We start from the raw sequence: 138262 nt of genomic DNA on the forward strand, positions 1-138262 counted from the left end.
GCCAGGTGCTTCTCCTGGTCTCCCCTGCGGGTGCAGGGCCCAAGTACTTGGGCCATCCTCCACTGCCTTCCCAGGCCACAGCAGAGAGCTGGACTGGAAGAGGAGCAACCGGGACAGAATCCGGTGCCCCGACTGGGACTAGAACCCAGGGAGCTGCAGGCGGAGGATTAGCCTATTGAGCTGCAGTGCCAGCCGTAAATAAATCTTAAAAAAAAAAAAAGCTGGTAGATTCCAAAAACAAAGATAAGGAAGTGGAATCCCAAGCTGCCTAGTCTGATTGGTTTATGCAAGTTGCATGTGTTTAAATATTGCACTGTACCTCATAGAAATAAACAACTATTTCATGTTAATCAAAAATTTTAAAATAATAAAATACATTCAGGGAAAAAATCATTATGCAATATCTCATACCAAGTAGGATAAATACTGCCCAAAAGACAAGAGAGTAAGGTTGGTATGATGCAGCAGTTTATGCTGCAGCTTGGGACAATTCACTTACTGTTCAACTATTGACTTCTCTGCTTCCAATCCAGCTCCCTGAAAATATATCTGGAAAGCAGTGGATGATGGCTCAAGGATGTGAGTTCCTGCACCAGCATGGGAGACCCAGATGGAGTGCCCAGAGTTTGGCTTGGCCTATCCCCTGCTCTTGCAGCCATTTGGGAAGTCAACCAGTGAAAGGAAGTTCTCTCTTTTGCTCTGTCTTTCCCTGTCACACTGCCTTTCATATAAATAAATAAATTTCTTTTTTAAAAAAATACTGCAACAATTAGACATCTGTATTTCTAAAAAGAGTGGGGGAGGAAATAAATTTACATCATATTCTAAAATTACTTCAAAATGGAACATCAACCTAAATGCAAAACCTTATAATGCTTCTAAAAATAACACAGATGAAAAACCAAAATGCTTATAAAATTTGTTTTAGCAAAAATTTCAGCTACAACACCAAAAGTATAATTCATAAAAGAAAAAATGGATAAATTCAACTTCATGAAAATTAAAATCTTTTTCAATAGTGTCTTAAAAAGGCACTGTTGATAGGACGAAAATGCTGCTATAAAATATTTGCATGTCACATATTCATTAAAAGACTTATATCCAGAATGTAAAAAGAACTCTCAAAACAGTGGCGGGGGGAAAATCCAAATATATTATGGAAATGATGGATAAAATATATGTATAGACATCTTACCAAAAAAGATATGACAGCAAATAAGCATAGAAAAAGATGTTTAATAGCCTTGGTCTTTGGGGAAATACATGACAACGATATCTGTTAGAGTGGCCAAAATTTTAATAATTGGCCATACTAAGTTTTGGAAAAGAAGTAGAGAAAATAGAACTCTCCTATTTGTTATTGATCATGGTGATGGTTTCACAAGAGTCTGTATGTGCCGAATTGCACATTAAATATGTGCAGCTCACAAAGTGTATGGCAATTAGACCTCAAAAAGGCTGTATTTTTTTTTTTAAAGAATAGTCTAAAATAAAGCCCTGTTCTTTTCTCACTGTCTTCCCACATCTGGCATGCAGGTATTCAATTAAACAAGTATTTATTGACTCTCCTATATCCCAGATCCTGCATTTGGCATTAAGAATATGAGAGGGAGAAGAGAAAGAGGGAAAGGGAGGGGGAGATGGAGAGGGAGGGGGAGGGGAGAGGAAGGGAGAGAAGGAGAAGGGGAGAGAGAGAGAGAGAGAAAGCTGCTAGGATGCATATTTCCAAAATAAATTCATATGTAGAGCATATGGCAAGCATTGTTAAACCCCTTGTCTGGTTTTACATCCTTGCCGTTGCTTTCTTTCCTAGCCTGATTACATTTTCTATATTCTTGAATCCTCTCTAAAACAAGGTGAGATATAAATGAATGCAAGTAATCGCAAATGAGTAAGGTATGAATTTTATCCTCAAGAAACTTGCAGAAAGTATAGTCGGTTCTTTTCTTCAGGTACTTTGCATCCAAGTGGGGAGGGCAGACATGTACACTAATAATTATGCTACAAGATTTGATTTTTAACACTATTGAGATATTAATACAGTTAAACTTAAAATACACATAAGCTTTTTTTTTTGGAGGGAGCACTGGAGAGGGAATGTCTTTTTTTTTTTTTTTTTTTTTTTTTGACAGGCAAAGTTAGAGAAAGAGACAGGGAGAAAGGTCTTCCTTTGCCATTGGTTCACCCCACAAATGGCGCTGCGCCAATCTGAAGCCAGGAGCCAGGTGCTTCCTCCTGGACTCCCATGCAGGTGCAGGGCCCAACCACTTGGGCCATCCTCCACTGCCTTCCTGGGCCACAGCAGAGAGCTGGACTGGAAGAGGAGCAACTGGGACAGAATCCAGCGCCCCAACTGGGACTAGAACCCGACATACCAGCACTGCAGGCAGAGGATTAGATTAGTGAGCTGCGGCGCCAACCAGGAATGTCTAATTCTGACAAGGCCAATACAAGTTTACAGAGAAGAGATAACTTTCAGTTGAGTTTTGCAGGCTGTGCTGGCTTTTAACAGGCAGAGGTGGAGGAAGAGCAGTAAAGGGAGTGAGAACACCACAAACAAGGGAGTGAGAATGGGAAAGGGCAACAAACACTCTGGGGCTAAAGAGTAGTCAAATGAAGTGAGACAGACACTCAACAACAGGACTGGCCACATAGTATTTGGGAATTCACTTAACTCTCCATGTTCCAGTGCCCTTAACTATAGAGAATAATAATAACTATAAAGGGAGAATAACTATTCCTCCTATCTAAAGAGGTTCTAAAAAGACCTAAAAGAGAAATAGTGAATGTACAGCATTTGGGGTTGTGCCTAGAACACACCAAATGCTTATAAAGCCAGTAACAGTTGTAACAGTTGCTATTAGCATGAGGCTAGAGTCCAGGGGAGCAAAGGAAAAAGAAGAGTTCACATAATTCATCTTTTTTTTTTTTTTTTTGACAGGCAGAGTGGATAGTGTGAGAGAGAGAAACAGAGAGAAAGGTCTTCCTTTTGCCATATAATTCATCTTTTTATATTCACGAGCTGGCTGTTGCCCTTAATAGTTTCATGAACACATACATTTAGTTCTATAATGACATCATTCTTTCTAAAACAAATTTCTGATTTCACCTGCTCTGCTAAAAAAAATTATTAAAAATGTGTGGGGCGGGGAAAGGAAGCACAGATGGCAATTTCATGCTTGAGAATTCAGTGTTTCTCGTTTGAGTTAAAAGATAAAATAGACCTTACAAATCTCTTCTTGAGTTCATGTGTCTTTGGTTATTAGGAATATATATATCTACAATATGATAGATAGCATGAAATAGTTTCATGTGACAAGTTTTAATGGTACTAAAGAATTCATTTTAAGCTTCACAGAATCATGTTTCTGGAAAGGATCATCTTGTTCAAACCTCACTTTTTTAAGCCAACAATACAATAAACAAAAATGCTTTGAACCAACCTAACAACAAACACAAAGCCCATTTGCAACATGCCACATACAATGTTGTGATTTTATTTACATGACTGTCAGAAAAAGAATATCACTGTAACTCCCCAACCATTGTATCATTGAAAATTAAACATATATTGAGAATGTCCACAACAGAAAAGCTGAAAGACATTCATCTGTCCAGTGTGATGAGGTACAGTGCAGCCTGAAGGCATGGAGACTGAACTGATCAGAAAAAGTAGCAGAATTTATTTTCTGAGAATTCTAACTATATTCCTAGTAAGGCACTGGTATACTGTCAACATATATAGGTGTTTGAAAAACTGGAACCACATTAATGTACCTTACTCTCTATTTTTCTCTCCCAGATCCAGCCTTACATTTCTTCTGACCCACAAGATCTCTGAAAACGCTACTGGTCAAACGTTTTAAAAGTGTCCATGCGGAGACCAAAAGTTCTTGCACAAGCATTTTCTTTTCTTAAGAGAATTGTAAGTGACATAGATCCATTTAATATGAAAAGGGAGCCATTCTTTGGTAAATACAATAGATTTTTATAGATGGTCCTAAAAATTCAGAATTATTGAGAAGGTAGCAAACATGTAAAAAGAAAATGTGTTCATAATCCAGGAAACTGATTATCATGATTGACCCAAAACACATAGAATATGCCAGAATAAAATAAGGAAAGGGTTCTAAATGTAAGTAGTCTTTGTTGGGGCTAGCATTGTGGCACAGCAGATTTGAGTCCCAGCTGTTCTACTTCCCATCTAGCTTTCTGCTAATGTGGCTGGGAATACTGCGGAAATGGCCCAAATGCTTGGGCCCTTGCCACCTACATGGGAGATCCAAATGGGGTTCCAGGACCCTGGCTTTGCCCTGGCCCAGCCCCAGCTGTTGTAGCCATTTGGGAAGTAAACCAGCAGATGGAAGATCAATATCTCTCTCTCCCTCGCTCTCTTTCTGTATGTCAAATTAAAAAAATCTTTTTAAAAATACTGCACTTAAATGAATTATGACATCTCCAAAAGAAAGATTCTACTATTATTTCCAAATGACAGATTAAAAACCTGAGATAGCAAACATTTGAAAAAAAAAAAAAAAACCTGCCAAAGCACACATGGCTTTTCAGTGACAGAACTGAGCTTTGAATCTAGACCATTTGGCTACAAAATCAATACCTGTAATCACTTCACTATGTTATATATTTTTCCTTGCTAGACCTTCTGCTTGGAGATGATGTTAATCTTGGAACATTTCTTCCTTTTCTACAGAGTCTTGAGAGAAATTTTACTTTTATGATAGAGATCATTCCGCAGACAAAATGAACATTTTTAGGGGAGAACTTCCCTGGAATCCCAGCTTACAATGCTTTTTCAAATTACTGAGCATTTTAGAATGACTGCTTGAGGAATTAAGATCACACATTTCCCTTGAGGAGAGACAAGAATAGTCATGTTGTGGCCCCCATTGTGGTATATCAAGTTGCGCTTCCATCTGCAATGCCAGCATCCCATGAGGGCACTGGTTTGAGACCCAGCTGCTCCACCTCGGATCTAGCTCCCTGCTGGTTCACCTGGGAAGGCAGTGGAGGAGAACCCAGGTGCTTGGGCCCCTGCCAAGCACTTGGAAGACCCAGAAGAATCTCCAGACTCCTGGCTTCAGCCTGGTATAGCCTCGGCTCTTGTGGTCATTTGGGGATTGAACCAGCTGGTAGAGAGGTAGAGGACCTCTCTCTGTTTCTGTTTCTCTCTCTCTCTCTCTCTCTCTCTCTTTCTCTTTCTCTTTCTCTTTCTCCCTCCCTCTCTCTCCACTCTGTAGCTGTCTTTCAAATAAATAAAAAATAGAACTTCAAAGAAAAAAAAGAACAGTCATGTTCCACATACTGGCATTTTGGTAAATGATTGACCATATATATTTCAGTGGTCCCACAGATTTACTACAATGGAGCTGAAAAATTCCTGTCACCTGTTTAGTGACAGTCATGGTGTCACAAAGTCACAACTCAATGCATTAGTCACATATTTGTGGGGGTGCTGAAATAAGCAAACCTACTATGTTACCAGTTTGCTAAAATATAATACATACAATTATGTACAGTGTACATTCTTGATAATAAACTGTTATTGTTTTATGTATCTATTATATTTTTATCTTTATTTTAGGATGTTCTCCCTTATTTAAAAAAAAAGAATATCATGTTATGCCAACAGCCTCATACTTCTTAAGTTTACTGCATCTATTGATTGCATCAAAAAGCCCCAATAAAGAAAGTTTTGGGGGCCAGCACTGTGGCATAGCAGGTTAAGCCATCACTTGTAGCACCAGAATTCCATCTGGATGCCAGAGACATGGAGATGTTCAGCAACTTCTCCGTGGCACAAGGATCCCATCACATAGGGATTCTTGACAAGACAATATGAACACAATGTAGCTATATGTGGCAACTGGTGATCTCACCATCCATGCTATTGTAGAGGAAGGATGCATCTATGATTCTGTTCGAAGGAGACTCCTACAGAAGAGGAATCATCAGTGACAAAATTCATGAGCAGCAAGAAAGAAGGAAAATGAGCTTTCTCAAAGTAGGGAGATCTAATTAGCACAATGAATGACCTGTGGATTAGACAGTGTTGAATGCAATCGGCTCCTCCTTCTTCTTAAAGATCTAAGTAATCCTCAAAATGATTATACATTGAAGTTTCTCATAAAGATTGTAAAACAAAACATGCAGGAAAACCTGGTTCCTAATTTCTCAGTATTTTTTGTGTTTTTTGGACAATCTTTAGGCTTCTGAAACTAAAATACTCTAACATTTCCCAGTGTGTTTTATTTCCTATCTTTTAGCCCAATAAAATAATATAACCTTAAGAAATTGTGCTGTGTGTGCAGGTCTGTAGAGTTATATAGTCATCCCTGCTTTTCAGACATCAAAAGTAAATCGACCACTAAAAACAAAAGCCAAGCAAAATCAGACACAAGAGGTTCTATTCAAGTATCACTGCTTCTCCGAGGTGAAGGTGAAGGTTAGCAGTCCCTCTGGACTTTTCACTAATATTCCTAACTGAATGAAAATCCAGAGGATGGTGCTTACTCAGGATTCCACATCAGAATCCAGCACTGAGGTATCTCCATAGAGCATGAGTAGCTGTTGTTGCCCTAGGCTTACTATTCCTAATTGTATTGTTTTCTTGCTCTGCTTGGTTCAGTAAGCTGATGCATTAATTGTGTAACAGCATAGAGAATACAATATAAAACATGTTTGTTTAAGCAGTGGCTTTTTGACTTTCTTTTTTTAATATCTCCAGAGCTAACAGTGATTTGAAATGAGTGGCAAATATAACGTATTTCCGGGGAGGTGAGAAGGACAATTGGCCAGTTTCATTTATCCTGCTCTCTTTATTACAAACCAAATGTTGGAATGGTTTCACCCTTTTCAGGTTTTAGAATCAATTGGGATATCATTTTCACTTTGACTGTGGAAAACTTACATGGACACAACATTCAAAGTTTGGAAATAGTTAAATTATTTGTCCAAAGAAAAATTTTGGAATAAACAAAATCCTGTTACTTTCTGAGTAAAACAGAGGGAGCCTAAAAAATCACACATGGCTTTTGATAAAGGCACATTTCTTGAAAGTCCTGACACAACATTAACCATACCTTCTTCTACATCCACTATACCCAATCCCAAATAAAAATGTCATTATTATTTCAATTGGAATAAATTACGTGCTTCCCTGGATTCCCTATGCTTGCTGTAAGCACCATATATTTGCACATGCTACTTGTATTAGTAAAGGTTGCTGTCTGATGTAACAAGTAACTTGAACATTTTAATCACAACACATTAAGGGTTATTTATCACTCAAGTCACAGACCAATTTAATCCAACAGTGATTCCTGCTCCACTCAGTAGCAACTAAGAAACCCAAGTCCCTTCCATCCAGTAGGTCTGGTAGCTTCAAGGGTAGCCCTTCTTCATGAGGGTTCCATGAGACAATCTATAATATCCATAGGCATCTAATGTATGTGAGGAATTAACCATCTCCAAGAAATGCATAATGATGCTAGCTAAATATGATCCTTGTAAGAACTGAAAAACCAGTCACTAAAATATTTTTATAAGTCTTAATTCTCTAAGAATGCTCTGAAGAAGAGTGCTCTAGAGCATAACCTTAAACACTGGCTACATGCCAGAATTACATTGAGTCTAAGGAGAGGAGCCACTCATCTGAGGCTTTAAAATTGTATTTGGATCATCTGCATCCAGCCCACCCCCTAGCTTTGTTCTTCTGGCCTTGCTGTCTTCTCCCTGCACATATAGTCATGTTCCCTGACACTGCCCCCCGCCCCAAGTCCTGCTCTCATGGCCATATTTACCTGGGCTTACCCACTGAGCCTTTTTCACCTGGTAGTTCACCACCTAGCCAGACCTCTTAGCATGCACTCTTTGTTCATACCCATCTTCCCATTTCCCCTGCTTAATCCACTGGCCTTATACATTGGTTATTAACCTGCTAGTGTATTCACCAGGTCATAACTTCCTGACCCTATGTTGTAGGCCTTCAATTCCTTGTCTTTGCCAACTTTCCTTTACCACCAGACAAGGAAGAGAAAGAGGGTAAGAGAGAATGCATAGGAAATCACACAGGAGATTTACTTATCAGTAAAGCCTGAAAGTAGTGTAAATCACTGTTCACAGCCCATGAGCAAGAATATAATCACATGGCCCCATGAAACCACAATCAGGCAAGAAATGTAATATACCAATGTATATACCAAGAAATATACCAAGAAATGTAATATACCAAGAAGAAAAGAGAAATGGGGCTTCCGTTAGCAATGATCTGCAATACTCTTTCCCTTCCCCTAGCTCTCCCCAACTGTTCCACTTGATTAGGTTCTTTTGCCCTCTGAAACAGTAGCTACCTGCTCAATAAAACCTTCCCTTTCCATCCTCTAGTTTATTGGTATCCCTTTATCAGAACACCTAGCATACAAGCTTATCTGAATTAACTTCTGTCTCCTCCAGCCAGCCACTACTGTGTATTCCTAGTAGCGTTAGAGCTCAAGATACACAATTATAGTCTGAAAGTCCCAAGATGTTCCTCACATACATGTGTATCAAAATTAATCCTAAAGACTTCACCTGATCCTTACATCTTAAATTTTAAGAAACTTAAAAGCCTTAGACATAAAATATTTTTCCGAAGTGATAAAATGACAGAGAAAAACAGGATGGTTATATATTTATCCTTTCTTTTCAAATTTCAGATAAAAATAGAATGATAGATTTAAAAGGAAAACACTCTACTTTTTATGCCTCAAAAGCTCTTCTTGTGCATAAAAACCTTTTGCCCTTTCCCAACTCCAGTGAAGCCCTGGACAAGGTATGGAGAAGACATTTGAGGGTGAATGTCTGGTGCAGCAGTTAAGACACTGCTTGGGATGTTCACATCACAAATCAGAGAGCCTAATTCACGTCAGGGTTCCACCACTTATCCAGCTTCCTGCTAATGTATGCCCTATAAGATAACAGGTGAGGATTCAAGTTGTTGGGTTCCTGCCATCCATGCAAGAGACCCGGACTGAGTTCCTGACTCCCAGATTCAACTTGGTCCAGCCCTGGCTCTTGGAAGCATTTGGAGAGTGAACCAGAGAAGGAAGAACTCTGTTTGACTGTGTCCTTGCCCTTCAAATAGAACAAATTTTTTTTTAAATATGATAATTGGTGTATTTTCTCAAAAAAAAAAGCTTCACTTGCAAAATTCGTAAAGAACTGTAGCATAGCAGTCCATATATCAAAACCGTCTGCCATTCCTAAAACAACGTAAGTTTATTGTTTATTTCAGACATAACCAAGAATAACCAAGTTTTACCATAGACAATATGGAATTTTGAATAGTAAACCCTTCATGATTTCCCTCTCTTCTTCCCATTCTTCCTTCCTTTGAAGTATTATTATCTACAGCTCTGTAACAGTGGAAACATAATGTTACACAACAAATCAAATCACATGAATAAGATGGCTAAAATTGTTATTTTTTCAATTTCTTCACAAAGAAATCCTATGTGGTTTTAGTTTGATAGTTAGGCTACCAATATAAACAAACAAGTATCAAATAAATATTAGGCCAAGACCCAGAAGTAAATCTAAAGGGCAGGAAAGGACAATAAGATATTTTTCAAATTCATTATCCTTGTGTTTTCTGAGTATTGACTTCCCCATAACCATCACTTGTTTCATAACTTATAAGTATAGGTAACTGAAAGGAAAAAAAAAAAGTCTTTCAAGTTAGACATGAGAACTGTCAATATTCCCAAAATTATACAGAACTCTTTGTATACTCAAACTTTCAAGTTTGAAGTTAAATTTTGCACATGGAGAGAGAAATTAATTTACTCAGAACTTCCTGGTTCTAAGGGAACAGAACATTCCAGAGGCTTACATATTTTTAAATGGCCATTTCCAAGTATTCTTATTATTCAAATATTAATGAGTCAAAAAAGTCAGAGTATCTTTTGAAATATGCATTGACTAATAATCACCAGAGAAGAAAAAATAGAATACAAACTAAATATTTGCTATCTTAAAATAGGATTCAAAATTTTCATGTTGCATCTATCTAAGAAACCTATTCAAATAAAGAAGCATATGAGATTCAAGTGTTTCTTTGATGTCTGGTGGTGAGTAAAGGTCTCAGGCTGTGCTACAGCAAAATACAAACTATGGCAGGGTTAGAATCAGTATTAGAATACCAATGGTAGGGGCCGGCGCTGTGGCACAACAGGTTAATGCCCTGGCCTGAGGCACGGGCATGCTATATGGTTGCCGGTTCAAGACCCAGCTGCTCCACTTTCCTATTCAGCTCTCTGCTATGGCCTACGAAAGAAGCAGAAGATGACCCAAATGCTTGGGCCCCTGCACCTGCATGGGAGACCCGGAAGAAGCTCCTGGCTCCTTGCTTTCAATCAGCGCAGCTCTGGCCGTTGTGGCCAATTGGGGAGTGTACCATCGGATGGAAGACTTCTCTCTCTCTCTCTCTCTCTCTCTCTCTCTCTGCCTCTCTTCTCTCTGTGTAACTCTGACTTTCAAATAAATAAACAATTTTTTTGACAGGCAGAGTTAGACAGTGAGAGAGAGAGAGAGAAAGGTCTTCCTTCCATTGGTTCACCCCTCAAGTGGCTGCTACGGCCACAGTGCGCCAGAGTGCTGCACCCATCCAAAGCCAGGAGCCAGGTGCTTCCTCCCGGTCTCCCATGTGGGTGTAGGGCCCAAGGACTTGGGCCATCCTCCACTGCACTCCCGGGTCACAGCAGAGAGCTAGACTGGAAGAGGAGCAACCGAGACAGAATCCAGCGCCCCAACTGGGACTAGAACCCGGTGTGCCAGCACCGCAGGCAGAGGATTAGCTTAGTGAGCACCGGCCATAAACAAATCTTTAAAAAAAGAAGAGGAATACTAATGGTAAACTTCTAATTGTACCTTTGAAATGCATGAAGTCTGTTCCCTTTATATTAATAAAAATTAAAAAAAAAAAATACCAGTTGGAAAAGTCAGCAAAAGTAGAAAAGCAAAATAAGGCCAAAATTGAAACTACAGTCAAGATTAAAAAAGAAAAAAAGTACATGAATTAAAAGGATTCTAGAACTCAATATCAAGAAAAGGGAGTTAGAAGAACCAAACTCAAACCTGTCCCTAACTGAATGAGTCAGCAAAATATGATAGCATCAGGAGGAAATATATAGCTTTCTACAATAGCTATGTGTTTCCATACCACAGTAGAGACATTAGAAAAGAGACTTCACCGAGGAGCTTCTTCCAAGTCTCCCACATGAGTGCAAGGGCCCAAGCACTTGGGCTACCTTAAAAAAAAAAGAGAGAGAGAAAGAGAGAGAGAGAGACTTTATACACCCCCTTGCTAGAATGGGGGAGCATCTTAAAGACACAGCCCTGGCATCTGATATTAGATTTCTGATAGATGATAGTAGGGCAATTCTTTCATGACCTATTCCTAGGATACTGAAGTTAGTTAAAAATTAATAGTTATTAAAATTAATTGACTGCTTCAATGATAACCTACTACTTCATTTAACTCTAGAGCTAAATATATTCACACTCAGCATTTTTTCCCATTTCACTGTTCCTCACTTGATTCCAAATACTGGAATGTTAAAAAGTGTATTCTCAGGGGTGGGCATTTAGTGCTGTGGTCAAGATGGCCCTCTGAATGCCTGCATCCCTTATCAGTGTCAGGGCTTGTCGTCTTGATTCTGTCCTCCTGCTGATATACAACTGGGAGGCAGCAGGTGATGGCTCAGGTAGTTGAGACAAGGATGAGTTTCAGTCTCCTGGCTTTGACCTGGCCCAGCCTTGATTGTTGCAGGCATTTGGGGAATGAAGCAGCAGTTGGAAAATCTCTTTCTACTTTTCAAATAAACAAAACTAAATAAATATTTGAAAGTATATTCTCATAATTTCTTAGCAACTAACAAAGCAAGTTGGATTTATAAATGAAGTGCTACCAAACAGAAGAACTCCCCTGAAATTTGGAAAGTAGAAAAAGATAGATATCATATACATGGGGCTTCCAGTGCATTTTCTAAATAGAGATGTTGATAAAGTATGACAGAACCATCTGGGCTTGGTTTCCCAATTTTTATGCAGTTATAGATACAGTAGAGGGAGTGGTGAAGAAGATGGCCCTTATAGGCTCCTGAATGCTAGATTTCAATGAACTATTGACACTTGGCTCTAGTGGCAACCTATTGAAGCCCTACCTTCCAAAGTGTGACCTCCCTTCCTGGAAGTGAATTGAATTGAATAATCTTGTTCCCAGAGGCTTTCCTGCAGGTCCAGCCTAGTGCTGGAACTGGTACTCCCTAGCCCTTTCAATAACTTCATAAACACATAATTAACCTGTATTAAAAATCTTACTATTTAAAAAATATGCAAAGTAGTTTTTCTCTAAAGAATTGAATCCCAATTTATATACTCTTCAAAATAATCTTGTAGGATTCTATCAGTGTACTTCTACAGACAAGAATACTAAGGCATTGAAAGTTAAGTAAAAAGTAAATGGCACTCAACCTGTGGATTTGGCAATGAGATGTCTCACAGGAAGTTCTCCGCTCCCAGACATGGGTCCCTGGGCTTCTTGCCTCAGAAGCACAGCAGCAGGCATCGGCGGAAGGTGAAGAGCTTCCCTAAGGATAACTCCTTCAAGCCTGTGCACCTCACTGCTTTCCTGGGCTACAAGGCTGGTATAACTCACAGCATGCAGGAAGTTGATAGGCCGGGCTTCAAGGTGAATAATAAGAAAGTTGTGGATTTTGTGAGCATTGTGGAGACACTGCCCATGGTGGCTGTAGGTATTGTGGGCTACATGGAAACCCCTTGAGGCCTCCACACCTTCAAGACCATTTTTGCTGAGCATATCAGTGATGAGTACAAAAGACACTTTTATAAGAAATGGCCTAAGTCAATGTAGAAGGCTTTCACCAAGTACCCTCAGAAGAGGCAGGACAACTTCAACAAGCAGCAGCTGGAGAAGGCCTTCAGCAGCTTGAAGAAGTAATGCTAGGTCATCCACATCATCGCCCAAACACAGATGCACTTGCTTCATCTACGGAAGAAGGTCCACCTGATGGAGATCAAGGTCAACAGCAGCACTGTGGCTGAGAAACTAGACAAGGCCCAGGAATGCTTGGAGCAGTAGATCCCAGTGAACCAAGCCTTTGGTCAGGATGAGATGATCAATTTCATTGGAGTGACCCAGGGCAAAGGCTACAAAGGGGACACTGCAACACAATAAGTTGTCATACTGAAAAGCTGCATAGTGGGGACCAAGCAAGTGCATACCCTCCACAACTCCCTGCTGGTGCAGACTAAGCAATGGGCCCTGGAGAATAACCTTATGATATCAACACCACCTTCAAGTTTGACCATTGGCACTTCCAGACTGTGGAGGACAAGAAGGTGTTCATGGGGCCACTTAAGACAAGATCACAAAGGAAGAAGGAATATAATGTCAAGAATAGATTGTGGGGCCGGCGCTGTGGCATAGTGGGTTAAGTGTCCACCTGTAGTGCTGGCATCCCAAATGGGCACTGTTTTGAGTCCTGGCTGCTCCACTTACAATCCAGCTCTCTGCTATGACCTGGGAAAGCAGTAGAAGATGGCCCAAGAACTTGGGCCCTTGCACCCACGTGCAAGACCTAGAAGAAGCTCCTGGCTTTGGGTCATCTCAGCTCTGGCTATTGCAGTAATTTGGGAAGTGAACCAACAGACATAAGACTTTCTCTCTCTCTCTCTCTCTCCCCCCCCTTCTCTATCTTTCAAATAAAAAAAATAAATCTTAAAAAAAAAGAATAGGTTGTGCAGCTGGTGGCATTGCAATAAAGTGATTTCCCAGTGGGGGAGAAACTAAGTAAATGGCATGGGAAGAGAAGTGACAGCTTGGGAGTACATATTTGTAAAATGTGTATCTGACAAAGGCATTACATTAAAATATTTTCAAAATCTCTTAAAATTATTAATAAGAAACTCATTAATAAGAAAACAAACATCTCAATTTAAAAATTAGCAAAACTCTGGAGCAGACATCTCACCAAAGAAGATAGATGGCCAATGAGTATATAAAAGAGAGGTTCAATGTTATGTATTATTAGGGAATTACAAATTAAAACAATAAAAGATTCTGCTGTGTAACTTTTAAAATGGCTAAAACCCAAAAACACTGAAAATGTCAATGCCACTAAGGGGTAGAACAATAGGAATGTAAATTGATGGCTAGTAGGAAATCAAAATAGCACACTTTGTACTATAATTTATCAGTTTCTTACAAAATGAAGTATGCTGCTACTGTACAATCCAGCAATCATATCTCAACATTTTTATTCAAATTAGTTGAAAACTTATGTCAATGGAAAAACTGTATATCAATGTATAAAACAGCACTATTTATAACTGCCAAACTTTCGAAGCAATCAGAAAAGTCCTTCAAAAGGGGAATGAATAAAACAAACTATGGTATATCCATACAATGGCATATTATTCAGTTAACAAGGAAATGAGAAATCGAGCAAAGTAATGAAGGAAAGTTAAATCCACATTGCTAAATGAAATAAGCTAGTCTGAAAAGGCTATATACGATGTGACTTCAACTATGTGACATTCTGGAAAGGGGAAAAAAACAAACAAAAATTTTAAATATCAATAGTTGCTAGGGGTTCAGCAAGGGTAAGGGATGAATTGTTGGAATACAAGGAGTACAGTGAATTATTTGCTTGTTGCTGTTATGGCAAATGTAAGACATGCGCTTGTGAAACCTATAACATAACACAAAGAATAAATCAATGTAAACTGTGGACTTTAATAATCATATCTTTATGGTTCATCAAAGGAACAACAGAAATTAACAAATATACAACACTAATTCAACACGATAATAAAGAAAACTGTGAGGAGGTGGGGAATGTTTAGGAAACCTCAGTACCTTCTGCTCAACTTTTCTGAAAACCCAAAACTGCTGAAAAACATCAGGTCTATTAATTTAAAATAAAAGATGTAAAAGGCCATTTATGAGAAATCCATAATAATACCTCATGGTGAACAAGTGAATGCTTTTCCCCCAACATTGGGAGGAAGACAAGAATGTGTGTTCTCACCCCTTCTATTCAACTGTGTACTAGAGATTCTACTCAGGGAAACCAGTTAAGGAAAAGAAATAAAGAGTATTCACATGGAACGGAAGAAGTAAAACTGTCTAGCTATGAATTATCTCTCAAATTGATCTGAAATTCAACACAATTCACAACAAAATCTTTTCACGTTTTTTGCATTGACAATCTCATAATATTCCTATGGAAAGGCAAGGGGCCCAAAATTGCCAAATAATCTTGAAAAAAAAAATAAAAGAACAAAGTTGAAAAGTTTAAACTTCCCAATTTCAAAACTTAATAAACAGCTACAAATTATATCAGTAGCATACTAGCACAGATTAAAAATATAGATAAAAAAGAACTCAAAACTCATAAACATATTCTTAGATCTATAGTCTATGGATTATTAATAATGTTGCTCAGAGAATTCAATGGGGGAAATAGAGCCCTTTCCATGACTGACGTTGTAACACAGGCTATCCATATGCAAAAGAATAAAGCTGCATTTTTATAGAAAGCTTTGATTTAATAAATATAAATTTCATAGGTATATTTTTTGGATTATAGTGGTTCTTCACCCCATATCTACCCTCCCACCCCAAAGCATCGCACCTCCTACTCCCTCTCCCATCCCATTCTTCATTAAGATTCATTTTTAATTATCTTTATATACAGAAGACCAACTCTATACTAAAGTAAAGATTTCAACAGTTCGCACCAACACAGACACATAACATAAAGTACTGTTTGAAGACTAGTTTTACCATTAATTCTCCATAGAACTCATTTAAAGACAGAGGTCCAACACGGAGAGCAAGTACACAGTGACTCCTGATATTGATGTAACAACTGACACTCCTATTTATGACGGCAGTGATCACTCGAGGCTCTTGTCATGAGCTGCCAAGGCTATGAAAGCCTCTTGAGTCCACAAACTCTGACATTATATAGAAAGGGCCATAATCAAAGTGGAAGTTCTCTCCTCCCTTCAGAAAAAGGTACCTCCTTCTTTGATGGCCTGTTCTTTCTGCTGGAATCTCACTCACAGAGATCTTCCATTAGGTCATTTTTTGCCACAGTATCTTGGCTTTCCATGCTTGAAATGCTCTCAAGGCTTTTTAGCCAGATCCGAATGCTTTAAGGGCTGATTCTAAGGCCAAAGTGCTGTTTAGGGCATTTGTCATTCTATGAGTCTGCTGTGTATCCTGCTTCCCATGTTGGATCATTCTCTCCTTTTTAATTCTATCTATTATTATTAACAGACACTTGGTCTTATTTTGTGATCCCATTGACACTTGTTCCTATCTTTATGATCAGTTATGAACTTAAACTGATCACTTTAACTAGTAAAATGACACTGGTATGTCGCTCCCCCTCTTCGTGGAGGAACGACACTGAACCCTGCACTGTTCTTTTGTCTGCTCGGCCCTCCCCGGGTTTGCTGCTGGTTCTTCCTGGGTTGGCTACTATCCCTTCCACCTCCGTGGAAGGGCGGTTCCCCCTGGCCACTTTCCCCACTTCCGCAGGGGAGCGGCACACCGCCGGCCGGCTCTCTCGGGGGCTGCACAGGTGTTCCCCTTAGATGTTCCCCTTAGATGTTCCTGGTGCATGCCGTCTCTCTCCTCCTTTATAGTCCTCCTCTGCCAATCCCAACTCGGCTGCCCACACGCCGAGTACGCTGCTCTCCTCCAATCAGGAGCAGGATCAGCTCCTGGAGGTCAGCACTCAAGTTGGCAAGAGGCAGCTGCGTAGAAGCTGTTTTCTTCTCTCCCAGCGCCATATTGTGGGAGAGCAGATGCATAGAATAAGTCTTAATTCCAGTAACTTAGTCCAGTCCGGGTTGCTCCCCACAGATCCCCCTTTCTTTTTATTTTTTGGCGTTGATACGCGCCTGTCTTCGGTGTCCCGCGGCACACACTCTGCTCTGCTTGCTAGAGTTGCCCGCAGGTTCTTACAAGTCCTATCAATCAGGCAAACCGAATCCGGGTCCTCTCTTCGCCATGTTGTGAGGAGGTTTTCAGGCGCTGATGCGTGCCTGTGTTCGGTGCCCTGCAGTGCATGCTCTGCTCTGCCCGCAGGTGCTTACAAGCCCTATCAGGCAAACCAAATCCAAGCCTTCTCATTGCCGTCTTGTGGGGAGACTTATTGGTGTTGGTTCGTGCCTATCTTCGGTGACCTGCAGCTCATACTCTGGTCGAGCTGCCTACTGGTGCTTACTGCCTTACTAATCAGGCAGACCGAATCCAAGCTCTCTCATTGCTGTGTTGTGGGGAGGCCTTTCTCTATTTCTCTATCTCCGGGCATTCCTATTTCTCCTATTTTACTTCTATCTACCAGCATTCCTATTTCTCTCATTTTACTTCTAAAACTTCTGTTTCTCTTATCCCTGCGGCTTCCCGGCGCCCGCCCCGAGGCTGCTTCTCGGCACCCGCCCCGCGGCGGCTTCCCGGCTCTGAGCCGCTTCAGCCCGCGCCTCTCTCATCTGCGCAGCCTCCCGGCTCTGCGCGGCTCGGCTTCGCGCGCACACTCCGCGGTCTCTCACTAGCCCAGCGTTCCCTATCTACTTGTGCCCCTCACGCTCTCTCTGCGCACGGCAGCCTCCACGAGTCACACAGCCCCAGCTCACGTTTCCGCCACTAGCATTCAATCCAAGTTCCCCGGGCTAGCCTGGCGAATTCAACCCAGCTCACGTTTCCGCCCCACGATTTGGCTTCCTGTCCTTTGCTCCCCGGGCTAATCAGACGGATCCCAACCTGGCTTACGTTTCCGCTTCTGGTTTTAACTTTTCGCCCCTTATTCCCGGGCTAACTCGACGAATCCCAAAGTGGCTTTCATCTCCGCCTCGGCCTGCCCCCCGCAGCTTCAATTTCCCTAACATTTTTCTCTACCCGGTATGTTTCCCTAAGTTTTCTTCCAACAATATTCCTCCCTCATTTCTCCTGGCTTCTCCCCACAGTCCGTATCCGAGTCTGTTTGTTCTAGCTTTCACTTTCGCTTTCGACCTTAGAGATTTCTCCCAGCTTCCCCCCGTAGTCCGTATCTGAGTCTATGCCTAGGCTTTCAATAGCTTCTTCCGGCACCTTTTTCGTCCGGCTTTTCCCTAGGCTGTTTGCTAGTCTCTCTCTCCGATATTTTCCCACTTCTTCCCGTTTCTTCCCTCCTAAGTTTCCTATCCGAGTCACGGCACCATTATGTCGCTCCCCCTCTTCATGGAGGAACGACACTGAACCCTGCCTAGGCTTCATATCCGAGTCACGACACCATTATGTCGCTCCCCCTCTTCGTGGAGGAACGACACTGGACCCTGCACTGTTCTTTTGTCTGCTCGGCCCTCCCCGGGTTTGCTGCTTGTTCTTCCTGGGTTGGCTACTATCCCTTCCACCTCCGTGGAAGGGCGGTTCCCCCTGGCCACTTTCCCCACTTCCGCAGGGGAGCGGCACACCGCCGGCCGGCTCTCTCGGGGGCTGCACAGGTGTTCCCCTTAGATGTTCCCCTTAGATGTTCCTGGTGCATGCCGTCTCTCTCCTCCTTTATAGTCCTCCTCTGCCAATCCCAACTCGGCTGCCCACACGCCGAGTACGCTGCTCTCCTCCAATCAGGAGCAGGATCAGCTCCTGGAGGTCAGCACTCAAGTTGGCAAGAGGCAGCTGCGTAGAAGCTGTTTTCTTCTCTCCCAGCGCCATATTGTGGGAGAGCAGATGCATAGAATAAGTCTTAATTCCAGTAACTTAGTCCAGTCCGGGTTGCTCCCCACACTGGTATATGCCAACTTAATGGGATTTGGAGTCCCATGGCAAGTTTTTAGGAACCTGCACTCCTTTCTCACATAATATATGAAAATTAATTTAAAATAGATGACAGTCATAAATGTAAGAACTGAAATTATTAAATTTATATTAGTTTCATATGGCTACTGTAACAAGTCACCATAAATTTGATGAATTTATATCAACAGATTTATTCTCTTAGATTTCTGGCATCCAAAAGACCAAATCTCAAAAGCTACAGGGTCTATTCAAGTCTTTGCCTGAGTACTGATCCATGTATGTATGAGAAGCCAGGAGTATGTACAGAAAATATCATGCTACAAAATTGCATGGACGGTATAGAATTTATATTTCTACCAGAGAGGAGACTTCCTAAATCACAGGTCACTGATTAGCATCCTCAGAGGGGTTTCATCTTAGTAGTAAAGTGAAAGTAGTTTTATAAAGAAAGCTCATCTGAACCTACCATATCAAAACTTAAAATCAACCTCACCACCAGTGCCATGGCTCACTAAGCTAATCCTCCGCCTGCGGTGCTGGTACACTGGGTTCTAGTCCTGGTTGGGGTGTTGGATTCAGTCCCAGTTGCTCCTCATCCAGTCCAGCTCTCTGCTGTGGCGCTGGAAGGCAGTGGAGGATGGCCCAAGTGCTTGGGCCCTGCACCTGCATGGGAGACCAGGAGGAGGAAGCATCTGGCTCCTGGCTTCAGATCAGTGCAGTGCACACCAGCCACAATGCACTGACCATAGAGGCCATTTGTGGAGTGAACCAATGGAAAAGGAAGACCTTTCTCTCTGTCTCTCTCTCTCTCTCACTGTCTCACTCTGCTGGAAGGAAGGAAGGAAGGAAGGAAGGAAGGAAGGAAGGAAGGAAGGAAGGAAGGAAGGAAATCAACCTCAAACAAAATAAACCATTTCTATAGAACTTAATTATGTGCCAGAGAAAAAAGTCAACATTTATTTAAAGAAATACTACAAATTATTAGCAGCCAAAATTATAAAACAATGATAAACATACAATCAAAACTCACCAGGCAAGGGCCACTGTTGTGACGTTGCAAATTAAACTGCCATTTATGATGCCTGCAACCCATATTAGAGTGCCAATTTGAGTGAGTCCTGGCTCCTTTGCTTATGAACCAGCTCTGTGCTAACACACCAGGGAATGCAGCAGAAGTCCCTGGGCCCCTGCCGCCATGTTGGAGGCCAAAATAGGGTTCCTGGTTCAAGATTTCCACTTGGCTTAGCCTTGCCTGTTGTGGCCATATCGCAGATAGAAGAACCTTCCCTCTACTCTCTCCCTCTCTTCTTCTTTTCCTCTCTCCCTCTCTTTTTCTCCCCCTCTCCCTCTCTGTTGCTATACCTTTCAAATAAGTTTTAAAGCAAAAATTACCAGGAAAGTGATAGTTCTTTGGGGACAGCAGTTAGGATGTTGCTTGAGACACCCATACATCATACCAGAGTGCCTGGTTTTCAGTCCCTGATTTGATTCTGATTCCAGCTTTCTGCTAGTGCACATCCTGCGAGGCAACAGGTGATGGCTTACACTCTCGTGCCCCTGCCACCTGGGAACCCAGATAGAGCTCCAGTCTCCTGTCTTTGGCTTGGCCTAGCCCTGGCTGCTGCAGGCATTTGAAAATGAACCAGTGAATGGAAGATGGAAGATATTTATTCATTCTCATTCTCTCTCTCTCTCTCTCTCTCTCTTTCTCTCTCAAATAACATAAAAATAAATACTAAGAGTTTAAAAAACAGGCAAAAAAGAAGCAAGAAATCATGTACTATAAATCAGAGAAAAATCCAAAAAGAAAAAGATAGAATTGCAACAGTGTTGCAGCAAAGCAAGTTAAGCCTTGATTGGGACACTTGCATCCCATGTCAGAATGGCAGTTTGAATCCCAGCTACTCTGTTTCCATTCCAGCTTCCTACTAATATGCCTGGGAAGACAGTGGATGATGGTCCAAGTACTTGAGTCCCTGCCATCCATATGGCAGACCCTGATGCAGTTCCAAGTTCCTGTCTTCAGCCTGGCATAAGCTCCAGCTGTTGCAGACATTTGGAGAGTGAAACAATAGATGAAAGCGCTCGCTCGTGCTCTCTCTCTCTCTCTCTCCTTTTTTTTAGGATTTCAATTTTTTTTTAATTTTTTATTTAGTAAATATAAATTTTCAAAGTACAGTTAATGGATTACAATGGCTTCCCCCCCCTATAATTTCCTTCCCACTCACACCCCTCCCATCTCCTGTTCCCTCTCCCATTCCATTCACATCAAGATTCATTTTCAGTTATCTTTATATACAGAAGATCAATTCAGTATATATTAAGTAAAAATTTCATCAGTTTGCACCCACACGAAACACAAAGTGTAAAGTACTGTTTGAGTACTAGTTATAGCATTAATTTACATTGTACAACACATTAAGGACAGATCCCACATGAGAAGTAAGTACACAGTGACTGCTGTTGTTGACTTAACAATTTGACACTCTTGTTTATGGCGTCAGTAATCTCCCTAGGATCTAGTCATGAGTTGCCAAGGTTATGGAAGCCTTTTGAGTTTGCCGACTTCAATCTTATTCAGACAGGGTCATAGTCTCCTCCCTTCAGAGAAAGGTACCTCCTTCTTTGATGACCTGTTCTTTCCACTGGGATCTCACTCCCAGAGATCTTACATTTAGCTCTTCCTTTTTTTTTTTTTTCCCAGAGTGTCTTGGCGTTCCATGCCTGAAATACTCTCATGGGCTCTTCAGCCAGATCTGAATGCCTTTAGGGCTGATTCTGAGGCCAGAGTGCTGTTTAGGACATCTGCCATTCTATGAGTTTACTATGTATCCTGCTTCCCAAGATGGATTGTTCTCTCCCTTTTTGATTCTATCAGCTAGTATTAGCAGACACTAGACTTGTTTGTGTGATCCCTTTGACTCTTACACTTATCAGTGTGATCAATTGTGAACTGAAATTGATCACTTGGACTAGTGAGATGGCATTGGTACATGCCACCTTGATGGGATTGTATTGGGATCCCCTGGCATGATTCTAACTCTACCATTTGGGGCAAGTCCGATTGAGCATGTCCCAAATTGTACATCTCCTCCCTCCCTTATTCCCACTCTTATATTTAACAGGGATCATTTTTCAGTTAAAATTTAAACACCTAAGAATAATTGTGTGTTAATTACAGAGTTCAACCAATAGTACTAGAACAAAACAAAGAGAAAATATTAAAATGGATAAAGTATTACATTGTACATCAACAGTCAGGACAAGAGCTGATCAAGTCACCGTTTCTCATAGTGTCCATTTCACTTCAACAGGTTTCCCCTTTGCTGCTCAGTTAGTTGTCGCTGATCAGGGAGAACATATGATATTTGTCCCTTTGGGACTGGCTTAATTCACTCGGCCTAATGTTTTCCAGATTCCTCCATCTTGTTGCAAATGACCGGATTTCGTTGTTTTTGACTGCTGTATAGTATTCTATAGAGTACATGTTCCATAATTTCTTTATCCAGTCTACTGTTGATGGGCATTTGGGTTGGTTCCAGGTCTTAGCTATTGTGAATTGAGCTGCAATAAACATTAATGTGCAGACAGCTTGCTTGTTTGCCAATTTCATTTCCTTTGGGTAAATTCCAAGGAGTGGGATGGCTGGGTTGTATGGTAGGGTTATCTTCAGGTTTCTGAGGAATCTCCAGACTGACTTCCAAAGTGGCTTCACCAGTTTGCATTCCCACCAACTGTGGGTTAGTGTCCCTTTTTCCCCACATCCTCGCCAGCATCTGTTGTTGGTAGATTTCTGAATGTGAGCATTCTAACCGGGGTGAGGTGAAACTTCATTGTGGATTTGATTTGCATTTCCCTGATTGCTAGTGATCTTGAACATTTTTTCATGTGTCTGTTGGCCATTTGGATTTCCTCTTTTGAAAAATGTCTATTGAGGTCCTTGGCCCATCTCTTAAGTGGGTTGTTTGTTTTGATGTTGTGAAGTTTCTTGATTTCTTTGTAGATTCTGTTTATCAACCCTTTATTTGTTGCATAGTTTGCAAATATTTTTTCCCATTCTGTCGGTTGCCTCTTCACTTTCCTGATTGTATCTTTTGAAGTACAGAAACTTCTCTCTCTCCTTCTAACTCTGTTACTCTGCCTGTCAAATAAATAAATCTTTTAAAATAAGAAAAAAATTCAGAGACTAGAGTTAATAGAATGATCAGAAGAAATGCTACAATAACCAATATATAATAATATGTATATGCACATATATAACATATATTCATATAATATACATATTAGCTCTTGTACTCTTCATAATTTTTGAAAGGCAATGGATGGGGCTGGCACTGTGGCACAGTGGGTATAACCGTCATCTGCAGAGCCGGCACTCAATATGGTTGCCAGTTCTAATCCTGGCTACTCCACTTTCCAACCCTGCTGTCTGCTATGGTCTGGGAAAGCAGAAGATGGCCCAAGTCCCTGGACCCCTGCACCCGCGTGGGAGACCTGGAAGAAGCTCCTGGCTCCTGGCTTCAGATTGGCACAGTTCCAGCCATTGTGGCCATATGGGGATTGAACCAGCGGATGGCAGAGCTCTCTCTCTCTGTAACTCTTTCTTTCAAATAAATAAAATAAATCTTAAAAAAAAGGAAAGGCAATGGAAACTATTTTTTTTTTTTTGACAGGCAGAGTGGACAGTGAGAGAGAGAGACAGAGAGAAAGGTCTTCCTTTGCCGTTGGTTCACCCTCCAATGGCCGCCGCTGCAGCCGGCGCACCGCGCTGATCCGATGGCAGGAGCCAGGATCCGGGTGCTTTTTTCCTGGTCTCCCATGGGGTGCAGGGCCCAAGCACCTGGGCCATCCTCCACTGCACTCCCTGGCCATAGCAGAGAGCTGGCCTGGAAGAGGGGCAACCAGGACAGAATCCAGTGCCCCAACCGGGACTAGAACCCGGTGTGCCGGCGCCGCAAGGTGGAGGATTAGCCTATTGAGCCACGGCGCCGGCTCAGCAATGGAAACTATTAACACTGATGAAGAGAATAATGAAAAATAAATTTCCATCCAAATGGTATTTCTGGAAGTGAAAAACATAGTCACTGAAAGGAAAAACCCACTGAAAAAATTAGAAACTGACTAAACATTGCAAAAGCATAAATCAGTGAGCTTGAATACACAGAACTACAGCCTGTCAAAAAATAAAGAGAAACAAAGAAAGTTATTGTTTCTCTATTTATGTATAAGTATATTATATGTAAATATACAGACTAATACATAGACTATATGAAGATTGGGAGAAACTGGAAAACATAAATAGAGCATCTGTATAAATGGCACTGTAGCAAATGGTATAAAATGCATGTACCTAGGATATTAGAAGAAGAAGAGAGAGAAATGAAATAAAAAATTGAATAAAACTTGTCAAATTGGTCACAGCTATAAACCCACAGATCTAGGAATTTCACAAGTAAACACACTGGAAACTACACAAAGATTCCTCATAATCAATTTGCTATCAATGATAAATACAAAAATTAACAGTGACAAAAGAAAAATTGACATATATATATAAGAAGAAATTATCTTGAAGGAATAAATGAGAACAGAAACTACAAAATGTTTTAAAGTAAACTAAAATGTATGCATCATCTAAAGTTTTATAGTATGCTGCTAAAGAAGAGCGTGGAGGAAAACTGATGGCTTTAAAATGATAACATTGGAAAAGAAAGTCTTCAAATTAATGACCTTAAATTTAAATAAGAAAAGAAAATCCAAAATAATTTAAGGAAGAAAATAATAAAGAAGAGTATAAAAACAAGAGAAAAGTAATTGAAAAATTCAATGTACACAAAATCTATTTCTTTGAAAAAAGTAATATACTTAATAGCTAGCCAGATTTATATTTTCAAGAAAAAAAATTACCAACATTAGAAATAACAGTAGGGGTTGGGGCTGTGCCATAGTGGGTAAAGCCACTGCTTGCAGTACAGGCATCCCACATGGGTGTTGGTTCAAGTCCTGGCTGCCCCACTTCAGGTCCACCTCTCTGCTATGGCCTGGAAAAGCAACAGAAGATGGCCCAAATCCTTGGGTCCTTGCACTCATGTGGGAGACCTGGAAGAAGCTTCAGGCTCCTGGCTTTGGATCAGCTCAGCTCCAGACACTGCAGCCATTTGAGGAGTGAACCAATGAATGGAAGATCTCTCTCTCTCTCTCATTCTCTCTCTCACTCATTGCCTCTGTAACTCTGCCTTTCAAATAGCTAAATAAATCTTTAAAAAAAAGAAAAGAAATAACAACAGAGACACTACTACATATTCTACAGACATTCAAAAAAAATAAATGATTATTGTGAATAACTTTATCACCAAACAATGAACAATTCACATGAAATAAAAAATCCATTAATGAAACAAAGTACCAAAACTCTCTCAAGAAGAAATAGAGGGGCAGGCATTTAGAACAACTGTTAAAATGCCACTTGAGACCAATATCAGAGTGCTTGAGTCTGAGACCTGCCTTTTTTTTTTTTTAATCCCAGCTTCCTGCTAACACACAACCTGGGAGGCAGCAAATGATGACTGGAGTACTTGGGTCCCTGGCACAATGTGGGAGACCTGAACTGTGTTCTTGACTCCTGACTTCACCCTGGCCAAGCCCTGGCTGTTGTCAACATTTGGGGAATAAAGCAGAAGGAAGATTTTGGTTTTTCTTTGTCCCTGTGTGCGTGTGTGTGATTTCCTTTCAAATAAAATGAAAATACATAATTTTTAAAAATCATATAAAAATTAAAAGATGAGCTTTATAAAAATAATTAGAATAGCACTATTTTTTGACAAAGAGTTAAGATTGTGTGTAAACAGGAGTCACTGTGCACTAACTTTGGATGCAGGACCTCTGTTTTCAAGAGTGGCATTATGAGAGGTAATAGTAATACTTGCTCTCAAAGATTTACTTCGTTTTAGTGTATTTAGCAGAGGACATTCTTATGTCCCATAAGTTTTAGATAAGCCTAAGTGCCCAACTTCATTGCCTGTCATCTTAGATGCTTCTTCTGTTAGTGATAAAACTTATTCTTGAAGAAAAAAAGTATATTATCATAAATATTAAAAAAAATAAGAAAGGAAGCAGGAGAAAGGGTGGCAGTGAGGGAGGGAAGGAGGGAGAATGTGGTGGAAAGTGTTATTATGTACTTAAAACTGTACGTATGGGGCCGGCACTCTGACTTAGCAGGTAAAGCCTCCACCTGCACTGCCAACATCCCATATGGGCAGCGGTTCAAGTTCCGGCTGCTCTACTTCCAATCCAACTCTCTGCTATGGCCTGTGAAAGCATTAGAAGGTGGCTCAAGTCCTTGGGCCCCTGTACCCACATGGGAGACCCAGAGGAAGCTCCTGGCTCCTGGCTTCAGATCGGCGCAGTTCCAGCCATTGCAGCCATCTGGGGAGTGAAGCAGCAGATGAAAGACCTCTCTCTCTCTATCTCTGTACCTCTGCCTTTCTGTAACTCTGCCTTTCAAATAAATAAATAAATCTTTTAAAAAAACTGTATGTAAGAAATACATGAAATTTGTTCCATTTATATAAATAAATAAAAATATTAAATTTTTTAAAAAGTATCTATAATCCAAAAAAAGATTGAGTGTAGTAAGCAAAACCTCAGCATCTGTTCTCACATGTTTAATCTTAGTGCCCCAAATTAATTAACCAGCACTAACTATGAATATCGACTACAAAAGTTGATATGAGGGGTCAGCATTGCAGCATAGCAGGTAACGCCCCTGCCTGTGATGACAACATCCCATGTGGGTGTTGGTTTGTGTTCTAGCTGCTCCACTTCTGATCCAGCTCCCTGCTAATGGCCTGGAAAAAGCAGCAGAAGATGGCCTCAGTTTGAACATCTGCCACCCACATGGGAGACCCAGATGAAGCTCCTGTTTTCTGCCTGGTCTAGCCCTGGCCACTGCAGCAATTTGGGGATTGCTTTCTGTCTCTCCCATCCAGTCTGCTCCCTGGATTCCCATACCCTTTGCAACTCCTCTATTCCCTATTCTGTTTGGCAAAATTCACATCAGACCATAATCCAAATCTCATCCAGGTAGTACTATGTTAATAGCTTTTCAGGAAGTCCGCCTACGAATCGTGATCCTTTATATATGGAAAAACATTCTATGAGAAAACTATTAGAAAGGATGTTCAAAATGAAAGTTCCCCTAGAGATAGGACACACATTTTCAAATTTCCAGTAAAACTTAAATGATTAATTTGAAATATCACTTTCCAAAGACTCTTTCTGGTAAGGGTAAGATCTACATTCGTGAGCAAACAAACAGATGGCAAATAAAGGAGAAATTTGTTTGGCATAAGAAGCACATGTTCAAACAAATTTCATGACTTCAGTTTGACAAAGGTGTATTATCATTGTATAGGTGCCTGGCTATCAGCTATAACACCAGTCCCTCCCTAGGGTACAGGAACTGCCTTAAAGACTATTAGGTAAATCTTTTGCATAACATTCCACTATACCTCTTCCTGTTATTCAACCCAATATTGCAGAATCCTGTTTTCAATGCTGACTGTGTTATTTACTTAAATTAAGTCCATTGCTTTATTTCAAAATCTGGTTCATTCTCATTCTTTTTTAAAATTTAAGTGAAAAGGGATACATCCAATCCAAAATGATCCTTTTGGCTTTTCTGTCAGGATGAAGCATATGATAATGATTTGAAAAAATTAAAGTGAAACAAAATAATAAAGATTTTATATATTCTTTTTCCTAGGAAAAATTACACTATATTCACTACTACAATATATTCACCTATGAAAACACAGGTATTTAATTAATAGTGATAGTTCCCTGAATTAATTTTGACAGTTTATATAGAGTCAAAGACATATTTGGCATTTTTAAATTTTACAACAATGTATACAGAATGCTACTAAAATCGTTAAAACTCTTTAATTGGATGTGATGTAAATCTTCCTTAAGTAATTCACCACGTAGGTCATTTATGGAGACATACTTTGCTTATTCCATTTTATAGGATACTAATAGGAGGCCATTATCCTTTTGCAGTGGAGAGATTTACGAACATACCTTCCATTAGCATTAATAGGTGTCCATGTAAATCACCAGCCACCAATAGCTAAAAAGACCTCCCCCGTACATTGGGTAATTGGTCATATCAACTAAAAAATAATTTTGGGACAAAGAAAGAAAAGTAACATTCTTAATGTAATTACCTTAGGTTAAGACTACATTAAAATGACAAGGTAAGGAATTATGGGTGATCTGACACTTCATTTGGCTTTTATTTTCCCCACTTCCTAAGTTAATCACAAGCATAACAATAAGCAAGCATAAAGGTGGATTAAAGTGACTGCTTTTGAAAAGACAGGAAAGTGTATTACATTATATGTAAGCACACTGACATAGATCATTAAATTAACAGAATGGAGTCACAATAAAAGCATATTGTTTCCTTCATATGGCAAATGTTTGCTACACTTGTACCTTAGACTAACATAGGATTTGCTTAACATTTTAATTGTATTATTTTAAGAAGTACAATGTCTTCCAAATGTTCTATTACTCTGCATTTTTTTTAAAGTTCTGTATTGCCGTTCATGCATATGCGCTTTTCAGGGTCCCTGGCACAATTTTATGTACCTCAAAATATCATGCGCAGATGGTTACATTTTAGTATTTCATTCTGCACACAGAAGAACTTTCATGTGCTTAATGTAAAGCCAGGCTTAGCATGTCAAGTTGCCGTGTGTGACAAATAGTTGTATATAAATAAATTCACCGGATACACTTTAAAACATAACAGAAGTGTTTAACTTCTCAGAAATAGGATATCAGAAATCCAGGAGTCTTTCCATATTTGGCAGATGATTTTGTAAGACTCGGTTCACTACTAGCAAACTAAGTTATATCTTCACGGTTTAAGCAGACAAATACCACAAAATCTCTGCTCAGATTTAAAATGCATGCCTGTATAATATACATTTGCAAATCTGTCCTAGAAATGTTCTGCTATATATCAGATGCCTTGTTATTGAGAAATCAGTTCTTTAAAAAGACGTTGAAAATGTGGCAGAAGCTAATTTTTGCAGCACAAAACTAATCGTGTGTTTTATTTTCATTTAACAGGTTAAATATAGCTCTACCCTTTGCTTTGATTCCTCTTCTGTGTCCTACAAATGTGACAGTGGCAGAGTACATGCAGGGATTCCACTTAATTAAAATAAAGCAAAGTCACACACACACACACACACAAAAAGGAACAGCAATAAAAACAAAACAATTTATAGGGTTCTAGTTACTGGCATTTAATAAAAGACATTTCTGAGGAATTTTTAGGGAGCTATTTTCTGGTTCTCACAGTGGATGCTACATATTCTTTTTATTTAGCTTTATTCTGTGTTTATTGTAAAATCAAACATATAGAAGACAGCGCATAAAGGAAAGAATCAGGAAAGAGGAAAAATGGATGACTGCCTCTTTGTGACATATTTTCTCCCTCAGCCTTGCATATTTGCATTAAAGTGATTGTGAATAATGTACATTTGACCAGTGCTGTCTGCAGAACTAATGCCTATTAAAGGGATGGGAAGTAGCATATGTTGTGCCTAGGGCAGAGAAAGTCCAATCACCCCCACTGTGAGAGTCTCCAACTAAAACGCAGGACAGCCTGGGATTTATCCTAAATGAACCCAGCAGGGAGAAACAGGACACAGTCCCTCGGTCCACATTTAAGCTTCTGAACTAAGATTTTTTAGAGTTAGTTTCCAAAAACAACCTCTACCATTTCATTCACACAGAGAACTGAATTTTTTCTCTCCTTTGTCCTATCTACCTATTCTACAAAGTTTCAAGGGAAACCATTCTGCAAGAAATCAGATGCAAGCAATCTGTTGTTACAGAATCAAGATATGTGCTTTCTATTGCCATTTTAGTGACTCTCTCCTCCACTTGAGCTATTCTTTAGCATTATCTGACAAGGAACAGTTTTGCCAGTAATTGCAAAATGTTTGGGGCTTGTGGTTTCACTTTTATGTTCTTGCACTGTACGAGAAATGCTCTGCTATTTAAACATGTTGCAAAGCTTCTCCATTACATAATCTTCTATGACCTCTAGCATCAGGTTCACACTCAAATTAGCTTCCCTTTCACCTGTGTTAACTTGATAGCTGAAAAATAGCAATGATAAAAATGTATGAGAAAAACAAAATCCTTTGAACCAGGGAAATAAAAGTTGTCAAGTTGCTGTGTTGAGATCCATAGGATTGCCTTTTGCCTCATTAGCTGCAGTGTTAAAGAGGGGGAAAAGAGAGGGAGAGCTACAAAAAAATATGTCCCTATCATCCATTTAGTATTTACGTAACCCAAAGGAGGAAGTGGGTAGTAAAAATAAAATACAGTTGGAAAACTTGTAAGCTGCATCACAGCATGATACAAAAGCGTCTGTGTAATGCTCAAAGTAACACAAAGTTGATATGTCACAGCTTATCTTTTCTGCTAGTATCTTGGTGTTTAATTCCTATTCCAATTACTGTGAAGACACTGCTAGACTTCAGAATGGAATCAAGCTCCAAACCATTGATTTTGTTTATTGGCCTATTCCTTAGGGTAGGAGAGTGGTAAGAATCGCCCTATTTTGATAGCTCACAAGGACTTCACTCTGAAAAGCTGGCTATCCTGGAGGGTTAGACACTGTCATGGAAATCAAGTGTCAGGCTTTAATTGTACTCTTTGGCATCATATTCTGAGTTCTTTAGGCCGAAGTCCTCTCCCTCCCACCAACACACCCTCCTGATTTATCAAAGGTCTGTGATGATTGCTTTTGTCAATCTGAGCATCCTTCATTTTCACCGCAGGATTCCAGTCTTCTCTGTCATCACCCGTGATAAGCCCACATATTGAGCAATCGCTGAAGTTCCTGAAACCAATCAAACTCACTTTGGATCAATTTTGGTTGAGGCCATGACTCAGCATCTTCAACTACAGGAAACATCCATATAGAACAATTTCTACCTGCTCTGTAGTACTATAAGAATCTGTACAGGGGCCGGCACTGTGGCACAATGGGTTAAAGCCCTGGCCTGAAGCGCCAGTTCTAGTCCCAGCTGCTCCTCTTCCGATCCAGCTCTCTGTTATAGCCTGGGATAGCAGAGGATGATGGCCCAAGTCCTTGGGCCCCTGCAGCCTCGTGGGAGACCTGGAAGAAGCTCCTAGTTCCTGGCTTTGGATCTGCACAGCTCCAGCGGTTGCAGCCATCTGGGGAGTGAACCAGCAGATTGAAGACCTCTCTCTGTCTCTACCTCTCTCTGTAACTCTGTCTTTCAAATAAATCTTTAAAAAAATATATAGTGTTGAAGACAGACAACTAAACAAGCAATTCATAACAGATTGTGATCAGACATTAGCCATCAAGGAAATGCAAATAAAAACCACAATTTGGAGCCAGTGCTGTGGCTTAGCAGTTAAACCACCGCCTGCAGTGCCAGTATTCTCTATGGGTGCTGGTTCAAGTCCTGCCTGCTCCAGTTCTGATCCAGCTCCCTGCTAATGATCCTGGGAAAGCAAAAGATGGCCTAAGTACTAGGCCACCCACGTGGGAAATTCTCCCAGATGGCAGATTCAGATGAAGCTCCTAGCTCCAGCTTCAGCCTGGCCCAGTGCTGGCTATTGCAGCCATTTGGGGAGCCTACCAGTGGATGGAAGATTTCTCTCCATCTGCCTCTACCTCTGCCTCTGCCTGTCTTTCTCTGTAACTCCACTTTTCAAAGAAATAAATAAATATTTTTTTAAAATGAGGTGTCATTTCACTCAATCAAAAAATAACAAATGCTGGCTAGGATGTGGGTAAAAATGTACCCTAATACACTGTTAGTGGGAACGTAAACTAGAACAATCATTATGGAAGACAGTATGGAGATTCCTCAGAAATCTGAAAATTCATCTACCATATGACCCTCCTGGGAATTTACCAAAAGGAAATCAGCATTGAAAGAGTTATCTGTTCACCCATGATTATAGCATCAGGACACAAGCTAAGAAATGGAATCAACCCAGATATCCATCAGCCAATCGCTGTATAAAGAAAATGTGGTGGCCGGCGCCACGGCTCACTTGGCTAATCTTCCACCTTGCGACGCCGGCACACCGGGTTCTAGTCCCGGTCAGGGCACTGGATTCTGTCCCGGTTGCCCCTCTTCCAGGCCAGCTCTCTGCTGTGGCCCGGGAGTGCAGTGGAGGATGGCCCACGTGCTTGGGCCCTGCACCCCATGGGAGACCAGGATAAGTACCTGGCTCCTGCCATCGGATCAGCGCAGTGCGCCGGCCGCAGCGCACCGGCCGCAGTGGCCATTGGAGGGTGACCAACGGCAAAAGGAAGACCTTTCTCTCTGTCTCTCTCTCTCACTGTCCACTCTGCCTGTCAAAAAAATTTAAAAAAAAAAAAAAAGAAAATGTGGTATTTACACACTATTGAATACTACTCAGTCATAAAAAAGAATTAAATACCATTTTTGCAACAAAATGGATACAACTGGAGACCATATGCTTAGTGAAATTAGCCAGACTCAAAAAGATAAATATCATATGTTTTCTTTTCTTTCTAGTTGTTAATATATAGAGTACTAAAAACAGTAATGTATATGAGTGAAATTGACATCTTGAGATTTGTTTATGGCCCTTGTCTATACTCCTGCAGAACACTGTTCTTTCTACTTTCTGTTCCTTGGATTTAATCATTTTGTGGAGGATTAAACCTGTGATTATAAAGTAAATTGAAAGTAGGTTGGAGCCAATGCTGTGGCACAGCAGGTTAGGACTCCGCTTGCAGCACCAGCATCTCATGTGGGCGCCAGTCTGAGTCCGGGCTGCTAGTTCCCAGTCCAGCTCCCTGCTGATGGCCTGGGAGGCAGTGGAGCATGGCCTGAGCACTTGGGTCCCTGTGCCCTTGTGAGAGACCCAGAGGAGGCTCCTGGCTCCTGGCTTCAGATTGGCCTGGCCTCGGCCACTGTGGTCATTTGGGGAGTGAAGCAGCAGATGGAAAACCTCTATCTCTGTCTCTGAAATAGATATATCTTAAAAAAGAAATAAAGAAAGCATGTTATCATAAAAATTAAAAGAAAAAATAAGAAAGGAAGGAAGGAGGGAGGGGGGATGAAAAGTATCATTATGTATTTAAATATATAAATGAAATACATGTAATCTGTTCTCTTGATATAAAAATTAAAAATAAAAAACTTTTTAAAATGTTATCACGGTATAAAAATAGTAATATTAAGTTCTACAGAAGTGCAAAGTAGGGAATGCCAAAAAAGGCATAAAATTTAATTATTTTCTTAAAAGAGTTCTGAAACTCATTACCAAACATGCAAATTGCTTCACTCTCATACTCACACAAAAGGTTGCTCTTATTATTGTTGCTTTGCCAATAATGACATATTACAGTTTATTCCTCTCTTTTAGCCAGTCAGGGTTAATACTGCAAGGAAACTGGGAGCTGGTGAGAGGCAGATCATGCTTCTCTGGAGGGAGCTTTATAAGAGACCCTCTCCCTCCTACGTTTAATTGCAGAGACTTTGGTCGGCTCACATTTTGCTGCTGGAGTGACTAGAAGCTTGTATTGTGATGTATTACATTTGTCACTACATGTCCCCAAATCCCCCTCCTCTTGTCACATTGCTTTACTGTAGCACAAGTCTAAAATCCACGAATCTTGATGTCTTCCAATAGCCCCCTTCCATAACACAGTGACCTGTGCTGAATTAGAGCTAATAATTCAAACTAAAAAGAATAAAAATCATAAAGCCACCTGCTTGCTTCCAAACTCCACCACATTTTCAAAGCAGAAATCACATATTTTAAGCCCTTTTTGAGGTAGAATTAAGGTTCTGTGTGGCTCAGTCAGGAGCCCTGGGTTCTAGTTGCTATTTTTTTTTTAAGATTTATTTATTTATTTGAAAGGCAGAGTTACAGAGAGACAGAGACAGAGATCTTCCATTTGCTGGTTCACTCCCCAGATGCCTTCAGTGGCCAGTGCTAGGTCAGGAAGAAGCCAGGAGCCACGAGCTTCTTCCAGATCTCCCACATGGACACAGAGGCCCAAACACTTGGGCCATCTTCCACTGCTTTCCAAAGTCACAGAAGAGAGCTGGATCAGAAGGAATAACTGGGACTTGAACCAGTGCTCATATGGGATACCAGCACTGCAGGCAGTGGCCTTATGTGCTATGCCACAGTGTCAGCACCTGGATTCTAGTTTTTACTTTGCTATAGATCCAAGACAAATAATAAGTCCCTTCTAGGACACAACTCATCTTTAAATAGGAGAAACATGGAGTATAAGATGTCTAATATGAAATCCAATATTCTATAAATGAACTATAAAATAAAATAGATGATTTTTTGTTCTTTTAATGTTAAACCTCTTCTAAAGTTCCTAGAGAACATTTTTATTTCTAAAATTATTTTATCTATTTATTTTCCTTTTATTTGAAATGCAAAGAGAGACCTTCTATCCACTGACTCACTCCCCAGATATCCACAACAACCAGTTCTGGGCCAGAAAAAAACAGGAGACATGAAATCCATACAGTCTCCCACACAGAATCCAAGTACTTACCTGCTTCCCCCCAAGGTACACATTAGTAGGAAGCAGTATCAGAGCACTGTAGCCAGGATTTGAAATAAGCATTCCAATATGGAATATCAGCATACTAAGCCATGATTTAAACACTGTGCCTAATGCTTACCTCTTAAAGAACATTTTTAGATTAGGCTTCCTACTGTAATTCTAACATATGCAAACAACCAAGAAATGGCACACTTTATACGTTTCTGGAATAAAAGTTCTGAATCCCAAAGAATTTTGGTGATTTTTCCAAGAATATGTAATGATTCAACAGATGAATATGGACCCAAATCCTTGCCTTCTCAAAAACAAGTTCTTGGCTCCTGCCTTTGGATAGGCTCAGCTCCAGCAGTGGCATCCATTTGAGGAGTGAACCAGCAAATGGAAGACTTTCTCTCTCTCTCTCTGCTTCTGGTCTCTCTGTAACTCTTTCAAATAAATAGATTCTTTAAAAAATTAAATTATAAACCAAAATATTCCATAATAACAAGACTTGATTTTTCTCATAGTTTCCTCTAATTCAATTAGTTATCAGATCCTCAGTATGATGAAAGACTCTATATTTGGTTGTCTGACAATAAAGTAGTTTTATTGGCCAAAATCCATAACTCAAAAGATTAGGTATTCATCAGAGCACCAAATGGACCACACAGACTGATGCCCTAATGTCTCTGTATTTGATAGGGATAGGTACCACCAGAAGGCAGGAAAGCCAGGCTGGAGCTACATCAATATTAGCTCCTATCTCTTCCCCTGTTAATGGTAATTAACATTAAAACATCATAATTTGGTTTGCATGTTTGGAAGTTTTCCTCAACCAGTTGGCAAAGGAACTTCATGCTTTCCTGAAGATAAATATGTTGACTCTGAAGTTGGAGTGTTTCTAGCACTCAAAAGTACAGAAAAATGTCAGATTATTTTAAGTGATACAATTCAATGAGGACAGAATCCAGGACCATATCAAGCCACTATGGAAGTCAGTCTGGAGATTCCTCAGAAACCTGAAGATAACCCTACCGTTCGACCCAGCCATCCCACTCCTTGGAATTTACCCAAAGGAATTTAAATTGGCAAACAAAAAAGCGGTCTGCACCCTAATGTTTATTGCAGCTCAATTCACAATAGCCAAGACCTGGAACCAACCTAAATGCCCATCAATGGTAGACTGGATAAAGAAATTATGGGATATGTACTCTTTAGAATACTATACCGCAGTAAGAAACAACGAAATCCAGTCATTTGCAACAAAATGGAGGAATCTGGAACACATCATGCTGAGTGAAATAAGCCAGTCCCAAAGGGACAAATACCATATGTTCTCCCTGATCGGTGACAACTGACTGAACACCAAAAAGGAAACCTGTTGAAGTGAAATGGACACTATGAGAAACGGTGACTTGATCAGCATAGCCTTGACTGTTAATGAACAACTTAATACATTATCCCTCTTAGTAGTTTTTTTTTTTGTCTGTTCTATCTAATATGACTGGTTTAATTCTATAATTAATACACAGTTATTCTTAAGTGTTGAAATTTAACTGAAATGTGATCGCTGTTAAACATAAGAGTGGGAATAAGAGAGGGAAGAGATGTACAATTTGGGACATGCTCAAGCTGACTTGCCCCAAACGGTACAGTTAGAAACATACCAGGGGACTCCAATTCAATCCCATCAAGGTGGGATGTACCAATGCCATCTCACTAGTCCAAGTGATCAATTTCGGTTCACAGTTGGTCATGGTGGAGGGACTGGGAGTCAAAGGGAGCACATAGACAAGTCTAGTACCTGCTAACGCTAACCGATGGAGTAAATAAAGGGGAGAGTGATCCAACATGGGAAGCGAGATACTCAGCAGACTCATAGAATGGCAGATGTCCTAAACAGCAATCTGGCCTCAGAATCAGCCCTAAAGGCATTCGGATCTGGCTGAAAAGCCCATGAGAGTATTTCAGGCATGGAACGCCAAGACACTCTGGAAAAAAAAAAAAAAACCTAAATGAAAGATCTCTGTGAGTGAGATCCCAGTGGAAAGAATAGGTCTTCAAAGAAGGAGGTACCTTTCTCTGAAGGGAGGAGAGAACCTCCACTTTGACTATGACCTTGTCTAAACAAGATAAGAGTTGGAGAACTCAAAAGGCTTCCATAGCCTTGGAAACTCATGACTGGAGCATAGGGAGATTACTGATGCCATAAACAGGAGTGTCAATTTGTAAAGTCAACAACAGGAGTCACTGTGCACTTATTCCTCATGTAGGATCTCTGTCCTTAATGTGCTGTACATTGTGATTTAATGCTATAACGAGTACTCAAACAGTATATTTCACTTTGTGTTTCTATGGGGGTACAAACTTTGAAATCTTTACTTAATGTATACTAAACTGATCTTCTGTAAAAAAAAAAAAAAAAAAGAAGAAGAAGAAGAAGAAGAAGAAGAAGAAGAAGAAGAAGAAATTATCAATTGCCAACTTGACTCTCACTGTCTCACTGGGATTAAACATGACAATAGGTCTGATCTGATTTCATCATCATTTAAAAAATCATCTATTATTTTCCACTTTTGTTTCTGTGTGGGAGCAAACTGTTGAAATCTTTACTTAATGTATGCTAAACTGATCTTCTGTATATAAAGAGAATTGAAAATGAATCTTGATGTGAATGGAAGGGGAGAGGGAGTGGGAAAGCGGAGGGTTGCGGGTGGGAGGGATGTTATGGGGGGGAAGCCATTGTAATCCATAAGCCGTACTTTGGAAATTTATATTCATTAAATAAAAGTTAAAAAAAAAAAAGAATCCAGGATCATAGATTCCAAAGAAAGAACACAAGTATTCCTTGCCGCTATCCTGTCTGTCTTATATATGTTTCCTAAAGTGAGTGCAACCAATTAAAACCTGTACCAGGAAGAAAATCTGGATAAATGCTGTAGTAGCTGGGGTATAGGATATAAGGATTGTTAAGATATTTCTCGAGGTCCTACCCAGGTATCAACTCACTCCCTTCAGTAATTTTTCTCCAAACTTAAAATTCTGAAAAATGTTACTCTTTGGGGGCAGGCATGAGGTGGCAGAAAGTTTAGCAACTGCTTGCAATGATTCCAGCATCCAATAGAAAAGTGCTACTTCGAGCCAGTTCCATTTCCAATACAGCTTCCTCCTAATGCATCTGGGAATGCAGCAGATGATGGATCAAGTATTTGGGTCCCTGCCACTCATATGGGGGCTCAGATGAAGGTTCTGGCTCCTGGCTTTGGCCTGGCCCAGCCCTGGCTGTTGGGACCAATTGGGGAATAAGCCAGTAGATGAAAGATAGAGTGCTCTCGCTCGCTCTCTCTCTCTCTCTCTCTCTCTATCTCTCCCTTCTCTAACACTTTGCCTCTCAAATAAAGAAAGAAACAAACCTTTTGAAAACATGACTGCTCAGAGCTGGCATTGTGGCATAGCAGTTAGTCTCAACCTGCAATGCCAGGATCCTATATGGGCACTGGTTCTACTCCAGGCTGCTCTGTCTCCAATCCAGCTCCCTGCTAATGGCCTGGGTAAAGCAGCAGAATATTTCTCAAGTGTATGGGCCCCTGCCAGCCACGTGGGAGATCCAGATGAAGCTCCTGGCTCCTGGTTTTGGCTTTGCCCAGCTCTGGCTGTTGTACCCATTTGGGAAGTGAACCAGTGGATTTGTAAGCTCTCTCTCTGTAACTGACTTTCAAAATAAATCTTCAAAAAAATCTGTTCATCATACTGAAATTGTTTTTTTAAAGACACAGTTTCAGTACCAATTATCATATCACATGTCAACAGTAACCATTTTGTTACTACTTCAAGCCTCAGAGACTGTTTCACCTTTTATAAGTCAATGATGATAACTGCTTTTCATATTGCCACATCCCTATCTCTTAATCTGTATTAAGACTAAAGCTTGAAGATGGAGGAATAGGCAGGGAGCGCACTGATAGCCCAGCAAAAGATATTTTAATAAAAGTGAATATACTGTAGTTTCAGGGAAGAGTTAGGGAAAAAACTGCAGAGGAAACTCTTCCGGAACTAGTGGGACACAGTGGACCTACATGGAGGCATGAGCGCCCACGACTTAGTACCCCAGCTGCCAAGTCTACACACCAGCGCTGGAAAGGGATGTGAGGTGAAACCTCAGTAGCCCAAGACACTGGCAGGAAAGCGGCAGGAAGACCCTAGAGGGAACGAGGCTTGAAACCCCGTGGTAGAAAGTTTACCAGGCTAACTAGAGGAGAGAAAAAATAAAATAAAAGGGACCGATACAGACACGATTCTCTCTCTCCAGTCACCTTACAAAGGTGAGCAAGACAAAGAGCAGGCACCATTTTGGACATACGTAAAAGCTGCTCCACCTCAGGCCTGTGCCCGCCCTCACCCAAGCATAAAAACCTGACTCTGGTGGGGAGAAATAACAGGAGGTTAAGACCTAGTGAATGTGTGGAGCTTATGAACTGAAACTGTGAAAAAAAACTGAGGGTGTGTGAGAGAACTCATGGAGTGCCAGAGATATGATTACTTGGTGGGAGACGTCACAAACTCAGTAACCTTGGCAACCCGGTGGAAGATTGCAGGGGAATCTGAGCTTACACTGAGGACTGCACAGATCCTTTGTGTGGTCCTGGGACAGAGCAGATGAATATTATACCCACAGAGGCCAGCACTCAGACACTGACTGCCTTCAAGGAGAATAGCTCAGCTGTGCAGAATTACTTCCCTTCTGAATAAAAAAAGAAAAAAGACACAGAGAGAGAAGATTTACCACACCAAACCTGGATGTGTCACCTTTGGCACACCCTTAACCCTGAAGAACTGAACAGAGCTCTCTGGCCACACCCATTACAAGCCTCTAATGATCCACCAAAAGCTGACAGTCCACTTGATCTAGAGTCATAGTAAAACAAGAAAAGCCACCACAACAAGGGGAAAAGAAGAAGAAACCAAAGAATAGCTCCACAATGCCAAGCAACAAACGCAGAAACCAAGGAAACAAGAAAAAGGAAGACATTATAATGCCCCCAAATGAACATGACACTCCAATTCAAGATTATGAAGATGACAAGATAGAAGAAATGCAAGATATGGATTTCAAAAAATTTATGATGAGAATATTAAGAAGTTCTCAAAAACAAATAAAAACAAATTCTTGAACTACAGAAATCCTTACTGGACAGGACACAAAATCTCTCTCATGAAAATGAAAGCTTAAGGAGGAATCAAAATAAAATGAAGAATCTAGTAGAACATGAAATTGTGATAGTGAAGAAAAATCAAAATGAAATGAAGAATTCAATAGATCAAATGACAAACTCATTTGAGAGCCTTAAAAACAGAATCAGTGAAACAGAAGAGAGAATATCGGACTGTGAAGATAGAGCACAGGAAAGTATACGGTCAAACCAAAGGAAAGAAGAGGAATTTAGAAATCTCAAAAATGTTCCTGGGACTCTGTAATTAATACACAATTACTCTTAGGTGTTTAATCAATGCTATAACTAGTACTCAAATAGTATTTTACACTTTGTGTTTCTGTGTGGGAGCAAAATGTGGAAATCTTTACTTAACATACGCTAAATTGATCTTCTGTATATAAAGATAATTGAAAATTAATCGTGATGTGAAGGGGAAGGGGAGAGGGAGTGGGAGAGGGGAGCGTTGTGGATGGGAGGGAAGACACGGGAGGGGAGGAGGCTATTGTGGTCCATAAGCTGTACTTTGGAAATTTATGCTCATTAAATAAATAAAAAAAAATGTTCCTGGGAATCTACAGGATACTATTAAAAAAACCAACATTCGGGTTCTAGGAGTTCGTGAAGGCATTGAGAGAGAGAAAGGATTGCAAGGTCTTTTTAGTAAGATACTAGCAGAAAATGTCCCGGGTTTGGAGAAGGACAGAGACATCCAAGTGCAGGAAGCTCATAGAACCCCCAATAAACATGACCCAAAGAGATTCTCACCATGACACGTTGTAATCAAACTCACAACAGTGAAACCTAAAGAAAAGATTCTAAAATGTGCAAGAGAGAAATGTCAGATTACTCTCAGAGGATCTCCAATTAGACTCAAAGCAGACTTCTCATCAGAAACCCTACAGGCTAGGAGGGAATGGCAAGATATAGCCCAAGTACTAAGAGAGAAAAACTTCCAGCCCAGAATATTATATCCTGCAAAGCTCTCATTTGTGAATGAAGGTGAAATAAAGACCTATCATAGCAAACAGAAATTGAAAGACTTTGTCACCACTCGTCCAGCTCTGCAAAAGATGCTTAAAGATGTGTTACACACAGAAACACAGAAACACGGCCATCAACATGAAACAAGGTAAAGGAATAAAATCGCTCAGTAAAATATCACAGGAAGTTCAAAGAATATATTAGAAATACCTTGGGAAAAATGGCAGGGCAAAGTTACTACTTATCAATAGTCACATTGAACGTTAATGGCCTCAACTCTCCAGTTAAAAGACATAGACTAGGCCGGTGCCACGGCTCACTAGGCTAATCCTCCGCCTTGCAGCGCTGGCATACGGGGTTCTAGTCCCGGTCGGGGCGCCGGATTCTGTCCTGGTTGCCCCTCTTCCAGGTCAGCTCTCTGCTGTGGCCAGGGAGTGCAGTGGAGGATGGCCCAAGTGCTTGGGCCCTGCACCCCATGGGAGACCAGGATAAGTACCTGTCTTTTGCCATCGCGTCAGCACGGTGCGCCGGCTGCAGCGCACTGGCCGTGGCGGCCATTGGAGGGTGAACCAACGGCAAAAGGAAGACCTTTCTCTCTGTCTCTCTCTCTCACTGTCCACTCTGCCTGTCAAAAAAAAAAAAAAAAAAGACACAGACTGGCTGAATGGATTAAGGAACAGAACCCATCTATTTGCTGCTTACAAGAAACACATATTCACAACAAAGATGCATGCAGACTGGAAGTGAAAGGTTGGAAAGATATTCCATGCCAACAGAAACCAAAAACGTACTGGTGTAGCCATCTTAATATCAGACAAAATAAACTTTAACACAAAAACTGTTAAGAGAGACAAAGAGGGGCACTATATAATGATTAAGGGATCAATTCAACAGGAAGATGTAACTATTATAAATGTATATGCACCTAATTACAGGGCACCAGTTTATTTAAAAGATATGTTAAGGGACTTAAAAGGAGACTTAGACTCCAATACAATATTATTGAGGGACTTCAATACCCCACTTTCAGAAATAGATCAACCAGACAGAAGATCAACAAGGAAACAGCAGATTTAATTGACTAAAGCCCAAATGGATCTAAGAAATACTACAAAACTTTTCATCCTACACTTAAAGAATTTACATTCTTCTCATGTTACCTTCTCTAGGATTGTCGCTCCCCCTCTTCACGGAGGAACGACACAGGACCCTGCGCTGTTCTTTTGTCTGCTCGGCCCTTCCCGGGTTTGCTGCTGGTCCTTCCCGGGTTGGCTGCCGATCCTTCCACCTCCGTGGAAGGGCGGCTCCCCCTGCCACTTTCCCCACTTCCACGGGGGAGAAGCACACCACTGGCCGGCTCTCTCGGGGGCTGCTCAGATGTTATCCGGATGTTCCCTTTAAATGTTCCTGGTGCATGTTGTCTCTCTCCTCCTTTATAGTCCTCTTCCACCAATCCCAACTCTGCTACCCACACGCCGATTACGCTGCTCTCCTTCAATCAGGAACAGGATCAGCTCCTGCAGGTTATTGGTCGAACTGGAGGCAGCTGTGTAAAAGTTGTTTACTCCTCCCCCAGCGCCATATTGTGGGAGAGCAGATACATAGAATAAGTCTTAATTCCAGTATCTTAGTCTAGTCCGAGTTGCTCCCCACATAGGATTGACCACATACTAGGCCATAAAGCAAGTCTCAGCAAATTCAAATGAATTAGAATCATACCATGCAGCTTCTCAGACCACAGTGGAATTAAGCTGGAAATTAGCAACTCAGGAATCCCTAGAGCATATGCAAACACATGGAGATTGAACAACATGCTCCGGAATGAACAAGAGAAAAAAAATTTTCTGGAAGTAAATGAGGATAACAGCACAACATACCAAAACCTATGGTATACAGCAAAAGCAGTGTTAAGAAGAAGGTTCATAGCAATAGGTGCCTACATCAAGAAATAAGAAAGGCACCAAATAAATGAGTTTTCAATGCATCTCAAGGATCTAGAAAATCTACAGCAAACCAGACCCAAACCTAGTAGGAGAAGAGAAATAATTAAAATCAGAGAAGAAATCAACAGGATTGAATCCAAAAATCATTACAAATATCAGCCAAATAAAGAGCTGGTTTTTTGAAAAAATAAATAAATTAACACCCCATTGGCCCAATTAACTAAAAAAAGAAGAGCAAAGACCCAAATCAATAAAATCAGAGATGAAAAAGGAAACGTAACAACAGACACCACAGAAATAAAAAGAATCACCAGAAAGTACTACAAAAAGTTGTATGCCAGCAAACAGGGAAATCTATCAGAAATGGATAGATTCCTGGACACATGCAACCTACCTAAATTGAACCAGGAAGACATAGAAAACCTAAACAGACCCATAACTGAGACAGAAATTGAAACAGTAATAAAGGCCCTCCCAACAAAGAAAAGCCCAGGACCAGATGGATTCACTGCTGAAATCTACCAGACGTTTAAAGAAGAACTTACTCCAATTCTTCTCAAACTATTCAGAACAATTGAAAAGGAGGGAATCCTCACATTCTTTCTATGAAGCCAGCATCACCTTAATCCCTAAGCCAGAGAACGATGCAGCATTGAAAGAAAATTACAGACCAATATCCCTGATGAACATAGACGCAAAAATCCTCAATAAAATCTGGCTAATACAATGCAACAACACATCAGAAAGATCATCCACCCAGACCAAATGGGATTTATCTTGGGTATGCAGGGATGGTTCAATGTTCACAAATCAATCAATGCAATGTACCACATTAACAAATTCCAGAAGAAAAACCATATGATTATCTCAATAGATGCAGAGAAAGCATTCAATAAAATACAACACCCTTTCTTGATGAAAACTCTAAGCAAACTAGGTATACAAGGAACATTCCTCAATACAATCAAAGCAATTTATGAAAAACCCACAGCCAGCATCGTATTGAATGGGGAAAACCTGGAAGCATTTCCCCTGAGATCTGATACCAGATAGGGATGCCCATTCTCACCACTGCTACTCAATATAGTTTTAGCCAGAGCCATTAGGCAAGAAAAAGAAATTAAAGTGATAAAAATTGGGAAGAAAGAAGTCAAACAATCCCTCTTTGCAAATGATATAACTTTTTTATTATTATTAGCATTTTATTTTTGACAGGCAGAGTGGACAGTGAGAGAAAGAGAGAGAGACAGAGAGAAAGGTCTTCCTTTGCCGTTGGTTCACCCTCCAATGGCCGCCGCGGCCGGTGCGCTGCTGCCAGAGCATTGCACTGATCCAAAGCCAGGAGCCAGGTACTTTTCATGGTCTCCATGCAGGTGCAGGGCCCAAGGACCTTGGCCATCATCCACTGCACTCCCGGGCCATCGCAGAGAGCTGGACAGGAAGAGGGGGAACCGGGACAGTATCCAGTGCCCTGACCAGGACTAGAACCCGGTGTGCTGGCGCCACAGGCAGAGGATTAGCCTATTGAGCCACGACACAAGCCGATATGATTCTTTATTTAGGGGATCCAAAGAACTCTACTAAGAGACTATTGGAACTCATAGAGAGTTTGGCAAACTAGCAGGATAAAAAAATCAATGCATAAAAATCAACAGCCTTTGTATACACAGATAATACCACAGCAGAGAATGAACTTCTTAGATCAATCCCATTCACAAAAGCTACAAAAACAATCAAATACCTTGGAATAAACTTAACCAAGGATGTCAAAGATCTATACAATGAGAATTACAAAATCCTAAAGAAAGAAACAGAAGAGGATACCAAAAAATGGAAAAATCTTCCATTTTGAAGAATCAATATCATCTAAATGTCCATTCTCCCAAAAGCAATTTATAGATTCAATGAGATACCAATCAAAATACCAAAGACATTCTTTCCAGGTCTGGAAAAAATGATGCTGAAATTCATATGGAGACACAGGAGACCTCGAATAGGTAAAGCAATCTTGTACAACAAAAACAAATCCAGAGGCATCACAATACCAGATTTCAGGACATACTACAGGGCAGTTGTAATCAAAACAGCATGGTACTAGTACAGAAACAGATGGATAGACCAATGGAACAGAATTGAAACACCAGAAATCAATCCAAACATCTACAGCCAACTTATATTTGATCAAGGAACTAAAACCAATTCCTGGAGCAAGGACAGTCTATTCAATAAATAGTGCTGGGAAAACTGGATTTCCACGTGCAGAAGCATGAAGCAAGACCCCTACCTTTCACCTTACACAAAAATCCACTCACCATGGATTAAAGATCTAAATCGACGACCCTACATCAAATTATTAGAGAACACTGGAGAAACCCTGCAAGACATAGGCACAAGCAAAGATTTCTTGGAAAAGAACCAGGAGGCACAGGCAGTCAAAGCCAAAATCAACTATTGGGATTGCATCAAATTGAGAAGTTTCTGTACTGCAAAAGAAACAGTCAGGAAGTGAAGAGGCAACTGACAGAATGGGGAAAAAATATTTGCAAACTATGCAACCAATAAAGGATTAATAACCAGAATCTAAAAGAGATCAAGAAACTCCACAACATCAAAACAAACAACCCACTTAAGAGATGGGCCAAGGACTCAATAGACATTTTTATTTTCTTTTCTTCTTTTTGACAGGCAGAGTGGACAGTGAGAGAGAGAGACAGAGAGAAAAGTCTTCCTTTTTCCATTGCTTCACCCTCCAGTGGCTGCTGCAGCCGATGCACTGCAGCCAGCATACCGCACTGATCTGAGGCCAGGAGCCAGGTGCTTCTCCTGGTCTCCCATGCGAGTGCAGGGCCCAAGGACTTGAGCCATCCTCCACTGCACTCCCGGGCCACAGCAAAGAGCTGTGACAAGAATAGTGTCTGCAAATACTAACTGATAGGATTAAAAAGGAGAGAACAATCCAACATGGGAAGTGGGATACACAGTAGACTCATAGAATGGCAGATGTCCTAAATAGCACTCTGGCCTCAGAATCAGCCCTTAAGGCATTCGGATCTGGCTGAAGAGCCCATGAGAGTATTTCAGACATGGAAAGCCAAAAAAAAAAAACTCTAAATGAAATATCTCTGCAAGTGAGAACCCAGTGGAAAGAACAGCCCATCAAAGTAGGAAGTACCTTTCTCTGAAGGGAGAACTTCCACTTTGACTATAACCTTGTCTAAAAAAGATGGGAGTCAGCGAACTCAAAAGGCCTCCATAGCCTTGGCAACTCATGACAAGAGCCTCGTGTGATTACTGATGCCATAAACAAGAGTGTCAATTGTTAAGCCAACAACAGGAGTCACTGTGCACTTACTTCCCATGTAGGATCTCTGTCCTTAATGTGCTGTACAATGTGAATTAACGCTATAACTAGTACTCAAACAGTACTTTATACTTTGTGTTTCTATGTGGGTGCAAATTGTTGAAAGCTTTACTTCATATATACTAAACTGATCTTCTGTATATAAAGATAAATGAAAATGAATCTTGATGTGAATGGGATGGGAGAGGGAGTGGGAGATGGGACGGTTGCGGGTGGGAGGGAAGTTATGGGGTAGGGGAAGCCACTGTAATCCATAAGCTGTACTTTGGAAATTTATATTAATTAAAAGTTTAAAAAAAATTTAAAAAGGCTAAAGCTTGATACTGTACTGCTGGTCTACAATAGAGACAATGAAGAAATAAAACAATTTCAAAAGAATGTTAATATAGTAAATAATAATAGGGATCTATATACTTGGACAAGACCCACTCTCTGTGAGCTTTGCAACCTCTCCTGTAAAACAAATCTAATAATATTTTTAAAAAGATTATTCTATGTAATTTCTTGGGATTTCTCTTGGTCCCAAAATCCTGGATTTTTTGATACCTTTAGGTTCTCCTCTGCATTGAGTACACAATCAGAATCATTTATTTGTGCACATTTGTGTGTGTACGTGTGGTACATTTCTCCTGTTAAGACATTCTTATCCTATAATGAGATTATATTATATCTTTCAAAAGAATAAACTTTTCCCATTCCAATACATCTCAGGTTAATGATACAATAAGATATATAAATATCCAAATGTAGTAATCTTTTGTCTTGAAAGTATATGGGGGGCCAGCACTATGACATAGCAGGTTAAGCCGCCGCTTGCAGTGCCAGCATCCCATATGGGCGACGGTTCGAGACTCGGCTGCTCCATTTCTGATCAAGCTCTGCTATGGCCTGGGAAAGCAGTGGAAGATGGCCCAACTCCTTGGGCTCCTGCACCTGCTAGGAGCCTTGAAGAAGCTCCTGGCTCCTGGCTTTGGACCGTTACAGCTCTGGCCATTGTGGCCAATTGGGGAGTGAACCAGTGGATGGAAGACCTTTCTCTCTCTCTGCCTCTCCTCTCCCTGTGTAACTCTGACTTTCAAATAAATAAGTATATCTTTAAAAAAAAAAACAGTAAATGGGATCTTTACTTGAAATATAAGTCTAACTACTTCCATTTGAAGGACAGAAAACATGAGAATTTGAGATTGGTTTGTACTGAAAGGTTTTTTTTTTTTTTAAATAAGTCTTATCATTAGCAACAGATAATTTTATGCAATTATTTAACAAATACTATGGAGAATTTACTGTATGCCTGATACTATTATAACTGCTTTATAACATTCAATGTATTTAATCCTCATAAAATCCCAAGTGCTTCTGTGATTATCTTCATCTTACAGATAAGGAGACTAAGAACTGGGAGAAGTAACTTTCTGAAGATCCAAAGTCAGTAATTGGACAAGTGGGATTCCAAGCTTGGCAGTACGGTTCTAGAATATGTGTTCTTAAACCTCAATGAGATAATTTGAATATCATTTAGACTGTGTAGAAAGTGGAAGCATTTCCTTCTCAATGAAAATTGGAAGCACCATTTAGTTTACTGATCCTGATCATCTCATCAGCCCTGGAACTGGCTCTCTCATGACTCATTCTTTTAAAAATTTGAAAGAGTGTTGTTCAAAAAAATTCTACTGTTTCCCAAATATAGTTTCATAGTACTTCTCCAAATCTACAATGACAAATACTTGAGCAATTTTTGCCAGGTTAATTTTTGGAAACTGGAGAATAGTAAAGATGATTTTCCAGAAAGAAGAAATAGAAAAGCTGGTCCTACTGTTTCTCGTCCTTTTTAAATATTTATTTATTTCCTTATTTATTTATTTGAAAGACAGTTACAGTGAGGGAGACACACACAGGCAGAGAAAGAACCTTTCAACTGCTGGTTCGTTACCCAAATGGCCACAATGACTAGGGCAGGGCCAAGCTGAAACCAGGAGTCAGGAATCCATCCTGGTATTCCACATAGGTGCCAAGGGCACAAACACTTGGACCAAATTCTGCTGCTTCTTCCCCTGGTGCATTAGCAAGAAGTTGGATTGGAAGTGGAGCAGCCAGGACTCCAGCCAGGGATCCAATACGGGATGCCAGCATCTCAGGATAGCTTAACCCACTGCACCACACCTCCAGCCCACTGTTTCTCATGTTAATTCACTTGGTTGCAATAAGGAAAAACAAAGGACCAAATCAAATGAATCTGCTCTCCACCGTATATAAATCAAATCTTGATTCCCCCATTCTGAGAATCTGTGCTATTTGGTCTTACTGACCAAATAAGTTTTTCTTTTGCAAAATATGGCTAAAATGTCTACCTCTTGGGGCTGGTGTTGTGACATGGCAAGTAAAGGAGCAGTCTGCAAAGACAGAATACCATATGTGTGCCAGTTCCAGACCCAGCTGCTCCACTTCCAATCCAGCTCCCTGCTGATGAGCAGCGGAGGATAACCCAAGTGCTTGGACCCCTCCCATGTAGGAGACCCAGAAGAAGCTCCTGGCTCCCGGCTTTGATCTGGCCCAGCCCAGGCTACTGCAGCTATTTGGGGAGTGGATCAGCAGATGGAAGGCTCAGTCTTTCTTTCTTTCTTTCTTTCTTTCTTTCTTTCTTTCTTTCTTTCTTTCTTTCTTTCTTTCTTTCTTTCTTTCTTTCTTTCTGTCTCTCTCTCTCTCTCTCTCTCTCTCTCTCTCTCTCTCCCCCACTCTACCCCCCACAATTATGACTTTCAAATAAATAGATAAATCTTTTTTAAAGAAAACTACCTTGGCATGGAAAGCCAAGATACCATAGGAAAAAAAAAAAAACAGTCCTACATGAAGGGTCTCCATGAATGAGACTCCAGTGGAAAAAAAGGGGCCATCAAAGAAAGATGTACTTTTCTCTGAAGGGAGGAGAAAACTTCCACTTTGCCTATGGCCTTGCCTAAATATTGAAGGAGACTGTACTCAAAAGGTTTCCACAGCCTGGGCAACTCATGGCAAGGCAAGAGCCTCAGGTGAACACTGACATCACACATAAGAGTGTTAATTCTTAAATTAATAGCAAAAGTCATTGTGCACTTATTCATCATGCAGGACCGCTGTCCTAAATGAGTCATACTATGAGATTTTTTTTTAACTTTTATTTAATGAATATTGATTTCCAAAGTACAGCTTATGGACTACATTGGCTTCCCCCCCCCCCGATGACTTCCCTCCCACCTGCAACCCTCCCCTTTCCCGCTCTCTCTCCCCTTCCATTCATATCAATATTCATTTTCAATTTTCTATATATACGGAAGATCAGTTTCATACTATGAGATTTTACTGTAAAACTTGTTCTTAAACTTTTTTTACATTTTGTGTGTGTGTGTGTGTGTGTGTGTGGAAATAGTTGAAATATTTACTTAGTATAGAGTTGGTCTTCTGTGTATAAAATTAGTTGAAAATGAATCTTAATGGAGAATGGGACTGGGAATGGGAGAGGGAGGAGGAAGTGGAGAGGGAGTAGGGGTGGGAGGGCAGGTATGGTGGGAAGAATCCCTGTATTCCTAAAGATGTACTCATGAAATTTATAATCATTAAATAAAAGGTTTCTTAAAAAAAAAAAAAAAGCTACCTTGGGGCTGGCTCTGTAGCGTAGCGGATGAGGCTGCCGCCCGCACTGCCAGCATTGCATACAGGCACTGGTTCAACTCCCGATTGCTCCACTTCCAATACAGTTTTCTGGCATGGCCTGGGAAAGGAGCAGAATATGCCCAGGTCCTTGGGCTCCTGCACCTGGGCAGGAAACCCAGAGGAAGCTCTTGGCGCCTGGCTTCAGATTGGCCCAGTTCCAGCCATTGTGGCCACTTGGGGAGTGGACCGGAAGATGGAGGACTTTTGCTCACTCGTTCGCATGCACTCTCCCTCTCTCTCTCTCTCTCTGCCTCTGCCTTGCTGTAACAAATAAGTAAATAATTTTTTTAGACAGAGAGAAAGGTCTTCCTTCTGTTGGTTCACTCCCCAAATGGCCACCACAGCCAGCGCTGCACCGGTCCAAAGCCAAGAGCCAAGAGCCTCCTCCTGGTCTCCCATGCGGGTGTTGGGGCCCAAGCACTTGGGCCATCCTCCACTGCCCTCACGGGCTATAGCAGAGAGCTAGACTGGAAAAGGAGCAACCAGGACTAGAACCCGGCGCCCATATGGGATGCCGGCACCGCAGGCGGAAGATTAACCAAGTGAGCCACAGTACCAGCCCATAAATAAATGTTAAAAAATAAGCTACCTCATAGAATTGTAATAAGAACTAACTGAAATAATGTGAAATAATGCAAAGTGCCTAGCAAAATTCCTGATACAGATAAATATTCAAACCTTTTTTCTCTTATTTTAGAAATAAAGGATTTTCAATTTGTTAATATAGGGGGATCATTAGTAAACTCTTTTTTTAAAATTTACTCAAAAGGCAAAGTCATGGGCTGGGGGAGAGAGAGATCTATCTGCTGGTTTACTCACTAAACACTTGCAACAGCCAGGGGTGGGCCAGACTGACACAAGGAGCCTGGAACTCCTCCTTCCTGATCTCCTACACGTGTGTTAGGGGCCCAAGAACTTGAGCCATCATCTATTGTTTCCCAGGATGCATTATCAGAAAGCTGGATTGGAAGCAGAGTAGCCAGGACTTGAACTAGCACTCCAGGATTAGCTGCAGGAGTCCCAAATGACAGCTTAACCTGCTCTGCCACAATGCCAACCCAAAGCCTTTTTTAAAAATGCCACTGGATAAAATAGTCATTTTATTTTAAAAATAAGTATCATGCACTTATTATGTCCAGCCACTATTATTATTTTAAATATAACAGACCAAATTCCAGAAGACTGGAAAATCACATGGGTTCTTGTCTCAACATTTCCTATTTCCATGTTCCAAACCACTTCATAATATACAATGTCTAAACTGACCATTGGCATTAAGACAATGCCTTTCAGGTTTAGTTTATTTTGCTAGAAATTCCAGAACATATACCTTATTTTAAAAAATTATCTAGGTTTGTTTACTTGAGTTTCTTTTATTTATTTGAAAACCAGAGTGATAGCAAAGGAGGGGGAGAAGTGAAGAAAGAGGGAGAGGGAGGAAGGGAGTCAGGTAAGAGGGAGAAGGGGGAGAGAGAGAGAAAGAGGAAGAAAGAGGGCGGGGCAGAGAGGGAGAGACAGAGCAATCATACCTGGAACTCCAGCCAGGTCTCCAACATTGGTGGAAGAGGCCTAAGTACTTGGACCATCTTCCTTTGCTTTCCCAGGCACATTAGCAGGGAGTTGGATTGGAAGCAGAGCAGCCAGAACTCAAACCCCTTCCAAAGTCCCTCTCAGGGATCTCAAAGAGCACTCCTCAGTGGCATACCCACTGCTGAACACTCATCACTGTGTCTTCAAGAACAGTTCCTAAGTAGGGGGAGATGCTAGCTTGAATACTTTATGTTCTATCCAAATTCCTTTAATAAGATAATCTCTCTCAGACTTGCCCCAGGGATTCCAATGTCTTCATTAGAACTCCAAGATGAACCCCCAGAATTTATTCCTGCTGCTAAATCTATCAGTATTTTCACAGATTCCTTGTAGGGTTATACTTTGTACAATCTCACTGAACGATAAGGAGATCTTAGTGGGAGAAAGGTACCACACACACACATACACAAACATATGCACAAATAAATGATTCTGGTAGTGTATTCAATGCAAAAGAGAAATTAAAAAATCAAAAAATTCAAGATTTTGGAACCAAGAGAGGTCCCAAGAAATTACATAGAATAATCTTTTTTTAAAGATATTATTAGTTGGGAACTGGAGCTGTAGTAAGCAGGTGAAGTTGCCACCTGCAGTGTCAGCATCCCATTTGGGCACCAGTTCAACTCCTGGCTACTCCACTTCCAAACAAGCCATCCTGCTATGGCCTGGGAAAGCAACAAAGCTGGCCCAAGTCCTTGGGCTCCTGCATCCGCATGGGAGACCCAGAAGAAGCTCCAGACTTCAGGCTTCAGATTGGTGCAGCTCCAGCCATTGTAGCCATTTGGGGAGCAAACCAGTGGATAGAAGACATCTCTCTCTCTCTTTTTTTTCTCTCTCTCTGTATAATTCTGTGTTTCAAATAAATAAATAAAATCCTTTAAAAAAAAGCTCTTTGTTTAAAAAAATATATTGTTAGTTTTGTTTTACAGAAGAGGTTACAAGACTCACAGAGAATGAGTCTTGTCCCAATATATAGATTCCTATTATTATTTACCATATTAATATAAGTAATATGCTGCAAATTTTTCACTATTTGTACTTAACATATATACACACATAAATAAAATGGCTCAGAATTTATCTTTTAGAAATGTATTTATTTATTTATTCATTTGAAAGGTAGAGTTACAGAGAAAAGGAAAGACAGAGAAAGAGGCCTTCCAGCCACTGGCTCACTCTCTACATGGCCACAACAGCCAGGGTGGGGCCAGGCCGCCACCAGGAGCCAGAAACTTCATCCTCATCTCTCCTGTGTGTGGCAGGAGACCAAGTATTTGAGCTGTTACTTGCTGCTTTCCCAGGTGCATTAGCAGGGATATAAATCGCAGGCAGAGCAAACAGAACTCAAACCAACACTCCAATACAGGATGCTGGTAACCTCACAAGTGGCAGCTTAACCTGCTGCACCAAAACTGGTTCTTTGCGATTTATTTTAATCAACCTATTTTTTCTTTTACATTTAATAACTATTATGCTTCTTTCTAAAAATGAAACTATTTGTTACTCATACCACTTCTAAACTCAAATTTAATTTAACCGACATTTGATGAATAATTTTTGCTGCACCCTAAAGAGATTTTAAATCCATATGTCTAAAACATTCTGGCAAATAAAAGACTTAATCAATTTTCAACCCAATGTGAAGTTGCAAAAAGTCACTATGAGTGTTGCAGCCTATGTCTTTATTCACCATGATTAAGAATGCTTCTGAAGAAAACAGAATGGCAAGATTCAAAACTAAAGATAGAGGCCGGCGCCACGGCTCACTAGGCTAATCCTCCGCCTTGTGGCACCGGCACACCAGGTTCTAGTCCCGGTCGGGGCGCTGGATTCTGTCCCGGTTGCCCCTCTTCCAGGCCAGCTCTCTGCTGTGGCCCGGGAGTGCAGTGGAGGATGGCCCAAGTGCTTGGGCCCTGCACTCCATGGGAGACCAGGATAAGTACCTGGCTCCTGCCCTCAGATCAGCGCGGTGCCCCAGCCGTAGTGCGCTGGCCGCGGCAGCCATTGGAGGGTGAACCAACCGCAAAGGAAGACCTTTCTCTCTGTCTCTCTCTCACACTGTCCACTCTGCCTGTCAAAAAATATATAAACAAATAAATAAAAATTAAAAAAAAAAACTAAAGATAGAATCACCTTATTATGATCCAGCAAGCCACTTCTGGGTAGATGTGTATATCCAAAGGAAATTAAATCGGGCTCTTGAAATATCTGCACTACCAAATTCATCAAAGCACTATTTTTTAATTCCAGCACTATTTTTTTTTTTTTTTGACAGACAGAGTGGACAGTGAGAGAGAGAGACAGAGAAAGGTCTTCCTTTGCCGTTGGTTCACCCTCCAATGGCCGCTGCGACCAGCGCGCTGTGGCTGGCGCACCGCACTGATCCTAAGGCAGGAGCCAGGTGCTTCTCCTGGTCTCCCATGGGGTGCAGGGCCCAAGTACTTGGGCCATCCTCCACTGCACTCCCTGGCCACAGCAGAGAGCTGGCCTGGAAGAGGGGCAACCGGGACAGAATCCGGCGCCCCCACTGGGACTAGAACCCTGTATGCCGGCACCGCAGGCGGAGGATTAGCCTAGTGAGCCACGGCACTGGCTACCAGCACTATTTTTTAAAAAGATTTATTTTATCTTTTTGAAATGTATAAGTAGAGAGAGAGAGGGAGAGATAGAAAGATCTTCCATCTGCTGCTTCACTCCCCAAACAACCTCAAAGTGAAGACTGGGCCAGGCTGAAGCTAGGAGCCAGGGGCTTCTTCCAGGTCTCCCACTTGAGTAGCAGGGTCACAAGCACTTGGACCATCTTCCACTGTTTCCCAGGCCACTAGCATGGAGCTGGGTCAAAACTGGAGCTGCCAGGACTCAAACTGACACTCATATGGGATGCCAGCCATTGCAAGTGGCAGCTTTACCCGCTAAGCCAAAACACCAGCCCCCATTACAGCATATTTCATAACAATGATTTGTGAATCACAGAATTGCAATAATTTTTAGTTATAATAACCTAAACAACATTGCTTAAAACTCATTTTTCCTGATCTTTTCTCCAGTTTCCATGTTACTGCTTCTAAATCCCACCTTTGAGTAGAAAAGAGAACACAGGCCCATTATAGGATATTCTAGAAATAAAAATTCTTTTGCAAATGTTACAGCTTTCCAAAACCGCTAAAATCAACTTTTCAGCAATATACAAATTCTATCCTTGAAAAATACTATTTTATGACTAGAATATTTCTTTATTTAGCATATAAAGGCAGCTTGGAGCAGAGTACAAATTAGAAGAGTGCCTAATTAGAAGAGTGCAGCATATTAGATTATTATCATATATTTTAAGCCTCTTCTAAAAGCATATAACTAGCATATAAAAATATTATACAGCTAACAAGCTTCTGAATGAGTCAATCCTGAAGAAACAGAAAAAAAAGAAGGCAATGCAGCAAGATCACCACAGGCCACCACCATGCTCTGCCGTAGTGTGCTTGACTTAAATACTACTTTTCATCGCTTGTTTTAATTGGATAATGTAAAGGGAAGTACAAGCTTCCTGTATCAGCAGTTTCCATCACTCTTAATTGCTTTATATATTTCCCTTCTTCATTTACTGATATCACCTTCCTAGCCTACAGAGGCATTTGAGTTTATAATTGCTACCAATCAACCTAATCTCATCTATGTTAGTCTTATTCCTTATCCACCTTCCAAGACTTATACCTCTCTCTTTTTTTTTTTTTTTTTTTTTTTTTTTTTTTTTTTTTGACAGGCAGAGTGGACAGTGAGAGAGACAGACAGAGAGAAAGATCTTCCTTTGCCGTTGGTTCACCCTCCAATGGCCGCCACGGCCGGCGCGCCGCGCTGATCCGATGGCAGGAGCCAGGAGCCAGGTGCTTTTCCTGGTCTCCCATGGGGTGCAGGGCCCAAGCACCTGGGCCATCCTCCACTGCACTCCCTGGCCACACTTATACCTCTCTTGATTGGAGTATTCTCCATAGCCTTTTTTCTAGATTCAATTACCACACTGAAATCTAGCTCAAAACCTAGACTGAAATCTTTTCAGATACACTATAGTACAAAATAACCTTTCAAATCTCTTGAATTCCAACATCATTTCCTTTTTGTGTTTTTTCTTAAGATTTATTTCTATATTTGAAAGTCAGAGTTACACAGAGAAAAGAGAGGCAGAGAGAGAGAGAGAGAGAGAGAGAGAGAGAGAGAGAGAGGTCTTCTATCCTCTGGTTCACTCTCCAATTGGCCACAATGGCCAGAGCTGCGCCAATCCAAAGTCAGAAGCCAGGAGCTTATTCTTGGACTCCCACATGGGTGCAGGGCCCAAGGACTTGGGCCATCTTCTACTGCTTTCCCAGGCCACAGCAGAGAGCTGGATCAGAAGAGGAGCAGCTGGGTCTCAAACCATATGAGATGCCGGCGCTTCAGGCCAGGGCATTAACCTACTGTGCCACAGCGCTGGCCCCATTTGCTTATTTTTGGATTGTCCTCTTACCAATTGCTTTATTAATAAACATATAACCTCCCCACATCTCCTACTTAGTTAAGAATGTAAATGTAGCAAATAAGACAGCTTTTCATTACTTCAACAAACACCTGAGAGAAGGAAGAAAGAAGGTATATTTTGGCTCACAGTTTTGGAGGTTCACAGTCCAAGAGTGGGAGGCCCCATTGCTCTGTTGTCAAATGAGGGTGATAGATAACAGAATGCAGAGAACAGCTAGGTACAACTCAGTCTTTATAATTAACCATCTCTCAAAACTTAACTTTTGAGCACATGTCCTCATGACCTTAGTATTTCCCACCAGGCACACCTCCTAGATATCATAATTAGATCAAGTTTCCACCTTTAATTTGTCACCACTAACATTAATCCATTAACATAAGATTTTAGGGATGAAGCTCCAATATGAAGGCCTTTGGGGACATCCAAACTATTATTCAAAGGGCCGGCCCTGTGGTATAGAGGTAAAGCTACCACTTGCAATGCCAGAATCCCATATGGGCGCTGGTTCAAGTCCCAGCTGCTCTACTTCTGACCCAGCTCTCCACTATGGCCTGGGAAAGCAGTAGAAGATAGCCCAAGTCCTTGGGCCCCTGCACCCACATGGGAGACCCAGAAAAAGCTCCTGGCATCAGATCTGCCCAGCTCTAGACATTGCAGCCAACTGGGGAGTGAACCATCAGATGGAAGACCTCTGTCTCTATCTGCCTCTTCTTTCTCTGTGTAACTCTGACTTTCAAATAAGTAAATAAATCTTTTAAAAAAACTCTTATTCAAAACATAACATGAAGCCTGATGGCATTTTTGATGCATCAATTCACTAGGCCACACTCCCCAGTTATTTATTCACAAACTATTAAATGTTGCTGCAAATGAATTTTGTAGATTTATTTTTGGATCCTAGTCAGTCGAATTTAAAGAAAGAAATGTATCTTGGATAATCTGAATCGGCCATATTTAAACATTTGGAAGTGTCAAAAGTAAGGTTGTGGATTCAGAACAGATAGACAGACATTGGACAACAGCTGTGTTAGGAAATGCCCATGTCCCCGCCTGGTAACTGAATGCCAATATGATTGACAAGTTTCTTTTCCTTCAAAATGGTACTTTAAAAGCCCACTGCCACCAGTCCCTTTGGGTTTATTCCTCTCTTGGAAACCCCTTCCAAGATCAGCCGATCTGGCTGGAGGCCTTTGACTCTAATAAATACTTTTAAATCTCAAAAACAAAAAAAGGAGGGGAAGGGGGAGAATGCCCATGGAGCTCCATCTTGCTCTTAATTTTCTGAGTGCTTGACCTACAGCTTTTGGATTTGTTTTTCCAGCCCTCACAATCAAGCAAGGGGCTTTTTCACACCCACATTCACACATACGCAAATATATAAACACAAAAACACATAAACTCACATTTAGATACTAGTTAATACCTTTGGGTAAACCTAATACATTAAAATGTTGACAAAGTATTACATACATTAAACAAAATATAAGATAAATTGGCTACACAATGCTTAGTGATAGGAAAAATTATTAGAATTAATCTTTACAAGTCATGGAAGTTTTTTGAAAACATATTTTCAAATGAAGTCTTTGTATAGGACTTGAAAGTAGACTAGAAGAGATAATAGTGGAGAATAGAATGAGAAAAATGCTTTTGAGCCATAACATCATAAGTAAACAGTGAGCCATTAGTATATCTGCATATTTGTTTGATCTGTTTTTTCAACCTATCAAGAGTTTCAAATAATTAAAATACAACAAAGCATGTATTTTTAACTGTCCAAGTTCCTGTTCCCAATGTTTTAGTTCATTCTACCAAGCTGTCATAGTGATAGCAATAATTGATGTTTACCATTTTAATATTAAAGTTTTCTCACTAATGGCATTAGATATAAATGACTTTGATTTGCAAATTTCCCCCAACACTGTGCTTTCAGAATGCATGACATGATTATGTATGAAATGGGAATTGAAAATTCCCTTAATATCCATGAGCATGTATTTATGCAGTCTTTAAAATTTAGAATTATGTTGGTTGCCTAAGCACTAGATTTGAACGTCCAGATATAAACGATTACATATATATGGTAATCTTCCCATATATGATGGGATTGCAAAGAGCAGTGAGTACAGAAGTTCAAGGTTATAACTTTCTAGACAAGCCAACATTCAGACAGTATGCATATTTTTTAAATGTTCTGAAACTTCTCGCTAGCTATGCAATGACTCAGAATTGGCACACAACATAACAAAACCAAAGGATATGCTTTTGGTTTGAAAATTGGTTTCTTGTGTCAGTTAAAATTCAGAAACACATTTTCTACTCAATGCCAACCTCACTCTACCCCCCAAACTATTATGCAAAATTATTTTAACCATATGAAACTATGTAGATCAAGCTTAACTTTTCACCAAGTTATAAACCCTGAATGCAAGATGTTCAGAATGGAAATACTGATATTCCATCAGGGCAACAGAAGAAGCAACTTTCTTATTAGAATATTTTAGGAACTAGAGAAAGAACTCCTGCTCCAAAAATATTAAATTTAGTTCAAATTCAATTTAGAAGACATACATGAAATGCCTATTATTTACTAGGTGCTGAGTTGTCAAAAGTGAATAAAACACAGTTGTTGCCCTCAGCATGATCACTGTGTATTGAAAATAACAACTAAGAAACAATATGATAAGCAAAATAACTGAGATTTATACAGGATACAATAGGGTCAGTAAAAAAAGATCTCCTAACCTCTGAGAAGGGCAGGACTTTCAGGGGTGACTTCTTAAAGTGGTTATCCTGAAGCTGAGTATCAAAAGATGAACTGAACACCAAGCAAAGAAAGAGAAGGGCCCTACAGACAAAGGAGGATGCACGAGTGGAGCAAAGAGCAGAGACATGCTGAGTTTAGGCTCCTATAGAAAATCCATGGTTGTTGGAGCATATGGAGTGAGGCAAGGAGGGGCAAGAAACAATAAACACCAATAAAGGGATTTAAGTCCATAACAAAGCCTTTCATGATAGAATAGATGGACTTGGCATCTGAGAACATGAAGAAAAGGAAAAGTAGGGCCAAAAAGAAACTTTAGGCATTCAAGATAAACACTGCTCCTCTGTAATTTTGGTTAGGCAAGTCCTAAGCAGTTGTAGAGACAGATAAACAACTTCCCCACTAACGAAAAACCCCATCCACAGATGATTAAGTTTGCCTTCAGTGTAAATAATGAAGCCACAGACACACTCCCAGACAATTTCAGAAATATCATCAATATCACCATTAGTCTAAATTATTATTTTGGCAGTTCTATTCATTCTCACCTCAGAAAAATTATCCAAGGTGTGTAATATCTCATGTAAACTGAAACCATTATAGTGACACATATCCCCCAAGCACTAGAATCCCTATTTGTTTTCCATGTGAAAAATCAAACAAAACAATGATAGTCATGTAACAAGTGACATTTTCATTCAAGAGAAGTTAACTGTTACAGCTGATGTCTGTTTGTCTGGAAAATCTACTTCCTACAGTCTCAAATTCTAGTAACAGCCTAATAGGGAACATATAATTGAATTATATAATGACATGACAATTTTTTTAAGATTTATTAATTTTAGAGGCAGAGTTAGAGAGAGGGACAGACAGAGAGTGAGGTCTTCCATCTGCTGGTTCACTCCCCAAATGACCACAATGGCTGGAGCTGGGCTTCTTCTGAGTCTCCCACACAGGTGCAGGGGTCCAAGCACCTGGGCCATCTTCCACTGCTTTCCCAGGCCATCAGCAGGGAGCTGGATCAAAAGTGGAACAGTCAGGACTGAAACCAGTGCCCAAATGGGATGCCAGCGCCATAGGCGGATATTTAAACTACTACCCCACAGTGCCAGCCCCAACATGACAATCTTTACAAAAGAGTCTATTGGAAACCAAATTACGCCTGATACCAGGAACGTGTGACAATTTTGCTCTTTACCTTCCTTCTATCTTCTAGACTGGCAAGTTTTGAAAAGGCATGAGATTATAATACAAAAAATGTATAAATCAGACAAACAGTATAGTCTAATAGTGAAAAGGAACAAACACAATACATGAAAATAATAAGACTAATGTAATTTCATAGATAGTATATTTTCTATAGTAATAATTATTAATCATGAAAGTTCATTAAAAACTAATAAAAACTTTAAGCAATTTAGACAATAGACAATATAATAGTGAAACTGAAGATTAGTACAGAAAAAATACAAAAAGAGATAGATAAAGTGTCCAGTTTAGTCACTAATGGGTTCCAAATTACCTCTATGAATTACTAACTGAAGATCACCTGGAAAGAATAGCCCATGGTTATTTATAAGCCACAAATAAATGGAGCAGAATTAGTATAACACAGCTCAGGAAGAAATTTGTGGTCCTGAGACATGGGAACTAGAAAAGGTAAGTGCTGCTAAACAAAACGTTAGGAGGTGTTAGGGCCCTGATCATCAAGATGAAAACACCACAGTTTGGTACACAACTAGATACATAACCAATAATACAACACTTGAATCAATAATTGCTCTGCAACATAGCCCCTCAAGTACATTTCCTTTAACGTGAATACACTTCTCAATGGAGCTGGAGGGTGGAAATTAGAGTAGGGAGAATCTACTGAACTAATATTGATTTGAATTCTGTCATTTTCTAGACTTTGTGCTAAGTGATCTGTATTTCCTACCTTTTTAATCATTTAGAACATAAAGTAAATATTACAACCCATTTTTCAGATGAGAAAGTTCAAGCTCATATTTATGGGCCATCAAAGAAGGAGGTACCTTTCTCTGAAGGGAGGAGAGAACTTTCACTTTGACTATGACCTTGTCTAAAAAAGATCGGAGTTGGTGACCTCAAGAGGCCTCCATAGCCTTGGCAGCTCATGTCAAGAGCCTCGGGTGATTACTGACGTCATAAATACGAGTGTCAATTGTTAAATCAACAACAGGAGTCACTGTGAACTTACTCCCCATGTAGGACCTCTGCCCTTAATATGTTGTACTATGTGAGTTAACGGTAAAACTACTACTCAAACAGTACTCTATACTTTGTATATCTGTGTGGGTACAAACTTGAAATCTTTATTTAGTATACACCAAGTTGATCTTCTGTATATAAAGATAATTGAAAATGAATCTTGATATGAATGGGATGGGAAAGCGAGTGGAAGATGGGATGGTTGCAGGTGGGAGATTATGGGGGGGGAAAGCCGCTATAATCCAGAAGTTGTACTTTGGAAATTTATATTTATTAAATAAAAGTTAAAAACAAATAAATAAATAAATTTCCCAAGATCAAATAAGAAGTAAGTAGACTGTTTGACTCAAAAGTTGTTGCTCTTTTTTACCAGGCTGCTAATTTTTCTTTGTGTTTGGATTTGGAAAAATTATTGCCAACCTATTAATTTACCTCACAGTTTTATCCATGGAGAAGCAGTGTTTCTTCTGTGACAATGCCAGAAGTGTTACAAGCATTTAGCCAGCTTCACAGCAAAAAGAGTAATTGTTTTATGTTCCGTTATTAACACCTGCATTTAGAAATGTAAACCTCAAGCCAGCATTGTGGCGCAGAGGGTTAAGCCACCACTTACAATGCTGGCATCCAATATGAGCACCTGGTTGATTCCTGGAGGCTCCCCTTCCAATTCAATTCCTTGCTAACATGCCTGGGAAACAGCAGCAGACGAACCAAGTACTTAGGACCCTGCCACCCATGTGGGAGACTCAGATGGAGTTTCTGGCTCTGGTCTTCAGCCTGGCCCAGACATAGCCATTGCAGGCATTTGGGGAGTAATCAGTGAATGGAAGCCCATGCTCTTTCTCTCCCTCTCTCTCTGTAACTCTGCCTTTCAAATAAATAAATAAAATCCTTTTTAAAAAATAAATGTAAGCCTTGTTTCTGAATAGCATTAACTGACATAGGTCTAGATTAATGATTTGAATATACAGAATTTTGGTAATAATTATATTAGTTAATTTAATTTTATTTGAAAGACAGACAAAGAGAGGGAGAAGAGGAAGGAGGGTGAGAGAGAGAATCTCCCTTCCACTGCTTCACTCACCAAATGTTCATAACAGGAAGAACAGGGTTAGGCCAGAGTCAGGAACCAGGAACTCCATCCTGGTCTCTGACATAGGTGGCAGGAATCTCAGCACTTAGGTCACGACCTGCTGCCTACCAGGATGTGCATTAACAGAAAGCTGGATCAGAAGTACAGCAGTCAGAACTACATCAGGCACTCCAAGAAGGGATGTGGATGTCCTAAGAGTGACTTCAGCCCCTGTGCCAAACACCTGCTCCAGTAACCATCATAAATTAAAGAAACTCTGAAGAGGAATAAATAGCCAAGGACAATAACTTTCCTTAAAAATAGAAAAAGTAAACATAGAAAGGAGAAGTGGCATTTCTACCAAGAGATTGAGCAGGGAATGAAATGTAAGCTCCAGGTCTTCAGTGATTCTAACTCTAGGACCATTCTCCAGAGAATGATCTGTAGGGCTCACTGCTCTGAGCAAATCTCTCCACAGACAACTCTGCTTCTTGTTCCTTACTCAGTTTCTTTCCTTTCTTAAAATAGCTCAGCTTGTCTTTGAAATATTTTTGACATTAAAATGCCATTCTATCTTTCCTCTTGCCTTTTCTCCAAACAGCAGTCCATAATTACTCTCTCCGCCACCACCCATAAACCCCTAAAATGTCTGCATGTATAATGTATCATGCATGTGTTCAACAGAATATGTTTTTTCTGTATAGAGAAAGCCTTGGAAATCCAACAAAGTCTTCAAGTTTCTATAACAGAATTTTAAACACGGTATCTTTTTTTCTGTGTTTAATATTGACCTCAGGCATCTGCTGTGGCTTTAAAGACTACAAAATTATTATTCAATTTACATTCTTAGGGTTATATGAATGCCAGTTCCTCAGAGGCATTGTGGTTGGCCTGTCCTGGGATACTTGCATTGCCTTATCCCTAGTTCTCTTGCAAACTTAGTCAAGACTTCAAAAGTTCATGATTTTTATTAGCTTTTTGGATGTCATGTTTCATGGAGTGCCTCATCCATGGTCTTGAGTTCTAAAGAATGTGTAGAATTGCTTCTCGGCCTTTTGGCTAAGATCAAGTGTGAAGAATGTGCACAGCCTTTTGGATCATTGACAAAAGGAGCCTAACTTGGGATGTTATGTCACTTGGAAAAATTCCAGATAGAGGAGTCTATCACAATGATAATATAATATGAAGTTATTTACCAAAAAAAAAGCATATAAGATAAATACCCAGTATGGATATCAGGATGGATTAGGCCTGCATGCCAAAGAAAGAAAACTACTTTGCAGTAGGAAAATTATTTTTGCATTATTTTGTATTATATCTGTGAGCTCACCTACTGCATTTCCCTCCTATTCAGCTGATAATTTCATACACTTTTATGAAGGGCAATTCCAGACTCCATTATTGTTCCAAGCTCTGACATTCTCGTAGAAAATGAAAAACTGCCATAACCTTCCCTCCTGCTCATAAAGTCCTAAAAGAGGTGGATCAGACCAGAGAATCCTTTGACTTAAGGTAAATTTTTTTTGTTCTTTTACATAAATCCCCCAGGCAGAAATAAGGAAGAAGTATTTCAAACCCAATTCCAAATATTTCAGTTGGAATTGGTCCCTGAGAATAATGGAGCAGCTGCCAATTAGCATATCTGTAGATCTTCTGGACAAGCTCAGTAATATTTTCATTAATAAGATGACTGAGCAGAGTCCCCCAGCTGTCACCTGGGTCTATAACCTGACAAGAGAATTTTAAAAAATAAAGGATAGACAATTATTATTTTTTAAAATGCCTTCATTCAGTCTAGGCTTAGAGTTCAAACAGTCCATAAAACCCAGCTATCTACCCTAGGTCCTTCACTTTACAGGTAAAGAAACCACAGCCCAAAGTTAGAAGAATGAACTGACTGTGACACCTGAGCAGCACAGTCAGCACTTGCATCCAAGTATCCTGATCACCCATCTAGGGTTCTCACACTGATAAAAAATCATCTCTAATATGCTATTCCACTATTTTCACAGCTTAGAGAATTAACAGGGTTTTCTTTTGTCTTTCACAAGAGTTTAACCAGACCTATTAATCACATATCATTATTTTTTTCAGATATCCACCAAGCATTGGTGGCATAGTGGTGAGCATAGCTGCCTTCCAGATAGCCACTAAAACATCTGTAATGTCATGAAAATACAAACATTGTAGTCCAACCTTAAGGAAGAAATGTTGACATTATCATCATAAGCATTAGTGTATGCTTTCTTAGCAAACTCACATTAAGAAAGTGGACAGTAACAGTAACTAGTTTTGTTGTTTCACATTATTCTATGGCATTCTCATGGAGTTCAGCATGTCCCATTTTATCAGGTCCTCATTTTCATGCACAGCCCTTGATCTTCGATAGGCATTATTTTTCTGTTGAAATAAATTAAATTCTAACATAAGACTTTACTAGGGGGCAACAAAAAAACAAAGCAATGTAGTTAAGAATGCTTGAATACTCTTGAATGTTTGAACATAGGAATAGACAGGAAGGGCCAAACACAGAGCCATGAAAGTTCTCGAAAAAGTCATAAGGTCAGCACCCCAATTTGGGTGTCCATTTCAACCAACCAAGAACAAAATTGAAATTAAGGTAATGAAAGAAAAACTAGTAGTTGATGCAAGCTACAGTGTTTTATACTAACACAGAAAGCCTTTGCAAAGAAAATAAAGGGATTGAAGGCAAATCAATGAAGGATACCCAAACTTAAGTCAAGAAGAGCCTTGTATCCTAGACAGTCATAAAGTGGTTATCTGTCCAGAGTTAACCTGGGCACATTGAGTAGCTATTGCTTCCTACTGCTAGAAAGCCTCTTAGAAGAGAAAAAAGCCAGCCCACCACAGTATTCACCTGTGACATCAAGAATAGTTCCAGCTATAAAGTTCCAGTATTCCTAGGACATCTACAATATAGGCTGGGATCAAAAAAGGTCAGTACCAGAGATGGTCTTTCTGAGATGCTTAAAGAAAGAGTGGCATTAGGTAGAAGAAGAACAAGAATACACATAGTGGCACATACTAGAAGAAAGCACCCATTTGGGCAGCAGATTTCAAAGGAAATTTGGGAAGTATTTACTGTATATAATATGAAGTGTACAAATACCTTAAATGAATTTAACTGTACTAGTTTCTTGTGATGTTTAGGGAAAAAGGAAAATCAGGAATCATCACTTTTCCAAAAGAGAATGTACTATTTAGTATCTCTTTGGTTTCATTTAAATTTCTTCTTATGCTCTGCAGTTTAGTTCTAAAGCCTGTGCAGTCTTATTAGCAAACTCAATCTTCTGACTCTACGGACATTTCCCATCATTCACTCCAAGCTGAAATGCTCTTATTTGTACATGTCAGAGTAGACAGAACTTTTCATGTGTAAAAAAAAAAATTTGTGGGGAGTGGGGAGAGCTTCGGTGTAGTAAGCTAAGCCTCCACCTGCAGTGCTGGCATCCCATATGGGCACCAATTCACTTTCTGGCTACTCCTCTTCCTATCCAGCTCTATGCTTATCACCTGGGAAAACAGTGGACGGTAGCCCAAGTGTTTGGGCCCCTGCACTCATGTGGGAGATCCAGAGGAAGCTCGGGGCTCCTGGCTTTGGATAAGCCCAGCTCCGGTTGTTGCAACCATTTAGGGAGTGAATCAACAGATGAAAGACCTTTCTGTCTCTCCCTCCCTCTGTCTGTAACCCTACCTCTCAAATAAACAAACAAAATCTTTTTTTTTTCTTTTTTAAAAGATGCACTTGTGGGGCCGACACTGTGGCACAGCAGGTTAACGCCCTGGCCCGAAGCACGGGCATCCTATATGGGCACCTGCTCCACTTCCCATCCAGCTCTCTACTATGGCCTGTGAAAGCAGTGGAAGATTGCCCAAGTCCTTGGGCCCCTGCACCTGCATGGGAGACCCAGAAAAATCTCCTGGCTCCTGGCTTCAGATCGGTGCAGCTCCAGCCTTTGCGGCCAGTTGGGGAGTGAGCCATCAGATGGCTCTCTCTCTCTGCCTCTCCTAGCTCTGTGTAACTCTGACTTTCAAATAAATAAATAAATCTTAAAAAAAAAAAAAAGATGCACTTGTACCTATAGGATAGAAAGTCTAAAATATTCTATGAATGTCATAGAAAAACGACAAAATTATAATGTGATATGACAAATATTACCAAAAGCTAAAGGAACAAAATATGCACAAAACATCAGCTATTTTACCCTGATACATGTCTTCAGATTAAACAAATAACATCTGAAATTTCTAATCATTTCTGAGCTGCCCTTTGATGACAGACTTCAGAGACTGAATCCATTGGTTTTTTAGTAGCAGAAGGCACTAAGATGCTGTGTTAATGGGAATTGTAAAATGGCCCTTCTTTTAACAACATCCTTTGCTTTTAACTTAGTGCCAAATAAACACAACTCCTGGGATGAAAATTTAATAGCAAAAAAAGGAAAAATTTCCCAACAAACAATAGAAGCATGTAAGGCCCATCAGGAATGGATATATCTCTGCCACCAGATTGGTAATGAATAAATAGAGCCCACTAATTTTTACTGTGCTCCCAGTAAAACAGACCACACAGGCCTTCTTTTCTGGAGTCTGCAAGTAGGGCTTTAAAATCCATGCATGGCTTTAGCACCTGTAATGACTTAGGATGTTCAGGGATGTCTAGAGGAAAAGGTACTCAGCATTTTCTTACATACACAGTTAAAAAATAATTTCCTCACTGTTAGCTACTGTGACCCAGAGGACAGCTGCAGGCCCAAACACCAGGGGCATTATTCACTTCTCATCTATTATCTACATTAGCTTTCTTTAATGTGGCTCATCAATTACCCCTATATAAATTCATCCTCCAGCCCTAATGATTGATATAAACGTTTTCCATCAGTGATAACATAATTTAGAGCACTAACTTCCTTTCATCTACAATTCTGCATAGGTTTTTGACTTGTACTAAGATCCCACATCACTTTAATTTTTCATATTGAATTCATTTCAAGAGTTGCACCCCCGGAACTCCCTCACATGACATCTCATTTTCAGGACAATCTGTAAACACTATGGCAATCTGTAAGCCTACTTGATAGGAGGCTATGTTTATAGACACCCCAAGGAACTGCTGCTGCTGAAGGGAGAATGTCTCTGACAGTGTTGCTGTCTCCACATCTGTGACAGTTCCTGCTGGTGGCTGTATTTTGACTGATGCTGGTACAAAGCTTCCTTAGATACAACAGAAATCACTCTTTGGTGGATGCTTGAAGAGTCCTACGATCTTTTAATTGTCAGAGAACAAGGTAGGGAACAAAATGTTTGCACAGAGGCAGGAAAACCCCATGTTCCTCCTTCTCCATTCAAAATGTCCCACTGCCGATGAAATATCTAGCTGTGTCCTGTGTTGTTACAGAGTTAGACAGTGAGGAATTTCTGGAGAGCCCATGGATTCGTTCATTTGCCACTTTTGACTTGTAGCTCAGTTCTAAACCTGCAAGTTTTAAAAAAGCAGGGCGTGTCTTTAATGGTTGCAATTTGGAACCAGGACCTTTGTCGTGGGAAAGCCCAATGAAATCACTGGGAGGTGTATATATATGACATATTTAAGTGGGCATGAAACAGTTAAACAGCAAAAGTCTGTCAAGGCATCCAGTGAACAGCTTTTAACCAAGGGCTGCTAATGTCATGGGGGGTTGTTGATAGCAAAACACAGGAAGTCACAATAAAGTAAATTACTTTTGAGTAGTGGGGGGAGACATTCTTTTAACTAGTGCTCAGCCAGAAATTTGTTCTGTTTCCCACTCCCAGAATTGAGGGAAATCTTCAAAACCCTCTCCATTGCTACAACCAAGGAAAGATAGTTAATTCTAGGCAGCTGTAGAATAACCAAACAAGTCCCACATGAGAGACTATTAACTTTTCCAGTATTAGCATGAATCCATAGAGTAGTAGTAGTAAGAGATGGGAAGCTAAATCCAAGAAGGTAAGGATTTTGCACTCCAAATACTAAACTAGGTTGTGGCAGGGAGAGAGACAAAGAATTCTGCGCAAATTCATATATAAGTACAAGTGTACTTCAAAAAGTTCACAGAAACGGAGCTATAAAACATTATTTTGGTGCCAAAAATTTTGAAATTCATACATACAAAGAGTCTTCACAAAGTTCATGGAAAACACATAGTTGGAAAAAAATCCAAAGATTTCAAAGTGTTTTTTTTAACTTTTATTTAATGAATATAAATTTCCAAAGTACAGCTTATGGATTACAATGGCGTCCCCACAATATCGTTTTGGCAACAAAACAAACTCATCTTTGATTCCATTTTTCAGTGAATGTTTTGAAGTGCCCTATGATGACAGAAATAAGTGACAAGGCCTATATGGGCCACTCTAAGATGGAATCCAGCAACATGGAAAGGTATGAAATGGACACCAGGCTCATTAGACAAAAACAAATGTCCAGACTTGTTCCATGGCAGTGACTTTCCCCTGGCCACACACTGTTCTCCCTGGGTTTGGTGAGAAGAAATTGAGAAATAACATAGAACTACATTATGACTACTTCCAAATAGTACTAAGAGTTTTTTTCATCTATAACCGTTTTTAATATCAAGATATAGCACACATCATTCTATTATGAGCATGCAATTTTTCTTAATCGTTTGCATCTTTCTAAAGCACTTTTTTTTTTAAGATTTATTTATTTATTTGAAAGGCAGAGTTACAGAGAGGCAGAGGCAGAGAAAGAGAAAAACATCTTCCATTCGCTGGTTCATTACCCAAATGGCCGCAACAGCCAGAGCTGATCTGAAGCCAGGAGCTTGGGGCTTCCTCCAGGTCTCCCACTCAGGTGCAGGGGCCCAAGGACTTGGACCACGCCAGCCCCTACAAAGCACTTTTATAAGTATTTAAAATAAACCCATCTGATCATTTTTAAAGAGAGGAAACTTTACCAAAAGTTCCCAAATTATGTTTTCACTCATGATCTTTATGTCTGGGGCTGGCGCTATGGCGCAGTGGGTAAAGCTGCCGCCTGCAGTGTCAGCATCCTATTTGGGCGCGGGTTTGAGTCAAGGCTGCTCCACTTCCAATCCAGCTCTCTGCTATGGCCTGGGAAACAAGCAGAAGATGGCCTAAGTCCTTGGGTCCCTGCACCCATTGGGAGACCCAGAAGAAGCTCCTGGCTCCTGGCTTCGATTGGCCCAGCTCTGGCCATTGAGCCATCTGGAGAGTGAACCAGTGGATGGAGGACCTCTCTGTCAATCTCTGTCTCTGTCTCTCTCTCTCTCTCTCTCTCTCTCTCCCTCTGTGCCTTTCAAATAAATAAATATTTTTTTTAAAAAAGATCATTGTGTCCATTGTAGCATGTTGGACATGTTAGATAAGTAATATCAGATATAGGCCCAGCTCAAGAGGCTTCCATAACCTTGACAGCTCATGACAAGAACCTCGGGTGATTACTGGTGTCATAAATAAGAGTGTCATTGTTAAATCAACAACGGGAGTCACTGTGCACCTACTCCCCACGTAGGATCTCTGTCCTTAATGTGTTGTACTATGCGAATTAATGGTAAACTACTACTCAAACAGTACTTTATACTTTGTGTATCTGTGTGGGTGCAAACTTGAAATCTTTATGTAGTATATACTAAGTTGATCTTCTGTATATAAAGATAATTGAAAATTAATCTTGATGAAGAATGGGATGGTAGAGGGAGTGGGAGATGGGATGGTTGCAGGTGGGAGGGAGGTTATTGGGGGAAAAGCCTCTATAATCCAAAAGTTGTACTTTGGAAATTTATATTTATTAAATAAAAGTTGAAAAAATATACATAGGCCTAGTACTTCATAAATGTTTCTTATATCATTACATTCAGAACATATTATCTCATCTATTACAAATGCATGAGCTCAGCTGTACATACTGAATCTTCAAAGCTGACTGGGATTTTGCATTTAATGTAAAGAAATACGGCATTATTTAAGTATACTGCTCTTATTCACCACTGAGAGCTGCAAAGTTATAAGTTGTAGAAACACAGATCAAATATGTAAATCTCAATTTTCCTCTCTTTAGTAGTGGAAAATTCTCTTTGACAGAAAGAAATGCTTTCTTAACTTTTTAAAACATTTTTATGTAGAAATATTATTGAACTTACACAAGTGTTATAAGAACAACAAACTCCTGCATTCACCCAGCCCCATTTTACCATATTTGTTACTTTCCTTCTTCTCTTTACTTCTCTCATTCTCTCTTGAAATATTTAATAACTGCTGCATGGCCCTCCCCTCTCCCACTCCCTCTCCCATCCTGCCCTTCATCGAGTTTCATTTTCAATTACCTTCATATACTGAAGATCAACTTAGTATATACTAAGCAAGGATTTCAACAGGCTGTACTCACACAACCGCACAAGGTATAGGGTATTGTTTGACTAGTAGTGTTGTTTTTAAGTTTCATAGTAAAACACATTAAGGATAGAGATCCTACGTGGGGAGCATGTACCCAGTGACTCCCGTTGTTGATTTAACAATTGGCACTCTTATTTATGATGTCAGCAATCACCCGAGACTCTTGCTATGAGCTGTCTAGGCTATGGAAGCCCCTTGAGTTCACCAACTCTGAACTTGTTTAGTCAAGGCCGTATCACAGTGGAGGTTCCTTCCTCCCTTCAGAGAAAGGCGCCTCTCTCTTTGATGGCCTGTTCCTTCTGCTGGGGTCTTGTTCACCAAGATCTTTCATTTAGATTGTTTTTTTGCCACTGTGTCATGGCTTTCCATGCCTGTGCCAGCTCCCTGTTAATGTCTTACTTTGCTTGCCTTTCCTTTTTAAAAATATTAATATATTTAATATTTTATATATTTAATATATTTTAACATATTCATTCCTTCTCTGGACAGTTGCTTACCATGCTGTCTGCTTCCTCTGCTCCTAAAATCCTGATGATTAGGTGCCAGATATCAGAGATCTTTCTATCAACTCAGGGTCCTCTCTTCCTCCTGTGCCAGCACCTTTGACTGAATAAACATTTCTTTTATTTTTTTATTTTCTAAAAGATTTTATTTATTTTATTTGAGATGTAGAGTTACAGACAGGGAGAGACAGAGAGAAAGGTCTGCCTTCCGTTGGTTCACTCTCCACATGGCTGCAATGGCCGGAACTGCGCCAATCGAAGCCAGGAGCCAGGCGCTTCTTCTGAGTTTCCCACACGGGTGCAGGGGCTCAAAGACTAGGGCCAACTTCTACTGCTCTCCCAGGCCATAGCAGAGAGCTGGATTGGAAATGGGGCAACTGGTTCTAGAACCAGCGCCCATATGGGATACCGGTACCGCAGGCGGAGGATTAACCTACTGTGCCATGGCGCCGGCCCCAAACATTTCTTTTACACACCAGAGAACTGGAAACATGTGTCCTCTCACCAAACATACACACACACACAGAAATACACACACCATATTCCTTTAAATTTAATCTAACTCATCCTTTCATTATCCACCTAAATTATTGTAGTCAAATTGGTAAATATACATTTTTAATTACAATTCAGAGAACTCTTTCCTGTGGTAGGATGTCTACTGGCAATTAGAAAACTTCCAGAGAGTCAGCTTAAAATCTCTTTTTATATTGCCTGTCACGGGGCTTTCTTCAACCTTCCTTTGCTCAACTAACTCTATGCTGTTCAAACATATTTCAAAGAATTGGTTGAGAAGAATTAAATGAAACAGAATATTAAGGGACAATATAAAGTATAAAAAGCTAAAAATGAAATATCGTTTTTATTATAGTTTTCAAGATTTTCTTCACGTTCATTTAAGGCTCCAATCATGCACTAGATCTACAAAAAGCAATTGGAAGAAAAGGACAGTGTCTCAACAAAATTTTAAGATACTGAAAGTACATTTGATTTCCTCCAGGTACAGCCTAGAAGCCCTGCATCTGACAATGATGATCTGTCTGGTTTAGGAACTCACTGAAAGGAGAAAACGAGAAGAAAGAAACAGAGAATCATGTATGTATATATATAAAGATATATACATATGGTTGGCCTTGACTTCACTTTTTTAAATGTCTCTCAAAAGGAGGAGGAGGAGGAGGAGGAGGGGGTAGAGTAGGAAGAGACTATAAAATAGACTATTCCTAGGTCTGGCAGTTCTGACTCAACACTCTGAGGATTTCTTATATAAAGGACCCAACTCTACCATCACTTCTACAGTATTCTTTATGACCCGCGTCTTTTGATAAACGTGGAATGTTAAGTTGCTTGTTTTTCTTCTCTAAACAAAGAGCCCAAATGCATTGCTTTTGCTTTGCTTTCTTTAATGCCACTATTGTGAGGGGATTCACTAAGCAAGCTAGGGGAATAGCATGTGGATATTGAATACAAAGAGGCAGCAGGTTCCAAATACAGCCTCCAAAAGACGAGGCTGTCCCCACACTCTGCATGGGATGGAATGAAACTGTGTTTTGTCCAAAATTAAAAAGCCTGACCTGCGGGTCCTTAGAGGAGAAAAAGATTTCCTGAGAAGGTGACATCTGGATTCTCTCCTGGCTTCTGCTACTACTGCTGTTCTTACCATCATTTTGTATATTCCTATGTTTCTGCTGCAACTGTCAGAATTTACAGTTTGAATACATTTTATCCTTCCCTCTTGCACAAAATAGTTTAGGGGAAGGGGAAGCTTATGATTTCTAAACGGATATAGCCATCTTATTTTAAAAGGGTTTAAAGGTCCCACCATTTCTTCAAGAAATTTTAATAACCATATAGAAATAGCCAGCTGGCTAATCCTGAGAATATCCCTCCTCCCTGTTCATTTTATAGAAAGATCCTGTGGTCAGGAAATATAAAGCTTTCAACACATTGACCACAGCTAGGATTATAGCCTCATATGGTAGAGTTTTTCTCACTGTCTTTTTCTGGGTGTCGGCAATATCCAGCCAACCCTCTCACGGGTGTTGAAGTCACCTTCACCCTTCTCACCAGGGAGAACTTCAAGATTGACTGCACTAATGAGGGAGTCTGGGATTGAGACATTACATGTAAATCCATCAGTGTGATTAAACTTAGCATGCACACTGTGTGTGCACAGTAGTTTCAAAGAGCCTGGCTATTAAATGGCTTCATATTTTTATACCTTTTGGCACCTTCATAAAAGGACTTAAGGAAACAGCATATTTCCTCTGCTGCTACAGATGGACTAAGGCAAATCTATGCTAAGAAGCTATAAAATAATGTGAAGCATCTTAGCCTTATTGATGAATTGATTCAGTAGCTCTACAGAATACTCAAATTTATGGAAATATTTATTAGTAAGATTATTTCATATGTATAGGCAGACACATGGTGAAAAAATATAGGAAGTTACAAATTAAGTAAATTCCCCTTAATTCAGACTCATATAAATTGAAATTTCTACTCTACCAAAAGTCTGAGTAAACAGATTTGCCTTCACCATATATATGAAGAAAAGACCTACTAAACAAATCACCAGCATAAACAAAGATTACAAGGATAAGATATAAACTATTTATGAAAATACACTGTTTTTAATACCCTCACTGTACTTGAAGAGTATTCCTTTACACACTAATAATTAAGAGTATAATTACTAAGTATTCTTATGTATTAATCAAAGTATACATCCAGAGTCCTATAAAAGAAGTCTTACTGCAATTCCATTTCTTTCAGAGACTTGAAAGAGAAAGCTGCATCCCTTTTAAATATTCTACAGTTCAATCTTCTCACAAATGTATGCCCATCTTTGTCTAGCTAATGTAAATTAATAAGTTGTCAAAAGATAAAGAAAGCTATACTGAATAAATATGCTTCAATTTTGCTTTTCAAATACTTTAACAAAGCTCAGTGTTTGCATATCTGTATGATGTGTAGGGACATATTATGTGAGGAATTAAAAAGTTTGTGAAAAATGGAATTACGTGACAGGCTTATTTTGTAGTAAAAGGATTTGAAACACATGCTTATTAGGAGTTTTCATAAAGTTTGTGAAAAGTGTATATTACCAAAAACTATAGACTTCAAAAGACTTCAAAATTTTGTGTATCAAAACCTGTATCTTTTAATTTCATTTTCTCACAAACTTTTTGAAGTTCCCTTACATTTATAATGTAAGTGTGACAGTATGGGATGACAGAGCATTGCACTTACCAGATCTGCCACTATCCTGCAAGATGAGCTTGGGTCTAACCTTCCTCACCTGTAAAATCAAGGGAAGTGCTTTGAACGCATCCTACAACTCAAATTTATTGCAAGGATCAAATCAGATGATATCATCTAAACAAATAAAAGTACTTTATAAAATGAAATGCAGGGGCTGAAGGTGTGGCATAGTGGGCTAAGCCTCCGTCTGTGGCACCAGAATCTGATATGGGTGACGGTTCAAGTCCTGGCTGCTCCTCTTCTGATCCAGCTCTCTGCTACGGCCTGGGAAAGCAGTAGAAGATGACCGAAGTCCTTGGGCCCCTGCACCCCTGTGGGAGACCCAAGAGAAGCCCCCGGCTCCTGGCTTCAGATTGGCTCAGCTCCAGCCATTGTGGCCATCTGGGGAGTGAACCAGCAACTGGAAGACCTTTCTCTCTGTCTCTCCCTCTCTCTGCATATGACTCTACCTCTCAAATAAATAAATAAAATCTTTAAAGAAAAATGATGGTGCCATAAAAGGTAGTTTTTTTTTTTAAAATGAAATGCAAATAGGTTACAATTATTTTCTCTATATAATGATCATATTTGATTTAGAAGAAAATGTTGATGAGACATATACTAAAATATTGATATGCATTTTAAGTTCATTTTTTAAAGTTTTTCATTTATTTTCAATTTATGTGAAAAATAAAAAACAGAAATAGAGACAAAGAGAGATTTTTCAACAACTGGTTCACTTCCCAAACAGCCAAGGTTGGGCCACAGCAAATCCAAGAACCCAAAGTTCCATTCAGATCTCCCATGTAAGTCACAAGGACCCAAGTACTTGAGGTGCCACCTACTACTTCCCATTGCATGCATCAGCAGGAAGTTAGATTGGAAATGGAGGAGTTAGGCACTACAACAAGGGATGCAGAGATACCAAACAGTGACTTAACTGATATACCTCACACACACACAATCATTATTACAAAAATTTATGATTATGAAAAATAGAATATGTCTAGGAAACTAGGGTAAATAAGTTGAAACAATCTATAAACATTTATTCTACTTACCACCTAGAATGCAAAGCTATGGAATAAACCACAAGCATTTTAGCAATTTTCAGAAATTTTTTATATTTTAAAATTCTTTGTGATTTGTTGTGTCAATAGGTAGGGTTTAAATGAAAATGTCATAAATGTACTATGTTTGGGAAACATAGGATAGGCCCCTTCTAATGACAGATAAATGATATGGCCAATTCATGACCCTTGCAATTTGGCTAATTTGCTCCAAAGCAGCTGGACATAGTACACAATTATTTGCTGCACTGTGATGCTTCTTGTTTAGCTAACAGCTAATCCTAGATAGATTTGCAAATTCAAGAAGTACATACTTACTTTCATGTACAAAAGACTATAAATTTAACAAGGTAAAGGACCAGCTCTGTCCTGTTGACTGATATATGACTGGATTTTAGAACTCAGTGACTGCTCAGTAACAATCTGTTGAGAGATTGGGTAGAATCTGTTGAATGAACAAGCAACTATTATATATGTTGTGTTTTATGTAAGTTCATCAAGACATGGTCTTTACACTTAAACTTTTTAAAACCAAGTGGCCAAAGAGCCAGACTTTTAAAGAACCACAGGACAATGGAGTAAGTACCATGCTATGAACTAAGGTGCTCTTCCAAGAATATAAAGTGTAGTTTTGCTATCCCACTTGCACATTAGAATCACTTGGGGATCTTCTGAAACAACACCAGTGTCTCAGGTCAAAAAAATCAGAAAGGATGGCATCAGGGTACCACTGTTTTTTAAAACCCTTCCTAGGTGATTCTAATGTGTAGCCATAGCTGAGAATCATGGGCAGGGAAGTTAAAAAGGAAAAATTACAATGGGATGTAAAGGAGTTAGGACAGAAACTTGCCTCAGATGAGGTGATATTTATTCTGAGCCGGTATGTCCTTATGATTCGCCAAGCCTAGAAAACTGTTAGATATCTTCCCCTTCTGTAGTTCCAACAGTGTCTCCTCTCTAGGAAATATGAACTACCTTCCCCCCAAACATTGTTCTTTCCAATACTTTCAAGTCCTAAATCCCAAGGACTTAGAGTGGCATCAGAGTCTTGAGTCCCAGATCACACCTCACTTGGGAGAAAGAGTCAGTATTTCGCCCAGGAGCAAGACTGGAAGAAAATGGCCGGCACTGCGGCTCAATAGGCTAATCCTCCACCTAGCGGCGCCGGCATACCAGGTTCTAGTCCCGGTTGGGGCGCCGGATTCTTTCCCGGTTGCCCCTCTTCCAGGCCAGCTCTCTGCTGTGGCCCGGGAAGGCAGTGGAGGATGGCCCAGGTCCTTGGGCCCTGCACCCCATGGGAGACCAGGAGAAGCACCTGGCTCCTGCCTTCGGATCAGCGCAGCACGCCAGCCGTGGCGGCCATTGGAGGGTGAACCAACGGCAAAAGGAAGACCTTTCTCTCTGTCTCTCTCTCTCTCACTATCCACTCTGCCTGTCAAAAAAGAAAGAAAGGAAGGAAGGAAGGAAGGAAGGAAGGAAGGAAGGAAGGAAGGAAGGAAGGAATACTGGAAGAAAATGGAGAACAAGGAACTTTTGATTCCAAGTGAATGAATTGCCTGACATTACCTCTTTTCATGGAGTCCTTCACATGTGATTGTATCCAAGGGTGCGGAGTTTCAACATTTAATACAGGCTTGCAAAATCTGAGAAGCAAAGGCATTATTTTGATCTGTCATAAGTTTCAATCATGTTTACACTTAGCTAACTTACAAATTTCTATTTTTAATAATACCTGTACAACATGTTCCACACCACTGGATGAGAAACAGTGGTGTTCTTTATTTTATGGTCCTGAACATCCAATCCCAATCAAGTTGGAGGAATGATTTTCATTTTCTTCTTACATATAACACCATGATAGCAGCATAATGCCTACTATAAAGGATCTGTTTTTTAAAATATTGTACTTTAGTCCTACGGGGCGTAAGAATTTTTTAAGGTCTCTTACTTAAGATGGAATGTGGTAATCATTAAAGTTTTGAAAGACCATTTTCCCCGTAAATAAATATATATTTTTACACAATATAAGAAATAGTAATTCCCTGATCTGTTTCTTGACAACTTCACCCAAGATCTTCCTTAATGTTTGTAATGCCTTTGTGTTCAAAGTTAATGCAATGACTTATTTGTACAAAGTGTTATTTTGCCACAAGATGGTACTAAAAGATTTTCAGTTAAAAAAAAGCTAAAGAAAGATATATAGATAACAAATCTGACATTAATATGTAAACTAAAAGTCCAAGCCCTAATATCCATTGTAGAGGAAACAGTACTCTGGACCTGGTTCTGCCAGGAGTTACATGCATGTGGCTGGACATACCATTCTCCAAGCATTCATAAAGTGAAGTGATCAGGCTGAAGATGTTTAAAAAAAATTTCCTTGCTAACATTGTGTGCTGTTTTAAAATCAACATATTAACCTCCGCCTCAAAACATATCCAAAGCAAGCAAGAGAATATCCCAAAGTGAGAAAAAGCTACACATGTCCTAGTGCTTCTAATCTTTTGTAGATGCCAAAATAAAAAAATTGCCTGAAGTTGGATCTCACCATACCTGTGGATAGGCACCTTGACATATCACTCCAAGCATCTTAGCACTGAGGCAGTTATACCTGATCAAATTATGAAGAATCCCAAAATTATACATTTTAAAATTAAAATTATTTCTATATATAACTTTATTTTATATATATATATATATATGTATATGTAATTTTTCATGAGCATAGGGAACCCTAAGGACTTTAATGGTCCCGGAAACTTTTCTACACATCTATTGTTCATCTAAATGAAAGAACCAGAGCACATGTGCCCTCTTTCTCTGTGTGGGGATAAAATGAAGAGGTTGCTAGGCAGATGAAGGCAACAAACAAAAGGTACTGTTTTAGGCCTATAATACTTATTCATGAACAATAAATCAATGAGCAAAAAAAGAGACATGAGTAGAATGACAGGGAATGTCAGACCTAAAGAGAACATACTTTCAAGCCCACTACCAACAGACCCAACAGGTGTATTCAGCTCAAATGCATACTTACAGATCTAACCAGAGCCTCAGAGGATTCATGATCAGTGTTGCCTGTGTAAACTTGGAAAAAGTGATTGTGGGGGTGGCATAGACCCTTCTCTTATGTTAACGAGGTTTTAAAAATCATCTACAGGGTCTATAAACCCTTTGTTATATGCCTTACCTAACCAGGTACCTTCGGACCCTCAGACTTGTCAGTGAATCAGCTGGGTAGAAAAGGAATATACCATGCATTTGATTGGCATGGTGAATTATATTATTAAACCAACTCTGGGTATGGATGATGGCAGGTCCAAAGGAGAATTAAAATCACCCAAGTCTTCCCCACAGCTGAGAAGGGCCACAAAGGACTTAACTGATTATAAGGTTAGAAATTATGTTTTCAAGTTCCCATCTGGAGGCATGTTTGTTTCTTGCTGTGTAAGTTTGCTCCTGAGTTCTTCAATGGCCTGTTTTTGAAAGGGTACGTCTGAAACAAATGCCTCTGTCTTTGGGACTTAAAAAAAAAATCACTGAAAACAATGTAGGGATATAAATGTCTGTGCCCACAGCCAAGATAAAAAATGCAAAGTCTGGGCCACCTTGCCTTTAATTTTCTAACTGCTGTTTTGTAAGGCTGTGTCATGCTTCTCAGTTCAAACACGCTTTGGCTCTTTATTATTCATGGACCTTTTTCTCAGTCAGTGGTGTTGAATAATAAAACAGCCCAGGATCAAATGGGCCAATTCTCCACGCCTGACACCAACTGCTACTGTTCGCTGGGCTCTGCCAAGCGTTGCCTCTGATAATGAGTGGGATTTGGTTAAACAGTAAATTAATGAATAATGAAATATCCAGGTTGATCAGTTAGAGAGCACGCTTGCTTTGCCCTGGGCTAAATGCTTGGGGCAGAAATTACTCTCAAACGGCACTTGCCTGGCTGCTGGTCTGGATAACTATTTTACAGCCTATTGCTTGACAGAATGCTAGGGAGGGGGGAGTCAGTGGGGAAGAGAGAAGGAAGGACAGAGTTATTAACAGCAAAAAAGAGACAGAGAGAGAGGAAGAATAACCTAGTTATCACCTTGTAGGTTTCTAAACGGCATGTGTTAGAACAAAGTCACAAATATGATCTGGAGAAGTCACAGTTCCAAAACTCCCAACACATGTTTAACATCAAGGAGAAATGATGAGTGAAAACAGTCTTCTGTGTGTGCCTGTGCACATATGTGATTAAATGTAGAGCGATTCAACTGCAAACTCATGTTTCCTTCTACACATTCAAGTGATGACATGCAGGGAAGACATCCAGTATCCAGTTGACAGGAAAACTCCACCTTCATTTTAAGGGCTCATGGTCTGGTTCTTAGACAGACCCCCTTCTCCAAATATTTGAACAAAAAAATTAATGGTTTTTCCAAATGATTTCCATTAAGAAAAAGTTTCCTTATAACTGACACTCTGGGAGATGGATGGACGGATAGATGGATGGATGGATGGATGGATGGATAGATAGATAGATAGATAGATACAGTGATACAGCAATACAGTGATACAGTGATGAGATATTTTGTCACTAAACCTTAACTTCACCAAGTTTTAAATTGTCACATAGTTTCATGCACATACCAGAGATCTTCAAAAAGTTCATAGAAAATACCTTTCTTGAAAAAAACTATGCATAGATTTTAAAATCTTCTGCACCAAAATAAATTTATTTTTAAATTCCATCTTCGATGAGCTTTTTGAAGATCTCTGTCTATAGAATAGGTTTGCTCATTTAAGGTCAGAAATATGTCATTTACAAAAAAAAAAGCTTTGGATCATCAAAAACACACAGCACGTACTGAGAAAATGTGTTATTTTACTTTCAGCATTTGCTTTGGAAGTAAATTTCTGTAATTGTTTATCTCTGGAATATCTTATTCTTTCAGATCTTTGATTCCTTTCTATGAACTCAAGGTTATTGGACTTCCCAGTTTTGCACATGGAAGCCTGAACCTTTTTTAATAAATTGATCAACATGCAGTAGGTGTTTGTGTCCTATCAAATTGTTTTAGTTTGGTTTGATTTGGGGTTAGTTTGTTTTCAGGTAAAAGAGAGAGAAATGCTCTCATAAAATTGGTGGAAAAGTGAGAACATGTTCAGAAATCTAATTTAACAGCCTCACAACTGAAAGTGAGTCCAGAACAAGGGGAGGGAGGTGGATGTTATCTCCTTTCCCTGTTGTAGAAGTGACAAACGATAAGATTGTAATTTAAAAAAAAAAAAAAGGTGCCCATAGATGAATAAAGATGGAGAAGAGAGGAGCAACAGGAGTCACCTATAGCTTCAGTGTGCATTATGATGACACTCCATTCATTCTTTGGATCTGCAAAGCAATAAGTCTTAGTAGATGTCATTCTTCTAGTTTTGCCTGCAAAGCAGTGTCCTAGACAAAGATTTAACCTCTCCACATTGATACCCACCCACCTCCAAGAAAAAATAAAATGTTCTAATTGTCTTTATTACTTTCAGACATTGGCCACCAAACACAGATGTTCACTATTGAGAATTAAAGGAAGGGTAAAAGGTCACAGGGACCCAGATCAGCTTGATCCTGCTTTGTGTTATTTGGTCCCATTGTCTTGAATGGGCATTATCTTAGAAGAAAAAAAAGAATATTTAGATTGGACTTAGTAAAAACTAAGAAATCATTCGGTGGACCCATTTTGCTAATAAGTCACAAGTCTATGGCCTTATTTATCACATCTCCAAAAAAAAAAAAAAGAAAACGAAAGAGATTGCATGAAACAACCTATAAAAAAAAAAAAGTAAACCCTGCTTCTGCCTCAAATCTTGATAGTTCCCTATCTTCAAGAATCCCTGCCACAAAGAACTCTACCTTCAAGTCAAAAGCCCTAAAGCCTAAGAAATGGGGGAGAAAAAATCCTTCTCCTTAACATAGGGGTTTCTCATGGCAAAGAAAATTCACACTGATGACCACTGATTCCTGGTGTCTTTCTGTGTGTATGTAGCCTGGATATTGAGAGCTCCCTTATGATGCTACCATGTACACATACACAGCTCTAACTCCAACCTCCCCAAGAGTTATCTCCAAAATCACTTGGCAGAATCATCTTTCAGGGAAGATAACCCATACAGAAAACTCATCCTGGTCCAAAACGGATATTGGGATCTCGAAGTCAGCACTGCCATTTTTTGGTTCACACGTGTGTTCTGTGTTTTTAATGAAGGCTAGCTCATGGAGCGCTGAGGTTCGGATTTAGGCTGGATTGGGTTTTCCGGGCTTTTTCTGTAACGCCTACCTGCCGCTTTACAGACCTAGAACAAGTCCTCGCCCGTTTAGGAGTGAAGTCCAACGCTCGGTAGAAACCACCTAAAATCCGATTTCTTCAGAAAATCACGAGTCCTACTCTCTTTGCCACCCTCCAGCCGCTAGCCGCAATCTGGCGCCTCAGAGCTGCCGGCCTGGGCCTCTACGTGCGATTCCATCGGGACCTCCCCGCTGACACGGTGAGTGCTAGGATTCATCGGTTCCACTCGATCCTCCACCCAGTCCACGCAGCAGATGCGTTACACATAGAGAGTTTCTACCGGGGTAAGGCTCGTCTGACTTACATGCTCAGTCCCAGAGCAGCTCCTCTTCCCACGCCTCTGCACCCCACTGCTCAGATGCCAGCTGCTTCTCTCCAGCCTGTCATGAATGTCTGCACCAAGCAAGACATTTGGCTGTTAAGGGGAGCACACCCTGACCCCCACCCCGGCTTCTACGCATCTATGCCATGGCCATGCCCTCTGCTCCCACTTAAGTAAATGGCTGGGCCAACGATACCAGCCAGTGACACCTGACAGCCACATCTCCGAAACTTCGCTAGCACCTGCGCAAACAGGCACGTCCGGGACGTTAACACCTAGCGGTACAGATGACTGCCAAAGCTGCTTCCCTGCGGCCTGGGCAAGTCACGCTTTGCTAAGGCCACTGGACATTATGCAGCTTTCAAAAAAAAATGTAAAGAGCATTTTTATGCAGAGGCCTCTCTGGGCAGCAGGTGTGACCCCTATTTGGGCCTGGACGCCCTCCCGCCAGCCCCGCACCCCCCCCCCCCCATTTCAGCTCCAGAAGGTTGCGGCCCACTGGAGAGCAGAGAAAAGGCGAAAAGCAGGGGTGGGAAGGAACGAGTAAGTTTCCAACAAGTGGGCGAAAAACCGCCGCCTGACCTTGCCAGCTTGTGACCAGCGTGAAATGTGTTGAACTTGTGTGACAAAACCGCTTTTCTCCATCTCCGTGGATGTCGTTTGCAAAAATAAATTAATAAACGCTACCTGAGCTGCCGCCGCCGCCAGCCGTTTGCAAGCGCCGCTCCCTAACCCCGTGGGCGCTCCCCCGCAACTCCGGCTGACGTACCGCACCCTGGGCAGGTGCGGCGGCTGTGGAGACGCCCTGGGGAGCCTCCGCGCGTGCGTGGGTTCTCGCGCGCGCGCAATTTTATTGACACCCAGCTGGGCAATCCAGGGGAGTGCGCGTAGATGAGGGCTGGCTGCGGGCGCCGGGAGCGTCGACTTTACGCAGGCCCAGACAGCGCGCACGTGGTACGTGCTCCTCGGTAGCGCGCCCACTGCTATGCTGGTGTGGAGTCTGCAAATTACTGTCGGTAGTTGAGCCCTGGAAACCTGGGGCGAGCCAGTGGGAGGGCGCCAACCAGTGACCTGTGGGAAGGGCGTGGAGGGACCCAAGCCGGGCCAGTGGACGCCGAGAGATGTTTGACCTCATCTTAAAGGAAGCCGGTGGGGTTATTTATGAGGCTTGATTTAAAAGTAGAGGCTGCCAGGGAAGTGAAAAAGGAGCTCACCCCGAGCTATGAGAGGAGATACAGACGCAAGAATGCTGTTTATGACCGTATAAATCAACGCAGAGCTTGTGATGGGAAATAGTGAGAGTTTGGGATACAGACAAGGAAACAAAGTAAAGAAGGAAAGATGAGTTTTCGCCCTCCTTTTTCTATGCCACCCCCACCGGCACGCAGTTTCTTCCTTTCCTAGGAGTCCACGATCCAGTGGGGAGGAGGGGAAGCACGCAAGCCCCATCTCAGGGTCGGGGCTGCCTGGATCTTCCCCAAGTTTACACGAGGATCGTTGGAGGACTGGGGAATACACGTGAATAAACAGCTTGGAAGATTTATGGGATGGAGTTCAATTTTATAGGACTATATTTATAGAGCTAGCACTGGCTCACTTATAAATAGATTAATGGGAAGCTAAAATTAATGGACTTGTGAGCTGCACGTTTAATTTCTGAGGCTTCAACATGACAGACAACCCCCTTCCCAAGTCCAAGCGTGGAAAGCAACTCTTGCCCGGGAGCCGTAAGCGCCCTCAGGAAGGGACGTGTCCGTCCGGGTCAGCCACCCTCTGGTGGTTCCTGGTTCTGGCGCCGGGAATCCCTGGGGAGGGAACCCACGGAGCTGTTAATTGCAAATAAAGAAAACTGATGTGGCCTCAAAAAAAAAAAAAAAAAAAGTCTCCTCCTAGCACTACTTTTAATCAGGCTCTTAGTCCACTAATACCTGCTGATGGTGGGTTTCTGGGGTATAGTTAGCGACGCACCTGGGCTGCCAGTCTCAATGGCAGGCAGGGATGGCGAGATACCGAGATACTCAAGGCTCTCTCTCACTGGGCAGGTCAAAGACCCGGAGATTCTAGCTGTAGTTCTTTCCTTATTCCCTCCAAGACTCATAAAACAGTAACAAAGGGACTAAGGAGCTGTGAGAAGCAGCTCCAGGCCCAACTGCAGCTGTGATAAGCTGTCTCCAGCCCCCAACTTCTTTTCCTTCCCTTTTGAATTCTTCCTTCTAGGTCTTTCTTCCAGTTTTTTCCTCAAAGCTAGAGGCCTGCAGGACATTGGGTTTTACCTGATACAAGTAAAACCTTGGACCCTCTTTTTGCCAAATGATGTGGGAGGGGAGTGATGCTCTGGAGTTTACCTGTGAGATAATCTATTGCAAATATGTTTATGCAGGGTTAGTGCTAACCTTCTGCAAAAAAAAAAATTTTATAATAATAACTTGTCATAGGTTATGGAAATAACCCATCAGTCCCTTGGAATAACCCACACTCTGCAAATCAAATGTAAAGGAAACATTGTAATAATCTAGCCAGAGACTAAAATCGGCATATGCGTGCACACACACACACCCACACATATATATATTCTGGCTAATTGGATTGCATGCCCTCATATTCACACTTCCCTTGGTTTTCTTTGCTTCCTTGCTTCTACTTCTCTCTTTTTTTTTTTTTCCTTTTAACTTTTCTTTGGTTCCTTTATTTATAGAACTAGCTGTGATACCAAAATTTTTTCATCAAAAAATAAGACAAGAAGGGGGAAGAAAACCTCACACAAAACAGATTCTATTGGCCTGTCCCTTCTACCTTTCCCTATTGGAAAGTTCAACCAGAAAAGATTGAAATGAAAAACAGAAAATTGGTATAGGGTCATCAAGATTTAACATTTCTGATTCTCATTAAGTGTATATACATGTTGCTGTTGCTGGGGTTTCTTTGGTTTTGTTTTGGTTTTGTTTTTTAGAGTAAGACTGAGGTAGTTAAGGATCTTAGGAGGTCTATGTTTTACAGATAAAGACCTTGAGGCCCCCAGAGAAGCAGTGACTCATCAAACTGTATGACATCTTGGATGACTTTGCTTTCCTGACCTCAGGGAAGACACCCAAGCCTTGGGATAGAATACAGATTGAGCTGATGTTTGATCTCTGCAGCCCATAACGGCTCGGCTACAGCCCATTAACCCAAGGGAGAAAAGCTGGCTTCCCTAGGCAGTCTCTGAGGTTAAAGTAAGAGACAAATTCCCAAGTCATGTCCACCTCTTTCCTCTTCTTGGTCAAGGGAGCTTTTTCTTCTTTTGTGTATGAGTGTTCAGTCCTTCAGTTTGCCAGTTACCCGTCTTGGTCCCAGTGCAGGAGCCTACAGACTTCTCTCCTACTGCATCATCTCTTTCTGGAAACACCACACCAGAATGCCACCCTGCTAGCAGTGTCCAGGTAGTATCATCTTTGACTTGGACTCGGAGTTCTTGAGTTTCCTGAGAAGTAAATTTAATCCCTGATTTTTAAAGGGCAAAATACACCAAAAGATGCAGTTAACATGAACTTTTATTGCAAATCTGGTTAGAAATTGGAGAGAAGAGTGTCATTTTGGAACTTAAAAAGTCAAAAACACCTCCTAATGAAAATAAAAGTGTTCATTTTTCTAAGAAGCAAATTTATTGTACTTCTTTTGGAATGAAAATGCTGTATGTACCTTGGTAAGAGGAGACAAAAAGGAAAAAAGTTTCTTGCTATATTTTTTCCATCTGTAAAATTAAGCAGAATCCATATTTAAGAAACTGAAGATGAAAACACAACAAAAACACAACAATCTTTTTATTTATGTAAATCAGATCAACACTTGACAATAAACCAATTTCTACCCATTACCATAACAGCTTGTCTATAAAGAACAGAAAAATTCAGATAGGATTCTACCTAGAGTCAAGCGGTTTTTTTTAACCACCCATTCACAGAGGTATAGGTTCACAGATAAATAATCCCAAACTACTTGCTCGCCATATTTACACATTCCCATTAAATTAAGCATAAATAAATATATACAAACTGAACACGGATACCCTCCAGAGCTCTTCTCATGAAGAGCCAATAGATTGATATTTCTCGATTGTGTGGCAAAAAACAATGCTTATGAATTAGAGACTAACTCAAAAGGGGAGTCCATTTTGGCATTTGAGGAAGAATCGGGTTCTTTCTATTTTTAAAGACAACAAAACGACTTTTAGTGTTTCTTTTAAAAAAATCCAATAATTTAATACACATCGGCAAAGGAGGGGGAAGGCTGTTTGGGCTCTTGAGGCAACATCAGATGGTTTAGGGTTGTTATTTCCCTTCCACATAATGTATTACAAGTACAGGATATCAGATGTGATGACAAATTCTCTATAAACACTCTTAACTAGGAATGCATTGTACCGGAGGAACAGTGTGCAGATAAGTTCAAGGTTTTGGGTTTTCCATTCGACAAAAGTTATTTCATAGGATATATAATTGCTGGAGATAAAGTGGTTTCCTTGGCCAAAGAAAACAAAAAGTTAGGTCTTTGAATGCCTCTTCGGCTCTTTCTGTGGGAGTGGAGAAAGTTGAGGATGTGGAGACTAGAAAGAAGGAAAGAAAATGCAAACTACTTGGCAGGAGGGAAGAAGAGAAGTTACTTCCCCGGCTGGGGGAGAAGGTAAAGGTCCTCTGGATTGCGGAATCCGCCCCCAGAACAGCTCTTTCCTCCCGCCTCAAGGCCCACAATACGTGGAGCGGGAGGTAGCAGAACCCGGTCTGGAGATGGTTAGAACCGCGGAGTGTGAGGGCAGCGGCGGCCACATCCTGACTCCTGCTTGCTATCTTTAGCTATTTTGGTTTGGGACCAAGCGTTTAGGAGGGGGCTTGGAGAGTGGATAAAATATAGAAAGAGTGCGGGGGGGGGGGGGGGGGGGAGTTGCAATTCACCTGTTTGGTTTGAAAACAAAGCTCAAAGGGGCTTGTCTTAAACGTTTCCCTTGACTTAAAAGGAAAACTCTTGCGTTAATCCTACTGTTTATTGATTTATAGGCCCAAGGAAACCAAATCTTTTAATAACTCAATTATCAGATAAACGTAGCGGGCCGGGCTAAGGAAAGCAAAGGGGCGGCGGTACTACTTGAAAGGAGACGTGAGGGATGGATGGGGGCAGTGTGCTTCCCGCGCGCAGGGAGTGGGGGCGGCGGAAGCGCGCTGGGGTTCTCTCTGTGGCTGGGTGGGGCATGAAGGGAACGCACGAATGAGGGCGTAGGGCCACGAAGGGAACCTGCACAGCCAATTACGACAATTCCCATCCATCTCCCCGTTTAGGAGCGCAAGGGCGGGAAGAGTTTCCGTCCAGGCGGCAGGGGATAGGGAGCAGGGGAGTTTCCGATTGCTTGCATATTTCTAGGCCACTCTCCCTCCCGGAGAGGAAGCCCACAGTGGCCGCGGGTAGCAATGGGTTTACGCAGCTCTTGGGAGCCCTCCCCGCCTGCAGCCCGAGGAAATGCCACCCCGTTTACCTACTGGAGAACGGGGCTTTCTCGGTCGCCTTAGCCCTTAGGGTGAGACCGAGAGCAGGAAGGGCCTGCGCGGCCGGCGGCCCCTCCAGCGGCTGATTCTATGTCCTCAACACGACTGGGCGCGAGTGGCCCACACGCTCTCAGGACCTGCACAGTAAGAGCAAGGCGCGTCCATCGCGTCTCTCGCACGTCACACGCGTGGGGCGCGTTGCCCTGCAAGGAAAGGAGACGATGGTTTTCAGTGTGGTTTCTCCCTGCCTCGTGCAATCAGATTACAATTAGCTAATACAAGCGGCCAGGCGTTCAAACCAAGGCGCAGGCTACTGAGTCAGGGAGAAATGGAATGCCTACATGAGCCCTAAACTCTGGTTCTCGGCCTTTGTATTCCTCTCAACCAGTCTACAGCTGGACCTAGCAGACTCAGAGCCATCAGAGGAGTTGGGGGTATTAGATGGGCCGTGGTGTAACCTCAACCACTGCTTAGGCCTTCCAGGTGACCTGAGACCACATCCCTAACTTCCTCTCCTCAACTGACTTAAAAAAAAAAAAAAAAAAGAAAAGAAAATGATAAAAGGTCTGGACAAAGATACCCGCAGGTTTCTAAACCATCAGCCATCCCTCCTCACTCCAAGGCCAACCAAGATGGGGGGGGGAGGGGTGTTCCAATGTAAATCCCACAGAAAAACATCTGGATCTTTGTCGAAGAATGTTGTCAAAGTCCTTTCTACTTTGCTTCAAAAGATGCAAGTATACACCAAATTTAGAGACCTATCTCATCCACCTTTGTCCAGGGGGATTTCTCCCTGCTTTGGGGAAGCTGGAGACACAAGGTTCCAGATCTTATTGCATGGCGATAGTAAGGTGGAGTTCCAAGAATGTAACTGGGCCTCCAGAAGTGAGAAATATTAAATGCATGAAACTTTATCTACTTGGGAGTAGTCCCAGTGTACCCAGACAGTAAAAGTCAAAGCTGAAATGCATGTCTGTTCACTGTGCATTATTTTACTACCGTATGCCAAAACAAGTGCACAGCTAGGAGGGGAACATGCCTCATCTTAAAGCATCTTGTAAGAAAGCAACTGTTGCAGAAAAGAGGAAGTCTCTGCCACTCTTCTCCCCAGCTGTATTCAAATAGCAGCTCCTTCCCACGTTAAAACAGCAATCACCAAAGAGCCCAGGGAAATCAAATCCATTTTACGTGCAGGGCACTACCGTTGGAATATATGGGGCTCCAAAAACCCTTATCCTTTTCCCTTAAAATTCATTTTGCCACCCCCACCCCCGCTGGAATTCCGGTGTTGAGGTATGTTAGCAAGTAGATTCAAAGCTGCTTCCATCATATTGGCCACTTTCTAAATTATTCCCTTTGAGCTTCTTTAAAGAAGTGCACCTGCAGAATTCTGACACACAGGCTTTGATGAAAAAGGGATCGGATTTTTTTTTTCTCAGTACCTTATAGATTGTGTAGGAAGCCCAAGTCCTCTTTGAAGAAGCTCATAAACCATGCGGGCAAAGCTTTGGAAAACAGAAGAGAATGAAATAGTACATACCCCTCCGAAGGAATTACATACTAATCAACAGTATTCATAGTGTCTGTGTGTGTGTGTGTGTGTGTGTGTGTGTGTGAGTGCGCGCACGCGCACGTGTGTACACTATCGTTCTTAAAATTGGTAGGTGACACAAATGTTATAATAAATGCAAGATTCTCTGTATGCAGCTGCTGGCAAGGCTGAGAACTAGTAACGTTTCTGAAAAGAATTGATGATGAGTCTTAATCACTTATTGGTCCAGATTTTCCTCAGCCGCGGGAGCCGCGCCGCTCGTCAGGCCTGCAGCCCCGCGAGCTCCCGCCCCGCCCACCCTCGCCGTCCCTAGTTACGCAAAGGGCCAGGGAGCTGGGCACCCGTAGGTTAGGGACGCAGCGCTGGGCGGGGAGGGGACAGAGTCACTGACGCGGCTGAAACAACGCAAAAAGGCTAACCACACCCATTTGCATCCCGGAAAATTCCCGAAACCATGTGAGGAAGGAAAGGCAGTGGAGAAGAGGGTGGCTGGGAAAGTGGGGAGGTGAGGTGGAGGGCGGGGACTGCGAGAGAGTTTCCTAAAAAAAAAAAAAAAAAAAAAAAAAATTAAAATTAAAAAAAAAGTTCGTGCGTCTCAGTCAACCAGCTCTCAAAGCACTGACACCAACGTTTCTCCGATTTTCTTCCAATAAGTTAGAGTTTTCTCATGTTTAGTCTTATGTTTATTTTCCAAAGGGGGGAAAATCATGGTTTTTCTTTTATTATCAGTATTACTAAACTCGAAAGAACCGAAGTGGAAAATCCGGACGGTTGTCTCCAAGAGAATCTTGAAATAGACACTGAGAACAGTAATTGTTGCTCCGTTGTACGCCTCAGTTTTTTTTAAGTTATTTAGCTTTCTTTTTTTTAAAATTTTGATTGTATGTGTATTCTACCTAATATAATTCTTCCAAAGCCAATCCGATATTTAAAGCTAAAATTAAACTTTTTTGTTTTGTTTTCCTTTTGTATTTAAAACATTTTTCCTTCTTTTTTTTTTAATTTTCATTTCCTGTGTTTCTCCTCCTTGTCGCCAGTTTTACTACCTGGGCCTTCCCCAGACGTGTGCCTGTTAGTGGTGGTGGTGTTCAAGAACATCTTGTCCATGCCTTTGAGCGCCTCGGTGAGATAGTTCTGCAGGGCCGTGAGCGCGGCGCAAATGGCCGGGGCGCCGAAGCCGTGCGTGATGAGGCTGAAGTGCGTGAGGCAGCTCTGAATCCCCGGCTCCAGGATGGGGCTGGGCCGGCTGTTCCCGATCGGTGTCCGGTCCTGCGCCAGCAGATCTGTAAATTCTTTACAAAGTTGCCTGCAAAAGGGTGGGGGGAGGAACAGAAAAATCACCCTGGGTGTCGTTGTCATTGGCATTAGAAAGGAGACGCTCACACAAGCCCAGAGGCGCCCGGCTACCGAAGAGCGAGGCTAATGTGGACGATTCCGCTCTGTTTCCTTTCCCGGCGCTCTCCTTTCCCGAGCAGCTGGGACTGGAAGGAAGGCGGGGGTGGGGAGGGAACGCAGCCCCTCCACCCCAAAGCCTTGCTTTATTTTTCCCCTCTTCATTCAGTCTTTCCTTCTCCATTCCAGGACTGCATAGACTGTGCTGAGAAACTCGCTAGGTGTTGCCATTTAATTATGAATATTCAATCATTTTTAGCTCTTACCTGGTATTTCTTTTGGGCCATTTTCCCCCTCCCGCCTCTCCAACCTCTTGGTGATCCGGCGCAGAAAGCCCGGAAAGATTTAGGCCCCTGGCCACAAGCCTGTCCCTAGCACTGAAGCAGATTGCTGGAGCCTTGCATGGCCCAGGGCAACAAACTGTTTATTCTAGGAGAGAACGCTGATTCCATTCAAAGCAAAAACCTGTTTACCTACTGTATTTGGGAAGGGAGAGATTTTCTTTCTTTTTTGTTTTTTCTCCCTTTCTTGCTTGTAAGTGCAGGCGACTATAAATCTTTGTAAAACAGGATTGTTGTCAATATAAAAGGATTCCCACATAGTTTAAATAAAACCTAAAGGTGGACTGTTAAGACACCAGGGAGGATAGGTTTTATTTGTTGAAGGTTTTTATTTCCTCAAGGCACTTACAATTCAGAGGAATCTCCCAGCCTTAGAAATCCTGTGTACCTAACTACAGATTGAGCTTATTTGAGAAATTTTTAATATAGGAGATAGATGGGAAGTTTTGAGCCCTGCAGGTCAAATGACTTGGCTCTGCTAGCAGGCAGAGCTACAGCATCCCAAAAGCTACAGCCTTTCTCACATTGGCAGACTTTTTCTGTTTACTGCCCTCCAGCCCGAGTCTGTGGGATTTTGAGAAAAGCAGACCTACAGCGCTCCCATTTCCAATTCCTCAGGGAATGACCGGACAGGCACTTGGCAACACCTGGCCTTGCCAACGAGGAAACAGCGCAGGTGACTGGATTCAAAGGACCCTGGAGCATTCTTTCCCCAGGGTGCTGCCACTTTGGTGAGGGATACTGCCTAAACCAGATGGGGTATACTTCCTCCCTCACCCTCTCACAGCAGCTGAGAAGTTGTTTGGTTCTAAGGCTGGTGAATAGAGAACGCTGATAGGTACCCTCTTTTCACCGTGTGGTTTCTACCTTCAAAATACACATACACACTCACAACCTGGGAGGAACAGGCAGAAGTTCTGACCTAAGTCAGGCAGTTCTCAAACCAGAGGTGCCTCGGAATCAGTGGTGGGGTTCAAGGTACTCGGAGGCCCTCCCCCTCCCTCCAGTGATTCAGGGGATTGAGGTATAGGTTCATGCCTAAACATTTTGGAAAAGCTCCCCAGGTAATTCTGACACCCCACATTAAGAAGTACTGGCCTAGGAGAAGCCACCAGGCTTCAGGAAGGGGAGCAATTATAAGCATCCCTTCAGGAACTGGAAGAGTCCTTGGTGGAATTATTATCTGATTTACACACTTTTAAGTGGGGGGGGGGCCTAAAATATTAAAATGCACTTACTCACAACAGGTCGCCCACGGCAGACACCAGGGCAAGGGGTAGCAGGCAGGCAACTGACTAAGGTGTGGTGCAGCTAGCTTTGTACCTCAGAGGAAAACCTTGCCGCAAGAGGGTGCCGGCCAGGTTTTGATCATTGGGAGAGCTGGTTAAAGTCTTTCTATAAGTTTTGTATGCATTACAAAAGTGCCAAAAAGGAAATTCTGTACTGGGGAGAACAAATACTTAAGAGTCAAACATTTTAAATCTTCAAAGCCCAAACGAGGGTCTGTAAGCAATTAAAGTTCTGGGACATTAATATTTTTTGACCCTGCGGAAAGGGGCAATCAAATTCCAATCACGTCTCAAAAACATCTGGACAAATTTGAGCAAATGATTTTTCAGCCTTCCATATATTTCTTTAAATTACGCTGTCAACGGAACAAGCCCGCGTCCTCCAGCGCTAAATAAATGAGCGCCGCCGCTGTTTGGGCCGCGCCTGCTAGAGAAACGTGCGGGCGCACGCAGCGCCGCCCACTGCAGGCCTGAGCCGGCCATAAAACACCAACAATATGACACCGAAGCCAAAGACAGGAGTAAATCAAATAAATAGAAAACCCACTGTAAAAGTTCAAATGAGCTCTAGACCTAAATTTAGCTGGAGATTTACTATTTTCCCCTCTGGAGTTGTAGTAAATTTTACAAGTCAGTGGAAGATGACAAACAGCAACGTTGGAAACGGAGTAATTAGAGCTGTGGGTAGAGATGGGTACACGTGGGTGACATATAGACACCCTGAGCGAGCACACATGGCTGTGTGGATCTGACAGGGAAAGAAATGTGAAATCCAGGCAGAAATATGTGCCTAGGGATCAGGGAGGAACTGGAACAAGGACCCACCCGGAGAGGGTTGGAGAAAAGAACGGTGAAAATCTGGAATTCAGATTAATAAAGCCATTCTCTGCAGACTTGGAAAGAGAAAATAGCAGAGATAAGCCAGAGGAGCCGGGACAGATTCCTAGCCAGCTTGCCACAGGCTGCAAACACCACTTTCAACCAACCCAGTGAGCGACTTCTCTGCCCCCACAAATGAGGGCTCTATACTACCACAACGCAGAGCTCCTCCCAGCAAGGAGCCTCAGCAGGGTAGAGAGTCTGGGACACTCACTTGGTGGCCAGCAGCATATTCTTTCGGGAGTGCAGGTCACTAGGGTCCGTGTGCTGCCGGTTCAAATACTCCGAAACAGCTTTGGCGGGGAACTCTGTTTCACAGATGTACCCAAAATCTCGAGCTAAGTGAACAGCTTCTCCTGAAAAGACAGCAGCAGACGCAAATCAGCACCCATTCCCTAAATATCCAGGAACAGGAGAGGCTCCCTGGTCAACTCTGGTAGTGTTACTAGAGGAAGCCAGCTGTTGGGGACAAAAGCAGAGATGAGACAGATGCCAGAAGTAAAAATGATCCTCAAGCTGTAATTAAAGTTGACAGAGCTCTTTCCAGACCCTCCCTGAGCCGTGTCCTAGCTAGACATCTCTTGAAGCTACAGGGTCTCTCACAACCCTCTTACTTTGTCTTAAGGGAAAGGTGGGCTGATGAATCCAAGAACCACCTTAAAATGGAACTTAAAACATTTGGCTGGCTGTTCAAGCCAGATTCTCCCCTTCTCTTTAAAGCATCTGTTACACCTGCTTTAAATAAAATTTAAAAGTCACCATCATCTTCCTATAATTGTATTAGGAAAAAATCTCTTATTAATAACTAATATATATAAACAAATCCATGTGTGCATGTGTCCACATATATTAAAGAATATATGTAAAATATATAAGGAAAGAGTTTTGCTACCCAGCAATGAAATAATTATTCTCTTTGTCACTTTCCTGCTAGGCTTCAGATTTCTCTCCTTCAGAGGTTGCTGTCATCATCCTCCTACTTAAAGATTTTCTACTGCACAAAGATGACACAGAGCTGTAGAGAACCAGAGCTTTTAAGGTATCTCTTGGCTTCTGAGGAATAAAGAATTGTTACTCTTTAAAGCACAGCCTTGGGGATTCCAGGAAAGATCCCAAACATGAAAAAGAGATATGTTGAATTACCCCATTGCTACATTACTTTTAAAGAGCACGACTTACATTTAATCATCATTATCATAATAACAATGAAAGATTTCTCATGGTGCCTACCAGGATTCATAAAACTGAAAACTGCCAACCAAATATTGGAATTTCAGTGGGTTTTCCAGTTTCTCCTCTTCTCCACCAAATTCCCTATCTTGGACAAAGATTATTTGGACTGCTTTTCAAAATGAGGATTGTAATATTAGCAATTCCCGGAAGGGCAAAATGTGAAACCCCCAGGCTGAGAGTCGACCGCTAATAACTGTGGTTTGGAAATTCAGTGACTGCTTCCTCTGGAGGGTAAGTTTGGGCCAAGCAACTTTGCCTTAAAGATGGCAAAGTACAAAATGCATAATTGTGATGAATTTATGGTTGCTGCTTAAATATTCTAAGATGCCCTCCTCCAAAAACCAACTTCCTACAGGAGGGTCATAGATCATAGCCAAAAAAAAAAAAAAAAAAACACAAACTATAAGCTAGATTTTAAAGAAAATTCTACATGTTCCTCTTTTAGGATCATCTATCTATACAAAAAGTCTTCAAAAAGTGCATGGAAAATGTGTATCATGAGAAAACTGTGCATCAAGATAAACTCACCTTTCCATTTCATTTTTCACAAATTTTGAAGTATACTCATATTTTCTCTCCTTTTCCCATTCCACAAATTCCACTGTACATTCGCTTTTTCTAGACTATGTAGACAAGTTTTTTCATTACATACTATAAATACCATCTTCAAACTCAAACTACTGAGAAAATTAGGTCTTATTACAATCAAGATATTTTAATTCACACTTGAAGAATCTACATTGCTGATCAGACCTGACTGCCCTCCATGTTTCCACAACCCCCTCCCTAGCTTTCTCCTAGGCATCACTGGCCTTATTAAGCCATCAATATTTCACTATGTTCCAGGTAATCAGCAAGAGATACGGCCCTGGAAATGACATGTGTTTTAAAATAACCATTAGAGGTCATGATTGCAGTATGTTTTCCTGTTCCAGCACTCCAGAAGTAAAATCTGGGAAGGAGAAATGGGTATAGAATAGATTGTTGCTTTGTGGATTCACTCTTGCAAGAGTTCACACAGAGGTGTTTCCAATATTGTGTGGCAGCAGAGCTGACCCTGCCCTGACTTGGAGGCTAGACCTGCCTACTTCTCAGAGCACAGGAACCCCCAACACGCAAGGATATCCCCTGGCCTCTCTACAATGGCTGGCTCTAAGTAAAAAGACCTTTGAACTTCTCTCAAGCAGCCGCTTGACATCCAACTCATAAGGGCACAACAATCGCAATGATTTCCAGTTAATCATGAAACATGTAAAATGTCAGCCTCCAGCCGACAGTTAAACTCAGCCACTTCGTGAAATGGCCACACGTCTTGCTTACCTTCCACCAGGGAGGTGAGTAACGTGACATTTGCTGCTTTGCGCCTGCCCGCGGGTAAATTCAAACCGATTTTTTCTAGCCTTTCTCGCAAAGATCTCCCCCCATTTTTCGATTTGGCTCTGAAATTGCAAGAATTAACATTCTGATTAACCTCAGAGTGTTCCTGAAACAAAGTTTAGACTTAGCAATCTAAAGCCCAGTGGAGCTTGAAGAGGTTTTAACTTGAGGTTAGCACATTTTTTTCCCTTCCTTTTGGTTATTTGCTGATAGTTTGCTGAGGTTTGCTTAATTTCTGCAATACAGAGCATAAAAAAAATTGAGTCGTTTTCTTTTTTTATCTTGTGAGGAAAAAAAATGATACCAGATGGGAATAATTAGGGTGTAGGTTGTGGGTCCAGAGAAGGTAGAAGTTGCACATGCACACACACATTTCTTCCTTGTCTTGGAGCCAGTGAGGTGAGCAGCACAACCTTGCTGAAAAGAGGAATAGAGCCAGGTGGTTCAGAGAGGAAAAGGCACTTGGTGGAACAGGTGAGCTTTGCGAGGAAGGGGTCAAGAGCTGCTGTATAAGCAGCTGTGTTAGAAAGTGAGGGAAGACTGAAATATGAAACTAATAATGATAAGCATAATAACACTAAAATTAACACTCTGGGGAGTTTAGTTATGTGATAAGCACTTTATATTGATTATCTCCATCTCATAACAAGTTTTAACCACACAAGCTCAGTGCTCCGGGGGTGACTGAATACTTCCGTGCTTCCTCACTTACAACTGAACCAAAGTAGAACAGAGCAGGGGAATTCAAAATGAGAAAGTTCCTGGGTCTCACCCTAAATTGCTCCCAAGACTCTCTTTGTAAGTGCTAAAGTTGGGCAAAAGTACAAGGGGGGAAAATTACCATGAATTTTGTTGCGGTATTATCCACACAGCCATATTTAGGAAAGAAGGGGCCTGTCCATCCCAAAATGGGAACTTGGAAAGTTCCACCTCATACAAAGTCACCTTCAGATCAGGGACACTGCCAGTGGTTCAGGGGTTAGCAGGGACTTTTGGGTACAATTTAACCTTCAGACAAAAGGAAGTTTCCAGGAGGATTCAGTCTATGGGAGGAATATCCGGGCGCACATAGATGGGTCCATGCAGTAACCATCAATCCTTCTTCCATGGGTATTATTATTCCTAATGGTGGTGGTATTATAGAAGGAAGAAGTTCACCGATCTAGAAGAGTTTTTCAGTGAGGCACAATGCATTTGTGAGTGGTGAACCCAATTTAGTGGATTGCCAACTGCATTTTAAAACATACAATCAAACAGAAAAAAAAGCCAGAGTACACTAGAGATATTTGATAGTGGAGGTACGGTGTACAGATAGATGTAAGTTCCAGCTCGAACGCTTAGGCTGGAGAAGGCGCCCCTGGTGTCCTGGAGCAGGAGGGCCCGGGGCGGGGAAAGTGGCAGCAGGTTTTCAAGCGGCAAAAGAGTGGGGACCGGGAGGGAGGAGAGCGAGGCTGCGCGTGCGCGAGCGCGGGCCCGCGGGACGCCGGTCTGAGGGCCGCGGCGTGAGTGCACGCGGCCCCGAGAACGCAGCGGTCAAGGTTCTGGGTTTTCGCCGTGTGGGGACCCCACTCCAGCCGCGCGGTTGCTAGGCAACCGCGTCCGCCTTCTCCAAGGTCTCCGCACCGGCTTTCTTCCCGACACCCAGGAAACATTGGTTTGAGGGGTTTTACCTTCTGAGGACGCCACCGAGGAGAGACGCATTGAGGCATTCGGGGGGCGAGAGCCGTCTCTGAACTTCTCCAACAGTTACTTTGTACTTTGAAGTTGAACTGAGCAGAGACAAGCGGCCTGGGACCGAGCAAAACACCTCTCCGGTGTTGACGGACATGCCTCCCAAGAAGCCATCTTTATTCATCATTAGAGAAGTCACAGATTTGGGAGGAACCGGAACTAGAGAGAAAGAGAGAGGGGAAAACATTCCATAAAGGTGACCCGGTTTCAGTCCTGGTGACTGGCTGACAAAACGTGCTATTGTGAGAGACCACAGGACAGGAACCAAGTGGAAAGCTGGGGAGGAAGGATTTGTTCCAGCGAGGCTGCGGTGCGTTCAGAGCACTGTGCACAGATAGAGGCCGACACTCCTTTGGAAACTTACCTGGTGTGTGGGCACACACGTGTCACTTTCCACAGCACCGCTCACTACACCAGTCAAGAAAACACACAGCCCCAAGCTTGGACCATACTATGAAGCCAGGCAAATCCTATTCCATCACGTGCTAGCTGTGTGACCTTAGACACTCATTGAATCTCTCTGCATCTGTTTCCTTGTCTGCCTCCTGAAGACAATAATGCCAGTCTCATTTGGTGATGAAGCACGAAGGTAATCATCACCACCCAGTGATACAAAACGGTAACACCAATTGTCTCTATGGGAACCCGTTCCTCCCCTCCCATTGGACCCGAGTCTGTGGTCATCACCAGAGAGGCTCAGGAAGTTGAGCCCTATCAGACTCTGTGCCCCCAGACAGACAGTTCTGGGGATCTGGGCTCCAGGGAGCTGCCCTCTTTAAAACCGGCCCCACTTCCCCCTATATAATAATGCTAGATTCTTTTAGAAATAAATCCAAATGCTCACCTCCAGTGAAAGCAATTGTGCAGTGAGATGAATTTTGTTTACAAATTAAAGCTCTGGCTGGTGGTTGTTTGGAGCGGTTATGATTCACAACAGGTGCCCTGATCAATCAACCAATCACTCTAATTCATATGAGCGGTGGTCTTGCCTTGCCCCAGTTGTTTCATTTCGGCAAGTAATTGATAACAAACCGCACTCAAGGTATGTTTTATGCAGAAGTTAATATGAGCTGACAGCTGGTTGCCACTGCTACCCTGGTGCATTCAGCCTCTCCAGCCTGTATTTCTGTTTAATTGTGTTTCAGTGTCATCTGCACGTTAGGAAGAGGCTGGGCTCAGAAGGCTGGGAATGAAGAACAGTGAAGTCAACATCTAGTTCCCTGGCGATCTTGCCCCTTGAGACTCTTGCGTGATTCAACTCCATTTTCTTTCCCTAGACTCTAGAGGTCACTGGGCAGATGATCTTCCTGATTTGCCTTATACCTTAGTCTCTTCTATTGGGATATGAAGACAACAAATCTTCACAGTATTTTTGATTACCAGTCCAGGGGATTTATTGAAACATGCCTCTGATATGCAAAAAGATGTTTCCACTCCTACTTCTTTGATAAAAACTCTATCATCCCGATAGGAGAAACCACTCTTTCTACCATCTGGAGCCACGAACACCATAGTTCAAATAAAATGCATAACCTCCCTTGTATGGAACAGGATAATCAACAATAAGTATTTTTGTAACAGTTCATCCTTTTTACCAAGAATTCTGGTATTTAAACCTCTATAATTACTCAGAGACTTCTAAAAGCCAGGAAGCTCCAAAATCTTTTATTTACTTGGAATTGTAGTTGGCTCTTTACCCAACAACTTGTGGAAAAGAGCTTTCCTAGAGGAGTTGGGGAAGGGGTACAAAAGTATTTCATTTAGCCACTTCTTGGAGGATACCTGTATCTGTCCACAGAGGCCAAGACCTTGTCTCAGGTGGATAAATGATGATAGGTAACAAGGTGGCTCTTCAATGGCTGAAGGGGGATGGCTACAGGGAAGGCTTTCTTCTTCCTCATTCCCCTCCTATTTTCATTTTGGAAGTTGCTTCTCATTTGAGAATGAACCAATGAAAAGTCAAAGCGTGAGTATTAATCAAATTTGAATAAAGTCTAAAATTAAACTCACTTAACAGTCCAGTGACTGGATTGGGAACACCCTATCATTGGGTCTCATACACAATATTAACATCTATTTTAATCTCTTATTCTTCACAGCAGTCCTGATTTACACATTTCACATTCAAATTCACATTTAAGGCCCTATAAACAAATAATTTGTGATCATGGAAACTGGCATCATGTAAACTTGGAAAATTTTCCCGAAATATAGATGTCCCTTTGTAGTTTTAACATTATGTGAACTATGGAAATAAGTTGCATTGGAATCACATCTTTGATAGTCTGTAACATTTTTTCTTTAAGTACTCCTGATAATAGTTTAAAATAACAACAACAAACCCACTAAGCTGAAAATACAAAGTTCAGTTCCTGCATCCTATACTGAATAACTGAATAGCTCCCCAAAGATTAGAATTTTGACCGATTCTCATGGTCACAGACATCAAATCTCTTGAAAAGACAGGCCTTTAGAGACACTTTAAAATGTGCCTTCTAATTTTACTACTTTAATTGCCTGATTTACCTGACAAGAGCTTTTCCTAAGGGGATGTGTATTGCTCTCTCTCTTGGGCTGTACCTCTCTGCATATGCATTAACACCTAAATACCCTCAATTGAATCAGCTTTTGTCAGCACCCTACCACTCCCGGAAGGTGTATTTTTTCTTTTAAAAACAATGTTGTGATGTACTTCAGGGTTTTTGGTTTTGTTTTGTTTTTGTTGTTTTTTTGTTTTGTTTTGTTTTTAAGTATCACAATCCTGTTTGACTTCTGCATAGTCCCTTCTCATCCTTAGGTTCTTAACCTGTTTCCTACCTAGCAAACTTTTGGTCCCTTACATTTCTCTTGTCCCAACTTTCCTTTAAGTCCTTAACTCCATTGTCATCTACTTTCCCCATCCACTTTCACACCTGCTTAGCTCAGCTGATTAACCCCATATTTTATTCTCTTTGTCTTTCCCCTTCTGCTTACCTCCAGCTTATCAATAAACCCAGAGAGCAACAGGGCCCGGTTGATTTGTTAGTAATTATGAGCACACTGTTCCTGCTCACAGAACCCAGCGATGACTGAGATAGGTTTAAAGCGACAGCAGGAAATGGTAAGGAAATGGAGCATAGCAGAACTCAGCATGAAGCTTTCAGTTCTTTCCATGTTTACAATTTTCTGTGCATACATTAAAAGTTGAGTTTTCTTTTTTTTTTTCCTCTTCACTCAGTTGGATGGCATAGCCAACTTCTTGAATGTAACACATATATAAAGCTCACTCACCTCCCTTTCCCCATGCATTATGTTGGGGAGAAGTAGGGGGAGAAGGTTTAAAAATACACCAATACTTCATTAGCGTGACTAGGGTTTTATTTAAGATAGAGGAGGGTAAATGATTAAAGAAAATATTATTCATTATCATGTTATATAGAGCTAAAGGGTTAATAGGCTGCCTCTTCATCGCTTCTCTTTAAACTTAAGTGTGAAACCATAGCCCTGGGATCTTTGTGTTTGACTGGATCTGCTGGTGGGCAGAAGGAAAGAAATGAACTTATAGAGTCAAGGCATGAGTCCCTCTTTGAAAGGCTATCTGACTTAAACTATGTGTTGAAGCTACATGGTGAAGCAACCAAGAGGCTCAGCATTGATTCAGAATGGGCACTAAAAGGCAAATAATTACATCTCACCAGCAGAGCACCCTTTCCTCACATTTGCATTTTTCCCATCTACCTGAGGGCTGTATTTTATTTCACATGGATAGCACATGTATAAATGTGAGCACAAATCATAGAAAGAAAAATAATCCCCACAAAGAAAGCTCGAATATCAAAAACTACCAACACCCAGTATTAGCATCCTTTAGGGACAGAGTCTAAAAGGCTGAACACCGTGTTGGGTCTCATCACTTACATGGTGTCTGGGACCTCAAGAAAGTCATTGATCTTCTATGTTGGCACTTGGGGGGAGGTTCTTATTTGGGGGGTTTCATATTAAGGGACTGAAGAAGAGTGTCTAACTTTTCCCACTTTGAAAAACATCTATGTACTCTGGTCACTCTCTGGGTGGTGGAATGCATCTCGGTGTCTGCTTGATAAATGCCAACTGAGATCCCTGTCAGCTCTGGAAATGTGAACCTCTTCTTTCAGGAGGCTCTGGCAGACCTTTGGTGCATTTTACCTTCTAGGCTAGGAGGAATACCAACAGCATTCATTGTAATTGAAATTTGGCAATTCCTTTATTCTTCCCACCCAAAGAAAATGCACACCAATCAAAGTGTTTATATGGGGAAGGGGCCAGAACTAACGGGAAAAAAGGTGGGATAGAATGGAGGTTGAACTGAAACTAACCAAACAGGATATCCCTAAGACCAGTGAAAATGCCCCACAGTCACAATATTTGAACCTTGGATTCCAGCCACGACAGCCTTTCCAAGAAATCCCAGCATATTTTCTGCTGTCTAAGGTGTCAAACAGATTGCATATTGGCCTCTGATTGCACCAAAACCTTTTTCTCAAAGCCTAGGTAAGCCTTTTTTTAGTTAGAATATATGATGGTGGCAATGATCATTTATATTAACCCCCCACTCCAGATTTCTAATCTTAATGGAACTGAGAGTTAAGAATGATTTTTTAATGTCTCGTTGGATTTTTAGACTGTTAATGTACCGAATCCTTCTCATTATTACTTTATTGATTGCTCATTGACCAGCCCTCTTCAAATCGTATTAACCACCCTCTGCCGGTTTAGATTAGGAGAGTTTTAAAAAGCACCTTTCATTACTCCCTCCCACTCTTGCCATGGAGTTGAGACTAGGCAGCTTAATGGGAGCTCTAATGGGGCAGCTAAGAAGAGAGGGGCCACGGTCCCTGCCGATTGCATTAATAGCTCAAAGGGGGCCAATACAGAAAATTAGCCGTAAACGAGCTCTGGAGATCTTCAAATGAAAGAGCCATTTATCACGCTGGCTACCTTCACTCCACTCGTTTGCTCTCTCTACTGGGAACAACTCATTTCCTCTTAACTAAATTACTTCAGAAATGTCAGCTAAGCCCAGATAGCAAACATAACAAGAGAGGGAGCCTATAACCTATGCAGTCATATCAACCCAGGTGAAAAATTAGGCTGGTTAAAATTTAGGAGAAGGCCTTGCCATAATTGGAGAAAAATAAAGATAGAGAAATGTACCTTTATTGCTCCTAGTTCAGAAACACACCCCTGATGGTCTGGGTGCATGAACACAGAGGCAGAGACACCCAAACCTAAAGCAGTTGTCAGCCTTCTATTAATGAGTTGTAATTTAAAGAAAAAATATCCTTCTAAACGCCCATTATGAAATAAATTAAACAACTGTGTCCCTTGCCAGTTGTTGGAAGTTATTTAGTTTAGAAAAGTTTTTCACCTCTTTTATGAAATTAATCTCATGGAGACATCCCTCATGAGGGGTGTAGGCAAAGATAGGAGACCAGAAGGCAGAGAAGAGGCTAATGAACCCGTAACTTTATTTTAAGAAGTTCATTTTTTGAGTTAGAAAAATAAATCAAGCACTTATTCTTATTTGCCTATGGCTCTCTAAAGACAAAAATATGGTATTAGTATCTTTTCTTCATGTAATAAAGCAAATATAAAACATTAAATAATGGAACTGACCTAATATTTCACACCACACCTTCTAAATCAATTAAAGTAGCTAGAGTGCTAATTAAATATTTTAAACTGTACATTTTTAAAAAGCTTTTGGGAACATAAAATATTTTTCAATGTTTTAAAAAGAAACTGCAACTCTTGTCAATGTTCTTCTTATTCCTGGAGATAACCTTACATATAAATATTCACATTTCTCTGACAAACATATGCAAGCTCTGAGGCCAAAGCATCCCACATCTAAGAATTATTTTCAGCTCCATTTTTGCCAGGCAAGCTAAGTTCCAAATATTTTTATTGGCCTGACTATTAATAACATTGTTGATTGGTCATCTGTTGGGCACATCCCACTGCCAGCCCAAATGATGTTGCTAGGATACAGAACCCTGAGCTAAGTAGCTCTAGCTTTCCATGAAAAGGGCGGGGGAATTAAAACAAAACGCACAAAAAATCACATGCAGAAGCTCCTCCCCAACTCCTCCCCAATCAACCAGTAATTAACCAAAAGATCCAAGATGGAATAGTGCAAGTGAGCTGTCAGCACAGTTGCAATACTAAGTCCCGAGCCTGGGTATCCTAGCAAACTCAAAAGCTGGCCTCAAATCTGGAAATGATATCTAAAGAAGAGAGGGAAGAGATGTTTGGAACAACATTTAAAATATTAGTTTTGCCTTCAACCTTACTATTCTACAGGATACTCATTTTAAAGCCAAATGAAATAATTTCAAATACTGATTCCCCCACCCATATTTGAAGGCTGCTCTTCCTGCTTTTGTAAAAGAAGACAATTTAGAATCCCTCACCCTGTTTGAAAACCTATTCCACAGTTCTACTATCCCAGTTTGACTCTGTCAAAGCATCTTTCAAAATCATCCTTTCTTTTCATTGTTTTTGTGAATGTCAAGTGGCTCAATTGAGTCATGAATGACTGAGGCCGGGGATTGTTGACATCAAACATAAGGACAGGCTTTCTTCAGCATTGATAGAAATGGGTTACAGTCCTAAGTTCTATCTTCAAATACCAGTTCCTGTGATAATTAAAGACTGCACTGTTTATACATTCAAGTTCCCTAAATTTGTGGCATGTGAGTGACATTCAGGCCTTTCGGCAGCCACACACTAATCTCCAGGCATTCTCTCAGTGACTGTCAGAGAAGAGGAGAAAAAAATTAAGCAGCTGCAATACGCCCAAAATGAGTTATTGTAATTACATTTAATTAGTTTAATTAGTTAATTATTTTGCTTACAGCTGTACAAGAGACTGCAAACATTTGTTAATATCACATGCCCTTTAACAGTATGGGGTGATTCCACAGTCACACTAAATCATGAATGCATATGTAGAAAGATTTAGAAATGTGCCTAGGCTGTCTTTAGTGTCTCAGGATGCGCATATTTAGCAACACATTTGGCACAGTTAAAAAAAATAATAAAAAGAAACCACTCATAAAGTATGAAGAACAGGGAACAAAATTACTGCCAAAAAGCCGAATACAAAATCAAAGATAGAAGAAGCTGCCACAGTGACACAGGGTTTAGGTCCACAAACTCCAGTTATCAGTGAAATAATTATGACATTTTTGAAACCAGTGTTTCCCAATCAGTTCCACATATGATGATAGTTCAATTGTCTAAGAGTATCTAGGACAGCTACTGACTATACCAAGAGAAAAACAGCAATCGTCTCAGTCCTCTCCCTCTCATCCGGGTTTCTGTCGGCAGCTTTCTCTCCCCCTCACCCCATTCCATTCTTCCCGACATGCCCTTTTACCTAGGCTGACAGTAGCTGCCCTGAGATTGTGAACAAACATTTGTCTCAGATAAAATAATGAATTTCCCCCCAAAGTGAAAGCTCATCATAAAGACATTAAACCACAGGAAAACTTTGCTTACTTTTGAGAGGAATAATCCATACCTTTTTTAATGACAGATTGGTCCAATAGATTCATGCCGCTGTTATTGGCATCTTCAACTGACTGTGAATATAAAAACATCACTATTCAAATTGACTGGATATTAAAGAATCACACACATAAATCATGTCATTCCAAACTGGAGTTTGTTATTTCCATTTATATTAATTCACAAAGGGAGGTTTTATTATTATCATTATTAGCTCCAAATGGACATGGAAATGAAATTTACACAAATTATAAATTCTTCCAAGGAAGAAAAAGAGAAAGGAAACTGTGAGAGACAGCTGAGATGCAATCTCCATTTAGTTATTATATAAAACAGAGATATTACACAGACATGTAAACTTTTATATTATTTGCTCTTATGACTTGTAAAAATTTGTCAGCAGCTAAAAGATTTCACCAATATTAGTAACAGTGATTTCTGTTTTCCATTCTATCCCAGCACATCTTAACCCCAGAGCCATTTTACAAATAGATAATAGTTTACATTATGGGATTTTAATTAAAGTCTGCGCAGTTTGGAATGGAATGCTAACAGAAACACATAGGAACATGTTTGCAAGCCTGAAGGACCGCACACCTACTGCACTACATTCAGGTTCCTGTGAGCCATAAGCTTCTTGCTGCACAATGACACATCCTCAGAGGAGCCTAAACAATTTACTGTCCCTGCCCATTCTGCTGCTGCTGCTTCCCAGCAAGGAGCACACCTGTTAGGGAGGCAGTAACGGCAGACACAGAGACACACACAAAGGCCTGGACCCTCCCAGTCAGCACCTGGGTGACCTCATGGGGAGCATTATTTCTCCGTGCCATAGTTGCATCCCAGAAAAGGAAAATTTCAATGCTAATCATTAGTAGCACTTCTGAGGGGGAAAGAGATACAGGAGCAACATTCTCACTGTCAGGATACACAGCCAGAACAGAATCTGTTTACACCAAACAGCAGTTTAAAAGTAAGATGATTTAGTCAGGGAGGAGGCATGATCATTTCTTTCCCCTTTTAATAATGTGCAATTGTTCTCCTTAGTCCTTAGCAACTCATTTGCCCAATTTGTCAAACCCTCTGTACAGAAGTAGAAAGCAAAGGGCTGGAGGTGAGGTGGGGTTTTCACAGCACCTCCCACTCACTCCTGCTGCATCCCCAGACAGGGTGTGTGTTCACTAGAAAAAGTCTATCCTCAAACTAGCAGCAGCTTAGAAACAAGATGATCTAATCATGGAGAAGGCATGCTTATCTGTTTCTTTTCATTTATGGTAGTGGCTTTTCAGTTCTCAGAAAGGTGAAGAAAATTGTTATCCCTCCATAAGAATTATTTTCCATGTTGCAACATGCCATGTACATCCAAAGAAATGGTAAAAATCTGTTTAAAAAGTACTTCACTTAACTTTTTCACAACTCCACTGGGGACCCAAACACACACACACACAATCCATCTCTTCCTATGCTCACATGTCTGCAATGGCAATGTGTGCACGCAAGACAGAAATACTCGCTTGTGTGTGTGGGCCAGCCGACCTCTTACACGAGCCTGGACCCGTGAGCCCTTACACCTCACCCTCACGTTGGTACGTAAATATGTATATACGCCTCATCAGCGACGTGGGGTAGTTGTGGTAGTTAATGAGAAGGCTCTTGTCTGATTTTCTATCTAATTACGGCCGCCTGCTGGGTTTTTGTACAGGATATTCACGCAGCATGCTGGCGCTTAATCGTCACAGGGAGGATCGTAAAGATTTAATTAGGACTGCATGCGGAAGCGCAGAAAAACAACTCAGACTCGTAATTACTAGACTTCTTTAGTTAAAAGTGATACCAGGGGTTGCTTTAAGACACTAGGGTGTGTTTCTGTGTGCATGTGTGTGTGTGTGTGTGTGTGTGCGTGTTGGGGGGTTGACTTAACATTCTTGTATGTTTACACTCATGTATGGTAGAGGTGACGGGAGGTTAGGATGCAAAGATGGGAAGAAGGAAGGAGGTGTAAATGGAACCTAAACAAATCCCAAACTAGGTGTCATCTCATTTCCTCTTTCTGTAGCCCTGTGTCTGAGTTTTTAAAATTGCCCCCCCCCCCACATACACAATGGGTGAAATGTAGCATACCCGGAACCCAAACAGTGATTTGCTAGTTTAATAGCCCCTGTGAGTAAATTGAAATAGAAATTGACAGGGTTTTATAGTTTCATTTAAAAAAATATTAGAAGCATTTGGTTAATTAGCTCCCTACTTCTCTACTCTCTTGGTCGGGTGGTGGTCCTGTGTGTTTGCCTCTAGGTCACACAACATTCCCCAACCTTTGACCCACAGGCGGGGCAGAGCCCTCAGGGTCTGTCAGGTCTGTGGCTAGGGGGGATCTGGGATACACATCAGGCCCCTTGACAGAGAACAAGTGACTTGGAGATCTGAGCTGAGGTGCATTTTCGTCCCTTTTAAAGACCCGAGTGCAGCCAACCCGGGTAGCTGCAGGGAACGTAGAAACCCTGACTCATGGAAACTTCAGCCCCGGAGCTCCAGATCCCTTCTTGAAAGTGGATCTTACCAGGTGGAGCACATGAATCTCAGCCTCTGGACTCTGGGGGTCTAGTTCAGGTACATCTACCTCCCCTCCACCTGGCCCGTCTTTGTCACCTGCCCAGTATCATGTCAACTTCACCCTTGCCTCAAGAGGTCTGTCACTGGTATGCAAGACAGACACCATCCCTGCCCTGGTGGTTTCCTTCTTGGGACACATGCAGGGCTTTTCCCCTGCTAACCTTTGCACTGGGGATTGTCTCTAGGAGGTGCATCTCCCATCCCACCAAGGAATCGGCTGGAATGAAGCTGTGGAACAGGGCAGAGATCCGACAGGAGCACCAGAGGGCCAGGCCTGTCCTTTCTCTACTTTCGGGCTCTATTTACCTCTGCAGTTTAGAATCCCGACCCCAACGACTCAGCCCAGGGTGCTCTGTTCACATAGTCTAAAATCCTTTCTGGCGCTTAGACCAGGGGTATTCTAACGTGTACTGATATATTGCACAACCTGTGTGTCTTTCACATTTTACCTTTCACCACTCAAAAATCCTCAAAAATTTTTTTTGGAAAAAAAATCTAAAACTAAAGAAATCTGCTGTCCCTTTTTGGGAGAAGAATGCCTGGGTTCATTCGCTCAGCCACTTGGCCTGCAGAGTAGTGGTGACATTGCATCACTCACAGTAACGGTGATGAGTTGATCCACTTTCATTATCCAGCACTTTGAACCATACTCAGCGAGGTTAATTTAAAAACTTTCCCCTCAAGACACGTATTACCCCAATGCATTAAAAAAGACTATTAAATATTTCCTTTCTCATATGATATTCCAAAATGAGCAATATCTCCAGATAGGGACAATCAAGCTTGGTTACATCAACAAAACCATCACTCTTTATTATTATGGGTAAATCCAACCACAAATCAGATGATTTCACCTTTTTTTTTTTGAAAATAATAAATAACTGAATTTCTTTTAAGCCAACAAACCATCATAGACCACACAGAGACAGCATTGGATGCTGTCACCACATTTTAACTGTTTAAAAATATAATGTCTTCAGCAAGGTACAGAAGAATGACTCGTGAGCCCTTTTCTCTCCAACTGCATTTTCATCTCTTCATAAGTATATCTCAAATGATGCCTAATATACACAACTATACCAATGAGACTGAAGTGTCAATTAAATAACTTTCAACCATATTTTTCTTTCCTGGAGACTATTTAAATTATGAGGTGGGGGGAGACTTGCCCAGAATTACCCAGGCAGTTTTAGAAATAATTTCTTTGATGTTTCTTTGTTTAGTTTAACCTAGTACTCTCAACCAAATCAGGCTCCATTGTGTAGGCTGCAGATGGGATAGAGGGTGGGTAGGGGGGAGTGTTTTGAGCCTTTTGTTTTAAGAAATAAACACGTGATGCCTCTTCAACTGGGGTGGTGGCACTGGGGAGAGGAGAGTGTTAACGGAGGAGGAGAACTGGAAAAGGAGGTGGAGAATATCACTCCACAGTCATTTAATGAACCAAAAAGTGAAAAGAATCTCCCAAATGTTACCTGTCCTCTTGGATTCCCAAACCCAGTTACAGCTTTCTGGGTCTCTCTCCTACAAATATTTCATTTCTTGGATCAGATGATTTTGGATCTTTATCTCGGGACAGGGCTCTGCTGCTTATGGGACAATCACAGCAAGAGCAGCACAGAGCACATTTTTCTTCCAATGTGCATAGCCATGCTTACCACTACCTTTGCAAATCCAGCAGGAACCTCTGGATTCTGCAGGCCTTTGAATGGGACCAGGCCTGCTATGGGATATACATGCTGCTGGTATTGGTGGGGTACCAAGTTTGCCCACACAAAGCACTAGAGAATATGCTGCAGGAGCCAGAGAGTTGAGGCGAGGCAGAAATCCTGATTCCTAATTATCTCAAATTATCAACACACACAAATATTTCTCCTTTCATGACTTAATTTCTAGTAGTCCTAGCTTTCATAATAGGATCTCCAGAAATCGCCACAGCAGAGCCATATACATACACATATATACACAGAAACAGATATGCCCTGTACTGCTGCTTCTGTTCTAAGGACGGGAACAACGTCTCCGAAAGGAGATAAGAACCGTCCCTCCTCCCCGCCCGGGACGTTCGTTATTTATTGTCTTTTTTATTTGTTTGTGGTTACCTGGACGTCTTCCATGCCGGGATGGCCGAGGCCGTGCAACGAGAGGCTGTCACCCATGCCCGCGTCCAGGCCGTGGTGCGCCGAATGCAGCAGCACGTCCGGCCGGCGGACCGAGTGGTAGTCCCTCCGGGGGTCAAGGCCCGAGAGTTGGGGCAAGGCGGCCCGAGGCTGGGGCAGGAGCGAGCCGGCTTCCGAACCCACTTCTTGTCGCTGCCGTTGCCCCCAGGGGTGCTGCTGGGGCTGGTGCAGTGGATTCAGGGAGTAGGGATCGTTGACGTGGGAGTAAGGGTCCTGGCTCTGGTGGTAGGGAAGCGGCTGGTAGGGGGGCGGGAAGTAGGGCGGCTGGAAGTCCGACGACGGGGTGTGGGACAGCGGCGGGGCGCTTGAGTAGGGTCCTTGGGACACCGAGCCCAGCTGGGAAAGCCGGGAGCTGTGGCTCGGGACGCCATCGTGCCGGTCCTGGGAGCGAAGAGAGGAGAGAGAGGGAGAGACACAGAGAGACAGAGAGAGAAGGGGGAAAAAAATACAAGCGACAAATGGAGAAGCTTGGCTTCTCTACGTTCTTCCCGGGACGAAGAGAGCAGAAAGTTTGAAACTTGAACCCCTAAATTGACTCAGGGGGGCCACATGATTTCATCAATTCCAAACGCGAGGCTTTGGGGAGATAAAAAGGTGGTGGGGGTTGAAATCTCCCACTTAACCAATATCTGAGCCTTCTTTGGGGAGGGCAAAGCAAGCAACAGGGCCAGGGACAAGGAGAGAGATTCTAACCACCTCAAGAACATAGAAGGCTTGATCCGGGTTTGCTCTTCTGGAGGTTTTAAACTGTTTTGTTTTGTTTTGTTTTTTGTTTTTCCTAACTCTTCTAGAGGTCCAAAGCACAGCAACTAAAACTTCACAGATTTGCTGTGTAGCTGCTCCTGTTTCAAAGCCAACTTCTGCCTTCACTGACAATGCAGCTGGCTGGTCAGGAGCTCCCCACACTACCTGAGTCCCAGGAGCTCAGAGACAGCCGCCTGATCGGAGTTCCCAGTTACCCCTCCCTCCCCAAGAGGAATTAAATAACTTAAATAGTAGTGTTTGATGAAAATGAATCTCCTTCTAAGTCAAATCCTAAGCCCTTGTTGAGTTGTGGTTTGTAGGAGTTGTTTCTAAGGTTTTTATCTAGCACTATTATACGTTTAGGGTGTTAAGATGAAGGATCCAAAGTTGGGGATAAAAAAAATACAACAGGCCAAATGACTTATTCTTGGTTCTATCTGGAGTATAAACTAACAGAAAGGAGAAGAGGGAGAGATGTGTGGAAGGGGCTTTAAGCTTATCCCTCTTTGTGGACATGCCACCGTAAAGTCCCTAGAACTCTCTCTCTCTCTCTCTCTCTTTTTTTTTTTTTTGCAAAAAGTCACCTAAATTTCTAAACTATAATGGCAAATAAAAAGTTTTTCGGTTCAGCCTCCCCCCTCCCAGCTGACTCATGGAGCTCAGACGGGAACACACAATGCAGAGAGAAGCAGCTGCAGCCTCGTCCAATTATGGTGCTAAATTACCAAGCCAAAGGCGCTCAAAGGAAGACAGAGAGAGACGGAGTGAGGCACACACACACATACACAGAGAGACGCAGAGACAGAGAGACAGTGAAAGGAGAGAGCATGCAATTCTGGTACAACGTGAATCCGAACTCACCATGGATGAATAGGTGTGGACTAACATCTGGAAAAAAAAGCCTGGTTACTGCTCAAAAATCAAACAATGACTTAAAAAAAAAATCAAGGAGTCCAGCAGAGAAGCGAGCTGGACACAGGAGCCGAGCTTGAGGTGTTTCCAGGACAAGCCATCAAAAAAAAAAAAAATTACCCCCCCCACCCCAACAAGATTGGCGATGCCTGTCACACACAGACAGAACTGTTCATCTGTCTCTTGCCGTCTTTTTGGCCTCTTTTCTTCTGTCGTTCTCCGGGGCTCCAGAAGCAGTCCTCTTCCACCCGGAGCTGGGCTCAGACTGCTCGGGCGCCCCTTCCTCCCTCTGCTTGCCTACACCGCCTCATAATAATTGATATTCATGACTATTAATATTACACGAGTACTTTAAAGGGAGAATGGAGGACAAATGGAGCGTGAAGCCGCGGCGAGCGCAGAGCTCCCCTACTATTGTAAATGACGTTCATTCAGTGGAGAATTACTAGATGTAATCAGACGAGGGGGCTGGCAAAGGCAGACTGGGGAAAAAGTTTAGCAGGAAAGAGGCAGAACTTCAATTAACTGAGCGGGGACGCGCGTAAAGCAGTCCCTGCTCCTTTGGACAAGGCATGAAGGAAAGCATAGCTGGGGGCTTGTACAGAATGTAGGTGTTCTTGTACCTGCAGAGAGACTTTTCTAGTGGGAAGAATTGATCGCCCTGGGTGCTTTGTGTGCATATTTAAAAAAAAAAAAAAAAAAGGAAGGCGTTGCCTCCCCATTTGGAGGGGAGAGGAAAGTACAGCGGTGGGCCCAACTGTTTACAGTGATGTTTGCAGACTCTCACTGAATGTGGAAGGTTATGTTCGTTTATTAAAGTATAGGCTAGATGAGGGGCCATCCATCCCCACTATAGTCTTTTCCTCTTTAGTGCTCATACCGCCTGCGATTTTTACCTCAATTTAAAATATATGTGATCAGTCTTCAAGTGCACGAAACTTATCCTTTCCAGTAAAGCCAGGGGCAACAGAAAACCTTTTTGGGTATTTCAGGAACCCGTTGAACTGGCCTGACTGCCACTTCTGTTAAAGTTCAACCTTAGTCCAGACTTAAATAGGCTCCTTCCACCACGCATTGGTGTCTCCTGCTTTTTGAGCAGAAAATTTAGGCAGAAAGGACTACCTGCGATTCTCTCTCTCTCTCTCTCTCTCTCCCCTCCCACCCTCTTTCTCTCCCTCCCTTTCTCTCCTCTTCCTCTTTCGCTCCACCCCTCCCATTTTCCCTCTCCCTCCCTCCTTTCCTCTCTCCCTCCCTCCTTCCCCATTTAGCCAGTTTACTTTTCATAATCAAAGGACGAGTTTTTACCCCGATTACTTTAATCCCTCTACGTACACCCAGAGCTATTTACAGCGTGGCACGGTCCCAGCCAATGTCAAGCGCACTCTGAGCGCTGCTATTCTTCAAGACCGTTCTAGCGCCTTCGACTTTACCATTATCCCGCCTGTTAAGGAAAGAAAAGGAGGCAGAACCGAAACAAACCGCACCAGGCGCCCAGGCGCGACTCTTCTTTATAGTCCTTACACAACCACAAAAGGCAGAAAAGCCCAGGCTTCTCACAGCAGGAAGACGAACCCTTCGCCCTCTCTGGGTCTCCTTTTCCCTCTCTCCCTTCCTCGCTCTCCGCTCCCCCACCACCACCACCCCGCCCACGAAATTAGGATGTGGGGTGGCCAGAGCTGGAGGTAGCGGGGGTGGGGGTAGGGGGGTGGGATGGGGACACCAGGCGCAGCTTGAGGGACGCCCGTCGTCGGAGCCCTAAGCGCCTCCTTTGGTTGGACTGGCGGGCTGGCTCAGGACTTGCCGGCCGCTCCCGGGAGTTGCTCCTTCCTAACGTCCGCAGGACGACTCCCGCCGGGCTTTCGGGAGCCGTCCCGGGTCGGCACGGTGGCCTTTCCTCCTTGGAGTTTTGCGGACTCTGGCGCGCAGCGCACCGAGCCCGCTTCCAGCAGTCGCGAGCGCGGACCCTACCCGTCGCGGGGAGCGTGCTTTTCTGCCCACCTCGCCTCTTCCTGGCCCCGGGCCCCGCTTGCCCTCTTTCCCTAGCTCCTGCTTCGCCTTCTTATCCCCCCACCCCCCAATTCCACTTTGCCTCTCTCGAACCGTCTCTACCTTTCTGTCCTCCCTCGACGTCTCCTCCGAACCTCGGCTTTCTCCCTTCCCCTCGCACCCAAGTGGAGTTCTGCCAAGCCATTCGCTCTGCCGCGAGGTTCCGCGGGCGGCCGCTGGCCGTGCCCGCCCCGTCCCGCCTCGCGTCCGCCGCCCGGCGCCCCGTGCCCCGCCCGGCCACCGGCCTCGCCCGCGAGCCGCGGAGCCGCCTGGCTGCCGTCTGGCCTCGCCCCGGAGTGCCGAAGGGAACGGCGAGCGCGGTCCCGGCCCCGCCGAGGCGGCAGGCGTCCTCCGGGCTGGCCAAGTTCTGCAGCCCGCGAAGAGTTGCGTTAGCCCCAGTGAAGGGAACCGGGGCCGCTGAGCAGGAGTAGAGAATTTCGTTAAAAAAAAAAAAAAAAAAAGTCCAAACACGAGGCGGCTGCGATCTCTGTTTGGATGCAATGACCCGCAAAGAAGCAAAACACAAGAAAACGGAAAAATAACTGCTACGGCTTCGTAGACCGTGCTCCCTCCTGCTTTCTTTCCACCGTCTGTTTACCTCTCTCCCTCTCCCTTCCTGTCTCCTATTGGGATCCGTTTGTTACCGGGTTCGGAAATTTTATTGAAAATAAAACATTAAAAAGCCCGAGTCTGTTACGAATGAGGCTTGAAAACCCAATTCCCTCTCACACTCAAAATGAGGAGAGCCCGTGGCTTTACGAGGATCTATTCTCTCTGACCGTCTGCCCAAAGTCAACAGCACCACATTCCCCATCGCAGCCTAAAAGGGGGGGGGGGTTTGGAGGGCGAGGAAAAGAGAAAGAAAAATCAAAGAAAAAACAAAGATCTCCTAAATTAAAGTTGCCGGATCTCAACCTTAAAATCCTTGTTTTTTCAGAATATCGAAGTCTTCCCCCGAGTAATCTTTCTTAAAAGTTAAAGAAAGCTAAGAAAACCGACGGGAAAACTACAAGGAAATAGCTTTTTTTTAAAAAAAAAAAAAATACATATTAGCTATATATCTGTTGGGGTGTCCAGAAGCTCAAAATCTGTATCTGCAAAGCTCATAGATGCATCTGGGGGTGTCGGCTCACCTCATAGATATCTTCGTACTTGACATTCTCCACGAGCTTCCAGAGCATGATGGCAGCCTGGTCTCTAGGAGGTGAGTGCATTCATGTGAGGAGCAGATGTGTGGCTTCTCAGGACTCCGCTGTCTGTAATGATCCATCTGTAATTGGAAATGGGGGATACACACCAAACCCGACGCTCCTCTCCCATCGCAACTTATATCTGTTGTCTCAAACAATAGGCTGCAGAAGTAAGCCTCAGCAGAGAGAAAAGCAACATTGCACACACAGGAGTCAGATGCAACCCACAGACATATATATTATAAAAATCATAAACACGCATTTACACCCAGACACCCACATGGAGTTACATAAGCACCCCTGGGTCACACAGAGTCTACAGACGGAAAACGTGCATTTAAGAGAGGGATAGCTGATCTGCGTGATGAATATAAACATATATATTTTAAAAATCCCTATATTGAAAATGATGAATCATTGTAGCCATCGTCTGTGTGATTCCTAAGAAGAAACCAGCTCCCTGTTTTCCATACAGATTTTAAAAGGAGGACCATTTCTGAGATTTTTAAACACAGGAGCTCCTATTCCCATGTTCAGACAGAAGATATTTTGAAACTGGATTTAGAGATTTTTAAGGATGATTACCTTGTATTAATGGTTATACAAATGGCTACACAACTTTTTTTTTTTTTTTAACTTTATCTCTGTCACTGTAGAACAAAAAATGATAGCCCCCACAGTGCCCATCTCTCCTATTTTCTGGTCATTTTGCCCAACATGTTTGTAAACTTAAACACTGTGTCAGCACGTCCCTCTGTGCTGCTTGTTGTTTTCGGGTTGTTTGTGCATGTTTTCAACGGATTCCATGCACCATTCCTCTTGGCTGGAGTCTCCATTTTATGAAGTTTTTCTTCAGATGTTGGAAACAACATATGCACACATTCACACAATATTGAGCCTTCCTTGCAGACACTTGAAACATTTTATGTTTGCATCTGCTTTCTGCAACTTCTAAGTGGTTTTCAACAAAGACAGTGAAGAAATGGTCACCTGAGTCCTTGAGAAAGATTGAAGAAGAGCATTCTTCAAGGAATGAAAAATATTTTAAGATGCAGATTAGAGGTTTTTTTTAAGCATATTTTTTCTTAATAAGGTGATTTGTAGGGTTTTAAAGACAAACATTAAAAGAGAGCAAAGTTAATTAAACCTCCAAATTGGGCACTCTTTCAGGCACAGGGCTTCTGAATTTCATCACGGAGTGAATATTCACTTGTTCACTTTCCACCCCCGTTTCTCTACCCCCTTTCTGGGTGCGCTAGGGTCCCCAAAGCCAGCAGAGCAGCCCCAGAGAGGATTTTTGCCCCTGAGACACAAAATAAATGACAGGAAGGAGAGAGGCGGGAAGGGGCAATTTGGGGTGGAAGTTCTTCAACCTGATAAGACTGGGTCTGTAAAGGGCTGTTATCTTTAAATCCAAGACTGCTGTGCGCCGCCGCGTGCGACCCGGACAGACGCTCCTGGGGCAGAGGCTCCGGCCAAGCGCGGTGGACAGCGATTCGGTAGAAACTGAGCGGACACTTCTTTACACGGTGCACACTGAACAATTCTGCTGATTTTAAATTTAATTAATTTAATTTTTCTTATCGTAAGTCCAATGTAAGCTACGCAATGGTGCCTCAGAAGAAACTTCAGAAATAAACTCATTTACAGCTCTAATTTTTGTTTTGCATCTCCCTTCCTCCTTCTCACCTTCTTATCTCGGTTTTTTCTCCCCTTGCTCCCTGTCTTCCCTGCTTCCTTTTCTCCTTCTCCCCTCCCTTTCTCCCTCCTCCCCTCTCTCCCTGCCTTCTTTAAATATTAACACCTTAAATCGTACAGAATCTATACAGGTTTTTCACCAGGAGCCTCAGCAGAGATTCTCCTGTGTCCTCCTGAGCTCGCTGGGCGATGGCAGGCATTGCTCCTAATCTTACAGCAGTGGGGACTTGTAACAGCGTCCACGTTTGCCTCCTTTCTAGAACTAAAATCAGCCCCAGATCAATACTTTGAAAGCTAAGTATAGATTTCAAATTTCTGATTCTCTAGACTCAGATTTATTAACGGAAAGAACTGTTTTTATCCCTTTCAAGTCACTAACTCTATTATGCTCATTAAGGATTTATTTGTTTATTTAAAGATCATCCTAACCCCCAAAAAAATGTATTTGGAAAAATTCTTATTATTTTCCTCTAAGTGATTTAAAAAGTTTTTCCATCTTTTTGGTATATCATTTATTAGTCTAGAATAAATAAACTCTAAGGTTTAACAAAGCAAAACAACCCAAGGGATTAATTGTATATTGAAAACTGTTTTAAAATATGTATCGTAACTATTTTAGTGTAACTATTCTATAGTATTGTGTATGTACAATTTCAAATTTTCCTATGTAATTTTATTCTGTACTAATATTAGGTATTTTTCAAGAGTAGAAATGTCCTTAAATGTTTGATTAAAATTTATTTAAATTTTTAGGAAAACTGAAAAATAACAAATATGATTTTGTTAGAAAAAAACCCTAAACCTAAAAAATATACACACATATGCACACGTATATGGAGTTGCTCCAAAACATATAACGATAATGAAAACCTTAGATAATTTTTCTACGTGGGCGTTATTGGAAAAATCCTAGAAATTGCAAGGTAAACCGAATTTCACAGGGCTCCTTCCCTAGTCATTGGGCGGGCAACAGCGCCCTCTGTCGGGGTTTTGATAAAGCGAATCCTGAACGGCCGCTTAATTTCTTCGGTGAAGGTTCCTTTCGATCCCGAAAAGCCTGTTATTGCTAAGAGTATTTTAAAAGTTCAGTTCTTATTTTACCTATTAACTTTAGAAGTGCCTCATAAAATGCACAGTCGACCTCTATCTAGAAAAAAATTCGCCTCTTTTGAGCCGGTTCCTTTCCTTTTTATTTCGCATGAACACTCACATGACGTAGGGCAACTGCCTGTAAGAATTTTGTGAGTGACAACGCAAAGGCAAAACAAGCTCTGGATTTCCAAGGGAAGTAAGCTAGCAGAAAATGCATTTTCATCTTCATTTTGTCTTGCCTTACGCGGGTATTTCTTTTTGAGCGCACTCACACGCTCGCCCTAGCTTGAAAGCACTCCTGACATAGCCCAAACGGTTCGATTCGTTTTTTTCCCTTTGCACTTAGAATAATTTCAGTTTATAATAGCCAAGAAGAGAGTTAATAATGCCTTCCTCTTTTCAGCATCAGATGGAGAGAGTCATCCAATCAACGCGGGACTCGATGACGAAAGGCAAACGCACCCGGCATGGAGCCCTCTGCTGGTGGTTCTCAGAATAGGTTAGGAGAGGCTGCTTTTTTTTTTTTTTAACCTAGAAACCTTTTATTTAAGGTGTACAAACTTCATGCATTTCATATATACAAATTTAGAAACAAAATGATTCTCCCCACCATAATCTCCTTCCCTCTTGCACTCCCACCTGTCTTCCTCTTCCCTCTCTTATTCCCACTCTTGTTTTTTTACAAAGATCTGTTTTCAATTAACTTTATGCTGCTGCTTGTTACAATGTGACAGAAAAACATCCTTACGTTAATTAAAAGTAAATTATTAACATTCTTATGTCTTCTTTCCTCTGTCTAAAATGTCCCCTTCCTCACTTCCGGTATTTCTCACTGTGACGCCTATGCTTGACGCCATCTCCGGGAGCTCTCTCTACAGGTGCCTGGCGGTCCAACTTTTCTTTTCCCAGTTCACAGTCTCTTTGGGATTCCCATTTCCACCTCACCAAAGCAAGCAAGCCAACAAACACGCAAACAAAAAGGTAATACAGTAGGGGGAGCCAGACTTTAAATTAGGATTTTTGTGTCAAGTTTGAGTCCTAATCCTTCTCATTCAAGGTGGTCAGGTAGCTATTTCATAGCTGGAATGCCCTGTACTGAGCTGTGAAATGGGACTGATTTGTACAATACTGGTGCCTTGTGAACACCTCTGAGTTAGGGGGTCATAAAGCGGAGGCAGGAACCCAAACTCTTATATACTCAGCACTTTTCCCACAGTCACATGATGCGCAATGTGCCGACCAAGGCAACCACTTGGGGGGTGAACCAACAGAAAGGAAGACCTTTCTCTCTGTCTCTGTCTCTCTCTCACTGTCTAACTCTGCCTGTCAAAAAAAAATTTTTTTTAGAAGAATGCTCTGTTATGTATCTTTTTTTTTTTTTTGACAAGCAGAGTGGACAGTGAGAGAGAGAGAGAGACGGAGAGAAAGGTCTTCCTTTTGCCGTTGGTTCACCCTCCAATGGCCGCCGCGGCCGGCACACCGCGCTGATCCGAAGCCAGGAGCCAGGTGCTTCCTCCTGGTCTCTCATGTGGGTGCAGGGCCCAAGGACCTGGGCCATCCTCCACTGCCTTCCCAGGCCACAGCAGAGAGCTGGACTGGAAGAGGAGCAACCGGGACAGGATCTGCTGCCCCAACCGGGACTAGAACCTGGGGTCCCGGCACTGCAGGCGGAGGATTAGCCTATTGAGCCGTGGCGCCGGCCTCTGTTATGTATCTTTAACATAATTTGGAAAAATTATTGTCAATGGGTGAAAGCATAATTCAAGCACTGCCTCAGTTCCACAGGGCTTTTTCCATAAGGGCTGCAGTGATTTAATGAGGAGAAAACAAGGTAGCAGGGGCTAGTGTTTGCACTAGAATGCTTTAAAAATTAAAGATGGGTGCAGTTATCTCTACATGGACTCTTTTTAAATAAATTATTTATGTATTTATTTGAGAGGTAGAGTTACAGGCAGAGAGAAGGAGAGACAGAGAGAGAGGTCTTCCAACTGCTGGTTCACTCCACAAATGGCCGCAACAGCCAGAGCTGGGCCCATTCAAAGCAAGAAGGCAGGAGCTTTCTCTGGGTCTCCCTTGTGGGTGCAGGGGCCCAAGCACTTGGGCCATCTTCTACTGCTTTCCAAGGCCATAGCAGAGAGCTGGATCAGAAGAGGAGCATCCAGGACACAAACCAGCACTCATATGGGATGCTGGTGCCACAGACAGAGGTTTAGCCTTCTATGCCACAGCACCAGCCCTTAGATGGACTCTTTTTATGTTTGCCACATTCTTTTTTTTTTTTTATTTTTAACTTTATTTGAGAGGAAGACTGGCACACTCAGAGAAGGAGATCTTTCCTCTGCTCATTCTCTCCCCAGATGCATGCAGCAGCCAGAGGTTGGCCAGGCTGAAGCCAGGAGCCTGGAACTCAATCTGTCTCCCACATGGGTAGCAGGAGCCCAGGTACTTGAGACATCATCTGTTGTCTCCCAGGATGCCCCTCAGCAGGAAGCTGGATCAGGATAAAGAACCAGGACTTAAACCAGGCACTCCAACAATGAGATTCAGGAGTTCCAAGCTGGGTCTTGATCGCCCTGCCAAATGCCTGCCCTAGATAACTCTTAATGATTACAGGGATTGAGGCAAACTCTAAAAAGGAAACATTTCTTACTTTTATCATAGTATTCAATCAGGGGTACAATTGTGAATCTGTAAAGCAACACTGAGTTGAAGTCACTTGTGAAAACTCTTTTCTCTTGGACTGTTGAGAAGCAGTAGTAATTTTATTACATATTTTAGATGTTATGAACTCTCACACTTTTCCATTTAATTACAAAGATGTGGAATGGCCAAGGGACACATTTTCAAATTTCTATCACTTGGAGATAAAGAGGTTAAGCCATGGAAGACAGGAGGTGCTGGAGTCAACAATGCAAATAGCCAAAGAGTGATAGTTTTCAACATCAGGAAAGTTTCATGTAGAAACGTGAGAGGTGTGCATCCACTCTGCCATGACTATTGCAGGAGCACAGGCACTTCCACCATTGTGGGAATTTTCCATATTATTGCTCTAAGAAGATGCAATCTTTTTTTTTTAATTTTTTGACAAGCAGAGTGGACAGTGAGAGAGAGAGAGACAGAGAGAAAGGTCTTCCTTTGCTGTTGGTTCACCCTCCAATGGCCACCGCGGCTGGCGCACTGCGCTGATCCGATGGCAGGAGCCAGGTGCTTCTCCTGGTCTCCCATGTGGGTGCAGGGCCCAAGTACTTGGGCCATCCTCCACTGCACTCCCTGGCCACAGCAGAGAGCTGGTCTGGAAGAGGGGCAACCGGGACAGAATCCGGAGCCCCAACCGGACTAGAACCCAGTGTGCTGGCGCCGCAAGGCAGAGGATTAGCCTAGTGAGCCACAGCGCCGGCCCAGAAGATGCAATCTTAAAGGGTGAAAACACTAAACAATTTGGTTTCAAAATGCAACCAATAGACCAATACATATTTGTGAGGGAAAGGCTTGCAAATAAAGACTTGGGAAGATGTAGAGCAGAAATATAACCTTTAAAGCATGAATAAACACATGATGTATAACGTTAGAGCTGACGTGTCTCCTAAGTACAAGGGACATTTGGAAGAAATTAGCATTATGTTGGAACTACTGCCTAAAATTCACCTTGGAACCTTTTGATAAAAATAGAGAATATTCACTTTATGACTTTTTATTTCTTTAACATAAGATTTTTTTCACTTACCAGAAATATTCCCTGAGGCAATTTCTTTGACCTTTGTGGATCTCAGTTTTTTTCATCTGTAAAATAAGGAGAATTTACCATGTTTTGTCCAAACCTTTTCCTTAGAAATGGACTTTCATGAATGTTTTTAGAAATGGCAATCACATAGTAATCAATAAATTAGTCTTCATTTATTTGAAAGGCACATTAATTGGGGTTTGGGGTGGAGAGAGACAGAGAAATCTTCTATCCATTGGATCACTCCTTAAATGCCCACAGAGGCAGAGCAGGTGGAATTTGAACCAGGCACTCCAATATGGGACGCGAGTATCCCAGGCACTGGCTTAACTTTTGCCACAATGCCTGTCTTTGAAGCACCTGGCTCCTGCCTTTGGATAGGCGCGATGCACCGGCCGCAGTGTGCCAGCCGCGGCGGCCATTGGAGGGTGAACGAACGGCAAAGGAAGACCTTTCTCTCTGTCTCTCTCTCTCTCACTGTCCACTCTGCCTGTCAAAAAAAAAAATATTCAAATGTCTGGTAGGGATGCATTCCTCATGGATGGCACCTTCTGAGTGTCCTCACATACTGGAAGGACCAAAGCAACAAACAAGCTCCCTCCAGTCTTTCGTTGGGGCCCTGATCTGGTTCACCAGGGCTCTAGTCACCTGACAGAGTTCTCACTTCCCTATCTCAACATGCTGGGGGGCAGATTTCAACATATGGATTTTGGAGCAACACAAACATTCAGACCACAGTATGAGCCTGAGGGAGGAGGCTGTCATTTTAAAAGTACTTAATAGGCACCTTGAAAGAATTCAAGTATCTAAGCCTAGAAGAATTCCATCTGAATGTACTAAAAGAGTTCGTAGTTGTGATCTTGAAATTACAACCAGTAATCTTTGATACACAGAATGTGAGCAAAGCCAAATTGCCAAGCCTAGAAGACACTTGATTTTTCAGAAAGGAAAAAGATGGATACTAGAAACTACAAATAGGGAAATCCCTCCCCCATGATAGTTTAGGTTGTCAGTATGCAGTTAGTCATGAATCCTGGAAGGGAAAGAAGAGATCCCTAGGAACCAACACAGATTCAAGATGAACAGGTAATTCTTTGTGTCCCTGTTTCCTCTTAATACAGATTCACTAGGCTAGGCATTGCAGGCATAATGCAACAGGAGACATTTCAAGGGTTTCTTGTTGGCTCCCCTATCTGGGTTGAGTGATGCCATGGAATTTGTATGCTGCCTTCCCCTTTAATGAAGCACTTGAGCTTTGGAGAAGGACAGATGTGGTTGAATTCCAGATCTTTTACTTACTCTCTTGGTCATGAAAAAATTGCTTAACTTCCTTGAGTACAAATTTCTTATATGTACTGTATTTTTGACAATAATCATTGCAATAATCATTGCAATTATCATTGCATGGGGGACCAGCTCTGTGGCACAGTGGGTTTAAGCCCCAGTTTGCAGTGCTGGCATCCCATATGGGTGCCAGTTTGAGACTCGGCTGCTCCACTTCTGATCCAGCTCTCTGCTACAGCCTGGGAAAGCAGTAGATGGTGGCCCAAGTCTTTGGGCCCCTGAACCCACATAGGATACCTGGAAGGAGCTCCTGGCTCCTGGCTTTGGATCAATGCAGCTCCACCCATTGAGGCCATCCAGGGAGTGATCCAGCAGATGGAAGACCTTTCTCTCTCTGCCTCTCCTCTCTGTGTATCTCTGACTTTTAAATAAATAAATCTTTTTAAAAAATCACTGCATGGGGGTGGTCATGATGATAAAATGACATAATGTGTACAAAATGTTTTTTATAGCCTTCAATATAAGGAACTCATTTAGTATGTTGTCTCTCCTATTTTCATCTCTGATTCGCATCTATTTGAACAACTCAAATTTGCATCTATTTGAATAATTCTCCATCAAACAAGTTGATTGATTATTGAAAACCAATTTGAGTCAATAGTTATAGTAGGTCATTCGCCACAGGACTTTGCTCTTAGTCTTACTCTAACATTAAAAAAATCTGCTGACTTTAAAGAAGGATTAGAAGATGTGTTCATTATTATCTTGGTACTAAATGATGGAGAGAATAATCAGTACACTGGATTACAGAGTGAAGTTTCAAGAAAGCTGACAGGCTAATATTCTGGGATAAATTCCAAAAGCTATAATTTAACAATGATATAGGTGACAAAAATATGAGTTTATTGGGGGTGGGCTCATGGACTAACCAAGGAAGACCCAAAAATATCTACAATCTTCTGGTGCTCAGGATCTCTATAATTCCTGGAAGATAGTAAGCACATCACCATCATGACCAACAACTTACTGAGACTTATGAACTCGGATAGTGAGTGGAGTTCCAAGTTGAGTTTATAAACTGGTGATGCAGAGAAACTGCAATCCTATAGTTCTCTATGCTGGTTAAGCTACATTTTGAGTATTGTGTCCAGCTGAGGTGGTTTGATTTCAGACTATCATTGATAAACCAAAGCTCTCTAAAAGAAAGTAATCAGGTTAAAGCTGCCCCTGGAACTTATGCCTGGGGGGAAAGTGTTGAGAAAAGTAGCATGGTCACAGTAGAACTTGGGTCTGTGAATACTGTCTTATAATACTTGAAGATGGTCATGGGGAAGGAGTGTACTAAGGAAAATGCTGTCATTCATTTTATTTACTCTGTAAGGCAGCATGCAGCAAAGTGGCTGGCCCAACTGTGCTGACATTTTCTGGGTGAAATAATTCTCTTTTGCTCTAAAGATAGAGGTTAAGATCAATAGAGAGATGTCCCCAGGAGGTAGATTTAACTCAGTGTGAGGAAAAAAATTCTTCTTTAAAAAAATTAATCTATTTGAAAGGCAGAGTTACAGAGAGGCAGAGAGAGAGAGAGAGAGAGAGAGAGAGAGAGAGAGAGAGAGAGAGAATCTTCCATCTTCCATCCATTGGTTACTCCTCAAATGGTCACAATGGCCGGGGCTGGGCCTATTCAAGCCAGGAGCCAGGAACTTCTTCACGGTCTCCCACGTGGGTCCAGGGGTCCAAAGAGCTGGATCAGAAGTGGAGCAGCCAGAACTTGAATCAGCACCCATATGAGATGCTGGCACTACAGGTGGTGGGTTTACCCACTACCCCACAGCGCTGGCCCCAGACAAAAAGATTCTCAAAAAAGGTAGCTTTGATTATGGTGAACTGCCAATTCTTGCAGAGTGCAAGCAGAGCTTGGACAACCTTCATCAGGGATGGGTAATGCTGGGCAGGAGGTCTGCCTAAGTAAGACTGGGTAGGAGATCCTTTATTGCAATACTGAGATTCAAACACAAGTGCTCAGCTAGATACTGCATTGTGAGTTCGGCAAATTAATCATTGTAGAAGATTGGTCTTGAGAGATCTATGTGGAAGACTCCATTCTTTTTGCATCTGTATAAGTAATATCTGATTGGGGAATTATACACATTTACTATGCCCGTGTTTCCATGTAATGCATGTGTTATCTGATTTCTATTAACCAGCACATTAATTATACTAAATAGCTTTATTGGCCTTTCAGTCTCTGATTGTTTTACTTCTGTCATTTTTACTTCCCCCTCTATTTAATAGAATTTCTGTGGGTGGCTTTATAGAAAAACAAAAAGAAATTTATTTATTTAGGGCATGGTGAAGGGCCTTTTAGTCTTTCATTTGTAATCATTTTTTGAGGGACATTTTTTGATCCATGAAAGAAATAAATCCTTTGCAGAAGATTTACCCAATGATAAGAATCAAAGCCAGACTTCTTTTGAGGATGTTTCAAAACTCTTTAAGTGATTTAAATAACCACACAGCTAATAGGAAAACAGTTCTTTCCAAGTCTTCAACTGATTGGAGAGCAATGTAGATTCTTTATAAAGCTCTCACTATGGCTTACAAAGAAATTAGGAAAAATGTTGTTTTCCTACTGAATTGTAAAATATTCTTATCAATCCCACCACTGTGACCTAAAAATCAGTAAAAAAAATTATGACTCCAAAAAATCATGGCCAGTTAGTTCTACATCCTCTCTCTTACTGGTTCCCTTGAGAATGTTTATCAATATGTAAAATATGAGGTTTTCATTGTGAAAACTCTGAAAGATTCTAAGCAGTTGAAATTGGAACTTGAATTAGTTCATATTTGCATTTTCTGATGCTTTTCTGGAACCCATTCTTGCAATTATAAATTATCAAGTACATAATTTTTGCAATGTATTTTGTGAATTATACATAAAGATAAATTGGAGAAAAAAATGCTCATAAGGAATATAGTCTATTTCTTAAGGTTTATTTATTTATTTGAAAGGCAGCGTTATAGGGAGAGAGGGAGAGACACAGACAAAGAGAGGTCTTCCAACCAGTGTTTCACTCCCCATAACTGAAATGGCTAGCTAGGTCTGGGCCAGAAGCTAGGAGCCTGGAACTCCATCCAAATATCTCAGGTAGGTGGGAGAGGCCAAAGCACTTGGACCATCTTCTGCTTTCCCAAGCTCATTAGCAGAGAGTTGGATCAGAAGTGAAACTGCCGAGACTTGAACTGGTGTATGTGTGCAATACCAGCATCACAGGAAATGACTGACCCATTGCGCCACAACACCAGCCTTGGAATATATTGTCTTAATAAGAGGAATGAAAAAATATATGATGAGATGCATTTGTGACCTTGATTGTGAAACTTCACTGAGTGGTATTTTAATTTCCAACTTAAAGTATTAAGTAACTTTTCACATTCTGTCTAGTACTTAGATACCCTTGCTCTGTGAGAGTTTGCTTTTTTTTTTCCTGAGAAGCTTTAAGAAAATAAAACTTATATTTAGTAAATTAAATGCATATATGTGTGCATGAGGATCTAATTGTTACATATCAAAGTCTAAGATTTTGAATTTTTAAGGAAAACTACTCCATATTCTACAAGCAGTGGATTAGCTCTAATTAAGTCTTACCCTGAGCATTTCTAAGTCTTGATGTATGCACTCTCCAGTGGAAGCTTAAGTCCAGGGACAGAGTATACTTTTAGCTTTTAGCTCTTGACCCAAGGAAGACAGAGAGCACTGGATTGTGGACAAATAAGGCCAGACATGACCTGGACTGTGGGTTCCACCTAACCTTGGCTGGTCTTTCTACCTCTTTGGGTATACTTTCTGAGACCCAGAAGTTGGATTCTGAAACTAGTGCTCCTGCTGTTGAATAACAACTTTTCTGAGTCCATCTTCTATGAAATTTGTCTGTGGGAGAAATCTGGGTCAGGCAACATTTAGTCAGCTATTTGGAAATGCTGGAAATGATCTATCCCAAGACTTACAGCCCTACTTGACAGAAACTTCTGATTTTCACAAATCTGTAATGAAAGTATGGCTGTAATTTATCTTTAAGCAGGTATCTTGGGATAATGGATCTTTTTAAAAAATTTATTTATTTATTTGTTCATTCAAAAGGCAGAATTAGAGGGTGGGAGGGAGGGTATGAGGGAGGGAGGGAGGGAGGGAGAGAGAGAAATATCTTCTATATGCTGGTTTGTTCTCCAAATGGCAGCAATTACTGGAGCTGGGTCAGTCTGAAGCCAGAAGCCAGGAGCTTCTTTCAGGTCTCCCACAAGGATGCAGTGACCCAAGCACTTGGGCCATCTTCTGCTGCTTCCTTGGGCACATTAGCAGGAAGCTGGACTAGAAGTGTGGCAGCCAGTGACTCAAACTGGCACCCATATGGGATGCCGGCACTGTGGGTGGTGGCTTTACACACTATGTTACAGTGCCTCCAATGGGTCTTTCTTATCAATAACCTTGATGTTACGCTTTCAAATACTTTTCATTTCAGTTTGTTATGTAAACAGTGCTAGAAAATGAGGAACACTGTTCTAAAGAATGTGATCACGTTGGTTCCAAGGTGACCTTTTACCAACTGACTGGAAAAAAAAGTAACCTCAGTTAAAAAGAGAAACTAGAGGTGTTGGGCCTTCTAAATCATATTATATCTCAGAGAAACAGCACACAGCTCTAGCCTTTTGAAATCTCAGTGTTTTAACTTTTTTATCCAAATATTAGTTGAGTTAAACTGTGATTTCATTTTAAAAATTATTTTATTTATTTGAAATGCAGAGTGACAGAGAGAGAGAGAGAGAGAAGGAGGGAGAGAGAGAGAGAAAAAGAGAGAGATTCCATGCTCTGTTTCACTCTGCAAATGATCATAACAGTCAGACCTGGGCCAGTGGTCTTCAACATGGATATGGCCTTCACCCTGCAAAGACATTTCGAAATATTTGGAGATGTATTTTACTGGTCACAACGGGTCACTGGGTGGTGGTGCTGTTGGGTCTAATAGAGATGAAGAATGGTGGTAAACATCAAACAATGCATGGGCTAGGTTCTACATCCAACAACTGTCAACACGTCAACCGATAGTCCTGAGGTTGAGGAACCTTGATCTAGTTTCGTTGTCCAACTTTCCCCAGTCTCCATTCACCATTAATAGAGACTGTTTTGAAACATCTTCATGACATCCTAACTGGGAGAAACATGAGGAACTATTCTAACAGAGGAAGGAGTTAGGTGAAAGGAGAAAGGTGAAGTGATTTTCTTAAGGTCATAAATAGCTGGGGACAAACCCCAGTTCTTCTACTTTCAAATTCTTAGTGCTTCCCCTCCATCAAAATTTCCTCCCACCAAAAATCATTTAAGCACCTTTCTTCATTTCTCAGTTCTACTTTTTGAAAAGCACATAGACACAAGCACAAATCTTGATACACATAAATTACAATTTATAGACTCCTTGAAACCTTTTTCATTGTTAAAAGGTATTTTTCTTCTGAGAAATGTATGATAATGAAGCCCTACATTTAATCGAGCTAGAGTATAATTTTGCAATGATGATAGTTTGTGGGCTTTTAAAAGTCATAGCAGTAACACTACTAATTCTCTGTTTATCTTAATTTAATGCAGCTTTCAAATGTGTATGACTTCTTCATCCATGCAGCTTAACTATGGGAGATTAGAGCTCAACAATCAAAATCAAATGCATCAGTTAATTGTGCATAACGTGCAAGCATTTATTTGATATTTAATATGTATTACAATAGGTAGTAATACATTTAGTTACATTTAATAAATACCTATTACTGGCATTGAAACTTGAGGTAGTAACTGTGATGGCTAACACTAAACACCTCTCTGAGCCAGGCAATTGTATAAGCGTATGTGTTATATGGATTAACTCATGTATTGTACTAGCTATTGTAGGATCTGGAGATTAGAAGAAATCAAAGTTGAATTTCTCTGTCCTTTTGGAATATTAATTGAGTTAGGGAAGCAATGAATGAGAAGTTAAAGCCCGTTTATATAAGCAAATATTTGATCCAACCTAAAAGGGTAGTGGATAAGAGAGAAAGAGTTGTAGAACATGATTTTAATCAGGGATGGGGTCTAGGAAAAGATACATGCACAGTTAAAGCAGAAAGGGAGAAGAGGAAAGGGAAAACCACTATGGGAGGCACAGCAGGAATACCTACTGGACATTGTGGAAGTGTAAAGAAACCCCCTCCCAACTGCAATTGAAAAACGTTGATGATATTATAATACAGTTGTTGACTGGTTGAAATTTTCCATAATTGCTTTGAAAGGTGAAGTTCTGAAACTAATAAAATGATTCAGATAACTCACTCCTAACTCACATAAATAAACATGGGACCAGAAGTCTTTTGAGTACAAGCCAGAGGGCTGGCCTCAAGAGCAAGGAGGCATACAGAGCAGAGGAGCTGTGAATCTTGCTGGATGTAGAAATGAATGCTGTTGTTCTTCCAGGGTGGTTCTGAGGAGTCCATTCTTTTTTTCTTTTTTTTAATTTATTTTTTAAGGAATACAAATTTCTTTTCTTTTCTTTTCTTTTCTTTTCTTTTCTTTTCTTTTCTTTTCTTTTCTTTTTTTTTTTTTTGACAGGCAGAGTGGATAGTGAGAGAGAGAGAGAGACAGAGAGAAAGGTCTTCCTTTTGCCGTTGGTTCACCCTCCAATGGCCGCTGCGGCCAGCACACCTCACTGATCTGAAGGCAGGAGCCAGGTGCTTCTCCTGGTCTCCCATAAGGTGCTGGGCCCAAGGACTTGGGCCATCCTCCACTGCCTTCAAGGGCCACAGCAGAGAGCTGGCCTGGAAGAGGGGCAACTGGGAAAGAATCCGGTGCCCCGACCAGGACTAGAACCCGGTGTGCCAGAGCCACTAGGTGGAGGATTAGCCTACTGAGCCGCGGCGCCGGCCCAGTCCATTCTTATTAAGGACATTTGGTCATTTATTTTTCAGCCAGGTAAGCAACTTCATTCAGTAGGAAAAACAATAACAGCGAACTTTTTTTTTCTTTTACGTTTTAAGTTTTTATTTAGTGAGAAAGATGCATAAGAGAGTGAGAGTTTTATTTAAGAGAGAGAGGTAATTAGGGGTTCATACCAAGCTCCAGGAACCAGCCATGTGGAAAAGCATCTAGGCCAGGGAGTCTAGAGCACATGGCCCAAAGGCCATGAGCCCAGGAGGCGCGGGGCTACAGCAAGCCCCCTTCCTAGCAAGAGGCCAAGGAAAAAGAGCCAATAACAGCAAACTATTATTTATTAACCTGGGTGACCAGAACTGTGCTCATGATCATGGGTCATCTTGCCCACTGATGTCAAATTTTTTGATGTTGTTCAGGGATGTAACTCACTCACATAGCATCTGTAGAGTGAGGGGATAGAAAAAATAACAATGCTATCTTCATTTTCATCATGATACCTAATTTCTTTAATATTTTAAAAGACTTACAACAAAATCCTAAAGCCCAGACATTTGTGATTCATTACAAATATGTTAGAAAATGTGTTTCTCTGATTCACCCGAATGATTTTCAGAGGACTACATCTAGTTGAACTAGTGAGATGCTTGGTTACCATCTTTGTTTTTGTAGGGAAAACAAGAATGACCAGATCAAGGCCCTGTTTTTGGTTCATGCAGTAAGTGAGAAGCATTACTTGTATCATTAGGATGGGGACTTGTTCTGAAGGCAGGTTTGGCTCTGTTTTTACTTACTGACTTAAGTTTGTTTTCACCTCTTTGATTTTTTTTTTCCGTTGGTTGTCACTTGTTGGATCATTACTTACATAATCTTTAAAGGAACGTTATTAGAAGCTGTTGACATTTGCTGTCTACAGTTGTCAGAGACCACCACATGGCCTCAACTCTGCTGAAGGCATGCTTGGCCGAGTTGCAAAGGTGACTGGTCAGCTTGTGTGACTGGCAAAGGTCAGTTGCATGATGCCGAGGCAGATGTGGAAGTACTGTGGGCTCTGAGAAACAGCAGTTGAAACATTCTAACCTGATTAATGTTTGGTGGGCAAGAATGTGTTTTCTTTAGGGTTTCTGGATACTGTGATTGTTACCTTAGTTGCTAATTTCTACATAATAATGTTTAACCTGTGGTTTCTTATACTTTCTTATAAATGCCAAAACTTATTCCTTGTTTTTCTGTGTTTAAACTTCCTTGTTACAAGACCCTGTTTTTGTAGGACTTCACATGGTTTATGATTTATCAGTTATGTCACTGCTGATGATAACAACTAGGAATAACCAAACACTGGGTCTCTCTCATTGCCTTTGGTCTTTGACAAAGAGCCCCCTGGTTTCCCCACACTGAAGTCCTTCATCTAAGTCTGCTTCTTTATCCTACACCATACTGTTTCTCTTTTGGGTCAACTTGACACCCTGTCATGCTGGACGCAGCACACAATATGTGAAGGTAGGAATAAATATATTAAAATTATATTTTATAAAATTCTGTAAAAAGGGAATCTGTCATTAAAATCAGATATCTCAGACTAATCTCTAGTATAAAACTAAACTAATGAAATATGATGAAGGGAGATAAATAACAAATGCTGATAAAGGAACATATTTCTTTTCATTACCATGTAACGTGGGTTTCATGAAGAATGAGGTTTTATATGGCTCTGAGAGCCATATTTTTGACAAATTTTGCAATTAAACTATGGATATATATCTTTCATTTTCTTTTTAAAAATAATATGTTTTGGAGGGGGCAGCTTTGTGGTGTAGTGGGCTAAGCTCCCGCCTGCAGCACTAGCATCCCATATGGGCTCAGGATGGAGTCCTGGCTTCCTCATTTCCTCTCCAGCTTCCTGCTAATGTGCCTAGGAAAGCAGAAGAGAATGCACCAAGTGCTTGGGCCCTTTCCAACCACATGAAAGATCTGGAAGAAGCTCCTGACTCCTGGCTTCAGCTTGGCCCAGCCTCAGCCATTGTGGCCATTTAGGGAGTGAACCATTGGATGGAATACCTCTCTCTCTCTCTCTCTCTAATTCTGCCTTACAAATAAATAAAACAAACCTTTAAAAATAATTTATTTTTATTAATATAGAGAGAATAGATTCCATGTAGTTCACCAATACAATGATTTATCTTCATTTTCTATGCAAATAATTGCAATACTATCCTTTGGGATAGTATTTATGGGAAAAGAGCAAATTCATTTTAAAATTTAATGAAAATTTTTTATTAGAGTAAAGGAGTATAAACCAACTTTTGGAATTAGTTAAAAATATAATATTGTATTATTATAAATCAAAACATGGGGTTGAAACTATATTTCTCCATCATCTTTCCAGGTTCTGGGTTTAAATTTTTATTTGAAAGAAATAGAACACAACTGGTTAAATACAAAGTATGGCAATTATTATGGAACCCTAGAAACTCAGATGGGATAAGTGCAGCAAAAAATTTGGCGTTATTCTCTTTTTGACCCTCATTCCTCTCTTTAAACCATCTGGATCTTGAAGTAAATAAGTAGTTGAGTTCAGCACTTATGATAGAATCACACAAGGCTCATCATTCAGTTACAGTAGATAGATTAAAGGCAGTGTCAAATAAGGGTCTTTTTATCTGAATTATTTTAGCATTTTACAAGGAACAAAAATGAAGTCAGATTCAGTTATTCAATGTTGGTAGGAATGACACAGGATTATGTACTCTTATTGTATCATATCAGAATGAAAATAATGTCAATTTGTACCATGAGTAGTGATGTCATTATTGCATGGTGAAAATGGTGTCTTCTAGAGGTCTCCACTGTAAAGTAACTCTATTTTTTTCCTTGTGGAGTAGAAACACAGGGCTAATACATTTTGAAAGATACACTACAAAATAACTGTCAATATCATAGAAGGAAGATTGAGTAACCATTCTATACTGATAGAGATTAAAGAGATATGGCTACTGAATACAAGGCATGTTCTGATTCCTTTTTAATCTATAAAATGTGTTATTGATATGATTGGATAAACACAAATAAGATTGTAGTTTATAAATAGTGTCTCATCAATACTAAGTTCCTGATTTTGAAAATTATGTGTGGCTACACAAAAGAATATCTTTGCACTTAAGAAATATACTCTGAAGTATTGTGGGGGTAAAGGAGTATTATGTCTGATTTATTCTCAAATACATATGTAAACAAGTGAGGTAGTATATGGAGAATGTGAGTGGAGTGCAAGCACATTTCAGCTCTTTTAAAGGCTGAAAAAAGCAAGCCCAGTCCTGATCACTGGTTCTTATTTTTGATTTCTTGTCTAATCCTGGGAAAAAATATTTATATCTTGTTCTTGTTCTATCACTGTCACCATATTTCATTCTTTTTGTCCCCATTTGTAAAGATTTTATGTTAAGACTTTTTTTTTAGAGATTTATTTATTTTACTTGGATGTCAGAGTTACACACAGAGAGGAAATAGAGAGAGAGGTCTTCCACCCACAGGTTCACTCCCCAATTGGCCACAATGGCCGGAGCTGCGCCAATCCGAAGCCAGGAGCCAGGAGCTTCTTCTGTGTCTCCCATGCGGGTGCAGGGGCCCAAGCACTTGGGCCATCTTCCACCACTTTCCCAGGCCACAGCAGAGAGCTGGATTGGAAATGGAGCTGCCAGGACTCAAACCAGTGCCCATATGGGTTGCGGGCACTGCTGGTGGAAGCTTTACCCGCTACGCCACAGCAGCAGCCCCAGTACTTTGAAATTCAGTTACTTCACAGCTTTTTTGGATTTTAGTTTTACTAGGAATAAACTTTGCCAAAATACTCTTTCCTTGTCTCTGTTGATTATAGAGTTAAAAGGCCAGAGGGGTGTGAGACATCAGGAAGTGTGTTCAAAGGGAGGAGTCTCAGCTAAAGAAACCTACAATTAGTCTTTTCTCTCTTCCTCATTTCTGTTGTCTGCAGTATTATTGTGATACAAGTATCTTAGACTGCATATTGTACCTTAAAGATGAAAGCCAGAGCAAAGAGCCTTGACCGCTGACAACTGGAGTCATCACACCCACCCTGACCCTGGACTGCCTACCTCTGGACGTCCTATACATAAGAGAGAAACAGTGGCCAGCATTGTGGCACAGCATGTTAATCCTTGCTTGCAAAGCAGCCATTCAGTCCTGGCAACTCCGCTTCCAATCCAGCTTCTTGCTAATGTGTCTGGGAAAGCAGCAGAAGATGGCTTAAGTACTTGGGGCCTTGCATCCACATGGGAGACTCAGATGGAGTTCTAGGAGGGTTCCAGGCTTCGGGCTCTGGCCTGGACCAGCCTAAGCCATTTTGTCTAATTGGGGTATGAATCAGAGATGGAGATTCTCTCTCTCTCTCTCTCTCTCTCTCTCTCTCTCTCTCTCTCTCTTCCCCTGTGTGTGTGTGTGTGTGTGTGTGTATGTGTCCTTTTTCTCTATCACTCTACCTTTTAAATAAAGAAATCCTTAAAAAAGAAGACATAAGTCAACTTTTTCTTGTGTAATCCATGAATATTTTGTGTTTTCTTTTAAACCTTCTCCTAAGTTTTTACACTGATCTTAGCCAAAAGGCCAAGAAGTGATTTCCCTCCTTACTTTTTGATAATGTTGCTCTTAGAGTTGCAATAGAATAGCTTCTACAGGCACTTATTGTATAAAGATATCAAATACACATTAGTGATGCTTTTCTCAATATTTCAAGTTTGGCATGCCTTATGGAAGGACTAAATGATTGAAGGTCTAACTATTTTTCTTTAGTGGGAGAGAGGAAGCTTGGTATACAGGGAATACAAATAGTTCTCCATTTCTGCTAAGCTTTTAGGAATGCATTAGGTCATGGGAGGGAAGTCCTCTGATGATTGAAAGAGGCTGGAATGTCAAGATTTGCATGTTCTTTCCTTCTAAATTTTTATTTATTTGAAAAAGGAGAGAGAGAGAGAGAGAGAGAGAGATATGCAAATCCTGTTTGTTAGTTCACTTCCCAAAACCCATCAAGTCCAGGAACCAAAACTCAACAGAGGACTCCCCATGAATAGCAGGAATTCACTTACTTGAGCCATCACATCCCAGGGTCTGCACCAACAGGAAGCTGGAATCAGGAGATGGAGGCAGGAATCAAACCAAGGCATTCCAACATTGGACAGAGGCATTCTAATAGGTGTCTTTTTTTTTTTTTAAGATTTATTCATTTATTTGAAAGGCAGAATTATAGAGAGGCAGAAAGAGAGAGAGTGAGAGAGAGAGAGAGAGAGAGAGAGAGAGAGTGAGGTCTTCTATCTGCTGGTTCACTCCCCAATTGTCTGCAACGGCCAGAGTTGCAACCATCCAAAGCCAGGAGCCCAAAGCTTCTTCCAGGTCTCCCACATAGGTGCAGTCCTTGGGCCATCTTCTACTGATTTCTCAGGCCATATCAGGGAGCTGGATTGGAGGTGGAACAGCTGGTTCTTGAACTGGCGCCCATATGGGATACTAGCATTGCAGGTGGCAGCTTTACCCACTATGCCACAGTGCCAGCCCCTCATTTCCACTCAATTCTTTTTTTTTTTTTTTACAAAGATCTATTTTCAGTGTACTTTATACTCATAAGTTTAACCCTACACTAAGTAACAAGTTCAACAACTGGAATGAAAAAAAAAAATCCTGTTCTTCAACAATAGAGACAAGGGTTGTAAACAATCATTGAATCAAAATGTTAACTTTGTGTGGGGAGCAACTCGGACTAGACTAAGTTACTGGAATTAAGACTTATTCTATGCATCTGCTCTCCCACAATATGGCGCTGAGAAGGGAGTAAACAGCTTCTACACAGCTGCCTCTCGCCAATTTGATTGACTGAGCTGCAGGAGCTGATCTTGCTCCTGATTGGAGGAGAGCAGCGTGCTCGGCGTGTGGGTAGCAGAGTTGGGATTGGTGGAAGAGGACTATAAAGGAGGAGAGAGACAACATGCACCAGGAACATCTGAAGGAACACCTGAGGAACATCTGAGCAGCCCCGAGAGAGCCGGCCGGCGGTGTGCCGCTCCCCTGCGGAAGTGGGGAAAGTGGCAGGGGGAACCGCCCTTCCACGGAGGTGGAAGGGACGGTAGCCAACCCGGGAAGAACCAGCAGCAAACCCGGGAAGGGCCGAGCAGACAAAAGAACAACGCAGGGTCCTGTGTTGTTCCTCCACGAAGAGGGGGAGCGACAACTTTGCTTCTATACATTACCTTTTAGGTGCTCTATTATAGTTACCACAGATCAGGGCATCAGTACAGACAGCACTGTCAGCATTGTTCCTTCCTGCCCGAGAACTCTGCTGGCTTCCTATTTCTTCAAACCTTCTGTATGGGATTTCAGATCTCCAAGATGTTTGTCTTTGCCCTTTGTTTCACTGATTATTTCTCTTATTCCTTATTAAGCAATTCTATCACTTCATTTCCCATCTCTAGCTCTTTTTTACTCATCTAATTTTCATATTACTTGGGATCAGATAATATTATTCATTTGTTGAAAGATACAATTCATTTTCCTAACTGCGGTTACAGTTAACAGCACACAGATCTGGTCATCAATCTATTTTTCATGGCATAGCCATCTCCCTGGGTTAAGATTAACACTTCTTGAAGGGCTTTTCCTTCAGTATTTCCTACAAATGCATGCTACATTCTTTTATGGACATGGTTTTCTGTGCACTTGCTGTTTTATTAAACTTTAAAACACTGGAATGAGGTGGTTAAGAGGTATTTTTAATAAAAAATAATAATTTTATAGTAAATAGGGCTATGAGACCAATACAAGTAAAATAGTAAGTGTAAAATAAGCTGGAAAATAATTGCATCCAATATTATTTCCTAAATCTTCCTACTGTTTCTAGGTAACACAAGTTAGAAAGTAAGCTCGGCTGGCACCGCGGCTCAGTAGGCTAATCCTCCGCCTTGCGGTGCCGGTACCCCGGGGTTCTAGTCTCGGTCGGGGCACCGGATTCTGTCCCGGTTGACCCTCTTCCAGGCCAGCTCTCTGCTGTGGCCTGGGAGTGCAGTGGAGGATGGCCCAAGTGCTTGGGCCCTGCACCCACATGGAAGAACAGGATAAATAAGCACCTGGCTCTTGCCTTCGGATCAGCACGGTGCGCCGGCCGCAGCGGCCACTGGAGGGTGAACCAACGGCAAAAGGAAGACCTTTCTCTCTGTCTCTCTCTCTCACTGTCCACTCTGCCTGTCCAAAAAAAAAAAAAAAAAAAGTAAGCTCAAGGAGACACGAGTATTAGTTTATTTGTTAACATATCCCAAGTGCCTAGAAGAGTGTATGGAACCTACTAGGGCCTCAATAAATATTTATTGAATAACTGGATGAGGAATTTTGAGCATAGATACTAATTTTTATTCTCTACATAAAAGGAATGGGGACATATAAGCTGATTTCCCCATATTTTCAAGAAGATATCAAAAGATATTTAGTTCTCTTTGTGGGAAGCAAATACAAGTATAAAGGATGTTTATAACATGGAAAACTATGCTTAAATATTTACAAAGCATCTATTTCATTTTTAAATTACAGATAAAATAAGCCTTCAATAAACAGTTTAGTTAATAGTCTTTTTTTGTATTTGTGAAACAAAGCATATTTTTACAACACTGAATAGTTCACTTTTAAAAGGGAAACATAGTTTATTTTTGGAAGTGAATAATTCTCTATAATGTAACTTTATTTCTATATAAATTTCTATAGTCACATGACAAGTTTGCTTCCAAGTGTGACAAACTGATAATCAGAGAATAAGGACCATATTCTTTTATCTATCAACCCTCTGCAAATACTTTAGTATTAACAATTATTGGTAGATGATAGAACTCCTAGAATGAACTGTATTTTTTTTTAAAACCTTGAGATATCACATATAGGTGGAGCATACTGACTACTACCATGAAAATTGACTTGAAGTTATCTGGAAATTTCCTAAAACACTCCAACTTTGAACTGTAAAAACCAAAGCCTGTTACACCAGAGGGTAGTTGAATGAACCATATAATTTTGTGGTTTGCAAATAATGTACAGTAATGACACCTTCCCATTTGTTATTTACTTGTACAGGTTGGAGCGGCAGACACATGAAGAAAGCTGTGGAGAATAGTATTTTGACCCTTTATAGCACCCACATCAAATAGTTGAGGCAATCAAGGGTATAAACATTCTATATAGGAGGAGACATTATGGAACGGTTCATGGAATAGTAGAGACTGAAGATATGCTGGGAGGCAACAAAAGGCATTTCTCTTAGTGCCATTAACACCTCAGGGAGGGCACTTGTGTTGCCCAAGCGTGCTCTGAGTCATGAATGACGATCTTTTTTTTAAAACTTTTATTTAATGAATATAAATTTCCAAAGTACAGCTTATGGATTACAATGGCTCCCCCCCCCAATAACTTCCCTCCCACCAGCAACCCTCCACTTTCCCGCTCCCTCTCCCGTTCCATTCACATCAAGATTCATTTTCAATTCTCTTACATACAGAAGATCAGTTTAGCATATATTAAGTAAAGGTTTCAACAATTTGTTCCCACACAGAAACACAAAGTGAAAAATACTGTTTGAGTACTAGTTATAGCATTAAATCACAATGTACAGCACATTAAGGACAGAGATTCTACATGAGGAGTAAGTGCACTGTGACTCATGTCGTTAACTTAACAAATTGACACTCTTGTTTATGGCATCAGTAATCACCCTAGGCTCTTGTCATGAGTTGCCAAGGCTATGGAAGCCTTTTGAGTTCGCCGACTCTGATCATATTTAGACAAGGTCATAGTCAAAGTGGAAGTTCTCTCCTCCCTTCAGAGAAAGGTACCTTCTTCTTTGATGACCTGTTCTTTCCACTGGGATCTCACTCACAGAGATCTTTCATTTAGGTTTTGGTGTTTTTTTTTTTGTTTTGTTTTGTTTTTTGCCAGAGTGTCCTGGCTTTTCATGCCTGAAATACTCTCATGGGCTTTTCAGCCAGATCCGCATGCCTTTAGGGCTGATTCTGAGGCCAGAGTGCTGTTTAGGACATCTGCCATTCTATGGGTCTGCTGTGTATCTCACTTCCCATGTTGGATCGTTCTCTCCCTTTTTTATTCTGTCAGCTAGTATTTGCAGACACTAGTCTTGTTTATGTGATCCCTTTAACTCTTAGTCCTTTCATTATGATCAGTTGTGAACAGAAATTGATCACTGGGACTAGTGAGATGGCATTGGTACATGCCACCTTGATGGGATTGAATTGGA

The 138262-nt window shown here is 41.4% G+C and overlaps 1 protein-coding gene, 1 long non-coding RNA gene and 1 pseudogene across 22 annotated transcripts; 1 reads left to right on the forward strand and 2 right to left on the reverse strand.

The window, feature by feature from the left end:
- Nucleotides 1-12547: 12547 nt before the first annotated feature.
- On the forward strand, nt 12548-13252 carry LOC100351161 (large ribosomal subunit protein uL3 pseudogene; annotated as a pseudogene).
- Nucleotides 13253-59349: 46097 nt separating this feature from the next.
- On the reverse strand, nt 59350-83223 carry LOC108177370 (uncharacterized). 15 transcript variants are annotated; one of them, XR_016234022.1, is made up of 6 exons: nt 82401-83214; nt 81696-81784; nt 76635-76711; nt 74008-74056; nt 68620-68735; nt 68079-68349 (listed from the first exon to the last, which is right to left on the reverse strand). It is a non-coding gene; the product is annotated as an uncharacterized LOC108177370 (long non-coding RNA). The 15 variants fall into 15 exon arrangements; XR_016234023.1 differs by lacking the exon at nt 68620-68735 and adding an exon at nt 70750-70858 and having other exon boundaries at nt 82401-83212; XR_016234017.1 differs by having other exon boundaries at nt 68620-68725; nt 82401-83206.
- Nucleotides 83224-85498: 2275 nt separating this feature from the next.
- On the reverse strand, nt 85499-114498 carry TFAP2B (transcription factor AP-2 beta). Of its 7 annotated transcripts, none has more exons than XM_017345175.4 (9): nt 114173-114498; nt 110943-110969; nt 109260-109718; nt 104564-104624; nt 96960-97179; nt 95233-95351; nt 92894-93035; nt 89825-90084; nt 85499-88731 (listed from the first exon to the last, which is right to left on the reverse strand). In XM_017345175.4, the coding sequence occupies exons 1-9, from the start codon at nt 114251-114253 to the stop codon at nt 88670-88672; spliced, it is 1431 nt and encodes a 476-aa protein (XP_017200664.1). In that variant the 5' UTR covers nt 114254-114498; the 3' UTR covers nt 85499-88669. The 7 variants fall into 7 exon arrangements, 6 of the variants coding, with proteins under 6 accessions (XP_017200664.1, XP_089189323.1, XP_017200667.1 ...); XM_089333197.1 differs by lacking the exon at nt 110943-110969 and having other exon boundaries at nt 85499-87429; nt 88669-88731; nt 114173-114493; XR_016234031.1 differs by lacking the exon at nt 110943-110969 and having other exon boundaries at nt 85499-87429; nt 88669-90084; nt 114173-114485.
- Nucleotides 114499-138262: the final 23764 nt, after the last annotated feature.

The sequence above is a fragment of the Oryctolagus cuniculus genome, chromosome 5 (assembly GCF_051225735.1).
Source record: "Oryctolagus cuniculus isolate XC-2025 breed Fujian yellow rabbit chromosome 5, ASM5122573v1, whole genome shotgun sequence".
NCBI lineage: Eukaryota > Metazoa > Chordata > Mammalia > Lagomorpha > Leporidae > Oryctolagus > Oryctolagus cuniculus.

What these genes read in the sequence shown, in the direction of transcription:
- TFAP2B (XM_017345175.4), bottom strand. Translation starts at nt 114,253, where the DNA reads ATGCACTCACCTCCTAGAGACCAGGCTGCCATCATGCTCTGGAAGCTC. An exon ending in CTCGGTGGCGTCCTCAGAAG is followed by an intron (nt 95,352 to 96,959) that starts GTAAAACCCCTC and finishes TTGCAATTTCAG; the next exon opens with AGCCAAATCGAAAAATGGGG. An exon ending in ACTCACCTCCCTGGTGGAAG is followed by an intron (nt 93,036 to 95,232) that starts GTAAGCAAGACG and finishes CTGTCTTTTCAG; the next exon opens with GAGAAGCTGTTCACTTAGCT.